Raw genomic sequence first — 114993 nt, 5'->3', positions numbered from 1 at the left:
GCACCCTCTCCTCTGCATCCTGCTTCTGGCACAGAGTAACATTGCCATTTTCCATGTTAACAGGTACTCTGCTGAGGCCAATTCCATGGAGCACAGCTGTTCCTGCTGCAGAGAATCAAGGACTGCTGTGAGGGAAGTGAAACTGAAATGCCCCACTGGGCACTCTATTTCACATAAGTATGTATATGTGGAAAGCTGCAGCTGTCAGGAGACTGAATGCAGCACCTCACAATCCAGTGAGTCTCACAGCAGGGAAGAAAATGACAGGGAGAAGAGGTCTCTGAACCGGATCAAGAGGGCCATCAGTTTGACATCAAAATGAATGGGCAACACCCACACAGCATTCAGCTAAAAGGACTATGCAACATTCTTATTGTCCTTGTCTACTTTTGAACTGTGATTTTCCTGTTACTGTATCCTGTCTGTTTTCTGATTGTTTTTTAACAGTGGTCTATTTATTTGTGCACAAAACAAGAACACAAATTTGTATTCTTCCAAGTTCACAGCTTTTTGGATCCTTTTATAATCAGATAATTTCCTGTAAATGATTAAAAGCACATTTCAAAAAAAACCCAAACATGGAGTTTGTACTTATTCACATGATGTCTTAATGAGCCTGACTTTTAAAAGGGAAAAGAAGTTTTTTTTTCAAGTTATAGGAAGTCAACTGGCATGTTTACTAAATTTTGGGGGTATCTATTTCTGGCTTCTTAAAAACCTAAATACCAGAATATCAGTGTCAGAAGATACTGTCTGGAGGACCCAGTGTGCAAGGTGGGGTAGAATTTGATGCTGCCTGCCAGAACAAAGCCAAAGATAAATAATGCATCATGAAATGATTCAGATGACTTGAAGAAACTTCGAGTTCATCATCAATCTCATTTAGCTGTACTATCTCTGTTCACCACAAATATATATTTTCACTAAGAAAATAGTCCATCAGGTATAAGAATATGAAGTTCATTCACAGTTTTTGAGGAATATTTAGTTAGGTTTGCAATATAGATCCCTGCCTCTGAGCTAGTAACCCTAGGCTTCTTCTACAGGAAATGCAGAGAAATAGCCATTTTCAGGATTAATTCATGTCACAACAAAGGATATATCCAAAGGAGGTTAGTTGAATTACATTATGAAGTGCTTGTTTATCTGCTTTTACTGTAAGGGAAGCTGGAGGAAGTTAGCTGAGCAATGGGCAACTCCCTTGAATAATTAGAGGTACAAGAGCTTAATCCATACCTTCTATTTTCTGTGAAAAATGCTTTTGGTATTATTTTGTCTCTGTAACTGAATACTAATTGTGCTTTATCCTTCTGAGAAACTAAAGTAAGTGCTTAAGCGACAGCCAATCTGAATACAAGGGGTTTTGCTACCTAAAGGACTGGTGGCGCTATTTTGTGCTGCTAGTAGCCCTGCCAAATGTATTGAAACTTAGATTGCAGACACTGTTATGAATGCACAGAAAATGAAGCTCCTGAAGTTTCCCATCTTTAGAATATTATGATTAGAGAGCTAATTTCTGTGGAGGGGGAGAGGTAGCTGGTATGAAGAAGGAAGTTTCACCAGTTTATAAAGCAAACTCCAGAACTAATGAAGCCTGGTTTCTACTTTGGTATGGTTTTCTAAGGGTTTCTGTCTCCAGGTTCATTGTAAGAAGTGACCGAGACTTTTCTACTGTGGCATTTACAAGTTCATTCTTTGCTGTCTGTTTATGTGCTGATACTACAGCCATACTTTTCTAGACTCATTTGCAAAATCCACTTTTTTTGAAAATATATTGGCATTTAGCTGTCTTTGAGATCTTCATTTTTTACAATTAAATTTGGCTGAAGTCAGCAAATAGCTTCTGGAGACAAACTGATACAAAGTGTGATCAAATCAGCCTTTTTACTATGAAAAAGAGATAAAATATTCAAAGTCAGTAGTGACGCTTTGCTGCACACTATATTTATACTGAAGACTACATTTTTTTCATTTGTTCTTCATGGACTCTTTCTGCCCCTTCTCGTGATGAGTAAACTACTTCTGAATAAGGAAATCTGACAGTCCTCTATTAGTCAATAAAGTTGCAGATTTTGGCTTCGCCACTGCAGGGCAGTCTATGTTTAAGAACATAAAATTACTTCTGCCACAGCAAAGTAAGCTGCCTCCAAAAGGGAGTTTGTGCTTCATCAAACAGAAGGCTTTATCTCTGAGAAGAATGAATGCTGATGTTTCCCTACAAACACTTGAACATTCTTAGTAAGCACTGATAACAAAAAACAAAACCCAAAACTATTCTGACAGGAATTTGCCTGTATACACAAGAGAGTGTTGCATAGAGTGCCTCTTCAGTTGTGGTGCTGAATCAGTGCTGCCCATCAGCAAGCTCCCGAGCAGGTGCTGTCAGAGAGTTCTTACAAGTGTTTGGCAGTTTCAGGTCAGACTGTACAGGTCAAACCTCCACACCTTTCTGTACTCTTAGTCTTCTTAGAACTTTGCAGTTTAGTTCACACCTTTTTTTCCATTGGAACTGAATGACAAAATGGAACAGATTAAACCTTATCCAGCAAAGAAATCCACAAATAGTCTTTTGGAGAGAAAGGAAGGAAAGTAGCTTTAAATGCGTATCCCTACAAAGAAAGCAGTAGTGGCATTGAGCAGCACTTCTGCTCCTTCCCATAATCCTTTTGAAAGTAAATGGAGACCTGTCCTACCAGATCCTATGGAGCATTTTGTTTCTTAAGAAAGAGCTTTTTGGTGTGCAGATCAAAAGCAGAGATTTATCTAAAAAACCTAGGGGACAAACTGAAGAAATCTCTCACAAGGCAATATCAGCCCCTTAGAGACTCAAAGTAGAAGGTGGAACCTTCTGATCCCATTGTCTCCCAGCCAGGACCTACTGCAAGGGATACTGACAGCTTCATAAAAGGCATTCTTGATAGAAAGGAATGGCCTTGATTCCCTCTGTCGTCCAACAATGACTCCATACTCCAGGAATTGCCTTGGCTTCTGGAGTCTATCAAGAAGGGGGCAGTAGCAGGAACCCCAGCAGAGTTCAGCAGAGTGGCAGGGTGGCTAAAGCATTGTCATGTCTCCATGCCCAAGTCCTGTGTTCACCCCCTCTTAGGCTTTCTTTCTAGCCTCCCATTTACATTGGTGTTGAAAGGTTTCTTTGTGATGTGTTTGGGGTTTTTTTTCTTAATCTCCAGTTACTTAGCAGGTTTACTTTTGCCTTGAAAAATGAGAAAGCCTTCTTGAGAGGCAAATGGGACTTCCAGCCATGCCAGTTTTGAAGGCACCAGAAACCAACATCCTAGCTCTTGCTCTCCAAGAACTGCTTCATTTTGCCTCACTTTGTCACATTTTCCCTGAGCAGGAGATGAGCAGATTTCCTCTGTGCATGGGTTTTAAACATGTCCTTGAGGCCATCAAAGAAGTGCTTGAACCTCTTTGGACATTCTGGTGAACAAAACAAAATTTAAAAAAATAATAAAAAATCATGGCCTTACTGCTGCTTTCCCTAAGGAAGGTAAGGTCAGATATGACCAGGCTGAAATTCTGAAGTACAGGCTAAAGCTAGGGTTTGCCTGTAGCACGATTATTGCCTTGGTTGCCAGAGGTTGTGATTTTGAGTCCTTGCTCCTAAAAGCACAGAGCTAGCTAGCTGTTGGAGACCACTGCTAATGCTGCTACATGAATAAAGAACACTGCAGCTGAGGGCCTCCTGTGAAGGTCTTAACTCACTTGGCCACTCTAACATGCAAAAATAAAAAGCTCTATTTCCTAGTGCATTGTGGGCCATTTACGGTCTATACACAAGAATTCCCCTAGATGCACCCTGAACCTTCCTTATGGTAGGTTATGTGCTGTCCTGGAAGCAAGATGGTTGTGGCATGCATTTCATCTGTGGAAGAACGTGGGTTTCAGTCCCAGTTGTAGTCATTCCCAAGATGGTTCTAAGCTCAGACAATTTCTTCCTAAATACCTGCAGGTGCACTGGAGACTCAGCGCTGTTCATATGACTCTAGAGTAATGCAGTGAGAACTTTCCCCTGGAGTTAAAAAGGAGTTCACAGAAGATTTTCTGATAAAATGAGCGAAGTTGTTTCATGAACCATTACTGTGCTACTCTCTGAGGTGAGGCAGATGTGATTCAGAAGCGGGGGAGAGGGGGAGAAGCCATATCCAAACCAAGGAGAACCCTCCATGAACTAACACAAGGTAGAGATTTCTGATCTAATATTTACCTTGATTAGTGATGTAACTGTGTGTTATAACATTATCATTTTGTGCTGTAACAGAGGAAGGGTAAGATAAAATTTTCAGTGTGTTTACTGTTGGACTGCACATCGCTAAGACGCACTTCACTGAACTAAGCACATATGACTCTGCACACAAGCCCTAATAAAGCTACTTCAGTGATAGCAAAGCAATAAGTAAATAATCATCAAGCTGCTGTGCTTGTTATGAACTTTTTTGAACACGTGCAGCAAAGCAAACTCAGGTACTTGGAAAAGCAGCAGAAACAGACTTAGAAATTCTAAGATCATAGGAAAGAAAATTATTGTGAACTTCATGTCCCACAAAAACTGAAATACAGTTAAATAGCTGTAACATTAGTATACGATTTCTGAAATTTCATCTTCCAGTAGAAGCTTTGAGGGGTAGGTGTTTTTAAAGGCAGAACAAGTTCTTCAGTTTAAGCAGCCCTCTTCCTAGGCCAAACTCTTTGCTACCACAAACAACTGTGTTCATAGCTGGCAACCTCCCAGACTAACTTCCAACCAAACTACATACCAGCAGGTCCAGGGAGGTTATTTTCCCTCTGTACCAGGCACTGATGAGACTGTTCCTTGAATACTGTGTTCAGTTCTGGGCCCCTCACCACAAGAAGGATGTTGAGGCTCTGGAGAGAGTCCAGAGAAGAGCAACAAAGCTGGTGAAGGGGCTGGAGAACAGGCCTTATGAGGAACAGCTGAGAGAGCTGGGATTGTTTAGCCTGGAGAAGAGGAGGCTGAGGGGAGACCTCATTGCTCTCTACAACTACCTGAAAGGAAGTTGTGAAGAGGAGATGCTGGCCTCTTCTCCCAAGTGACGGGGGACAGGACAAGAGGGAATGGCCTCAAGCTCCGCCAGGGGAGATTTAGGCTGGACATTAGGAAAAAATTTTTGACAGAAAGGGTGATTGGGAACTGGAACAGGCTGCCCAGGGAAGTGGTTGATTCACCTTCCCTGGAGGCGTTTAAGGCACGGGTGGACGAGGTGCTAAGGGGCATGGTTTAGTGTTTGATAGGAATGGTTGGACTTGATGATCCGGTGGGTCTCTTCCAACCTGGTTATTCTATGATTCTATGATAAGCCATGTATCCATCATTAATGTAGAAAATCCTCTGGTTTTTTCAGCATCACCCTCTGGAAATCTCTATGTTCAACTTGGACTTCCTTTAATGTTCCAATTTTTCAGCATTTATATGTAAAATGCCTGAATTCCTTTCACAAACTTGTCTCTAGAAGAATAAAAAACATGACTGTAATTTTTTGATTATTCCAAGACTTTGGGAGAAATTATCAAATGTAAGCAGAACTCATAATGCATTTCTTTATATTGCTTCAGTGCAACAACTTCCATATCAGAACATATTTCTCTTGCAGAGTAGTTTAAAGATAGACATTTTATGTCACCTTTTGCTATAGTCTTGGCTATGTTTCTTTCCACATTTGACAAAGAAATGGGATCTTCTAACTGTCATTCATCTTCCTTAGTTCCAGGAAATTTTCCAGTGATAAGCAATCATTCTTACAAAGAACAGCTTGTAAGAATAATCCTGGAAATTCATTCCTGTTCATATTACATAGTATACTTGACAAAAGAAAACCTCATTTACTTTGAAGGCTAAACAGAAGGACTAGCCATGAAAGCTGAATTCTGCTAGTTACACAAATGCTAATCTTCCCACACAGAAGAAGCTACTGCCTGACCATATCAAGGCTGTTAATCTCACTTTGACCTAATGATAAGAGAAGCATCGTGCAAAGATTAGTATGTTTGTGAGAAGCAAGGTAGAGAAGAAATCTTGGATACTAAGTGAAGCAACATACATACAACTACTCTGGCAGAAATCAAGTTAGAGAGAAGGTATGGCATATCTGGGGTTCAGAAGGAGCATGTTTGCTTCGTGTAGCTCTTTCTTAACCAGTTACAAAAGGCAACATGGACAGTGATGAAGGAATTTGGCTTTATACAGTGCCTGTGACCCAACACAGCAGTGAAATTTCAATAGCCTGTCAAGCTGAGCAAATCTTGCACTTTGTATGGATTATCTATGGGAGCCATATGGTCGTTCTTCTCCTTCATAAAAACACAGGGAGCATAAACTAATCACAACACACTAAGGGCAGTTAGCTATTGGGTGGCTAATTCTAACTTCCACAACTTAAGCAGGAGCCTTGAAAGACTATAGCCCCATTTGTCTTGTTTTTCCTCTCTCTGGATAGTCATTTGAATTTAAAAGAAAACTGATACTCAGCCACTTACAAAGCTGCTTTTATTTTAGTGGCTACAGTGCTCAAGGCAAGGCAAGATCTGAAACTTGGCTGACACAGAAAAGTTAGCCGCTTACTGTGAAATATGATGGTTCATGTTGGAAAGGTCCCAATCTCATGATTCCAGCAGAAATACTCTGACAGAATTTTATATCGGGTTCTTAATAGGAACATAGTGTAAGTCCAATAGGGGTAAAAAAACCCAGGTCAATGTTGCTTAGTTTCTCACCTCACCCTTTTCTCTGGCCCATATCTTTGCCTTTCTTTTGGCTTGCAGTAACTTTCAGTCATGGTGGACATGGTTACTGGGCATGAAATTTCATGTAACTTCGGGGTTACAGAGAGCTCAGTATTAAGTATGCAGTGGCCTGTTCTGAATTGTCTTGGCATCCATGAAACAAGAAATAACTTTTTAAAAAAGGGATGGAATCTACTCTAGCCGGAAACCCATAAATCTCTAATTTTTAAAGAAGAATGTTCATATTCTTCTCCACATGGGTCCTTGGATTCTGTTTATTCTGCTACTCTGTATGTTTCATCACGGTGTCTTTTTAAAGAAAAATCTTTCAAGAAGAAATGCTCAAGGGCCCAAACTCCTGACAAAATAGTTTTCCATGCAGGGAGTCTTTCTTAAGTGAGGAATGCCAATAGGTCAATGAGACCTGTGTGCACAAACATCAATCAGCCACGTCATTATCCCTTGTGTGCAGGTATTGAAAGATCTACATCTTCTTAAAAAGAAGAAAGAAAGCAGAAAAAAGGCAGTTAAATGATTCCCTGTGAACAGGAATAACTAATGTCTTTGATTAGTCCAGGGAAAGTCAAGAAACCCTATGGCAAGATGAGAGGTTGAGGAGCTTTGTGTTCATGCTAAGGCAAAATGTAAGAAAACACCCAAACACCTATCAAAATTAAAATGCTGAAGGCATTCTTCATGTATTTTAGTCAGCAGTGACAGACATCCATTCCTTTCTTTTCCTCTACCTGTTACAGATCACCTTATACTTACTGCCAGCCGTTTCAGCTTGTGTGGTGGATGCATCCTACTGGATCAAATAAATCTTTGATTCAAATTTCCTAAATTCTGTGGAATTATACCAAGGATAAACAGATCATCCATGTTCTTCTTAAATTCTTCTGGCAATGCAGAATGTTGTAACCATCAGTTATATAAAATATTTTGCCAAATTCACTTCAGATTTTTTTATCACATGGATTATTGGCACAGGAAGGCTTGGCAACAAATCCAAATTAGTTGTTTTCCTAGCTAACATTACCTTGTTAATGAAGTACACATCATTTCTTTAGAATTATGATCTAGACAGGACTTGTAAAACACTGTTTTATAGAGGATCACATTTTAAGAAGCAGTACCAGATTTTCTAGATATTAACATATTACAATGGATATTAGAAGCTTTCCAGGCTGAACCCCACCAGTGCTTGGACTGACCCAGGATGTGTTGAAAAAGTCTTGGCAGCCTTAAAGCTTTACAATGCATATAGGATCATCTTTTTGACACAAAAGTATGATACAAATGAAACCACCAAGCTTCAGTAAGATGGCTGGCTATGAATGCCATTAATTCACTGGATGCCCACAATCTGAATGCCTCTTTATTAAGTCTGCATAAAAAAATATGAGAGGTGAGTCACTGGTGTATTACATTAGCTTCATGATGGTTTATCTCCAGTGAGGCAGTGGCGATAAAGAACCTGAGTTAATATTAACCTATTTTATTTACTAAAATCACATACCCTTTAATGGCAAATGATCCATGAAATGTGCTGTAAAGGGGCCAAGAGGAATTGTTCTTTTTGCTCTTTCAGCTGCAGAGGAGTGAAGGCCTCTTATGCCACAGGGCCCAATAAAGGGAAGAGTTATTAATCCCAGTATGCCCCTCAAGGGGGAATAGTAATAACTTGTAAGCATGCAATAGCAATGATTCAGTGGTAAGTGATCAACATATTCACAAGCTCCCTGTCAGTCTGACTTTCCTTCTGAAAAGCTACTATGTATTTCTTCTGGAAACCTCAGTGTTGCCGCACTTCAATATAAAATCTTCATTTGATTGCAAAATCCCTCCCATATCAGTAGCCCTGAAATCATTGTAGAGGATTGAAGCATCCAGTGATCTCTAAGGAATGTAGTCAGCAGTGTCTGCGGAGAAGCCAGAAGTAGCAGCTCTGGTTAGTCACTGGCGGAAACTCTGCTCCCCAAGAAATGGCAGAGGAATTGCCAAAATGTCGGAATAGACAAGCAGAGGTAAGAAAATGTCTAGATACAGAGCAAGAGGACTTAGTCTTCTGTTTCTCTGAGTAGCAAGAGATGTGCTCTTGCTTTTCTCAGGAGAGGAGCCCAGCTGGTTGATATTACTTTCTCTGCTGAGTGGAGCATAACTGGATGGTGGTTCAATTAATTACTTGGTTAGTTTTGTGTGTTCCTTTGACGCTGTTTTAACATGTGCTGCTCATTTTCTTCCCAGGTCCCTAAGCCTAAGTGGGTCTTGCAAGGTGAAATCATGCCTTAGCTCATCCTTCCTTCCCGCTGTGGCATGCCCCTGAACCACCCTACATATAGATGACAAAGGGCTGGAAGTTGCATTTGTCAGCCTCACCATGTCTTTGTAATTTAAGGCTGAAGGCTATCTTTGATCAGTGGTTTGCATGTAGTTCCTGCTGCTTTTGTGCTGCATGCTGGAAATAAAGGGATTTTTTCCTTTGGTCAGGAATCATAATCCTAGAGTCTTTTTCTTCTTTCTGCTTTCATACCAATATGAATGAAATAAGTGTCTTGGTTGCCTGGGTAGGAATGAGAAAGGAAGAGGAGGTCCATGATTAAAAACAAAATGGACTCTATCTCAGCAGAGTTCTGCATTTGGATTTTGAAACTAGCTTTGATTTTAGAAAATGAATAGGTTCCATCTCTCCTTCTTTACCCTCAGCTAAGCTCTCAATGATGTAATGACCTATGAGCCTTTTTTCCTGTGCTTCACAGCCCTTCCCCACACCTGTTCTGTGTCCTGTGTTCTCTGTCTGAAGTTACCATGGGAATCAGCTGGATGTGAGTGTTACTATTGCAATGTATTCAATTTCAGATCATCCTCATGTCTACAATATCATATCTTCGCAGTATGGTTTATCTACTAAATCTCCTGCTGATTTACTTTGTAACTATTTGGGTGGAGATCATCAGGGACTATGCATTGTGATTAAAAGGAAAAGCACAGAAACCTATTCTTTCCATCACTAGTGTCATAGAGGGTGTTGGTTCTGTATTCCAGCCAAAATGGCAGGGCTTCAAGAACAGACTTTACCTGCCAGTACTGCCCTGCCTCAAGTGTGAATGACAATGGAATTAATAGGGCATGAACAGTGGGAAAGGGGTAACGTGAACTTAAGTTTCATGTACTGCACAATGTTCTCACCCACCAGTGCAGGATTTTCTTAAGAGCAAAAGCAGCAACAAATCTTCACTTGACAGATGTTTACACCTGCAGTTCTGCAAACCTCTCAGTAAGTAACTCCTAGCTGTGTACGGTGAATGGCTAAAAGAAGCAGTGGTGTAACTTTAGGACACTTAGCTTTGTATATGCCAGAAAGCTTGGTAAATCAGTTCTCAAGATGCAGTTCTCAAGGAGCAGTTTACTATCTGCCAAACAGATAAAAGAGCGTGCACATTCCCCAATGAGTGCATGGACAGACTAGAGCTAAGGACTTGCAACAAGGGTGAAACACAAATCCCCTTTAGAATGTATTTGTGCCCACTTACTGCTGGGAATAATTTTGGCACTAGTGTATTCCCAAAGGGGCATGGAGCAGCTGAAAGTGTGGGAATGTCTGTTATAAATGTTTGATTTGCTGAGACAAGGTGAGAAGTTTCCTCTCTGTCAGAGGTGGTCCCCCATGAAACAGATAAGATGAAGCAATGCTAGATCAACCTGTGCCAACAGAGCAAATAATTATTGAAAACAGATCCTGAAATTACTGACCTCAAACATCTGTAACAGGATATCTAAGAACTGTACTGCTGTGGAAAGTAGAACAGCTCAGGACTGTATCCACTGGATTTTTTTATGGGTTTTGGTAGGGTATTGAAGTACTCTGAGAGCACCAAGGGATCCCTTTGTAGCAGTGTAATTTAGGAGGTGAACAAATGTATGGTGTTCTACATTTTGGTGGGACTTGGGCACTGCTCCTTTATGCTGTTTGGAGAAACCACCACCTCTGTGTGCATAAAAAAGTAAATTAACTTCCTGTGTCTCACTGATGCTATTAAATCGCATTTGTGCAGTAGAGGTGAGAAGTCCACACTGTGTGGATTGAAGTCATTTCTGTTCTCTTGAAGCAGTAAATATTTGGCTGTTTTTTTAAGATATTTTGGATATACTTTTTAAAGGACATTGCTCTCCTGCTTAAAGTTTTTGATCTAAATAGACCTTATGCTATGCTTGACCTTAAAACATTCTTTGCTCTAACATTTAGAAGTTGCCATCAAGCTAGCAGAAACAACAGATGCTTTTTCTTGAGCTGGGGGACTACTATGTTTGTGCTGAAGCCAGAGAAAAGCTCTGAAAGAGGGCAATGATTGCTTGTTTTGAAAAACTACTGTTGCCAAAGAAAAAGCATCACTGTAGGGGTGGGATGTGGGAGGACCTATATTAAAGAGAGGAAATAAGAAAAGGACAGCTCTCTGTCTCCACATAAAGCACAAGAGAACTGGGTACTTGTTTTGCCTGAAAGACAGGAGGTTCCTGGGTGCTAAACATGAACAACTGAAAGAAAACTGAATGAAGCTCCACCTTTCAGGGACCCTGCCGTCAATGTTTTGTTCTCACGCCAACTTCTTGGACTATAAAAATCTGCCTATAAGCCAGGAAAAAGCACTTCCCTGGAAGGATTGTCAAGTTACTGGTTCATGGCAAGATGGAAATAAAAAAGGGGAGGTCATTTTGGATCTTCTGCCTAATTTGGAGTTGTTGCAAGGGCAAAGAACCATTTCAGATAGGTAAGAAAAAAATTCAATTCTCAGGTTATTTGCTCACATATTACTCTACATTGGTGACAAATAGAGATGTCAAATGAAGATGTGTAATATATTCATAGACAAGCTGTAGACATGCCAAATACTGTTTAACATTGACCATTTTCATCGTTAATGTCAGCCATTTAAGTATTTTATCTTTTTCTTTCACTACTAGGTAGTTTATAAACCGTTTTTTGTACCGAGTGACTAATCTTAAAGAGGGGAATCTCTGGATGCAGTTTGCATCATAAAAAAACAGTGACAAGCTATTTAACGTACTTTACATATATTCTTTATAGAAGAAGTATGGTACCATAAAGTCTGCTATTGATAAGTATGAAATAGTGCATTAGAAGTAATTGCATATTTTGTGGTCAGCTGCCCTGTTACCTCCTGGTTTGGTTTTGAACATCTTATTCTTTCCCCAGTGTCTTAATATGCAAACAATTGATGCGACAGTTATTATGATCTTAGTAATTCTAGCAACTCCATTTCCAAGAGTAGCCAAACATTCTCATTTCCAGTCATTATTGTGTAGAAAAGTGCTAAATTACCCTACTCCACTTTAGTGATGCAAACACCTATGTCAAATTACAGTCCCTTTAGAAGGCTCTTTCTGTAAGGACTTTTCAGCACATGAGTTTGTGTTGCACATTTCTACCATCAAGAACTGAATTTTTTGATGTTCCCCTGCTGGTTCACCAAGTACCTTAATGACTCTTTTTTTATTTGATCTGTGATGGATGTCTCTGTTTTATTTTTTCCTAAATATACTACATAAACAAAACAAAGAAATTTGCCCATTTACATTTGTCATTCCTTCAGATGGGCTTAGAAGAAGTGCTAAAGACATTTTGTAGCAAGCGTATCTTACCTAGTTCAAGGTGATTTATATTGGCTTTGTGCAGCTCAGAGACAGGAAACCTACTTTCTGAAGTGATGTTTTAAATGCACTTAAAGTAAGTATCAATACCTTCAACAGAGATACAACTCAGAGATTCAAGACATGAGTTTTAGTTGAGATGAAATGCAAGTAGCTCTGAGCTCACTGCTGAAGCTGCTGGCAGCCTCAACTGCTGAGATCAGTGGCTGCCATTTTGCTGGAGTCATGTGCCTTGTGGTATCTCCTGGAAGGGACTTAATCCAAGACTTTGACCCAAAGTCTTGCCTGTGTTAAGAAGAAGGATTTCAAAACTGGAAATGAGATGTAGGCAGCCAGGATGGAATTCCAATCACTTTAGTTTAGATATCTACAGTGTAAATACATCTGCAGTGTAAATGCCGAGGGGTGCCATCTACGTTTGCACTTCTCAGCAACTTTTGTAGAAAATGGAGAGAAACATGCAATCCTGGAGAATCTTCTTCCTACATAGATGTGTAAGGTAGGGAAGCTGAACATCTTCTGCTTCTCACTGTTAACTTCAAAAGAGCCTGCAATCATTTGATTACATTGGAGGTATCTGACACGGGCTTCAAAGGTGTAGTGATATGAAACTCCTTCCTATGAGCTAGTGTCTTTCAGGGGTTAACATTATTGCCTTTGAAAATCTCACATTTACTGTTTTTCAACAAAAAACCCCAAAGCATCTCATGAGGGGTGAATTTCTAAGCTCCTTCTATGACTTTTTCTTTAGTCCAGGTCTCTACTGTCAGTAGGAGTGAATGTGCCACCTGGGGCAATTTCCACTTTCATACATTTGACCATGTTAAGTTCACTTTCCCTGGAACCTGCACATATGTCTTTGCTTCACACTGCAATGACAGCTACCAGGACTTTAACATCCAAATCAGGCGCAGTGATAAGAATAGCTTCCTGATCTACTTCACTGTCACCATTGATGGAGTGATCTTGGAGGTGAAGGAGACAGGCATCACAGTGAATGGGAACAGGTGAGTAGACTATACAGTTGTTTTCTTGTGCAGCAGTTTTATTGCTATGTATTAGCAAGAGGTGATCTGTCTAGAAAGTGGTCCTATTCTGCAGAGGTGCAAATGGTGGTGTATGATATGTTCATAGCACTTTGAGAAGGGTATTGTGAAAAGCCCACTTCATAGTTGTGGAGGAGGCAAGAAGCATGTACACTACATCTACCAGGATCAACACCAATATGTTAAGCAAAAGGCAATGTGTATGCTATAAAAACAAAAAGTGTAGGTTTCCTTAATGTTGCTTTGATTTGGGAGGGAGAGGTGAAAGGAAGGAGAGAAAATGAACACTTTATTTATAGAAGGTTGTGATTTTGTAGAAACTTTGTAGTTTTTTTCTCAAAATATTAGTTCTATGGTACTAACACTACTGTTGTGTGTTGATGTTCAGGAATATATGGTTCCTTCATGAAGAGATTTCTGTTTCCAGATAGATTAGTATAGAAAACTGCACTGCTTTGTAGATCACAGCTTGCCTTGTTATCTTCTTACACAAGAGACAGAACTTTCAGAAGTCAAAATCCACACCTTTAATTCCAGTTTGAAATGAACCAGAATGCAAACTGCAAAAAGGAGGGTAAAAATACTCAATAAGTAAGAAGCCATATGCAACAGTAGCTGAAAGTTGGTACAGTTTTAAGGACAGCCCTCATTTGAAGTGACTTTCTCCCAGCATATAGGTGTGAAGGGCCAAGGCAGGCTTTGACTCTGGGAAAAGCCTTCAGAACATTGTTGGAGAAAAATTGCAAGCATACAGACTGCTTTCTCTTTACAGCCTTCTAAAAAACAACAAAATACAGAATAGCATCACTCAGTTGTAATTACAGTATCAAAACCCAAATGTATCTTCTAAATCAAAGGGGCAAGAAATATAATATCTTTTGGCCATTTACTGATTTTCCAAGCTTTTCAGTCTCTGGGAAAATGAATGGTAATTGTCCTGGTAACAAGAAAAAGTAATGTAGATCTAAGTCACATCAGTATATGAGTGATAGAACAGCCATCTTTTCTTACCACTGTGATTCCTGAATTTCAAGGAAAGCCAGGAGGGATGATGAGAACCTGCAGTGTCCTTTTGGGGAGGACTATATTTCCAGTATTTTGATCTTGTTCCTTATAATCTTTTGGGTTAGATCCTCAGGGTATGTAAACAAGTAGATCTGCATTGGTATCAATCCAGTGGCTAATATGGTGTTGACACACCTGTGACCAAAACACATTTTGGTCTGGATTAAGGTTTGTAAAAGGTTGCAGTGGAACGATGGTCATGCCTAAATTTGATGTATTGTGTGGATGAAGTCTGACCTTGAAATGAATGTCCCCATGGCTTATTTAGCTCCTTTTGATGCTAATTCTTCTTCCAATATTTATGAGATCATTTAATCAGTCTTTTTCTTCTATGAAATCTGTTTTGTTCCCTCCATTTTCCAGGATCCCCATGCCCTTCAGCTTGAAGAGTATTCTGATTGAGGACACCTGTGCTTACTTCCAAGTCACTTCCAAGCTGGGCCTGACACTCAAGTGGAACTGGGCTGACACTCTCCTAGTATGAACAGCCAGTTAGTTGTTCTTCTCTTGGTGAACCTCAGCTGAAAAGCAGAGCTGGACGCAGGCATTGTGTTGATATACAATATTGTGGGAGGGATGTGTACTGTACCATAAGCTGATAGGTACATACTAAACTATGTGATAGTTTCATGGAGCAGGGTTATCGAGTCACAACCTCTAAGCATTCCCAGCTAGTTTTGTGCGACAAAAAGTGCCACTGCTAACCCTGGAGAGAGGACCTCTGTAGTTATCTGCTTTGTCCATGGAACACTGACAGCAGCACAGATAGTCCTTCCAGCTCTGACTTATTAGTTACCCTCTGTCTTGATATACATCTTCTGCGAGACATTAATCTGCATGGCCAGTTCAGACCTTAGCCTCTCTCATTCAAGCATCTTGATATGCAGAAGTTCCCCTTTCTACATTCACCCAGAAATATCCTCTTCTGCAACACTGTGTTCACAATTTTGGATGTGAAAACTTACTTTATGCAATCAGGACTGAGATTGAGTACCATGTCATGTTTTGCAGCTCAGAAAGACAAAGAGGGCAGAAGGTGAATAGGGAGGGAAAAAAAAAGCTATAAAGTGATATTCGAATTCTAATTTAATGACACATTTTCTTCCCCCTTTCAACTGTACTAATCAGTATCTGAACTATTATAGACAACACCTGCACAGTGGACACAACTCTAGTTTGACACACTTTTAGGAAAAGCACTGCTTTTTTTTTTTTGGTTGGACCTCAGTGATGCCCATCCTATCCTCCAAGCTTGCAGAACTGATTAGATGCAATAGTTCTGTCTAGCAAGGCAATAATATTCTAACCTGGGTCTTCACTTCATTGTCCCTGAGTATGGGCAGAACAGATTACACTGGACAGACCCACCCTTAGAAGTGCTATGAAGTTTTCCATTTAGCCTATGGACTAGAACAAAGCCTTTGATATGGCTGAAAGCTAAGAAGAAGCTGCTTGTTCACAGCATCCAGCATCAGAGTACAGTTATCTGACACATGCAGAGTGGAGCTGTGGTACTTTGCAAGAAGTACCTCATGTCTATATACCAATGTCTCTATACTGGCAGGCACAGGTCCAGGGATTATTCCAGTATTCATCATGCTTTGGTTAGCTCATTGTCAGGTAGGAACAATAATTTCTTGAGGATTGTCTTCCAATTTAAATGCAACCTGTCTTCAGGTAAGTTTTATGGCAGGTTTTATAACAGAGAAGGAGACTGCTACAAATTGGTAGTGAGCATTTCTGCTACTGTGCTTTTCTACTGTGAGCCACGTTATAATATGTGCTCCTAATGTAGGGAAATGCCTTTAAACTCTGGGTTTCCTCTTCCCTTTTGTTTTTTAGCTGGACCTGGAAGAAACATACAAAGAGAAAATATGTGGTCTGTGTGGGAACTATGATGGCAATGAGAAGAATGATTTTATTTTGGATGGTAGGCTATGAATATAGCATATTCCACATGGAACAGAACTGTTAATATGAGGCACAAAACTTGATATCTGTTTCCTATAAGCTGGGTTTCAGATTTCCTGACAGACACTCTGAAATACATGAACCTTTCCATATACAGGAGATGTATTTTAAGAGGTGCTGGGATTACTTTGGTTATTCTTCTGTTTGCAGACTTGCAAGAATCTCAAATTTCTTTGATCCATACTAGTTGCCTGGCTATCATGCAGCAGCATCACCAGGTTTCCCAGTGATAGTAGCAAACTTGAAGGAACTTGTAGTCTCACATGAGGCACAACTGCATTTTCTGTCCTTCCATGTGCACGACTTACAGTTGGGTGTCAAGTGTGATCATCATCACTGAGTCAGAGAGATTTCATTGAGCATCTTTGCCGAAACAGTGGTGCCACCCACTGCCACTTTCAGATATTGCACTGAACTGGAAAAAAGCCAATGTAGCAAACAGCTGAGGCTACAATCCTGTAGCAGGTTGTATGAGCAAAAAATCCCCGCATTCTGGGGTACAAGCTGCGGGAATGAATTCGAAGTTGTAGCATCATTCATTCATGTAATACCTAGGCTTCTTAAGTCACAAGGAAAAATATTGTTATCTACCTCATCCATTCAAAAGAATCCTGAGATTCGATTGAATATACTATTTGTAGTGATAGATTTTGTGTTCATTTTAGTACTTCATATTAAGCTTTTTGGATGCATCTTAGTCATTTTGCTGTCCTTTCTTACAAATGCAGTAGGTAAAAGCTAAAGGTGGCTCAAATTTTTCTCAAGTTTGCTACAGATAAACATTGCTTAAAACAGACTCTTCTTTTATGCATCTGATTCCACAGATAATAGGCTCCCATACCTGGGGACTAAGTGGCCTCCAGTATCCCTCCTTTCTGCTCTGAGAAAATCCCTGTCCTTAAGCTGAATAGTCATCAGTCAGTCCATCTGCTCAGGCTAAGATCTGTTGCACATGGAGGTCCAAAATGCCTCCTCACTTTCAGACTCTCTTTTCTTGAGGAAAAAAAATAACAGGAAATACAATCCCATTCCTGCAAGGAGAAGCTCCTCTTGAAAGATTTTTCTTTACATTCTTCAAAGTCAATTGAGTTCCTTGGCAAATCATATGGCTCCAAGAGCTCAGGGCTTTGGAAGAGCTTCTGTTTCCAGAAAATTTAGTGCTTAAACACCTGAAAACAAAGGTTTTGTGGAAGTCACATTCTCTCAGGCCTGCACTTAAAGGATTGAGCCAGTATAGGAGAATAAACCTGGTCAGAAATGTGTCTATCAAACTTTTTAAGAAAATAATGAATCAAAGAATAGCAATTTATGCATATTCTCCATAAAAACATAGGAATTTCAAACTTTCTCAGAAAAATTTCTTACATTCAGAATCAAGTTTCTGGTAATGCTTTGGGTAAGTGCATCCCTGTAGTTATTGTAATAGTTATGTATATATATTGCGTGCCTGTCCTCCTCCTGGTCCCTCTTCCCATCTTCTCTGGCCTGTAAAAAGGAATAGATTTCCGGATAATTACAAATATGTGCACCTAAACTTGTGCTTTATGTTGTCATAGTAGAAGGCAAACTGAAATATATGACCTTTACATAGGCAAATACAAGACACTGTCAGATCGATTACACCCATAATAAACAGAAGTCTCTGGAAGTGAAGAAATGCAACAGAAAGGTCAAGAATGGCATGTAATTTTAAATGCCCAGGCTGAATAGCAGGCCTTGGCACAAGTGTACTAGATACCTGTCAGTAGTTCAACAGAAGCTGTATCATCAGACTGTTATCCTCCATAATATGGATGCTATGGTTAAATTTGGGCTTTTGATGAAGAGAATATTGCCCTAGAGCCCAAAAATTAAGTCGATCTTCATAGCCCATTAACTGCTCTAAATAATTGCAAGAAGTTACTCAGATGCGTCTGGGGATTTTGCAGGGTATAAAATGCATCCAAGGCAGTTTGGGAACTTCCACAAAGTAGAGGATCCATCAGAAAAGTGTGCTGATGTGAGTCCAGATGACCACTCTGGAAGACATCCTCGGAGGGAAGATGATAGATGCGGTAAATATGTAAGTATATGTTGCCAAGAAGTATAAACTTTTCTGAACTGCAGTCCTGGAGAGACTATGTTGAAACAAGTTAATCACAGAGCATGTATCAAACCAAATTTTTCAGAGGTCTGCTCATGAATCTGAGGAAAATGCTGATATTACAGCTGAAACTATATCCTGCTATAGCGTTAAAGAAGTAGTGGGAAAATGCACAACTGAATGACAGCTTCCAGTCCAAGAAAAAGGACCTCATAACAGAAATTTACACTGGATGATCTCTGAGGTCCCTTCCAGCCTGAATTATCCTGTGACCCTGGAACTGTGTCATCAAAAATTGAGATACACATCATAAACCAGAAAATTGGTAAAATGTCAAGTATTGCTTTTCCTTCTTTTCTTTTTGCAGAAAAAAAGATGCAAGAAACTTATGTCCCGGTTTGGAAACTGCCCCAAAGTGGTTGCATTTGATGAGTATGTAGAGACCTGCAGTGAGGATATGTGCCGCTGTGCAGTTAATTCTTCTCACTCTGATTTGGTTTCCAGCTGCATATGCAGCACTTTAAACCAGTACTCTCGAGACTGTGTCCTCAGGAAGGGAGACCCTGGGGAATGGAGAACCAAAGAACTTTGCTGTAAGTAGCTGCTGCTCTGGAGATTTCTTTCAGGTTATGCATACACACATGTATTCCGACCCCAGCAGAGCAAAGCTAGGAGCTGTGTTAACTAATAAGTCTGCAGAAGTACTTTGATAGAAACATTGTTAATGGAAAACTTTTACATATTTAAGTGAATTATGTTCCTTAATTTGGAAATGTATCTTAATTTTGTCCCAGTTCTTCTTATGGCTGAGTTTTCTCCAGTCCTTTTTTGAATTTTACTATGCACAGTTAACTCATAAATAGCCTTCTTTTAGATGTTGAGATCTAAAAACTCTCGACAGAAGAAGTCACTGAGAAGTCTAATGTGTTTGTCCTTAGCTTGTCCTGTGCTTTCATACTCAGTAGTCATTGCTACCAAAACCAAAATTACTGTAAATCCAGGCAGTTCTTCCAAACTGTTAGTGTGGATTAGTGCTGGAATGACTGAGAGTTCAAGGAAAAATATACTCTTATGACTCAATAAATGATTCTAGTGTCCTTTGCTTGTATCTTGACTTCAGCCTACCTGGCAGTAGTAAAATAATTGCAAACGAGATACGGGCAAAAGGAGGAAGAGAGATTTGGGTGGTGATATAATGATTTGAGAGTTCTTATAAATGCAATGTTAACATACCCCATTTTCATTTGGTCTTGAAGATCGGGAATGTCCAAATAACAGGGAGTACATGGAATGTGGAAACCCCTGTGCTGACACATGTGCTGATCCAGAAAGGAGCAAGATTTGTAAAGCTCCATGTACAGATGGCTGTTTCTGTCCTCCTGGTAAGATCATTCACTTCCTTCAATGGGTCACACATACCAAGGGACAAAGAGGGAGGTAGTGGCAATTATGTTTTTCTTTAACTTTTTACACTAAAACCAATGAATACACTATTTCTTCTAGCGTAATTTAACAACATTCTTCTTGGAATAACCAGATCTCTGAAGATTTAAGATCCTGACACTGGAGGAGGGAAGGGAAAGATTTCTAAGGACTAGACAGAAAAATAATTGGTGCAGATGTGGAAAGAGTAGAAGTGTTCTCTAGATAGTGAGAATGCAGGTGAAAATGTATGACAAAGTACCTCCTTGTTATGAGGCTAGATCTTGCAGTAGCTTAAGTCATACATAACATAAATGCATTGCCAGGTATGCACATGTATAAGTTTACACATGAAGTAGAGGCTAAGATGAGGATCTGACTTCTGTTAAATTCACTTTAGAAATGGGTGGAAACTGTCTTTCATCCTTACAGTGTGGCACTTGATAATCCTACTCACAGTGACAAATTCCAGTAAAATGCAGAGATATTCTCTGGGGTTTGCATTGCTCTTGTTTAAGCTCTAGTAGGAAACATTTCTTGTCCATTAACAGCTGAAAAGACCTGGTGTGGTGTTTTCCTTAAAACATATCCTACTCATTTACAGAAATGTTGGATACTCCAGAGTTTTTTTTCTCACTCTAATCTTCCTTGATGGTGTTTCCCACACTCACCAAAGGAATATTAACTAGTCAATGTGTCTGAACAGGAACTATCCTTGATGACATCGGTGGCAAAAAATGCATCCCCAGAGACAGCTGCCCCTGTATGTTTCAAGGCAAAGTCTACTCATCTGGAGGGACTTACTCCACTCCCTGCCAAAACTGGTACTGTTGTGAACCTGATTGCAGTAACAAGGCAGAGGCATTTATTTCAGAGTGTTTTTGAGTTGTATTCTGTTCTTTTCTCTCTTTTTTTTTCTTCTTATTCCTAATATTTGTCTTAAATAATAATGCAAAACCTGAATTTCAACAGTATAGGAAAACTTCAAGGTAGTCCTCAGCTTCACATTGTTGCCACTCTCATTTGGAATTGCCAGCAAAAACTGAGTTCAAGAACTCAAAATGAAAAAAAATGAGACTCTTTGCTGGTTAGTTAGACTTGGCCACTAAAGTGAGGCAAGGAGTTATACCTCGTTACTCAGTTACATTTCCAACCAGCTCTAGATCTACAAAAGGCTCTTTCAAGGCCTGGATTGCAAAAGTCCTAATCCTTGAGAATTATTTGATTTAGAAAAAACTCTGTAGCATGAACCTATCTCCACTCTGCACAAGTGAAAGGTGTTAAGACCTCAGATGTGTGAGTTTCAAGGCAGTTTTTATTTGTTACTCTGATACCCATCTAGTTAATGAACAGCTGTATGTGTCATTTGAGCTCTGGTGACACAGCATATTTCTTGACTGTAGGCCTAGCCTTTACTACAGGGAGGAATAAAATATGCTGTGGTGTATGGTGGAGCAGGCCAGATGTTCTGCAAACCCATTTGGATCAAATATTTCTGGCATTTTGAAGAAATGCTCCTAAAATCTTATAATTTTGAGGAACCAAACTTGATGGGCTCTTGATGGTTCCTATATAGCCTCATCTGTACTTACTCCTCAAAAAAGCCTGAGCTAATGTGGTCAGGTTGTCCTCTTGCGTGCACAGCTCTAAGAATTTTAACTGCTCATTATCCCAAGTCCCCCACAATTGGTTGCTGAACTGTTGCACCAGCAACTTGCTGAACAGTTGCATCAGTAGCATAAAATGTTGCAGAATTCCAATTGAAGAGATTCTTTCTTTCTTTAAAGGGTCAAGTAAACAATTTGTGCCCTGAAACAGATTTCGTGCTTGATGAGCTCAGTGTTCCTCTGAAGGAGCTAGTTCAAGGCCTAGTGCAATTAACTCTCTTATTGAGAGGCATCCAGCCTTTACACTTTAAAGTCCTAACTTGAAGTCTTCCTCTCAGAGAAATTCAATAAGCAGCCAGAAAACAAGCTAAAAAGACAAAGAGGGTGCCAGCTGTACATATTCAAATACAGATGTCAATTCACCTTCTCTCCTTTAAAGCTCTCTCTATTCTAACCGCTCCTTTTTTGCTTTGTACAGTACTTGCAAAGGAGGCCACTGGAACTGTATTGCTCTGCCCTGTTCTGGAAGCTGCAATATAGATGGAGGATTCCATATAACAACATTTGATAATAAGAGATTCAATTTTCACGGCAACTGCCATTATGTCTTAGCTAAGGTACGAACATTCTCCCATTTCACTACTAAATCTCTTGAGTAGCATGAGGCATTAAGCTGTGCTAGAGCTTTATGTGACTTAATTATATAGCATCAATCCAGCAAAGCTCTTCAACACATGCTCAGTATTAAATGCGGCAAATTTTCTCATTTGCGATGGATTGTAAGCCAAATGCTTGATGCTTAATATCAAAGTCTTGCTGCTTCAACACAGTTTTACGTCTTTTCTTCAATGAATTGCTTCTTTTATTGGACGTATTAGTGTAGGTTTAAGCATTTCTCCACACAAGTTGATAGAAAGGAAACAGAGTGCAGAGGAAAAGGAGTGAACGGTATTGGTTTTAGCAGTGAAATAAAGAAGTTTGCAGTTATAAATTGAAGGGCCCAATTGTTTCATTTTTTTCCTTTTAGTCTTTCAGAGACACATTTTTCCCTTCTAGCTCTCTTCCTGTAACATGCTAACAATGTGTGCACATCCCTTTTCTCATGTCTTTTCAGAACACTGATGACACATTTGTTGTGATTGGAGAGATCATCCAGTGTGGGACATCAAAGACAATGACTTGCTTAAAGAATGTATTAGTCACAATAGGAAGAACTGTAAGAAATTTGCTTTAATTTGTGGCACATGTCACTTTTATTTAGGTTCAAAGATGTGATTAAATACTGTGGACTCATTTTGTTTTGTTGCAGTACTGAGGCTGCAAGATTAATACCAGCAGGTAGTATGGTGCATGTGTGTGTTTGTTTTATTTTACAAGACTTATTTCCTCTCCAGTTCTTTTCGATTCTGGCTTTTTTGTTTTCTTTAGAGGCAGATGGCTAAAAACTATCCTTGTCAGATTTCCCTCTCTTTTTTTATAACTTCAAGCTTTTTCACTTATTTCTTTTTGAAAGGTTGAAATTTCTGCAAGAAAATATACCCTTCATTTTTACAGTAATTCTGAGTCCTGAGGTCTTTCCTAATGCAATGAGTGAAGTAGCAGACTTTGTCAAATGAAGGCCAGTGGCTTCTCTTACTGAAGATTATGCAACGATTCAAATTGAATTCAGTGGAAGCCAAGTTAGGGCCGGTACTTATGCACTCCTAAAGTTATACAGATTAGTTCCATCAACCTGGTGCAGTCCTAACCTTGTTAGGAGATCCAGCATCCTAACCTCCTTCTATAGTCAATAGAGGTAGGCGGGGATCTCCAAAGGGCAAGTCAAGGCACCTAAGGTATGTGTTCTTCTTAAGGGGCCTGTCTCCCTCATTGATTATGGAGGGAGTTTGAGTCAGATAGCTGTCATTTTGGATATGTTACATATCCAATGGGATGGATCCTAAACTGCATGTCACGTGATTCTGAAAAAGAACTAACCTCATAGGTACGTGAGAACACTCAGTCAAACCTGTTGTTTATTAAGAGGGTTTTTCACTTTTTGTTATGGCTTAAAGGTTTTCTCTACATTACTGTATGGCATCTAGACACTGAGTTACACTGACCTCAGGGTTGATTATGTTTTGAAGACTCTACTTCATAATGCTTAATGAAGCTTTTTGAGGCGTTGTTGTCTGTCTCATGTCATATCCATTCACTACTGAGGGATTTTTTTTTCTTTTTCCTTGCAGACCATAAAGATATGTTCCTGTGGAAATATCTACATGAACAATTTCATTGTGAAGCTGCCAGTAAGCAAAGGTAAATGCCATTTTTCACATCTTCCACAGACTAGCCTACATCTATTTACAGAGGGATTTTTGCTCCTTTCCTTGAAAGGAACATGATCTTGCTCATTATTAGGTCATTTGACTTAGCTGGATATTATGTCTGTGACTCCCTGGAAATTCCTGTGTTACACTGGATACACTGGTAAATGGAAGTTCTGGTTCACTCAGCTTCATACATATCTGCAGGTGCATACATAAGTTTTTTTTTTCTTTTTTTCTTCTTTAGATGGCATAACTATCTTCAGACCCTCTACATTTTTCATCAAAATCTTGAGCTCAACTGGAGTACGGATTCGAGTGCAAATGAAACCTGCAATGCAGCTATCCATAACAGTCGATCATTCTTATCAGAATCGCACATCTGGTGGGTCACATCATGCTCATTCAGTTTGCTCTTAAACTGAGTTGTAGCTATTTGTCACTTTAAATGAACAAATTGTTTGATTTTATATTGACTTTGGTATGTTAGAATCCCTGGTTAAATCTATAGCCTTCTGGAAACAAAGCACTGGGTAAACTTTTCAGTTTACTGAAGAAAATTAGATAATCTCTGTAATGATTAGCATATGCAGGTCTTTTTCACTCTACCCATAAAAGCAGGTCGTCGTCAGAGACTTACAAGATGCAGATTGTGTTCTTAGTTTTGCCACCCATCTTCTGTTTAGTTTTTACGCTTCTGTTTCTTATCCGTGTAATGGGATCATGTCCTGTTTCTATGACTGGTTTCTTTTTCTTGTAAGCCTTTGGGGAAGGTACTTCTCTGCCTGCCAGTGTTAACTGAGGCACAATTAAGCAGATTCCATTCTATGTGCTATCACTAAGTGCTACCGAAATGCAAAAAATAGTATTTACGCCATAAGGACAGGGTCCTATCTGGTTTGTGGGAACACCAGAAAGTCTCTAAAAGAAAATGGGCTTTCCTCAGGTGAGGTTGATTATAGAGCTAAGAGTATTTGTCTAGAAAGCATTCCTTTTTCTATTCATGTAGTGATTTCTTCTTTTCTTTTGTCTCTGCCACACACACAAGGTCTTTGTGGCAATTTCAATAACATCCAGACTGATGACTTCAGAACAGTCACTGGAGCAGTGGAAGATTCAGCTTCTGCTTTTGGTAACTCATGGAAAACCAGAGCCAGCTGTTTTGACGTTGAGGACAGCTTTGAAGATCCTTGTTCAAACAGTGTTGATAAAGGTAGCAGGGTTATGAATGCTAAATAATTTTCACATGACGGATAAAAAAAGTATTTATAGAATCATAGAATCCCCAGATTGGAAAAGACTCATCAGATCGTTGAGTCCAACCATTCCTATCAAATAAGCCTCTAAAAGCCACTGCCATTGAGGCTGTTAGTAGAGAGAACGCAGTGGGGTTTGCAGGTCTTTAGGGTGACAGATTTGCTTTTAAAGCAAAGACTGCAATGCTAGGGAAAGAGCCAACATCATCTTCACTGATGATTTGAAAAGTGCACACAGCATGAATGAGAACAATTTAAGTTTAAGGCAGAGCATACTTTGTCAATATTGGACAAGATCTTCATCCGATCTAGGTGGTCACAGCTGTGCTGAAGTCAAGAGGAATAAGTTATCAACAGTACAGACTTCAGCAAGCATTGTTCTGTACTAGGTTTCCTGTCTTTTTTTCTCACTTTGACTGTGTTTGGATATATATAGAATTCAAACTGTACTCTCCTAGACATTGCCACACATAATTAAAGCTACTGCTCACAGCCATATGGCTGTGTTATTGCTTGACTATAAAGAATTGCTTGATTGTAAAGAATTAAGGAAGTTTGATGAAAAACTATGAAAAGGGGGAGCTTTTGCAGATATTTTCCAAATTCAGCTACAGTAATGTAAATTGTAGAGACATGTCTAGTCACCTATTTAACTATGATTAGCACTTTGAGATGTTAATGCCTTGTATTTCTTGCTGGCATAATCTGAACAGTTAGGTCATTCTAGGTCTGAGTGATACATGATATAGGTATCAAGAATATTAATTCACATAATAATGGGATTTAAGTGATTATAGACAATGGGGTTTTTTCCACTTCAGAAAAGTTTGCCCAGCATTGGTGTGCTCTTCTGTCTAATACAAGCAGTGTGTTTGCTGCCTGCCATTCTGTTGTGGACCCTTCTGTATACATCAAGGTAAGTACTGGTCTAAATGTTTAATCTAATCCAGAGACTGATCTGCCATGCAAGCAGTCTGCCCTAAGGGAGTGAAATACATTACAATAATGCCTGTTCACAAAGATGTTCACCGATGCTGATGAGAAAAATAATAAAATGAGAGTTTATGCAAGATATGCAAGCCTATTTGGCTGCAGCCCTGAAAATATTAAGTCACTGCTGTCACTGACTGTTCCATTGCGTGATCCAGAAGTAAACCAGGAAAAAATAGGTTTACTGTTTTTGAAAACTATTGACTCTCTGAAAAGCCAAATCAATGTTTCTCTGTGAAATTGAACTGAACATTTTTTCAGCCCCCTGGATTCCTTCTGAGTTGTTTTAAAATTCATGTCTAGGGGGAGCACATCTACTATATTTAAATCTCATTTACTACTGTGCAATCATGTTAGTTTCCTCCTATTTAGAATGCAAAAAGCTGCTCATAAGTACCTTCGGTGTACAGCTCTGTAATGCTGTTGAGGAAGTTGACTGAGCTAGAGAGTTGCCTCGTTTATGTGAATAGTAAAGAAGTTTCTGCAAAAAGACTGCCGATTTATGTAAGGAGTGTGCATGATACAACTTATTGAGAAAATACCTCAGCTTGAAATTTTGCCTACAATTTAATGTGGTTTTAGGTGCCTTTGAAAATACAGCTTATGCTTTACCTTGCCAAACTTTCCATCAGAAATTATGTTTGCTTGAGGACACATTAACTATAAGTAAAATAGGAATTTGCAATTTTCTGTTGAGGAAAAGCATTAACCAATTTCTTAAGGGTACATTTGTTACCCCTGCTGATACCATCAGATTTTAAAGCATCATTCATGGTAGCATTTTCCATGACATCAGTAATGGCAGGATAAGTTGCTGTCACCCTATCGCTCTTGAGTGACTGGCTGTATCTGAGTTCTTCTGTCTAGCCACCCAATTAATAGAACTCTAAGCTTTAGATTCCCTTTAGTACTTTAATGCCTTTCCCTACTTATCTAACTAGTTCTTTAGATGTCATTATGTTTGATTCCATATTAAGCTATCTTCTGTTAGGTACCTGTCATTTAACTGGATGTAGCTCTCTAGTTACGAGATAGGTACACAAGTGCCAGTCATATTGTGCAATATTTTGAGTTCTGTAAATTTTCAGATGATGTATTTTGACATTTCCTAGACTGTACAACCTCATGGGAGGCTGGTATAGACATGTCTTAATGCTTTAATGAATTATAGTTGCCTTTATCATTCTTATTATTCAACTATTCATGAGTGTTAAACACAGCATCATTGCATTTACTTGACAGCAATTGACTTCCTATTTCTCAGATTTGATTAGTATTTCATTAGCATGTATTTTCTATTAGAGATATTACAAATTAAGTTTCACTGGTGAAAAAACTTTTTAAAAAATAGGTTGGTTGACTGTTTTTTGCATTGCTATATGTCTCCTTGTTTCTTCTGTGAGCTGGGCATAGGAATATTCATGTCCTTTTCTGTCTTCTAGAAATGTATGTATGACACTTGCAATGCTGAGAACAGCGAAGTTGCACTGTGTAGTGCGCTCTCTACTTACTCCAGAGACTGTGCTACAGCAGGCGTGTCCCTGAAAGGCTGGAGGCAGGGCATCTGTGGTATGCATTCCAAAATACCTTGGAAAGGATTTGGGGGAACAACTCCAGGAGAGCCTAGTTTGTGGCAGGCAATATCTTTTGTGCTTAGTCATCAAGTTAGTGGGTCTTTGAAAAATACGATAGGCACATATTCTATGAAACACTCCTGTCTGTCAAAATCAGTTCAGTTCCACTTCATGCTCTTATGATGTATCTTCCTTGTGTAAAATATTAGGTGAATTCAGTACTCAGAGAAGCAAAATTTATAAGGTGTATTAATCAAATCACAACAAGGAATCGCAGTTAGGTTAGTTTTGAACACATGGGCCTCCTGATATATTTTAATTCTGATACTTTTTTTTTGCAGCTGATCTCAGCCCTCTTGTCTCAGATGTTACCCATGCAAATGATATTACTCTCTGCATTTTTCCATTTTAGAGTAAAATAGTAATGTTTTTTAACCAATATGTATTGGTGATATCTGAGAATGTGAAAGTTTTTAAAGGCATTTTGAGCTGCAGACTGCCTAATGAAAGAATAAAAGTTTCTTGGATATATACATTGTCACTAAATCCTGGGTTCAAAATCCACATATGTAGAATTTTTCTTTGGCACTGCCAGAATTTATTAAGAGATGGCGTCAGAATGAAACTCCCAAGTCCCCGTTTCTGAATTTTACTTCAGCATGTTCATTTTTCCATTGAAGATCAGATAGTTCAAGAGAGATTTCTCTATACCAACATGAAAATACATGTATGAATTTCTTGACTAATAATGCATCTGAAAAACAATTATTTTTATGCAGCTTTAATGCAGTTATGGTCTATTTAATTGCCTAAATAAGAGACTAGCTGGGATATTTAATAGAGACAAACCATGTAACCGCTATGGTGCTTTGTTAAAGGCATTTAAGATTGCAGTAAGAACAATTTAAAAAACCTGTGCTGAAATAATTCAAAGGGAACACAGTGTAGTGCACATCAAATTATCCTATAATCATCCAGATTTATGTATTAGACGCAGTTCCTGCTTATTGAAAGCTTTGTTATCAGCATAGAATTGCTGATATTTTTATGCCAAATCATGCCAAACCCGTGGTTTATAATATGGGTTAGACCCAAATCTGTGATCTCATGGCACAGTAGGTAATATTCATTCAAATAGTCCAACAGCCTCGAGGAACAAATGCTATGGCTTCGTCAGCATGATCATTTTAGGCCTTATTTAAGAAGAAATAATCTTTCCGGAACATGCCTGTGGTAAGACTAGAAGGTTGCTCGATTAATGAGTGAAAGAATAAGTGGGCCGGAACAGTTGCTCTCAGTGCTCTGTCCCACTGCAGGAGCTGGAAAGGCTCTTTCAGCTCCTGCATATATGTCCAGCTGTGTCAGGCTGCAGGCAGCATCCAAGGCAGGTTATATGCTAAAGTGACGTCTACATTGCAGTCAGTAGAGTGTATGACGTAAGTGAATCCTACTAGCTAACTGTTGCATTATGTGACAAGATCTTTCGTGGAAGCATGAACCATTACTTGAGTTACTGGTTTCACAGAAGAACATTGAGGCTAGTTGCTTCTGCTAAGTCATGGCATCAATCTGCTAGCACTCCTTGTGCTAGCTTGAAGCTGCCTTTTGTATTCTCATGTTCTCTGCACTCACCCCCCCCCCCACTTGTGGTGTGTGTAATCTAAGATCACAATTCTGTGACTGTGGGCAGTATAATCAAATAACCCTTGTATTATCAGATCTTCCTCTGTGAAAAACTGAAGCAAGAAAGTAAACACAATAATTTATTGTATTACTAGCTAACAATTAAGACATCCATTCAGGCAGATCTGATGTAAACTCATGCTCAACATCTTTACCAATATCTTTCTAATGTGTCCTATTTTGATTTACAAATACTAGTTGCTACACCTTCATAGTATGCTTATAAAGAAGGAGAATATGACCCGCCCGATTTATACATGCAATATTGTATCTGCTCTTGCTTAGATCAGGAAACCCATGAACAACTCCTCTGTGCTTTTAAATATACCTCTGAGTAGCTGAAAAACAGCTGTGGGGTTAAATCTGTGGATCTAAGACAGAAAGAGGTTCAAGATGACTAGATTTTAGTTCTCATTGAATTTCAGAAGAATTTGGATGTCAAGCTTTCTTGAAACTCACAGCCTTAATGGACGTGAGATTTCATGACAAAATTTGATGTCACCCCTATGGATCACTACTGTAGATTTTATGGCAGAGTTTTGAAGGTACTGTTTCTTGGAAACCTCTGAAAATTAACCAGCTTTTCACTGTCTTGCACAGTCAGTTGGGCTCTTTAGCTTTTGGTATTTTGCTGTTTAATCCACCCAGAGGTCTTAAAAACTCTAGTTTCTCATTACACCAAAGGCTGACAACAAGAGTTTTCCTCAAGACATCTATGAGAATTCAAGCACACTTCCTTTGGTAGCATCAAATGATTAGCAGAGTAGCTTGGCACAGCTCATTTAAAATTTACACCTTAAAAAAAATATGCTCATTTCTTAAATTATTCCCAGATAAATAAATCATTAGTAGAGAATAGAAAAATAATTTTTAATCATGAGTCAGAAGTTATTGCTTTCAATTCTTGGTATAAGATAGAAATATAAATTATATAAATTATAACATTCTACTGATTATCTTATTCAGTCAAGATACACCTTGCTGAGTATTTCAGTATTCAGTGTCACTCATGTAGTTTAGTTTATACAAGCAGATTTCCCTCAGGCTGCTGGAAGTTAAGGTCTTCTAGCTTGGAAAAAGCACATGCAGATAGCTGCATTAAGAGCATGAGTGATGGTGACACAGAAAAGGCCATACATCCATTTTATTTCTCTTGCAAAGATCCCTCTGAGGAGTGTCCTGAGACTATGGTTTATAACTATAGCGTGAAGTACTGCAACCAGTCTTGCCGCTCGCTTGATGAACCTGATCCACTCTGTAAAGTTCACATTGCTCCTATGGAGGGTTGTGGTTGCCCTGAAGGGACCTATCTCAATGATGAGGAGCAATGTGTAACTCCAGACGACTGTCCCTGCTACTACAAAGGCAAGATTGTTCAGCCTGGCAACTCCTTCCAAGAGGACAAACTGATGTGGTAAGCTGCTCTGGAGATGCAGGGGCTGCATACCTGGGGGATGTCTGGCTCACTGGGAAAGTGTCTTCTCTAATGCTTCAATAGTGTCATTTTACTGGAAGGAATAATGACAAATTTCTTCCAGATTGTTTCAAAGAAAATATTCCATGGCAGGAAGTACTGCCACAACAAATGTTAAGATTCTATATTCCTGCTAGCAAACAAGAACCTGAAAACATGTTAAGTGGAGTAATGTTTGCAATCTATGCAAATATCATCGATGTGTAGAAAAAAATATCCATATGCAGTGGAAGCTAGTTTTCTAGATGATAAGGAGCTTGGGGGTTTTTCTGTCTATGAAATGATATAACAAAGTGAAAAACATCCTCCAACACAGCATCCTCCAGACTGTTTAAGAAGTAGAAGTGTTTTGGGAAACAAACATAAAATCTCAATTTTCAAACTGAGTTTTTTTAAAGAAAGAGGGATAAATTACTGGGAAAATATTAAAAAGAACATATTTAATTTGCATTTGTGAAACACAATTGTCATTTTCTTATTTTCAAGCAGTTTGGGGCAGCAATGCAAAAAAACACTAGGGGAAGGTGATTTTGTTCAAAGAATTTATTTGTGTCGTTAGATGTTTAGTTTTCTCTCTCCCAAATCCCACATTTTTTCTAAGGATTCAACATGATTTTGGAGAGACAGATTAATTTAGTAATTAAAGAGGTCTTTTATTTAAGCAAGTAGTAGTCTCATCTTATGAAGTGGAAAATAGATGCTTAAGAAAAACTTGGTTTAAGAAAAACATACAGTAAAGCAGTAGCAGAGTGGCAGAGTTGAGTGTCTTAATCTTCCTTCTGGGTATGGTAATTCACGTCTGTGAACTTGATAGCTATAAATACTATTCATTTTGATAGGATTTTTTTATTTGTATGACTAGTGAAGTTTTGCAGTGTCTTCCTCTCTCGTAAGAGAGCAATGTGCAACGAGGTGATGTGTTTTATTTTATGGAATCTCTTTAGCAAATGCATTCAAGGAAGATTAGACTGCATTGGAGAAACTGTCCTGGTAAAAGGTAAGATATTGTTAAATAATGGCATTATGGTGTCGACTAGTATTTACAATGTTTTTTCTGTGTTATCTCTCACTTTCTGTAACATTCTGTATTCTAATTTAGTATTCCCATTTGTACTTTCTTCCTGAAATGTTCTGGTTATTGATAATAGTTGCCATTGTTAGAATGTCACCAGACTTGTTGAATACTTAAAATATGTTACTTTCCAAAGCTTAGAATGCCTCTGCCTTCTTCTCCCTGCACTGCTGGTGAGCAGAAGCAAAACTTAATAGAAGCTATAAATGAGGTACATGCTTCCCACTGAAATGCTCCGCTCTGTTTTACAATTGCTGTTAGCATCCTTTATTGCTTTCACTGAATTATGTTCCTAAAATATTTTCTTCCTTCTACAGATTGCCCATCTCCTATGTACTACTTCAACTGCAGCTCTGCAGGTCCTGGTGCAATTGGATCAGAGTGTCAGAAAAGTTGTAAAACACAGGACATGCACTGCGTAAGGACTTCACCTCCTAGCGGTAGCATGGGGGAACAAGTTTGTGCATGAATGATAGTCTTTAAAAAAATGCTGATGATAGCATGTTATGCTGTTCACAGACCAACTACTTTACACAGCAGCTATAATTACCCACATATCCATAATGCTTGTAGTTTGATAGCCATTAACTTCCAGTTATGGAATTTTGAAAAAAAAAATCCAAAAGTTTGGTATCCAGAGCTAGCACCTCTGCAGGTTACCTGAATTTGTGGCATTTCCTTGTGCATTAACGAGTTGCCTTATGGTCTATCTTTATATATGTAGTATGTCACTGAATGTGTTTCTGGCTGCATGTGTCCCAATGGGCTAGTGTTGGATGGCAGTGGAGGATGTATTCCCAAAGATCAATGCCCATGTGTCCATGGAGGACACTTTTACAAACCTGGAGAAACTATCAAAGTGGACTGCAACACATGGTATGTTATTCCTGGGAGCCTTTTAAAATAACACTGGTGTGTCATCAACAACTTTCTAGTTGCTAATACAAAGCACAGCAGTATGAAGGCTACTGTGGGGAAAAACTAACTCCAACTCAGCCAGAATAAATACACAAGGGAATATGGGGATAATACTGATTCATACCACTGTAGTCAGGAAGAGAACTGACCATATGATGCTCGACAGATCAATATTCAGAAATGGTTGAAATATTCAATTTTTCACCTTGTATTTACTTCCTAAATCCTCACTGTCTGCTGCCAGGGCTTAATGATTTAAAAGATATCTGAAAGGGAAAATAAATAGAATAAAAATAGACAAAGTTCAAATATGTCTTGGCAGTAAAGAATAACTTTCTAATTAGCAAGCTCTGTCATGGCATGGTGTCAAAACAGTTGAGAGGGTAAGCCTGGAAGAATGAGAGATTTCTGAAATTGTTATCTTTGAGGAACTGCAAAAGACAAACGTCTGAATTACTCTGACCCTGTTTGGGGTTGAATATAAAAAACACATTTCATACAAAGATCGTGATTCTTTGCATTTTTCCTCCCAGCACCTGCAACAAAAGGCAGTGGAACTGCACAGACAACCCCTGCAAAGGAACCTGCTCTGTCTATGGAAATGGGCATTACATGACATTTGATGGGGAGAAGTTTGATTTCCTGGGAGACTGTGACTATATCCTAGCTCAGGTATAGGTTTTTTTCACTTTTCTGTCCAAATGCTTTCAACAGCTTACAATGCTGGATTCATTCAGAGTAATTAAAGGCTAAGCCATGCAAAATAATTAATAATGATGAGCAGAGACTACTCCACAGAATCACAGAATCACAGAATCACAGAATAACCAGGTTGGAAGAGACCCACCGGATCATCGAGTCCAACCGTTCCCATCAAACACTAAATCATATCCCTCAGCACCTCATCCACCCGTGCCTTAAACCCGTGCCTCCTTTCCTCTTGCCCCTACCTAGAGCAGATACAGTGAGATTTTTGAAAGCAAAGCTATCAACCCTCAGAAGTGACACAAGAGGGCACTGTGTTATCCTAAACAATTAACTCCTAGGCTGGACGGCCCTTCGGTGATGTAATTCCAACATCTGGAAGGGAAAACGAATTAGTGTGGTGAAAAGCTAAGTGTTTCTCTCAACCATCCAAGACTGACAATATTTTTGTTGCAGGTTAACATGTGAGCTTCATGTACAATAACTGTGTGTGGTGAGGCAGTACTCAATGAGACATTTTCTCACACCTGAATTACAGCTGGTTTTGCTGTAAGACAAATTTTAAGACAAAATATTTTTACTTGTTTGGCTGTGCAGGACTGGTGCCATGAAAAGTTTTGTTTTTCCCTTAGCTTTTACCTTAGGGATTCCTGGTAAAGTTTGAACCTGCCACTATGTCAGCTTCCACCAGATTCTTCCGAAATGCCCAGAGGTCTGATGAATAAAAAAGTGACAAAAGCACAAATCTGAATGCAATGTCATTCATTTCAAGCTCCTGAAAATTTTTAAGACTGGTCTAGTTTTCTGTAAAGATCTAATACAACGTTATCTATTTTTTCTAAGGATTTTTGTCCCAATAACATGGATGCTGGCACCTTCCGAATTGTAATTCAGAACAATGCCTGCGGGAAGTCGCCCTCTATCTGCTCCCTAAAGATCACTCTGATTTTTGAGGTTTGTCTAGAACTGGTTATACTTGAGGAGCTGTAGTCTTGATTTTGTAGCAATTAGTGTAATTGCCTCTTAGATTCCAACTCAGTTGCTGCTAGAGGGTACCAACAGAAGTCACCTAGCCAGAAAGCAGGGGCAGGCAAGCTAGGAATTACGTATGTGGTGTTAACAGGGCTGGACATTTCTGCACGTGAGGGGATAGCTGCAGGGAGTCAACAGCACTCTGTAGATGTGCATATGTGTGTATGTAGTTGCATCTGTGACATTAGTGGTACAGAAGAGGTGGTAAAGTTTTTAGAGGAGCATGTTTCTGCACCATGGTTTGAGCACAGGGCAGATGTAACCAGAGAGGGAAGAATTCCTCCCCTCCAGCTCAGGTTTAGCATTTCCCCAAAGTATACGCAGAAAAGATTTCTTCCATAGCACAGTGTGAGGGGATGATGAAACAAAGCAGCCTGATAAGAGGTGTTCTGACGTGCTCCATTGCCCATGCACTCAGGAGCCACTGTGCCGGCAGGATGGATTTTATCTAGAATGAAGGTAGTTTCTGTGTCTGTAAGATAAGACTTGTCATGCAAGGGCAGATGTTTACCATTGAATTCAGTGAGTCTTATATGTGGCGATAGACAAAGATGTAGTATAAAGGCTAGAGAAAAACAGGATGAAAGACAAGAAGCAGAATACCAGCACTGTTACATTAAGTTTTCTATTCAATTTTGTTCCATGCAACTTACCTATTCCTGTAGAGCAGTGAAATCAGGCTCTTGGAAGGAAGAATTCAGGAGATTGCCACTGATCCAGGAGCTGAGAAGAATTACAAAGTGGATCTCAGAGGAGGCTATATTGTGATTGAAACAACTCAAGGGATGAACTTCATGTGGGACCAGAAGACTACTGTTGTTGTTCATGTGGCACCATCTTTCCAAGTAAGTATGGGATGGATTGAGAGTTATGATTTCAGACTTAGTTATGCATCCAAAACTTGAGCCCGACTTAGGAAAGGAGGTCTTGGAGGAGTGTTCGGCTCAGTGGACAAGAAGCAGCAAGCAGGCCATGTCTTGTGTTTTATTTTGTTGTTCACCCAATATGAAATGCTCCAGAATATTTGGAGCTAGACGTAAAGCCAGACAATTTGCAACATTGGTGGGCTAATAGAATGATCTTCTCACTGGAAGTCCAGCTTTTTCTAAGCTGTATTTTGATGGCTATTTAGAAATTTACAGCTATTTTGCCTTGAATTGTTGTATAGTTTATTTCTATCCAACAGTGGGCTGCACTCAAAATAACAAAATCATTTACTAAGTCTCCACAAATTACCCAGGGAAAAGTCTGTGGCCTTTGTGGGGACTTCGATGGCCGCTCAAGGAATGACTTCACAACCAGAGGCCAGTCTGTTGAAATGAGCATCCAGGAGTTTGGAAACAGCTGGAAAATAACAAGCACCTGCTCAAATATAAATATGACAGATCTGTGTGCTGGTCAGCCTTTTAAGTCTGTCCTGGGACAGAAGCACTGCAGCATCATTAAAAGTAACATCTTTGAAGCCTGCCACAGTAAGGTAATCTTGTTCTGTCATCCTCAGTAGTTTCACACCGGGTATTTGTTTCTATTTTGCAGCACTTTGAACATAAATTTTTATTATTAAAGGCTACTATGCAGCATTCTTGAGTACAAGGGCTACCTCTCTCAAAACCTCGCTTTACAGCTGTGCCAGCTGAATCCTGTTGCACAGTACTGAGGAAACATCAGTGCCTGTTTTGAGCAATTGAAGACAAAGAGGATAATAGCTGACCACCAGAAATAAAATATTAGGTATCAGTTTGTTAAATCTAGAAATAAGTTAATATAGGACTGTTTGCATGGAGATCTTTGTGAAGGTGTATTCAAATTACTTAAAGAGTTTAATCATTTGGTTTATTTTAGATATAAATTGAATTAAACAAATCAGAAACAAGATAGTAATTCTTAATGAAAATGTCCATACAAAGCTTAAGTTCAGTTTAATAAGCCACTTTTTTAAAGGCAAACTTGGCTTAATTTCCTCGATTAGTTCACATTGTCACAGGTTAAAATCAAGACACCAGTGGAAATAAAGTTTCCTTTTACATTCAATCACTATCTCTCAATTAAGAGAGTGCACACACTATATAGTTGTGCTAAATTAAAGCAAAGTAGTTCAGTCCTGCAGAAATGTCACTGGAAAGACATTTTGAGTGAAAAAGCCAGTATTACACACATGAGAATGGGAAGCTTTGGAGTCCAATTCCACAAGGCAAGTGAAAACACAAAACTACCTGTTGTAAAGTATCATAGCTCCTTCTTGACAGTCCCACTCTGTCACAGAGTCACTCAGCCTGGTTCTGCCAGTGGATATCAGAAATTCAGAGCCCTTTCTCTCATTAAAACACAGGGCAGCAGTACATCCACGGTAATAGATCTGTTGGAATTTTGACAGGTGAACCCAATACCCTATTATGAATCTTGTGTTTCTGACTTCTGTGGCTGTGACAGTGTGGGAGACTGTGAGTGCTTTTGTACTTCAGTTGCTGCATATTCAAGAAGCTGTAGCAGAGCTGGTGTCTGTATTGACTGGAGAACACCTGCCATTTGCCGTAAGTATTGCATGGAAAATGTATACAGAAAAGTAGTGCTCCATGCGCTCAGATACACAGGAAATAAAGAAGACCAGAATTCTGACATCTCTGTGTATACGCAACTTAACAAGCTTTTATTTACAAGATTTAGAAAACGACCTCTGCCTGATGTCTGTGACTTGGAGATTTTTTATTTTTCTGTTCCAGCTGTGTTCTGTGATTATTACAATCCACCTGACAAGCACGAGTGGTTCTACAAACCCTGTGGAGCCCCTTGTCTAAAGACCTGCAGGAACCCACAAGGGAAATGTGGGAACTTGTTGTACAGTTTAGAAGGTAATTCTTGCTTGACTTTGATGCAATTTATGGGACTCGGAGCTATTAGTCTGGTTTTAAATGTCATAAGCACCAAAGTTGCTGAAAGGCTATTGCATTTGCCCCAGGAACTTATTGACCATGCCTTGCCTGGGCTAACTCCCCATGTAGTGGTGAACTTCATAGCATAATTTGTCCATTGCCTTTAAATCTAAGGAGAGTTAAAAAGGTCATTCAATCTAAATTTGCAAAGAATTTGTTGACAAACAGAGTTAATTAAAACTTGAATGAGAGAGGGAAAAAGAGGACATAGAAAAAGAACTGGCAGTATAAAGAACATTCATACTGAAATCACATTCGTTTTGGGATCAAATCTGCATCTGATAGAAGTGTGATGTGTTTTTATGTAAAGCAGACTAATAATAAGGTTACTTTAACTTACCAGGCTGTTACCTGGAGTGTAGTCCGGACAAGCCATATTTTGATGAGGAGAGCAGGGAATGTGTCTCCCTCCTCAACTGCACTTCATGGTAGGTCCATTGACGGTGAAGGCGACAGAAAAAGGAAAATACAAGCTAAGCAATGTTTTATTTATGTTCATGGGCAGTGGCAATTATAATTAAATCCTCCAGGAGTGGGCTTTTATGTAAAAGTAGATATAATAGTTGCAGACATTGTTATTCCACATATTGGTTCAAGTCAATAAAATAAGTCTTATCCTTTTCTCTTTGTCTTCAGTGATCCTGAAGAGAAACTATGTACTGAAGACTCTGAAGGTAACATTTCACCGCCCTAATCATTCATTGAGTGATTATAGGACTGAAACAACCCATCATCACATGTGACTGCAGGCATATTGGTAATAGGACTCCAACTAGCTAGTTCAGTAGGTGGATGCACAATAACACAAATATACTTTGATAAGTAAATCACACCTTCTGACCTGAACAACCGTCTAAAGGATAATCATAGGGAGGAAGAAAGGAGAGAGGCATGAAATGTAGGATTCATCTTGCCCAGGTAAATACCACTTCTCCACATTTCTATTTCCTTGGTAGTCAGTGAAGGCAGACAGAAAGTAGTCTGAAGAAGGCCATTCATGGTACCTGTTATAATGAGGGCTTTCAGAATGGAGCAAATCTTGTAGGGGTGCTATTTCATCCAATAATCTTATAATAAATCTAGACAACTAGTTTAAGACACACTGGCTTAAGGTATGATATCAGTTCTCTCCCCTATCCGGGAGAAACCACATCCCAAAAAGAAGGATGACCCAGGAGACAATGCATCATAAGTTTTGCTGCTTTTTTTTTCAGTTATAGACATATTCCCTTGGGTTCCTGAATATATCTCCAAAAGCTGGAAAGCTTCTCAGACATTTAAATGAGATTGTTTATTACTGCATGTGTAATTGTTTATTACTCATTAGTTGATGGAAATGGCTGTGCAACCACCCTTCCTGAGTCAGTGTTTTATCACTTGTTAAGACAGTAATCTCAGTCACATTCCCTGACAAGAGGGAATGCACCTCTGCTCCATGCTGGGTAAGGACTGTGCCAGTTCTCATGCCTTCACCAGCCAGTAATTCTTCAGTGCAATTTGACCCCAAGAAACACTAGCAAAAATAAAAATCCAACCCTCTTTAAATAAACTAGGTAGACTCCCAGTGTAACTTCTTCAATAGAAACTGAGAAAATTTTTCAGTCAGGTAATGTTTAATGACATGAGCTTCAGAAGGGTAAATCCAGAGTTTGGTTTTCTTTTCATTTATATTTATATCACAAATGTCCCTTGTAACCACAGCATTTACTCTCCTGTTGCCTCAGATTGCCTTTGCTGCTACAATGGAAAGACCTATGCCTTAAACGAAACTGTATACCACCGAGAATATGGGTCTGAGTGTGGTGATGCTGTCTGTGGCCCCAACGGAGAGATCATTAAAACACTCATCCCCTGCAGAACACCATCCACGGCAGCACAAGGTAATAAGTTTATAAGAGGTCTGGTGGTGATTTTACGGAAGTCTGTAATGGTAATAATATTCCTCTATCTTGGAAAAATACTCTTGCTGCATGTCTAGGTTAAGCACACAATTTAAAGCAGTCAAAGGCTCAGAGCTTGATGGTGTCATGTTGGGGACCAAAAGTGTACTTTTTATAGATTCATACTGTCAACAGAGTAAAGAGACAATAGAGACATTCAGCCATTTTTCAGTACAGCTTTTACAATAAACTTGGGCATACCACAGTTCACTCATTGATGTTGTTAGTCTCAGTATTTCATACTGCTAAACTTTGCTTTTCTCCTTCTCATGATCTACATCACATCACAGTTCTTATCGAACTCTTTTCTACATTGGAATGAGTCAGTCTCAAATATGTCACTGAAGCAAGAAAATGAAGCTGCCTGGCAGTTTACTCACTTCACACACAGACACAAAAAAAAATGTGTATTATTCTGGATCCTGGCAGTAAATTATACAAAGGGAACAAGGAAAATTAAAAGTTAGGTTCTCTACTCAAATTAGCGGAAGAGCTAAAGGCTTGATGGTGTGCCTATGTGTTTGTTATTTACTAAATGTGTTAACAAGTCCAACAAGACGTATAATGGAGTAATAGCTATGAAAGGAAAGCCTATTGGAAACAGAGTGTAGGTGGCATTGTAAAATGTCTAAATGACCTGCCTGTATTTGAACCAACAGATACTTTGCAACAAGGCACTAAAAAGGAAAATGGAATGCCACTGGAAATCACCTCTCCAAAGTCAGGTGAAGTCCTGCAGGACTAAATTGGAATGAATAAGTGACAGTAGAAGGGAGGTTTATTGCATTCTGCACAGAAAAAAACTAATTACAAGGAGGAGTGTGTATGTATTATTCTAGTAGCCTACAATGTAATACAGGGAGTGTACATAAACGCAGAGAGGATGGTTTTCGTGTGTATATGTACAAAATGTAGTGGGGATTGATTTTTCCTTTTTGTGATTGTAGAGAATGTCATAGATGCAATAGGGCTTTAGAGCAGTGTAGCAGAGGATTTGAGTATGGATTTTTTTAATTTCCTGCAGAACCACGTATACAACTTGTAACATCTGCACCTTTGACACCAGTTGTAGCTTCTCCCTGCTTCTGCAACAAAAACGGACAAGTCATACAAATGGGTGAGAAACAAAGCAAATATTTTTCTTCTGCACCATTGATGTGGGAAGATGTACTGTTACATATAGGTGCTTCAGCAAGTGCTCATTCAGCCTGCTGCAGTTATACCTTATCACAAGTTGTTACATCTTTGAAGTGTAACAAACACCTACAGAACTGCAACTCTCCCATTTCCGTAACTTTTTCCTGATTTAGATATCCTTGGTATAAGGAAGCTTATAGCAGATGCTAATTTCAATGGACTCCAGTACAAACCCTGAATCCCAAACTGATGAACATGGGCTTATAACCCAGTCAAATTCCAAAAACCAATGAGAGAAGACTGTTCTTCATGTTTTGGTAGCTCCTGAGCCACTGTGAAGACCAGATGCATCTAGTGATGTATTCAGTGTTCTCTCCTGTAGCCATTTTCAATTCCCACTGATGTACATGAAAACAGAATTTTAGGTTAGCAGGCTGTGGCGTTCCCTCAGCCTTTGCCATTTGGATGAATTGCACTCCAGCTCAGCCATCACATTCAAGTAGCTGCAGACAGACAGTCACATGTGAATATGGCTGTTTGGTACAGGCAGATCCAGACAGTTAAATGCAGGGCTGAGTAAATTGTGCAGGGCTGTGATGCTTTAGCCTTGATAATTACTAGTTTCCTGCACAGTCCAGTGCTAACAGTCATGTTTTGGCCTTGCAGGAGAAAATGTTTCTCTGCCAGTGAATATATCAGGTCATTGTGCTTACGCCATTTGCAATGCCTCGTGTCAAATCGAATTAATCTGGGCACAGTGTAAAATGAGTCATACTGAGACCCTAAAGATCTGTGATCCAGACTCTGAAGTCTGCCCACTAACACCTGTTCCCAGTGCAACAAGTCGAGTTCCTACTCCCACAAGGCCTCCTGTGAGTGACTGTCTTGGGCTCATTCCTCCCAGAAAGGTGAGAGACTTGAAAGAAGCTGCATTTCTTCAGCTACAGCGCTGTCTGCAACCAAGATTTTGTGTTCTCCTCTGATGCTGGTAACCACCACTACAGCTGTACTGTAGGTGTATCTCAATTAGAGGATTTAGAATTTTACCAGAAGCCCCCAAATTGCTGAATAAGTTGAAAATTATTCTGTTAGCCTGAAGCACCTATATGATTTTACATGGGCAGAGCTACCTAAGCTGAACAAAGGCTATGAAATCATGTCCAGCAGTGTCCCATCATCAGAAGTGTTCAGGGTCTTAATACTGAGTCTTATAAAAAACATTGTAGAACATAAGTAGATATCAAGGCTCTACTGATTGCTATATTCCAGAGAAAGAGAGGATAGTAAATAATGCTATGTTAGACAATTAGCTGAATGGAGAACAGTTGCGTGTGTGTGATTTTAAGGATTATTTAGTTACGTACCTCTCCTCTTCTGTTTCAACCTACCAATAGTTTAATGAAACATGGAACTTTGGAAACTGCCAGATTGCCACTTGCCTGGGAGAAGGAAACAATATTAAACTGTCAAGCATGACTTGCCCTCCTCAGCAACTGAAACTCTGTGCCAATGGTTTCCCATTCACAAAACACCGTGATGAAACTGGTTGCTGTGAAGTGTTCGAGTGTCAGTGTAAGTAATGTAGCAGAATTCCTAAAACTTATGTTCAGCTGTGCCTCAAGAAAGATAAGTCTATGATCAAAATCTGTACTATGTTCATATTAGTTCAAAAGTCCTATCTAAACCATCTCTGCCTGTTGAGAGCAGATAAATGTGCCCTTGATGGGCCAATTAGTACTTACAGAAAGCTCAGAAGCCAGACTTGGAGTCTGTCACTCTCTCTTCCAGGTATTTGCAGTGGATGGGGAAATGAACATTATGTGACTTTTGATGGAACATATTATAATTTTAAAGAAAACTGCACCTATGTCCTTGTGAAGTCAATTCATCCTGACTCTCACAGCTTCTGGATTCACATAGACAACTACTACTGTGGTGCCATTGATGGAGCAATTTGTTCAATGTCCCTTCTCATTTTTCACTCCAACTCTGTTGTTATTTTGACACAAGCGATGGAACATGGACAAGAAACAAACATGGTAAAGTATTGTGCTAAAATGAATTCTCAATATTATTTTGCTGCAGTTATATTACGGTATTGCCATATGTCCTGTCACGACAAAGGTTGAAGTTTGTTAAAAATAGAGTGGCTATAAAATGTAATTGTATTGCTTTCTCTCTCACACTTTCTTTCTCTCTTTTCTTTATGTTGATGAAGATTTTTACATTCTAAAAATTCAGGAAATTATCACATAATTAAAAGTTGTGGTTTTCCTCCTGATAGATGTAGGAATCAGTGATAGTAAGGTAGACCTGTTGGATACTTTAGACTTGGGGTCCTTGAACTGACCTTGGCTTGTAAGAGCGGGAAGCTGAACAAAGAGGTGAACATCAGAGATGCAAATCAGGGTGGAGACAGCATTTAGGGGCAGCATGTGGGGTTTTGGAGGTTAACCAACCAAATGTTGCTGCCGGTGATTGCGAGTGCATGGACAATAGGCCTGGGCCAATCAGGTTGCTATGAGAAGTGCGTGGACAGATGAGCAAAGGTATATAAACCTGTAAGTTCCAACAATAAAGGTCTCCGCTTTTACATCTATCTGGAGTCCGTCTCGTTGTTTCATTCCCACAGATTGGAGTATTCAGTGTACATTACAACATATTAGAAAAGGAATCACAAAGAACTGCTTAAATGACTGCCTGACAGACTTCATTTGGTGCACCAGAGGTCTGAACTTGTGTCGCTCTACTTTCCAGTTTCACAAACCGTATACCTTACTCAACAGAAGGAAGTCCACAGAGACCTTATGTTTCTCTTATTTTTAGATTTTGTTTAATGGCAAGAAAGTCGTTCCAGACATTTCCAAGAATGGTATCAGGATAACCAGTTCTGGCCTTTACATCATAGTTGAAATACCTGAATTAGAAGTTTATGTCTCCTACAGTCGACTTGCATTTTACATAAAACTCCCTTTCGGAAGGTTTTATGACAACACCATGGGACTGTGTGGTAAGTGTTCTCATCAGCCGACAGTAATGAATGCAATAAATTTTCCTCCTTCTTTTTCTCATCTGCTCGTGGACATCTCTAAATACTTGCAAATGAACTGATTTCTACTTGTCGCAATTTTTAGTAGAATTGTCTCTATTTGGTGGCAAGACACAGTCAGCAGACAGTCTTAAGTCACTTTCATTCTGCTCACAGTCTGTTGGCAGATGAAGATAGGCTTTCACTAAGCCTGGCTCTTGATCCTATCTACTCAATATAGGAATGAACGAAATCTGGAGAGTCTTGTGCTAAACAGAGTGGTCTCAGTTGCTTTAGCTGCTAGAAGAAATACATCAACCAAGACATCAACACTGGTTTTCATGAGTAACTGTCAAACTATTTCTTCTGGCCTTCTCTTCTAATATGCAGTTCTTCTGAACTCATCCAGGAACCTATATGTTGTTACCTTCACAAAAGGAGGAGAACTTGCCTCCAGATTTTCTCTCAAAGGAGTTTCATCAGCATCAACTGCTCTTGAACTGTCTCTTTGCTTTTATATTGCTACCAGGTACCTGCACCAACCAGAAGTCTGATGATGCTATGAAAAGGAATGGTGAGATCATACAGTCCTTTGAAAAGATGGCATTAGATTGGAAAGTCCCAGACCCTACCAACAGATACTGTTATCCACGTGTCTCAGAACCAGTTGAGACTGAATATCATCAGCACTGTGAGCCTTCCAATGTGTGTAAGATCATCTGGTAAGACAACTGCCAAAAATGCCAGGAAAATAAGTACACAAGATAATTTTGTCCTTCACTACATGAAGCTGCTGATAGGACATGGTGAAAACATGAAGTCTATCATACCTTGATAAACTTAACAGTCAACTGATGTGTGAATGTTCCTAAGTGTGACAGATATATTTTTAGCTGCGTCATGAAAATCAGTCCTTCCTTAACAGTGTCTGCTTCTTGGCATTCCCTCTGTCTGAAGAAACCAAGCAGGAACAAGATACAATTCAGCATCTGAAAGCCCTGGATGAAAAGGAGCACAGTCAGAATAGAGTAAACAAAAGTGAATGTCTGTAAAATAATTTTGTGGTTTAATGTCTGTAAAATAATTTTGTGGTTTAAAACAGGATGGTTAAACATGTTGACATAAAAATGTCAGCATATAGATTTATAGTTGTGAGCTGCGCAGCAGACTTTTATTTGCAGGAATCAGTCCAACATCAAATAGCCTTCTTTCAAAACAATGTGAAGAAAAGGAGGTAAAGCTCACTCTTAATCGAGCTGTGTGAATGTATTACCTATTAGAGCATTTTGTAGTTCTATCATTACATTGAGGCATTGAAGGGGGGGGATTGTTTCTCAGTTGAATTCCTGCTTGGAAGTGAGGTGCTGTGTCTGTTTCCTTGTTCTGTGAAGGAACCTGACTGAGTGCCACAGCGTGGTCCCCCCACAGCCCTACTATGAGGCATGTGTGGCCAGCGGGTGCTCAGAACAGCATCCCAGCACTGAGTGCCAGAGCATGCAGACATATGCAGCCTTGTGTGGGCTCCACGGGATCTGTGTGGACTGGAGGAGGCAGACAAATGGGCAGTGTGGTAAGCCTGACCTGTCAGTGGTGAAGTGACTCTGTTCTGTTCTTTCCTCATCTACACGTCTGTTTGTGTTCCTCCACATCACCGGGATGTAATCTTTTCTGAGCTGTTCTGAAACTGATCAAAAGCAGGAACACCTCAAAAAGGTTGTTCTGGTCCAAAACTGATGTTCAATAAGTGCGGAACTGGTCCACACGGTCCCCTGAGCAACTCAGAAGAGGAGCTGTGTGTTACACTGAGCTTCATCACTAGATGGCCACACACAGCTTCCTTCTGCATCTTTGCCCTGCTCAGGGGGATGTAGCGACCGAAGGGTAAGCACTACTAGTACTGGTTCAAGCACCTTTCTGAATTATAGACTCAGAGAACCCCTAAGGTTGCAAAAGACCCCTAAAATCATCAAGTCCAACCATCAGCCATCACCACGACACCTACTAAACCACGTCCCCAAGTGCCATGGCTACATGGTTTTTGAACACCTCCAGGGATGTAAATCCACCACTTCCTTGGGCAGACTGTTCCAATGACTCTTTCAGTAAAGAAATTTTTCCAAATATACAACCTAAACCTTTCCTGGTGCAACTTGAGGTGATTTCCTCTTCTCCTATCACTTGTTACTTGGAGCAAAGACCAACACCCACCTCACTACAACCTCCATTCAGGTAGTGGTAGACAGTGATAAGGTCTCCTCTCAGCCTCCTTTCCTCCAGACTAAACAATCCTCGTTTCTTCAGCCAGTCCTCAGAAGACTTCTGCTCCAGCCCCTTCACCAGCTTCACCAGCTTCGTTGCCCTTCTCTGGACATGCTCCAGCACCTCAATGTCCTTGTAGTGAGAGGCCCAAAACTGAACACAGTATTTGAGGTGCAGCCTTATCAGTGCCAGCTGCAGAGAGACAATCACTTCCCTCCTGCTGCTGGCCATGCTATTTCTGCTACAAGCTAAGATATTGTTGGCTGTCATGGCCGCCTGGGTTTACTGCTGGCTTGTGTTTCAGCTGACTGATCTCCTCTTGCTGAAGCCTCAGAGACCCCCTCACTGGGCAGGAGTCTGGGCTGCGTGGGCCAGTGGGGCAGGCTGCATTAGTGTGTGGGGTTCATCCATTTTGCATTGAAGGATGCAGGTGGATCTAGGCCTTCTAACCTGTGTGTTCTAATGCTCCACAGAGGCCAGATGTGCTCGGGATCAGGTATACAAGCCATGTGGGGAAGGAAAAAGAAATGCTTGCTTCCACAGGTGGGTCATTTCCTAAGGCACTTAATTTAAAGTCCATACTTAACTTAAAATGTCCATAACTTCCAAATTGCTGAGGAAGGCTAGAAACTCACATTCCCCTGGGATTTAGGCGTCTGATTTCCCTGGGGTGCATTTCTGCCTCTCATTCATTCCTGTTCATATTGTAATTATGCAGAGAAGTTGCTACAGACACCCGCCCCTCCCAAAATAACACACCAGTGTTCGTTGAGGGATGCTACTGTCCTGAAGGAAAAATTCTGCTGAATGATCATGACAACGTTTGTGTTTCTGTCTGTGGTAAGAAATGATGCAAATTGTCAGATGGGAAGGAGGGAAAAGACCCTGACTGGAAGTATACCCTAAAGGTGATGTTCTGGGAATAGAGGAAATGGAGGAGACCTTGATACTGACCCTTTCTAGTTAGGCTGGAAACGTTTCAGATTGGCTTCTTCTGCTTGCTCTTATGCAGGAAGAGGAACCTTCAAAAGAACAAAGAGGAGTATCTTTTGGGGTGCAAAGCCCAAAGCTGTGCATTCTGGATCTCTCTTTGTGTCTGTTTCTTAAATATCAAGGCCTTCCTTCTATTCCTGTCTTCCTTCTTCTGTTGTTTTCCCTGATTTGATCATTATTAAAGGAATCTGTAACTCATTTTATAGGTTGCACTGCACAAGATGGGTCAGTGAAACAGGTAAGAAAGAGAAAAATACTGTCTTTATACTATACCTGGGTGTTGTGACTTTCTGTAAAAATGCCCGCATGGGTTTCTTCTTTTACTTCTAAGCTTAAATTCCAGTGAACTGCAATGGCAGTAGGGAAGATTTTAATTCCAAAAAGTTATGAGTCACTTGAGGTATAGAAACAGAAATATCAGTTTGTGGGAAACACTGTTTCCTAGCAGAACTAGCAGGCTTGCCTTCTGGAAACATATAAGCCCGCAAAGGAGTGTGGCAGATAATAGCATCTTTTCTTACTGTTCCTTTCTCCTCTCTCTGGGACTTGAACTCTGATTTTCCTACATAATAGCTTGGGGCAATCCAGTATTTCACTGTCTTGCAGCAGGCTTTCATTAATATAATGCTACTAGGTTTTGCTCTCTGAAATACTACCCCATTGTTTTGACAGCCTAGAGAGGCTTGGGAGCATGACTGTCAGTACTGTGCTTGTCATGAAGCAACCTTGAATATATCTTGCCTTCCTCGCCCTTGTGCTAAATCTCCACCTATCAACTGCACGAAAGAGGGATTTGTACGCAAAATAAAACCACGTCTGGATGACCCATGCTGCACAGAGACAGTCTGTGGTGAGTAGGTAATTTAGATGTCATCATGAGGCATCATTTGTCTATAGCAGCAATTCTCAAGTGAGAACTGTTACCCAACGGGTACCAGATTCAAATAAGCACACTGGAGTGGTCAGTTGTTCTATCTGCATGCCAGGAGCTGTCAGAACAGGTCTCTTGTCCAGCTTGTATTATAAACTATTGCCACAACCTGACATTAAAATCCCCCATGGACTATTGGGTCCACCAGGATCCTCTGTCTCTTATCACTTCTGAGATAAGAAGGTGATATTGCACAGAGATCCATCCAGTAAGGGAGGATGTGTTCATCTTTCAGGTTCCCCCAAGGCCTCCTGTGAAGGTTCTTCATATATGTCTGCTCTCACATTTCCATTTGCATCTTACGAGTCCCAAATGCCTACCACAGCACAGAACCTCCTCATCAGCCTGCTCCTGACCCTAGTCATTCCCAGCACCTACATGAAGGTGCAGGACAAGGGAACTTGGCAATGGTGGTGGGAAGTTTTCCTGTTCCTCATCCCTTTCTGCTCACAGGCAGTGGTCTGTTAGGCTGCTTGGAAGCCTTGAGGACACTGTCAGGGTGTTTTGCCTTGCTTGTCCCAACATTCACATGTTTGGTGCAAATCCACTGCCTTTTCTTTTTTTTTACTTTCTGACTCATTTACCTTTACCCCAGCTGTTTCTCTGTCACTTCTCTAAGGTAAAGGTGTTTAGGTTTTTTAGACATGTCATCCAGTGGGGAAAGAGAAGCAGGAACAAAGGTCAGAAGTAGATGTCTAGGGAAAAGCTTTACAGTAGAACAAGCTTAGAGATACTTCTGAACATATCCCTAACTCCAAAACTGTAATGTTGAAGATTCATCTACTTCCATACAATTTCCTGGGTGTTCAAACTTTGGTCTGTAACTAACACTGCTGGATGGCATGCTTTAGCTTACTTTATCTCTTTTGTCTATTGCAGAATGTGATATAAAAACCTGCATTATCAACAAAACAGCGTGTGACTTAGGCTTCCGACCAGTGGTTGCTATATCTGAGGATGGTTGTTGTCCTATATTTTCCTGTAGTAAGTACCATGTTTCCTTATTTATTTCTTGAACCATGTACCATATTTATTTCTTGAACTATTCAATTTTTTCTAAATAGGTCAAAATAATAAGCAGTAGCCTCTCCCTTTCCCACTCAGTCTTTACAATTGGTGCTTTATTTTAGAGTAACTGGTAACAGTTTTTAGAGTAACTACTTCAGCTCTCTGTAGCTAGTATTCAGTGAGTTAAGTTATTGGTCAGATACTGAATGTCAGTTACATTGAACCCATCCCAAAGCTCTGCTGGCAAAATATATTTCCAGATTACATACCTGACCCAGCTTCCTGTTGGCTCTGTTAGCAGCAAGGTAGTTAACAGTAAAGAAAAGCTCAACTAATCTCACCCATGAGGTGGAAAGACTTTTCCATATGGTAAATACTACATAGAATTACTCCCCACTTCATGCATAACATCTGAGCAGAAGTTACATGTAGGCTTCCAAATAATAATTAGCACCATGTAATAGTTACTTCCCTCCCCTCCTTTTTTTTAAGAAAGGCTACTGAATAAGCTCAGTTCTACTCTGCCTCCTTGAAATTTGTCACAATTCAAAGGTGAGTACAGTAACAGTTTACATAATTTCTACCACATCCTTTTCATTTTCTTTTTATCTTACAGTACCAAAAGGTGTGTGTGTTTCTGAAGGAGTTGAATTTAAGGTGAGTGATGTTCCTTATGCTTCTTTTCACTACTTAATGTTGCCTGAGTCAGAGTTTTCTGATGTTGTTATTGTCAACATTCACACAATTAGGTTTAGAACATCATGTAATTTTTCCCTGCCAGTAGCCTTATGTACTATTGGAAATGTTATTGATAGGGAACACTAGAGACGAGAAGCTATATTTTAGAGTCAAGAGGTCAGAATTGTGATTGAATACAATTTTTAAATCTCATTGGATGTTGCAATATTAATTACTATGTCAAACCGAGCAAAAATCAATGCATGGAATTCATGAGATAATGTAATATCTCATTTAACACAACTGATGTACTTAGGAGAATCAGCCTTGTGTTCATCTTACGATACTCATGGTATAAGGTTTTAGAGATCTGGAGGTATCAATTTCAGAAAGTTTTTCAAAAAATAATTCCCAAGCATAAGCACTCATTTTTGATAGTCCAGGGGATGTATGTTTATTCTAGAACCCACTGAATTCTTGATATGGCTTGTCTCCTCTCCTCTGTATTTCCAGCCTGGGGCTGTGGTGCCTCAAAGCTCCTGTGAGGACTGTGTGTGCACAGATGAGCAGGATGTTGTGACACGGACCAACCGCATCAAATGTGTTCCAGTGAAATGTCAAACAACTTGCCAGCAGGTCAGAGCTGTATGCTCAGCTTCCCCAGCCATAAACAATGGCTGTTAAGGGCATGTACTGTAAAACTAGGATAGTATAACTGCTCACTGAAAGACAGCAGGATATAATCTTCTATTAGATTTTTTCTCAAGTCCTTTTTAGAGTGTTGATTTCTTTTACTTTAGCAAATTTAAGAGTTCATCCTTGGAAAGGTTCTCTGAGGGCAAGTGATTGCAATCCTGTTAAAAGAGAAGTCTAACTGCCGAAAGATGACATTTGTGCTATTCTGTTGGTCTTGCCCACTGTCACCTGAAAAATTAAAATTGTAAAGTATCTGTGCAGTGCTTTATATGTTTCCAAACACTTCTCAGTACTCATGAGCTGAGAGTGCACACAAACTGCTTAGTCTGTTACTGAATGTAAGTGGTTTCCTTTCTTGCCCAGAGAAGGTCAGACACACTGCCAATCCTAAAAGTGGATAAAACCATTATCTTTCATCCTTAAGCCAACCACCTACCAAGAGACCAATGAGTACCTAAAACACAGGAGGGTAAATACGTGATGCATGATCTTCATGTCTGACAACAGCAATTCTTGTGGGTAACCATATCAGACCAAGCATTGATGTTAGATTGTGCAAGTAATCATACACTGAATTAATTTATTTGGCCTGATGTTTATGTTAGCCAGAGGAGGAAGAATAGCCAATGACAGGGTGTTCATAGTAACTGAAGTGCCAAGAAATCACTCTTCAATAAGGGAAATAATTTGTCAGCTCTGAGTGTCAGTCTTAAAATGGGTCCAACAGGTTTCTAAGGACAACAGAAATAAAACCAGAATGTTGGTTTATTTTCTCTGCCACCTTCAGTGCAGTTTCGATCTAAAAATGCTTCATGAAATCAGGTAACATGGCTAAATGGAAACTGTATTCCCACAGGGTTTCCGCTATGTGGAAGAGCAGGGTCAATGCTGCAGCCAGTGCCAGCAAGTGGCATGTGTGGCAAATTTTCCATTTGGCAATGTGACCATTGAGGTAAGCACTCCCTTGCTCTGTAGCAAGGCTGAATTATCAAAAAGACTCCAGTATTTTTGGAATCATAAATTTTGAGGCTGGGAGGACTTTTAGGAGATTTAAAAATGTCTGTGTATCTGAAGTAAATGTAGATGTTTATACAGCTGCTTTCTGCTGTGTGCATCTCATAGGCACCACTGTGTTTAAAATTATGTGTAATTATCTTGCACTGGAGATAGAGGGCTAAACTGTGTAAACAAGCTGATACAGATGCACTATTAGTAGTTCTGGATTTGCTGAGGGAGAAATCAAAAGTGTCATAGCTGCTACAGTGTAGTGCTACTTGTTAACACACCCAAGTAATACATCACATCTTGCGAGCTTAGCCTTGTGTAGACATGGGCTGAGCCTCAGGCTAGCACTTTAGTTTTATTACAGTCTGCTATTCCTGTAAAGAGTTAGTGACAGTATCTCAATCAGTGACTATTGCTTCTCTGGTAACTCTTGTGTTCTGCATCTTTTCTATTTCATCCTTTTATTCCCTGATAATTTATCTTACAAGCTGTCTTCTCCTGTGCCAATAGGCAGTATTTATGTTTTCATGAGGAGGCTTTGCAGTTATCCATTAACCTCCATAAGGAAGACTTTTTTCTTTCACAGTTCTTACTTTTCTTCCATCTATTAAAAAAGAAAACTGTTGAATGTCTTTAAAAATGTTATTTTTCTTTTATGTATGTTTTATCACACATATGTTAACACACCTACCTTCTGGCATTTGTGTTCATACCTCTATGCTCATTCTGCCATCAGCTTTTGATTCTTTCCACCTAGGCAGACACACCAGGGGTTTTGTAGAAGCTGGTAGTGGATGAGCTTGGTCCATAATTTGCATATGTGAGTTCCAGATATCTCAGCGCTTTCAGATAGATATGAACAACCCAGTCTCTCTGCTAGTTCAATGACTGTCTTACTGTTGCATTATTATATTTTTATGGCTATATTATATTGGCTTGGGTTTTTTTTCTTGTTTTCATTCAGGCTGGAAAGAGTTATAAAGTTCCATATGACAACTGTACTGAGTACACATGCACTGAATCAGCGGGCCAGTTTTCCTTAACTAGTAGAGTAAAGGTGTGTCTACCATTTGAAGAATCAGACTGTGTCCCGGTAAGTGTTTGAAAATCAGACAAAAAGCCTTCTGGAATGAGCCCTTCCACTGTTCTGGGAGTTTTCTTTACTGTTTTGAATGAGCTACTTCAGTATTTCATGATCTTTCTGAACTGATCATCCTTGTTTGAAGGAAATGTGTTTTTTTCAGCCTTGAAGAGAGTGTCCTATGGAAGTAAATAAAACTTTTTGTAAACGACTCACACATTTTACTTGTTGTGGGATAAGCACTAGACCTTGAAAGAGAAGGGTGTTGGGGCAATAGCAAAGTGGGATTTTTCATCACTTGAGAAACACCAGCGTTATGCAATGGTAATTCACCAGGGATGCCTGGCGGAACTGATGGACCCCTGGGGAACTGATAAACACAATGCCTTCTGATACGTGGTACATCACTAAGCAAAAAAGTGGTATAAAAATGAGCAAGAAGAATTGTTTGTGCCCTTGCTTTCAACAATTAGTAGTTTCCAGTAACTTTCAGAAACGTTTGGGGCTTCACAGTGGATCTGAAAACCAAAGCAGGGACAAAGGCAAGCATTGACTTGTGTTAGCTTTGGGGTAGGTTCAGGAGCAGCTGTCATTCTTTGGGATCCTGTTTTTTGTGTTGGCTTCAATAAGGCCTACTACATAAGCTCAGGTATGTGTAATGGGACATCTTACCTTGCTTGTGAGAGGATATATGTAGTTTTAAGAAAAATCACTCCCTTTCTTGCTGGATTTTTTTTAAGTATTTTTACATATAGTTGATATGCAAGTAGGTCTGCTGAAGAACCTGTATTGGTTAGAGATGAAGGAATATACCAGGATGCTCATCACTGCTACAAGCTATTTAGCAATACGTGCATCTGAACTGTTGTGATTATGTTTGTTTTCAATACAGGGGACAGTTGATATGACTTCAGATGGCTGTTGCAAGACATGTGAGTGCATTAAGTCACTGATTCCCTATGCCAGTACAGTTAGGTTCTTTCCTGCTTGTAGCCCTGTTTCTGCATGTGTCAAGAATCTTTAGTTTCCACAAACATGAAAACTGTTCTTAGAGCAGCAAAACTGCTTTGTATCTCACAGCAGAGGTTAGAAGTCCACTCGCAAGTGATGTTAAATATCTGCTTCATTCTTCCAATGGAGATGCTAAAATTCTTTGATAACCTTTTCCATATCTTTCAATAGCTGAAGTACTGTTAGTTTGAACTATATTCCTGATAAGAATATTTGTAGAAAATTTCTCTGCATTCTTCCACCTGGAAATTATATGGGGAAAAGGGTCTTTTCTTCTGCAGCATCCACCTAGAAGTCATAGGTTTTTAGAGTCACATATGTGATTTATAGCAATTTTTTAAAACCCAGGCCCTTCATATCTCTTTTAGGTCTTCGTTCAACTGTATCTTTACAAGAACTTATAAAGAAATCTTCATATAAGCTAGCCAACAAATAGCAAAATTACTTGACCAGCAGGAAATTACATTGCTGAACTAGTGCCTCTTGGCACCGTAGGTTTTTTTGTTATGCATTTGAACTGTAAAAAGTTTTAGTAGGATGATCTGCCCTTGGTTTTCTAGCAGGTACCTTTCAAAACATTTAGTCCCCGGTCTGAAGAAGTGTAACAGAAGTGTTCTCCTACACAGGTATTGATCTGCCGCATAAATGCAGACGGAATGTAAAAGAGCAGTATATTGTCCATGACAATTGTAAGTCAGCTGCTCCAGTCCCAGTGCCCTTTTGTGAAGGGACATGCAGTACCTATTCTGTGTAAGTAGGAAACCTTTCTCTGTCTTCTCGAACGTATGGTCTTCTTGGGTTCTTGTCGCCAATGGGCTGCAGCCATTTGCCCTCTTCCTACTGTTTAAAAGGTCCTGGCTGGGAAAATAGGCATGCAGAACAGCAGTCGTTAGCAATGTTACTAAATGTTTTTAGTGTGGCAGTAGTGCCTTATCTTAGGAAAATAGGCCCCTTTGAAAATATATCAGCTACATTTATTAACTACCTGATCTTGAATATGTCCTTATGTTGTTTTTGAACCCCTGTTTCTTTCCTGCTCTTTGATCTCTGCATGAATTCTTTCTTTCTGTCTTGTCAGAATGGGCCTAATACAAAATCCTCGAAGTTACCAAAATTTTCCCCACTGGTGTCAGGTTATCTTGCCCTGCATGGCTAATAGCATCCTGAGGAAAGACTGTTATGCATAAGCAGAAAAATAGATAGGAAATTTTGCTACTCTGCTTCTTAGGGTGTCTCCATTTGGAGAAGCAAATAGGGGTTAGTTTGGGAAGACAACAGGCAGCAAACTGATGTGCTAATCTCATTTCTGTAGGTATTCCTTTGAGGCCAGTGAAATGGAACACAAATGCATTTGCTGCCATGAAAAAAGGAGTCACAAGGTGAAGGTGGAACTGGTTTGCTCTGAGCATAAGAAAGTCCAATTCACATATGTTCATGTAGATGAATGTGGATGTGTGGAAGCAAAATGCCCAAAGAGGAGAACATGAGTATCAACTAAAGGAAACACTTCAGCTCCCATTTAACACTTACCTACCAAGTGACTAGTTTAGAGAACAGCTGTGAGTAACCTTCAAGTGACCATACTCTTGTGCTTTTTCCTTCTGGTATTATATACAGTTATGGAAATTAGTTCGTGATTTTATTCTAAATGTTTGTGGAATAAACCGCATTTCAAAAAGGACTTGTTCTCCTGTTTCAGTGATGCTGCTAGCAGGACAACGTGGCTAATGTTTTTAATGCTATTGGGGTCTAAATGAAATTTATTATGAGACACTCTAAAGAGAGCTGATGCCTTTCAGATGTCCTGTCTGAAGAAAGTGCACATTGTGAAACCATTGCCATACGCATCAATTCGTTTCCCTTAGAAAGGAAACAACAGTCACTTCCATAACAGTGGTTCCATAACACTTCCATAAGAGTGGCAGGGTACATTTGCATTCTTCTCCGAAGTGGTCCTGAACCTACTTTGGCTGTGACCCCGGGGTCACTGGAGGACAGCAAGGTGCTTTTTTCCCTTCTGCACAGTAAGTACTGCATCAGGAGTGTAAAAACATGATTTACATATACTTAACAAAATACATATACTTAACTTTAAAAAAGGGTGTTTGCACCCTTATTGTCAGTCCTTATCTTTTGGAGTTTTTTATTATTATTTTATATCAGAATCTGGGCTGTGTCTCAGGTGAGAGATGGATGTTCAATCTCACTAATCGTTACATGAGTATGATTTGTGTTATAAACAACAGACTTCCAGCTAGTATGTCCAATAGTACTAGTGACAGAGATCATGATGATCCAACAACACCTTCAGTTTATGCAAGGAATGCAGGTGCTTCTGGTACTTGAGCACTATGTGCTTTTGTGACTCGAAAGAGAATGGAAGATTGTGACTTTATTAGATTGCAGTGTCCTGTAGCCTGCTGTATGGGGGCTTTAGGAATTGTTTTGAAGGGAACGCTTTTGGGCTGACCAAGTAGTTATGAAGTGCATTATCCTTTAGCTTTCCATTTTACAATGCAGTGGCTATCGACCCCCAAGTTTACTTTAATTCTTTTTAATGATAAATCATTCCAGCTGATGTCACGTACTTTCATGTGTGCTGTTTCATTATCGTGCTAATGATTGTAAAATTGTGTGGATCTTTGTCTTTGAATAAGCATAGGAATTCAATGGTACATATTTTTCTCTGCTCTCAACTGAGAGTCCCATGCTTATTGGCTTATGACTATTGTGGTGCAATAGGACAGTCTGTGTTATAGCTCTGCAGGATTCAGCTCAGATTGTTTTAACTAACCTGTTCTCCAGCCCATTTCTGGGATGATTTGTCTCAGCCTAAGACTGGTGTAAGAAACTTTGGGAAGTTATCAGTTTCTCAGCACTGGGGATTTCAAGAGCCAGGGTAGCCAACTTACAGAGCTAAAGTCAGAGGAGATGAATTTCATCCTTTGTTTTTATTCTGTTTCCTTATAAAGAATAGAAGACATCCTGGGTGTACATAACAATCACAGTGGGCATAGGTGCACTGCAGATATCTTCGGGAAACATGGACTGAAAAATCAAAAAAAGGTGTTTATATTGAATTAATGAATCATGGAGTCATAGAACATCTCAAGTTGGAAGGTATCCATAAGGAACCAAACTTAATTCTCCCATTCCCAGCCTCTGCACTTGTCAGTGAACCAGTTTGATTGGTTATAAATGATAGGAATCTCCAAATAATTCGGTTATCTGTCAGTGCAATGCAACTCCCTTGGAAGGTGTGTGGTGCAACTGCTTGACAATGAGGCTCATATAAAAATTCATATTAGCCCAGAAAGCATTCTAACTGATACAAATCAAGTGCATGCTTTTACTATGCAGAGAACAGCAGCAAAAAAGGACATTCCTTTCTTGCCTCCTTGCCTTTCCCTGAGGGGAATGGAATCATTCTTGAGTGCTTTTGTCATCAGAAGAATGAACAAACTCTCTAAGTAGTCAGATACACACTCATGTCAACCCCACAAATCATTCTCAGCAGGATGGCTTAGTGAGGCCTTTCCTATCTCTACGTTATCTTCACATGAGAGAATGGCATAAAACACAATCCAGTCTTACCATGTGTATTTAGATTTCTGTTCTCCTGTGAGTTTTAGTGTTGATGAGACTTTATACAGAAACTGAGAGTGGCATTGATTATACTCTCCTGTTCATTTTTGGCTTGCATTTTGCTTTTCAGATAAATGAAAAGCTTGGACAGAAGGAATAGTCCTACCTCCAAAGTACTTTTGAACAGAGGATCATGTGAAACCTCATATGCTCCTTCTCCTTTTGTAGTTACATCTGGCACTTAATTTACTCCCTCTGTCCAGCATCTAACTGGCTTGTGCAATACTATTTATAGCTCTGATGGTCAGGCATTAAAGTGAACTCATTGATCATCTGTTTGCATGTTCAAATTCCCATCTAGCTGAGATGAAGCCAGCAAGACAAGGTCTTTTAAATGAGATCTTTTGGCTTCCTCAGCTCAGAGTCAGTCAATGGATCAAACATTTGCCCCCTACACAAACACACAAATGTACAGAAACACAAATCAGCCTGAAATCCGCTCAGTCTTTGGAAAGCGTTACACTGGAAGAAAATAGATGTAATGATCCACTTGCATGCTGCCCCTTCTTGATGAGTGGGTCTGCCTCTGCATGCAGCAGCATTTCCACTTGCACAGAGCAAGCCGGACTGCAGCTGAAGTATGTGTGTCCTTTTCCAGGATATTATCAAAAGCACCACACCAGAACAGGCAAAGTTGAACACAGGTGGCTGTTCCAGGAAAAGCTTCCCTTACTTGACCATGATCCTGTTGCCACTGCTGTGTGGTCATTTGTGAATGGTCAAGCCCTTATCTGTAGCCCCAGGCCATCTATTCCAGTTAGTGACTAGTCTCTGCAAGTCCAACTTTTCCCTGGAGTAATTCAAGAAAGATCAGTGGCATGGCTCCAAGTACTATTTCTTCCTTTTGCGTGAATTCTTTACAACAGTATCCACTTCAATAGGGTAACTCCAGGAGAACCAGCATTCAACTGAGCCAGTTGGACTGGGGCTCAACTGGTTTCAGCCTGTAGCCATTCTTTTCTTATCATGCAAGGATGGTACTCCCACTCACTGAACTGTTCTGAGGTAACATAGCAGGAAGTACTGTCCCATATTGCTAGAATAAATATTTGCTGGAGATACCGCCTCATGTCAGGTGAATAAGTCCTAAGACACTCTATCATGTCACTAGTGTGTTCTGAGCCTGAGTTGCCATTATGAGAGTTGCCCATCACTTTGTGGCTTGGACAGGTCAGTTCTCAACACTACTTAGATGTAGTTTAGCTAAATTCTTGTTCAGATTTTGTTCCCAGTTATTTGTGATTGCAAATAGGAAGAGAAAATTAAAAATGTGCTCTGGATTTTTATTTGAGGAGAAGGACTGTTCTTTTATGAACTTTTCCACTAAGTGGATACTCTGGCTGTGTAATCACACCTCTGCTGTTATCTACGGTGTGTTGTATCGACATCGATCTATTCTGGTATCTAAAATCTTAAACTGAAAACAAAGCCTGTGAATTGAAAATGCCCTCTAATATAAAAGGAATTGTTTAAAAGAATGCTGCACCTATTTTTTTTCAGTGTACCTGCTTAACAATTAGAATGAGAAAGTTGCAATGTAAACATGAAAAAATTCGTCTAAATATCACTCAGGAAAGTTATCTGATTAGTAATGAACCAGAAAAGAAAATAATCTGGCAAATTCGATGTATGTCTTGCAGGTAAGGGAGAGGCAAAGCATTGGGTGCTCCCAGAGGAGTGCCTGACTCTTCTACAGATTCCTGTGCTCAAATACAAGTTCTTGGCCTTGTTTATATTTCTTTTCTGATCGAAGATAAGGATAAAGCTAAGCCTTTGTTTCTTTTATGTTTGTAACATTTAAGTTCATAAAGCCTTTTTGCAATAGTATGTAACATGCTATTTGCAAACCTGAAGCAGCTACACTCACTTTCACCAGGCATTCCAAACATCCTTTAGGAGAAAGAACTGTGACAATTTTCCAAAGACACCAAGATAAAAGTATCAGTTGTGAAAATCTTTCTGGTTTTTACACTTCAAAGGATCTGATTATTCAGTATCTTTAGGATACAATGCAGTCTCAGTTTACCTTGTACGAGGCCATTCTCACATCCATTTAATCCTTTGACAACAGCAATCCCTCTCTTAGGAAAGTAACCAAATGGCCCTGTGCCCACGGCCTTGGCTTTGCGTCAAAAGCAGGCCAGGGTTTGGTCATGAAGCTACGTAGAGGTTGTAATATCTTATGCACTACTTTTCTCGAGGTGTGAAGACTCAGTTTTCATCAGTGGTCACTAAGACAGTTGAATCGATACTCCCAGGCTTTAATTGAAAGATTTTCTTAATTCAAAGGGAATCTGTCCAGTGGCTTCCTGTAGGCTGATGTCTCTGTTTACAGATATCCACGTTTCACTCAGGACTGCATTCTGTGAAGGCCAGTTTTTAAAATATCCTTCTTGTCAGAAAGAATAGTATTTAGCTACCAGTCCTCCAGAGGATTCAGTGCAGTGAGGTCTCCTGTTGATATGAGTGAAGAAATCAAGGAGGACGGGTAGGCTCTTGTTTACCCCATCTACCTAAAACACCCATGTGTATAAACTAGGACTTGAGGCACTATAATCTTTCTGTGCGATTCCTGAAAATTGCTATGCACCTTACCTGAGAGCTTAACCATTGTCTGCAAACACCTCCACCTCTCCCTCTTTTGAATTCATATGCAGTCTAAGGTAAGTACAGCCCTATCTTGTCTAGATCCTATACAGCAATGTAAGTTGATCTCAAATATCAATTTTATATATTTATAACAGGAAGTGCCATGTATTTACTGCAAATTCTGCCAAACCTATGTCCTGCCTTGAACACTTCAATCATCCTCAGGATTTTCAGTGATAGACACTTTCACAATGTTAAGAACAGTTTCTTTCTATTTTTTTTTTTTCCAAATAGGTTCTTTGTTGAGGACTTGATCTCACTTACTTCTAACATTTATAGTGGTCTTGTATATTTTCATTTTACTCCCTTTTATTGTATTAAAAACAGTCCTTAGTAACTGATTTCATACTCAACCCTGACACAGAGTGAATCACATTTTGATCTACATCTATGTCCCTCAGCATTACTTCAGCAAATCAAAAAAAGCTTAAAATTGGGCTAACTTAGCAGGCTGGGTGTTTACAGCTATTCCTATATGTTTTGTATGTAAGTTAGATTCAGCTTGAATTTCTGAAGGCCACAGAAGACGTCCATAAACCCTTTTGTGTTTCTGCTCAGAAGTGTTGTTTCCATGTCATTAACTCTCCTTTACACTGCCATTCAAAGATAGTCAGGAGGCAAGTCCATTGCCCCTCCTTTACAGCATCTTGCCTTCACTTCTTTACATAACCAGACGTTATTCCGTATTGACTGATCCACTTCTCATAATACCATAAAACCTTGGCTTAAAACCAGAGTTTAATCTGACCCTCAGTGAGCATTGTCCTATAAATGAAAGGCTACCAAAGTGCAATATGGCCATACCAGCTGCTACTTTATGGGCTGAAATTAGCTTTCCCCCCAGGACTGTCTCTCTCAACGACCACAGCAGATACTTCACATCCCCAAGCAGCCCAATTTCTTTCTAGATTGCCCACTCAGACTTTGTGTTTAATCTTGGTGATGTTCTGTGGCTTTTTCAGATGCAGACATTTCAAGTCAGGCAGAGAAAAGATTCCTGTGTATGCAATTTATGCTGTATATCCATCTTTCTTTATTTTTACCCTAGGAAAATTTTCAGCAAAAAATTTTCACTGATACAATTTGTCACACCCTTCCTAAATAACTAGTTTGGGAAATCCTTCAAAGATTTTTTATAGCCTGCAATGATTCTTCTGCATGGTGAAGTGTCTGAAGTCTGTTTACCGAGAACCAGAATCACCCCTGTGGTATCAGTGTTTTCCATCACCAAATAAATTGGACTGGAAATTTTCCCAGAGACATCTGTGCCTTTCTAGCGACAAGTAGTTGATTATCATAGAAGCATAGAATCATAGAAGAGTTAGGGTTGGAAGGGACCTTAAAGATCATACAGTTCCATCCCCCTGCCATGGGGACATCCCACTAGATCAGGTTGCCCAAGGCACCATCCAACCTGGCCTTGAACACCTCCAGGGATGGGGCATCCACAACTTTCATTAGCAAATGGTTCCAGTGTCACCACTCTCATGGTGAAGAAATTCTTCCTTATGTCTAGTCTAAATCTGCCCTTCTCCAGTTTATATCCATTCCCCTCATCCTATCACCACAAGGGACTACAAATAGTCCCTCTCCAGCTTTCTTGTAGGCTCCTTTCAGGTATTGGAAGGTCGCTATAAGGTCTCCTTGGAGCCTTCTCTTCTCCAGGCTGAACAAGCCCAACTCTCTCTTCCAATGACTGGGTGATATTTTTGTATCCTGTGTTGAGCTGCTCAGCCTAGACTATAATAATGACCCTTATAGCCTTTGTAAGGAAAAGCAGTTTCAGGCAAATTCTCACCCTACATCTGGACTTTCATAATTGGATAATTAGGTATTCAGCTACTGGTCATGCCAAGACTTCTGGCAGAAATAGAAGCTATTCCTATTAATTCACCTTTCTTTCTACATAATAACTTGAAAGACATCTGAAAACAAATGCACAAGTTAAAAAAGCAAACAAAGTTTTCCCAGCAGTCTCATATTTTGCTCTCAGAGCAATGCTTGAGAGTGTGCTTGGCTTCCCTGACTGTTTTTATTAATAACTAATGAAAGCTGCTTGCTTTTGGTGTTGATTTTTTTATTGTGAAGTAAGAAAGGAATTTCTTCGCATCCTGGACATGAGTGTTACCATATTGTTTTAGGCCCACCTGGCTGTTTTTTGTCCTGGGATAGCGTGGCACTTTTGATAACAAAATTGTCTGTTCAATTAAAGTCATAAAGAAACGAGTTGTTATTTTATTAACAGTTCTACAACATTATATAATATCACCCTTGCTCATAGATACTGGGGGATTCCATACTATAGTTACTTTTCACTGGTACTGAATCACTTGGGAATCTCTGGATTCTAATAGCTCTGAGCCTGACTCTTTTCTAGTTTCTAGTTTCTAAACGTGGAATAGTTCAGGAATTATCTTTTATTTTAAATCACAGCATTTTATTACAGCTTTAAAACAGAACTATATTTTTATTTTTTTGTTTCTCTCACAAGGTGGGCTGTCTTGCCTGAGAAAGTTTCTCCTAACAAAACAATGAATAACGAAGTTTTTCATTATCACCAGCAAAGCTGAATACTTTGTACATGGAGCTTGTAAAACACTGCAGTCTCCAACTACTTGAACAAAATAGGCTGTTGATAATGCATGCAAAGGCTTATTAGTAATTAAGAACTGTTTCTTCTTGTTCCCGCAGTCAAAACAAAGGAGTAAACATTGAAATATGTAATCTTTGTTGCTAAAGGATTCTGACTGGACTAGCAGGTCCTACTTCATTTGCAAAGCTTCCTTTGAAGGAAATACAAATTAATTGTATGTTAAACCTGCACTTCAGATGGAGACATGAGATGACTCAGTATTGTCCTTCATAGTGAAATATATGCTTATAGCAGCAGATACTGAGTGTACAGAAAGCCATTTGCTCTCTATGAAAAACTTCACCTGTCATTCAATACAAGATAACATTGAAAGTGGTGTTATGATGTGATAGAAACATGGTGCAACGGGATCCCTAGCAAGCCAGTTAACTGAAGTGGAATATTTTTAAAGTAAAAAACAGCTCTCCTAAGCCCAAAAAAGCCCCAAATGGATACTACAGTTCCTACAGCCGTATTTTACTACAGTACAAAATATCAATCTCATTAGGGTGACTCTCAGCAGAGGAACTGCAGAGCTGTTGAGTGCATCTGATTTTAAAAAGTTTGATTAAACAGGTTCCCTGCCAGCTGTGTTTGTGAAGAGTAGGTCCTTTCCCCTGAGTTCAGCATCTGCCATCATCCCTGGAGTTTCCAGATCTCTTCAGGGTCCATGTGAGGCCTCCTTCTCTCCCTCATCTCTGAAGTCAGGCTTTGGATTGCTGTCAGTAGCAGAAAACTCCCCCTCTTCTTCTCTCCCTGTCTGCTGTTCTGTTGCATGCTTGTCCCATACCTCTCATACCCTATCTAGATCCATTTACCCTCCCAAATCTTTTCCCAGCTAAGCCTGAGCAGTTACTCTCAGGAAACGAACCATCTTCCCTTCCTTGAGAGGGTTTACTTCAGGCTCTAGCAAGCATTGGGCAGTTCCCAGCATCAGTGCTGACTGAAGATGACTTGATTGAGAGCAGTCCTGCAGAGAAGGACTTCAGGATATTGGTGGATGTAAAAGTGGACATGAACTAGCAATGTGCACTTGCAATCCAGAAAGCTCATTACAGTCTGAGCTGCATTAAAAAAAGCATGGCCAGCAGATCAAGGGGGTGACTCTCCTTTTAGTCTGTATTTCTGAGACCCCATCTGAAGTACTATATCCATCTTCTGGCCCCCCAGCACAAGAATGACATGAACCTGCTAGGTCCAGAAAGAGAGCCATGAAAATGATCAGAGAGCTGGAAGACCTGTCCTGTGAAGAGAGCCTGAGAACTGGCATTTTTTTCAGGCTGGAGAAGTCTCTGGAGAGACCTTACAGTCACCTTTCAGTTTATAAAGGAGTCTTGTAAGAAAGATATAGAAAAACTTTTTACCAGGGCCTGTAGTGACATGACTACGCACAGCAGTTTTAAACAGAAAGAGGATAAGACTGAGTTGGATATAAGGAAGAGTTTTTATATTTTTTTTTTTTTTACAGTAACAGTGGTGTGACAATGGAACAGCTTACCCAGAGAAACTGTGAATATCTAGTCATTGGAAGTTCTCAAAGTCAGGTTGTATGGGGCTTTGAGCAACCTCAGCTGGTGAAAGATGGTCCAGTCTGTAGCAGAGGACAAACCCCAAATCACTCTATGAAGCTATGATTCTAAGTGTTGTTCTTCTCTACAGAGACGCACCTTTTTACAAAATATTCAAGAAACAACAGGTATTTTCACCAAACTACAAATCAGTAATGGTTACTCTAGAGACTTATATTTATAGTAAACACAAAGACCAATGAAAAGCATTGCGGTGCTCTGCACTCCCCTTAGGCAGAGGAAGCCACTGCACTACTTACCACCACCACTAAAAATCCCTCCTTGCTTGTTGTCTGGGCCTCTAACTTGCCAAGGCACACCAAATGGCTTTCTAGTTGTTTAATTTGCAGATGACGTCAGCCTTTTTACAGGCTTTTGTCCCACAAAAATGTTAGCAAAGTAACCGCATATTGTGATAACTGCTGCTGTTAAAAAATATCACATGTAATTGCATCACTGGAACAGAAACCTCTTTCAAATCTTTTCCCCTTCAGTGACATTGTTACTCTTCAGTTCACTACCAATAGTCAGTATGGTGCCTTATTTATTTTATATAAAACCTGCTTTTCTTTGAGCAAAGATTTGCAGTACTGTGTCAGGAAATAACCTTGGTCTGGACTTCTTGCAGCATTTTAAAATATGACAAATTGCCAAGGTGATAAAAATCCAGAAGTGATTTTTTTTTATACCTTTTTGGCTTAGATTAGATTACTATTCTGCTATAGTAGTAGTATTATTTGTGCTCAGGCTTTTAAGTTGTACCAGCGATATTGTAGGCATTCCAGAAATGAAACTTTATAAAGTTCATTCACTTTATATAAAGTTCATTCACTCTAGTAGGTCTTGATGTTTTCTTTACAATATCTAGCGAGTACAATTAATACAATGATGGTACTAACAGAACAAACTGAAAGCCAAATGTCTATGTTACATCTAAAAGTTCCAAGATGCTTTCTCATCTTTTGATAGAGGATTAGCCTAAGATGCATCCACAAAGATAAAATTTTAAGGAAAAAAACCCCCACAATCTGAACATGTGTCAATCCTTGGTAAATATTTTCTTCATTAACTGGATATTATTTTTTATTTAAGGGAAACATGGAGAAAAATTCTTTTTAAATCAAATCCACGGCCTTCTATTTCATAGAAATAGAAGCATGATGAGAATTTTATTTATAATCCTTATGGTGATATGTAACTATTCTTAAATATTTTTTCATTTTTTTTCAGATATAACTTACGATTTCCTGCTTGCATTTTGATAACTTTTTTTTCTTCTGCTTGCACCAGGCATTCTATCAATACACATGTTTCATCAGTTATGCAACATCTTACTATGATTGGCTTTACACTAATTTTAGCATAGCATATACATGCACATAGAAAATATTAAGTACTTCTGATTGCATTACCTTTTAGTCCACTTGAAACAATCCTATGTTGTTATTGCAGGTGTTATTGTTTTTTCTTAGGCTAATATAAGCCAGAAAAAAAAATCATTGAGCTCAACAGAATTTTAGTGAGACAATAAAGAAATGGTGTGAAGAGTTATAGTTTTGTTTACAGCAAAGCGTTAGACTTAGTAGTACTACATCCATCTGTTTGTGTATCAGTCCTGTTTTTTCATGTATCTTGTATTACAGTTCCTTTAATTCCTTTTTACAACCAGAGTCCTTCTATCTCTAAATATGAATATTTGTTGAGAGCAAAAAGATCTGATGATGGCAGAGCTTTTTCAGGGGAAAGATAAATACCCAATTTGTATATTTTTGTGCACACATTATCTGCACCCAGAAAGTCAATACAAGAAGGGTGGAATATTCAACAGGTTTTACAGAGGTATTTGCTTTTTCTTCCTTAATCTGAAATCAGATATAGTTTGTAAGCCATCAAAAGTGAGAGACCTTGTAACAATTTTTTCTTAAGGAATGGCAAAGGCACAAAGCCCTGTTGGGTTTAAGGTAGAGATTAATGCATTTATGAGTGATTACCTGATGCGATTCCTTCAAGAAGGGAATCTGGTGACCTGAGAATTCTCTTCCACTTTGAGGTTCTTAGCAAATTTCATGGGTAGACCCGAGACATCAGTTTTAGTGGCACAAGTCAGGAAGGCCATGCTGGTGCTTTTAGTTCACGCTAAAGTCCATATGTTGTTTGAATAACAAGTTCCTGACTGTTGGTGCATTTCTTTACAGAGAGCCAAGTTAAACTTCATCCTCTTGCTTTCAGTACATGATTTGACATAAATCATAGCTGCAGTAGCGTGTCCAGGACCTTTGCCAGACTGCACATTAACATAGCTGTAAGTCCTGAGGTAGAATTCATTACCAACCTCACACACTGTGTTTTTAGCACTAGCTTTATAATTTCTGTTCCAATTGTGGCGATGTCACTGAATGTCACCTTATCTTATCTGTGATCCTTTCTTCACCATCAGCACACTGATCTCGAAACATGAAGTTAAATCAAGTGAATTGCCTGTTTTCTTTTGCTGTGTTTCACAGGGAGATGTGGAGGTTTGTGAAAGTGTCTCTGTTTCATGGTTCATGTGCAGTTTTGAAATTCACCGTCACAAATTTAGACTCTCTTGTGCATTCATACTGCAAAAAAGGTGACTGTATCTCCTTCATCCTACCTCAGCCATATTTTCATTTCAGGCTAGCAAATCCTGTGGGACAAAGTGCTACTTCAAGAGCATTCTGTCATGCTTTGGGAGGTCCCAAAGGAAAACATTACTGAAGCAAACTGCTGTATGTCACTAGTGGTGTTCTTGCACTGGACAATGTTTACTTTTTAAGACCTGTGTTCAATAGAGGCAATAAATCCTTTAATTGCTTTTCATATGCCTGCTGCAGCACAGCTAACCTCCTGCTTAACTTGCCAGGCAGACTTCAGCAAACACTGTACATAGGAGAGGTGAAAAAAGGCCCAGACATAATGACAGGAGAAAATTTGTTTTTCTGTTGGCAAAAGCAACTATTTCTCCCTAAATCAAATGGCAACACAATGGAATCACCCCAAAATACAGCATATTGTGTTGCTTTTAGTTTTTAGCATGGGAGTTTGTGCCATCATTGTTCTTTTCAGTATACCGGTAAGCAGTAGTGTTTACTGTACAATTTCCATGGGTTCAGCTTTTATGCTTAGTTAATTACAAGGAAGCAGCTACAATTTAAAGTCAATGCAGTTCTGAAATGGCACAAAGTGCTACCCAGATAAAACCTTTGTATTCTGTGATTGAGCAAGCTCTTTTGAACAGCTTTTAAGGCACTACAGACTTGGTTCTTCCTATCCATGTCTAGCCCTGAGCCTTTTTCACCAGGTAACGGTGAACTCCATGTCAAAGGTGAATAAATTTAAGAGTTCAGTAAATTTTAAATATAAGCATAAGTGGCAGGAATAGCTGAGGAGCACCAGATGATCTGCATGGTGTCTGGAGAAGTCCTGTGGCCTGTCATTCAAAGCACGTGGACCGGAAGATGACAACGGCCAACACTATGAGAAAATATAGCTCCAGAAGGCTTCTACTGTGTTCACTGGAGGTGCTAATAAAGCAGTAGTGAGATAGATTCAGGTCTGCTAGACAACAGTGCTGTTTTCTTATAAAAATGACCCAGACTTAAAGAAGCAACTTAGTTGCAAAGACAATTGACTCATTTTCCTTCCTTTTAAACTGTAAATTAGGTTCACAATATGGAAATGCTCCTGTGCAACAAACTTCCTAGTAAATGACTAAAATCAGCTGCATTCATTTTTGTCCCAGTGATGTTACTAAAGATTCGTTATTTATTTAGAACAATTCAATTTTTTTTAATGATCCACTAAAGGTGAGTCTCTGCAGAGCAACATGTTAGGGTAGTTGCAGGAAGGTTTGCCTTTAAGCTTGCCAGATGCATTGCACATCACCCAACGTCCTAAATGGTTCCAGTAAACAACAAAACCAGTTCTGGTGACACTACTGGCTTTGGAAAAGCTGCTTCCTAGTGAGGTTCCTCACTTTTTTTCCCCCTTTCCTTTATATTCAGCCCATCCTTTTCAATGCCTGTTTAGAATTTTGCATCCATCTTATGTCTTGGATCTGTTTATTTTTTCAGGTCAGTTTATCAGCAAATGCTGGCTTGTTAAAAAAAGAATGTTTCTGATGGAAACTAGTATGGGAGCACGTCTCTCATTTTACCTTTGACTTAAATTAAATATAAATCCTGGAAAATAAACCAAGTAGTGAAACCACACCTCTTGTTCTGCTTTCTCCATGTATATTGGCTGATTAGTGAATTTACTGAAAGCTTATCTCCTTACGGAAGTGAATTTGGATTAAGGGTGTGTGTATGAATTTAAACTGTGCTCCTTGTCATTGATCAGCTTCCTGGGTGATTGCTTTTATTTGGGAATTAAGAGTGATCTGTGCACAAAGCATAATCAGAATAAGATACACTTTCCAGCTTCAGAAAGCTTTTTTTTGGTTTTGGTTTGGTTTTTTTTTTGTTTTCCTGAACTGCCTTCATCTACAAATGAGATGCTCCAAAGAAGTACGGGTGGACGAGGTGCTAAGGGGCATGGTTTAGTGTTTGATAGGAATGGTTGGACTCGATGATCCGGTGGGTCTCTTCCAACCTGGTTATTCTATGATTCTAAGTAGGGAGGGCAGGAAGGCAAGGGCTGCACTACTGGGCCTATAGAGCATCAAGCATGCACCCACAACCTTTTCCACAACCCACGTGAGCTGAGAGAAGCTGAGATAAAAGACATGTATTTGCAGTTGCAAAGTCTCCGTAAGCCTTCTGTGAATAATTTGGCATCTTGGACAACATTTACAATTCTTCCTTATTCATGGACATTTACAGTATTTTTCATAGAGGCAGAAGTGTTTATGACCTGGCATCCTGTATATATTCCACCATGCATACTTCCATTTTGCTTACCCATATTAACCTGTGGTTTCAGCTCCTGTAGCCAAGCATTTGTTTCTTCTTATTCTAAACTGGCAAATAATAGCCATATTGTCAGCCTGTTGACTCACAGGGCAGGGCGTTTCTTGCACTGTTATTACATCTGTCTGATAAAGAAATCTTGTCATATCACCCACGCACAAAACATTTTAAGTAAACCATCTTTCCCTAATTCTTTTAACTTTCCATAGACTTAGCTAAGGAATATGCATTTTCGTAGAATCATAGAGTTGTAGAATGGTTCGAGTTCGAAGGGACCTTAAAGATCATTTAATTCCAACCCCCCTGCCATAAGAAGGGACACCTCCCACTAGATCAGGCTGCCCAAGGCCCCATCCATCCTGGCCTTGAACACTTCCAGGGAGCGGGGGGATCCACAACTTCCATGGGCAACCTGTTCCAGTGCCTCACTGCCCTCATTGCTAAGAATTTCCTCTTTATGTCTGGTCTAAATCTTCCCCTCTTCAATTTATAGCTATTCCCCCTAGTTCTATCACTACATGCCTCTATAAAAAGTCCCTCCCCAGCTTTCTTGTATGCCCCCTTCAGGAACTGGAAGGTCACTATGAGGTTTCCCTAGAGCCTTATCTTCTCCAGGCTGAACAATCCCAACTCTCTCAGCCTTCCAGCATCTTCCATGCTTGGTTAACAAGAGATTTGGGGTTTGTTTTGGTTTGGTTTTACTGGAAAAACAGGCTTTGTTTTTCAGAAATGCAGTTTGGCTTCTTTGTATGACATTTTTTTTCATCATAAGTGATTGCCATTCATTCTGTATTCCCTATTTTCTGATCTTTAGGTATGATTAAAAAGTCCAATATATACAGTTAGCATATTAGCTCTATGAGCACAAATAAAAATCTACACCACAAATAACAGATCAATTAAATCTTGACACTGGGCTTGTGATCAGTGCCAATATTGACTACATCCACTATCTACATTGGCCAGTGATAATAATATGCTCACAGATCCTAAGAGAGAAAAAAAATAATCAAACATTTCTCAGCATTCTCACAGAGTAGCTACATATTCTGTGCTCTTATCCTCATTGCCCAGAGATGTTGAAGCAGCAAAGGCAATGTGGGGGCACACTCTACTTACAATGGCTATGTGCTGTGCACTGTGGAAAGCATTTCACTGTCCAGTTCCTAATGACTTTCTCCAAAGTATTCATATTTAATCCTTGAGCAATAAGAGAAAGAAAAATAAATCATATTAAGTTTGCATTGGAAAGGTTTTACTTTTGGATTTAAAGAAATAGCCAGCTCCCTTAAACATTTCTCCATTTGTTTTACTTTCTGATGCGACTGTCCCTGTGGAACCTGAACAAAACTGTAGGAGCCTTGCAAGCCTGTCTGTATTTACTGAATCAAGAACTAAGACGTCTGTTAGTTTAGCTACATAAAGATGTTGGCATTGTTTGTTTATCTTTAATTGAGATACTTAGCCTAAATTACCAGGATGTGTAGTCTAATGGCATGAAGCAGTGTGAGCTACTTTTCAGAGTGTTTTTCCCAGGACTGACCTCACATACCATTCTTAAGAAAAACAGCATGCACCTTCCTGCTTCGCTTAAGACAGGGCAATGAGGACTGAGCTCATATTTTCTGCACACCCAGGGTGTCAACAGTAATGGCCGAATGGAATCACTGGAATACTAATATTGTTCATTAAGGAGACATTTTTCCACCACTGATTTTTGTCTTGTTTTTTTCAAAAATCAACAGAAATGCAACTTAAACAGAATGGCTGCAGCACAGAAAAGAGATAAAAAGTTCCCCTAAGGATATTAACCTAATGCTACAGATTCCTTGCACATTTATTTTGGTGGAAAGCAGTTTATAAGCTCTACGGAGGAATTAGTAGAGACATATTTAACAATAAGAAAGGCTCTGAAAATGCAATGGATTGTTAGGAAAGTTAACCTCCTTATGTTTTAAAGTATGATTTACAGGCAGAGCTGTGATGTTGGCTATATTTTCAGTTAAGATAGCATGCACACAATAACTTTTTTCATAAAAGCATGAGTATTCTTGGTGAAGAAAGACTCTGTTATAAAAGTAATATATTATTATAATTATTAATACATTAACAATTGTAAGTATTGCAAAGGAAGTGAGTTTTTTGTTCAAACAATATCATTTTGTCATCAAGTCCTATTGATGTACAATATAAATGGGGTTGAATTCGGTCCACATTAATGTCAAAGTCCAACTGAATTTCATTTACAGTGCATTAAGCAGGAAAGAAAGATAATTTGGGAAGTGTGGAAAGTTTGGGCTTTGCTTATTTTGGCAAGACCAATTCCTATGTAATACAATCCTGGCTCTCCCATTTTTGCAGTTAACATCTAATTTTTTTCATTGACAGGAGGTTGATGTGCGTCTTACAAAACAGTTACATAATGTTCCTAGCACATGTAAGCCAAGGGGAAGATCCCTCTATTCCGTGCCCTACAGCCTTTTAAAGACAGCGTTGGCATTTTTTTTCACTCTGCTGCATGTGGTTAATTTTTTTTAACTTGTTGCAAGCTGAAAAAAAAGCAGCCCAGTGTTTTGAATGACTGCATCTATCACAGAACTACGTGGTCCCCGGCTTGATGTGTTTGTGCCCTACACTGAGCCCATTTGGCTCTATGATTCCCCACAGAGATGGGGATTTTACAGCCAGCTTTTGCCTCTGTTCCTCAATTTCATGTTCTTAGCACGGTCCCTCTCCCAGAAGGAGTGAAAGAGTTCTGGTGCTGCTTTTTCATCACCAGCTCCAGCTTCACCATCTGTTCCACAAGATTTCTAGCTCAACGGGTGCTCTGGATTTACAGCAAGTCCAGTCGTACTTCATTAAGACTTGTCAACACATTTCCTCTTTAAATAGCACAAAAATACTATGTGGAAAGGGGGAGTTCATATTTGGATTGCCCAATCTCCTTTCCATTGCCAGCTGGGAGCACTATCTGAGAATTAAGCCTGCATCCAAGCTGCCTTGTTTGCTTGTGGTAGGAGTGTTTTGTGGGGTGGGAGAGGGCGGGAAGGAAGTGGTAGCTGCAAAATATTCAAGGACCTTCTTCAAGCCCATGGATTAATTTCTGGCAGCTCCAGGTGTAAGCAATATAAGTCATTATCTCGAGTCATGACCTTCTGGTAGTCTTGTAGACCATCGCTACTACTCATCAAATTCCATCAGGCTACCAGCTTCACAGCACGAAACTGCACGGAGACTTCTCTTACTCTATTTTTTTAATACTTCATAAGTCCCTCAGCCTAGACATCTCCGGATAAAAATTGCTGTGGAATAGCTGAAGCTGCAGTTGTGGACTTGCTGCCTGTACTCTGGATCACATCTTTTCAGTCCAGTTTGAGAAGGCTCATTTGTGGTGAGATGCTGTGGGCCTTGTGTGGCCCTGGACAGGTCTGGACATTCTTACTGAAAGGGTCGTCAAAGTCTGGCTTCCTGGGGAAGTAAAGTTGTGCTTCTCCACTGCAGCATATATACAGGATATTTTACCTGCAGCTGCTCTATTAATCATTTACTCACTACGCTCCAAATAAATTTTATTTGACCTTAACTGAGTTTGTTGTTAGAAACAAGCTTCCACATGGCCAAAATTTACTTCATCTAGCCCCTTTTGCTGTCCTCAGACATTCAGTATTAGAAGACCTCTCACACACACCTCATGATTTTTGTTCTGCTTTGGGAAAATTCCACTGCTCCAAACTCTAGACATTTTCAGGAAGGTAAGTGAAAATTGGTTACCATTAAATATCAGTCATTGTTTAGTCTGGTCTTGGACCAGTCACTAATTGTTACCTCTTTACGCCGGTCTCTTTTGAAACCAGAATTGCAGCAACCACTCCTTTGCTTCTTAGTGCAACAAGCGGGAGGTAGAAACAGCTTTAAGACAAAAAAAAAAAATCAGTCCTATTACATTTACAGAGGAAGTTCTCTAATTCTCTGTTTCCTAAAGAGTCACAGCATACCGTTCTGTGACTTCAAAACACACACGAAATACCAGGAAGTAGTTCACATTTTTGATGATACCATATCAGTATTACCAATTGTTTGATGGATGGTGTCAATCCCAATAATGAAAAATCCTTAGTTTGTCAAGCTATTGCTTTTACAGATCCTAAAGCTGTGAATATTTCTGAAAAAAAAGAAGAAAATGTTTCCTTTAAAATTTAATTCCTGATCTTCTAGCCCATCCTCTCTTTACTGAGGCACATTCAAGAGTCATGGAGGGTTGGCCTTAAACAAATATTCCAATGAATTTATTACGTCAAAGTCATGTTCACTCCATTGTGTTTAAAGCCAAAGGTATTGAGGAAATTCCAACAGTAAAATAATTTTCCAGTCTCCCTGCGTTCACTGCCAAGAAAAGCATCTGCACAGCTGATAACCAGAGTTGCTGTTGGTGAGTAGCATTCTTTTCAAAGGAAAGCCAGAACAAAAATAGAAGAGTCAATGACATATAATACAAATGGAGAATAAAACCCTTGAACTTAACTGGTTTTGGTTCTCAGTTGAATGTGAATTTACATGAAGTCAGTGGAGCATAAGCCTAAAGTGAAACAGGTGCTCAAGTTTGCTTCTTGAATAAAGACTATGCCCTGGTTGGGACCTATCCATCTTTGGTGTAAACAGGCCATTTCAAGGATATTTGACACTATGTTTTAAGTAAAAGGTTCCTCAGGGTGTAGTGCTCTTCCCAACTTGTTTCAGGCATGGTTGGTACCTTTATATGATATGAGATGCACTGCTTCCCTGCCTCCCACTCCCTACAGTCATTATTCGCTAGTGGCTGACCCTACTGCTGTTTTGGTCTCTTCCATCTTTGCAGAAGAATAAGGAGGCTGGAACAACATAGATAATCTTCCTTTGTATCAGCTGGGATTTATCTCTAGGAAAGTGAAACAGAAAATTTAAAACTCAAAGCAAGAGTAAATAGAATGGCTTTCAATATGCACCATCTATAGTTACTAAATAAACAGAGGCCCTATGTGTACACACACTGTTCCTTATGCTTAAGACCAAAACCTGTTCTCTCCCTCAAGTGAACCAAACATGTTTCAGGTGTTTTTAAAATCAGATCCTGGACCCAAACCCAAGCAAACTCCAAGGTGTTCAAATTCTGTTTTTCACAAGGGACATTTCCCTATTTCACAACTCCTCTAAAAGAGAAAATAGAAGGATGTGATTTTGCACTGCAGAGGCTAATCTCCTTCTGAATTACCTCTCCCACTGCTTATCTGCATTCCTGTACTCATTCTTTCCTATATCATGTGTTTGTGATGCAATTGCAGGAACAGTACATGGCCTCACAGCCCATGCGCACAGCAGAAATGTTATAGCCCTGAGATTACTGCATTTGTAGATCTGAACGAGTTAATGAAGAGTAAAAGGCAACAGGCAACTTGAGAGGAGAGAGATATGTTAAGAACTGAGGCATTGTGTTCTGGATTAATGGTTCGTACAGGGAGAGGAAAGTAAAAACTTTTCCTGTTACAGGCAGTTGGGATTGGTAGAGTCTGGTCACACTGTTGGAAAAAAATATCTTAGCAATTTACTCCAAACAATTCCAAGTAAACTGAAACTTTTGAGGTTGTTTAGTCTTCTTCCTATTATTCAGTTGTGATGAGAGCTGTAGTGTTTAACATCTATGATCGGAGTTGTAGCAATGGGAAGGGAGAATTGAGGTGGATGGATATATATAAGCCTGAGTCTTCCTGCTCTGGTAAACGTGGAGGACAGTAGGAGGTGACTGATTGAAGCTGAAAGGGGTGGGTGTTTAGAAAGGTAACCAAAGCACCTTGAGTTACACATAGAGAAATCAATCTTCAGAATGAATCACTAAAAATGGTCATCCATTGTATTAACATCTTCTTAAATCCCTCTTCTAAGAAAGATGTTATCTAGTTGGTTAAAACAATGTTAATTCTGCTATGCAGAACTGTCTGTAAAAACAAATTTATCTCTAGAAAAAGAAATTCGCATAACTGGAAGAAATATCTCCTGAAAAAGTGTTGTGCAGATTTCCCACTACCAAACAATACATGACAGTGTCTTTTCTTGCTAGTTGGCCAACAGATCTCATTTTCAGTATCTTTTCTTTCCCACACCATGCCTTGTCTTTCCACAGATCATTGCTTCTTCCAAAGCAACTAAGATGATTTCTAGGTATTTACATTCTTCATGGAAGTACTCAGCAGTTCAGTTCCATAGGAACAGTGATTTAAGCTCATTTAATGCTTCTTGACCTACCCTGCATAACAGTAGGTAGGCACAACTCCAATATTGGTCACAAATGTTGTGGACCCCAATGTGTTCCACAAACATGTAGATCTTTCCTCCATCTGTTCCTACGTTTACATGAGCCAGATTCTTAGGAAGAAGAGCCAGAGCTCAAGTTTTCTTGGTGAAGAAGCATAATGTATTGTAGCATGATTGATGTGTGTGCTGTATCATAGCCCTGTGAAACAAGAGAAAACGTCTGTTATATGTATTGTAACAATGCTTAGGGATGAAAGAAAATCCTAAACAGCTAAGCTGTCAGATCTTAGGCAGTAGTTCACAGCTATAGACCTCAAGAAGACTTCCCTACCTCAATGGGACTCTGCATAAATATAAATTTTCTGAGTGTCAGGGTTTCATTGAAATAGATTCCTATGATCCTCTTTGAATTTTAATCTGTATACATGAGGGCAGACCCTGAATACCTCAAATGCCACCTTGTGCTTATACTATTTAATTTATCATAGAATAGAATCATAGAATCATAGAATCACCACGTTGGAAGAGACCCACCGGATCATCGAGTCCAACAATTCCCACCAATCTCTAAACCATGCCCCTCAGTACCTTATCCACCCACACCTTAAAAACCTCCAGGGAAGGTGAGTCAACCACCTCCCTGGGCAGACCGTTCCACTGCCTAATGACCCTTAGCTGTCCACCAAGCCAATATGCCACCAAAGGCTGTCCAGCCCATTAGAGATACAAATCTTGTGTTACTTTTCACTGACTTAGGTCCTAATTTAAGTACTGTGATTAAGTGCCCACATCAGTCTTGAATATATTTAGGTCCCTCATATTTTATTGGCAGGTAAGCTTTTAGCATCCATTGAAACTAGAATTTGCTGTGAGCAATCATTTAAAGATATTCAGCGGGCCTCCAGTCTTGACTTACCAAGCACAAAGTGTTTCTCAGCCTCCCTATCTGTAGTCCATGAAATGACTGTGCTCTGATATGGAGAGAGATCCTATCAGTAATAAGACCAAATTTGACTTTCCATTCTTTATACTGCAGTTTATTGTCAACTTTACCTCTCATTTTGTGTGCACCTTGGAAGAACCAAATACTTTGTGAACAGTCTTGTCCACAAAGCTCACGGTCTAACCTACATTCCGATTCAGTCATAAATCAATAGATACAATAAATCCCGATATGAGTCAGCTTGGATATTACAGACTCTCAGTGAAGATTGGAAAGACAGCATAAAACCAGTAGTAACTTCATAATCAAGGAAATTTTTCATAACGTTGGGGAAACAGAGTTCAGTTGTGCTATCAGCAAATGTCAAGTTAAATATTACTTTGATTTTTGAGGGCAGTCACTGATTCCATCTCTTAGTCCTGCAAAACTGCCTAATCTCAGCATCTCCCTTGACATGTGTGCTCTTGTGATCTGTGGCATTTCATGGAAGTCAGGTCAAGCCAGAACACATGTAAACTTCCAGGAAGGACCATTTTTCATCCATGAAGCCTTTAAGTAAAACAGCAGGTACAGTCAATATTACAAGACCCGGGAAAATGAAAGCATTCTTTCTGGCTTAGGTATTTCTATCAACTCTGGAAGTGGTAGTGTAGAATACTGTTAAATTGTTGGATTTAAAAACCAATATTATTAACCCATTATCTTTACATGTTAGGATTTTGTTGTTTCTTTAGCCACAGTTTTAGAAGACTTCTTTCTTCGGCTTCATTTGTTTCTTAGATTAAAAACATCCTGATTAAGTAGAACTTAAGAAAACATTCCTATAGTTTTACATGTTCACTAAATTCTTATGCAAAACTTAATGTTAATCACTTCCCTTTAAGGGGAAATCAAGTCATATGTAAATAGAAGGGGATAGTTAGATAACATTTCCACAATAATAAAAAAACGTTTGTATGTTTGCATAGTTGTATTCAGACCCGAAGATTTCCCATGTTTGGCCACTGTTATCTATTTTAAAAACAAACTTGCTTAAGTCTATGCTAAACAGTCTGCTTTGATTGACTGCATGAAGCAGAGCCAGAGATAATCCCAAAGGGATTATGTAGGTTGCCAATGAGATGAAGGTTTATTAAGGCCTACTCTATCACTCTGAGTCCCTTCCCCAGCCTACCTGTTCTAATCCTCATGAAGATACATCTCCCTATCCCCATCATGATTTTATGTAGGGATTGGTGAGGAACAAGAGAGAGGGAGAAGTTACTGAGCTGCAAGCACCAGGTTTCTCTTAACAGTGAATGTCCCTATATAGAATTATATTCCTAGCAGGCATCTCTTCACTTTTTAAGATCATGTTTGTGCTGCTGATGGGGAGCACAGTCACATTCACTGGATAGACATTCAAGTCTAGGACCCTTGCAGCAATGGGTCAAGGCTGGAAATCCTATTGATACAGATGATATTGAAAAGGTTTGAGTAGAAACAGCAAAGAGGAATGTGGAGCTCACTGTGGATGCATCTGCCAGAAGAAATCCTTGGCTTCTACTGTAGGAATGACTTTAGAGTAAGCAGGGCTCTCCAGAATAGGAGTAGGGACAACGGTTGGCTGTTACACAAAAATCCATCAGACACATGTCCCAGGAAAACAGAAGTTAAGGAAATGTGATCTATTGTTTCTTGGAGAGGTTGCTTTTTGCCCTAGGGAACCCTTCGCCATAGCCTGAGTAGATAAAACATATAGTATATGTTTTACTTCACAGTGACTACTTACGTGACAACTCTCAGGCTTAAAGTGCCATAAATCATACTCCTTTTTCTTTTTGTCAGCATGCTTAAAAGTCTGATATAAACAGGCTCCTGACAAAAATGTTACACCACTGGAATGGCCAGGAGTCACTGATTTTAGAAGTTTACAGCTTCTCTTCCCCATATTCAAAACAATCCAGTTTACAGCTAAATGTGAGTTGTAATGGGTGCTGTTTCAAATTTTGAAAACCAGTGATATCAGTGGCTTATCCAGTGACAGATTAGCTAGCTTAAAGGGAACTGAGGTGCTCGTTCCTAATAATAATATTACCCATTTAATCACAAATTATTTTTCTGAAAATGCAGATGAAACCATTAACCCAATGGGTAAATTGCCACTTACCTTAAACCCATCTCAATTTGTGCTGGAGCTGTCATAGCAGCACTACAGAGCAGGATTAGTAAATCCACAAAGAGGTGGGAAAAGTGTAACAGCAAAACCCTGACTACAGAGCACTCAAAAAGTTTTTATAAAGGATCTCTCTTCTTCTTTATTTAAGAGGCAGGATCATATTTTCTATTAAACTTAATAGGAGATAGCAGTCCAAAAGAAAAAGTGCCCCATTTTGAAGAAAATCTTAAAAGGCTGAATTTCAGTATGATGAGGTATTTTTCAGATTTCACTCAAAAACATGAAAGGGATGTTGGTTTGGCTGAATTCATGGTTAATGTAGTTTACCTTAGGGGTTAGGCTACTCCGTGTACAGGCACGTGTGTGTGTGTGTTAGTGCATGTACATGAGTTAATAGTAGGGAGGGAATGGGACAGACAAAAATCTAAGCAAGATATTGATGTTAAAGAGCGAGAAATAATATGATGATCGTAGTCATGTAGGAAACAAAGCATGTTTTGGAAATTACCAAATGCCTGTGAATATTCACTGTGGCTCTCAGAAATCTGGCAAGCGTATGAGGAGTTTTCTTATGTTTCCAACAGGAAAACATAGATTGTTTTATTAAAAAAAACACAGCAAATTCATTTGTAACCAGTAAATAAGTTCCAAAGTCTATCTGATGGTGGCATAACAAGATTACAAGTGACAAAAGAGAAAGCATTGGTAACACGTTGCATGCCTCAAGGGCATTTTATCAAATTATCTGAATAGCAAAGATCAGACAAGCTCCAATTAAGAGTGTAATAAAGTCTATACAACATTAGACTTCAGCAATGTAGACAGTTGCAGGAAAGCAGAAGGTAGACTGTCTTATATATCTTAATAAATCCCTGTTTAGTAAGTGCTGTTTGTTTGTGATAAAATAAAACCACTAATGCAGCTGTCTGTGCAGAATACTGTCTATGTAGTTTTGAATACAGATGACTTGTATCTTCATTCCTCAGTTTTCCTTGACAAATGGACAGAGCCCCTCTTCAGCAATCTGTCTTCTGTCAACACCTTCTGAACTATGATTCTGTCTGTGATTCTATAAAAGTTTTTAAGCTAGAGACCTGACGCTTTTAGCTGCTGGAATTTCAATGGAAAAACTAACTCAGGGGACACCCAAACTCAGGTTGATTTAAAATGAGTTCTTTGATGTAGTGAAAGGGGAAAAAAGTAATGTTTTTTCCAATTACAATTCATTTTTATAGTATTATAGTTCTAATTTATTTAAATGCCCTCACATATAACCATACCAACATGCATGTACATTTGTCTTAGTCTTAAATATAGTCCACAAATTTATACTGATATGTTCCCAAAACGTAGAATAGAACCAAAACATAATGCAAGTTCGAGCCACAAAAGGTGGCTCTAAAGTGGCATTTTTACAATGCTGAAACATATCTTTATGGATTGAGAGTTTAATTTTCTTTAACATGATCTTGCAAAATATTTCCTTTTTTTTTTCTCTTCAAGACAAAAATGTTTCAATGGCATTTTCATTAATGTTTTTCAGATTAGCTCAGTTCATGACCTTTGAGTGATTTTGTCTTCAGTGTACTGTATTTGAACAGCAGTTCAGGTTGAAATGATAGCATAGAATAATAGAATCATAGAATAATCATGTTGGAAGAGACCCACCGGATCATCGAGTCCAACCATTCCTATCAAACACTAAACCATGCCCCTCAGCACCTCGTCCACCCGTGCCTTAAACACCTCCAGGGAAGGTGAATCAACCACCTCCCTGGGCAGCCTGTTCCAGTGCCCAATGACCCTTTCTGTGAAGAATTTTTTCCTAATGTCCAGCCTAAACCTCCCCTGGCAGAGCTTGAGGCCATTCCCTCTTGTCCTGTCCCCCATCACTTGGGAGAAGAGGCCATCACCCTCCTCTCTACAACCTCCTTTCAGGTAGTTATAGAGAGCAATGAGGTCACCCCTCAGCCTCCTCTTCTCCAGGCTAAACAACCCCAGCTCTCTCAGCCGCTCCTCTAAGACTTGTTCTCCAGCCCCTTCACCAGCTTTGTTGCTCTTCTCTGGACTCGCTCCAGAGCCTCAACATCCTTCTTGTGGTGAGGGGCCCAGAACTGAACACAGGATTTGAGGAGCGGTCTCACCAGTGCCGAGTACAGAGGGAGAATAACCTCCCTGGACCTGCTGGTCACACCGTTTCTGATACAAGCCAAGATGCCATTGGCCTCCTTGGCCACCTGGGCACACTGCTGGCTCATGTTCAGTCGGCTGTCAACCAACACCCCCAGGTCCCTGTTCTCCAGGCAGCTTTCTAGACAGACTTCTCCTAGTCTGTAGCACTGCACAGGGTTGTTGTGCCCCAAGTGCAGGATCCGGCATTTGGCCTTGTTAAACCTCATGCCATTGGACTCAGCCCAGCGGTCCAGCCTGTTCAGATCCCTTTGCAGAGCCTCCCGACCCTCCAGCAGATCAACACTTCCACCCAGCTTAGTGTCGTTCGCAAACTTGCTAAGGGTGCACTCAATGCCTTCATCCAGGTCATTGATAGAGACATCGAACGGGGCTGGACCCAGCACTGAGCCCTGGGGAACCCCACTTGTCACTGGCCTCCAGCTGGATTTCACACCATTTCCTACCACTCTCTGGGCCCAGCCATCCAACCAGGTTTCCACTCAGGAGAGTGTGTGCCTGTCCAGGCCAGAGGCTGACAGTTTCTCAAGCAGAATGCTGTGAGAAACTGTGTCAAAGGCTTTACTGAAGTCCAGGAAGACCACATCCACAGCCTTTCCCTCATCCAGCAGCCGAGTCACTTTGTCATAGAAGGTGATCACGTTAATTTGGCGAGACCTGCCTTTTGTGAACCCATGTTGACTGGGCCTGATCACCCGGTTCTCTTGCATGTGCTTCATGATAGCACTCAAGATCACCTGCTCCATGACTTTCCCTGGCACTGAAGTCAGACTGACAGGCCTGTAGTTTTCTGGGTCCTCCCTGCGACCCTTCTTGTAGATGGGCACAACATCAGCCAGCCTCCAGTCCAGTGGGACTTCCCCAGTCTTCCAGGACTGTTGGAAGATGATGGAAAGGGGTTTGGCCAGCACATCTGCCAGCTCCTTCAATAACCTTGGGTGAATCCCATCCGGCCCCATAGACTTGTGGGTGTCTAGTCGGGCTAGCAAGGCTCTGACCACCTCCTCTTGGATCATGGGAGCCTCATTTTGCTCCTCTAGCTCCGGGGTTTGTACACAGATGGAACACCTTTCTTTACAATTAAAGACTGAGGCAAAGAAGGCATTAAGTACCTCAGCCTTTTCCTCATCCTCTGTCACTGTTGTTCCTTCTGCATCCAATAGGGACTGTATGGTCTCCCTAGTCCTCCTTTTATTATTTATATATTTATAGAAATATTTTTTGTTATCTTTCACAGACTTTGCCAATCTGATTTCTAGTTGAGCCTTAGCCCTTCTGATTTTTTCTCTACACAATCTCACTTGCCTCCTGTAGTCCTCCCAAGAGGCCTGTCCCCTCTTCCAGAGCCCATAAATGTTTCTCTTCTTCTTGATATCACTCAAGATCTCTCTGTTCAACCAAGCTGGTTTTCTCCCCTGCCAGCTTTTTTTCCGGAACACGGGGATGGCTTTCTCCTTAGCTGCTAGGATAGGAGGCTGAGGGGTGACCTCATTGCTCTCTACAACTACCTGAAAGGACGTTGTAGAGAGGAGGGTGCTGGCCTCTTCTCCCAAGTGACAGGGGACAGGACAAGAGGGAATGGCCTCAAGCTCCGCCAGGGGAGGTTTAGGCTAGACGTGAGGAAAAAATTCTTTACAGAAAGGGTCATTGGGCACTGGAACAGGCTGCCCAGGGAGGTGGTTGAGTCACCTTCCCTGGAGGTGTTTAAGGCACGGGTGGACGAGGTGCTGAGGGATATGGTTTAGTGTTTGGTAGGAACGGTTGGACTCGGTGATCCGGTGGGTCTCTTCCAACCTGGTTATTCTGTGATTCTGTGATTCTGTGATTTCCTTTTCGAAGAGCTCCCAGCCCTCATGGGCTCCCTTGCCCTTGAGTACTGTCTCCCATGAGAATTTGCCAACCAGCCTTCTGAAGAGTTCAAAGTCTGCCCTCTGGAAATTTAATGCTACTGTCCTGCTAACCACCCTCTTCACCTAGAACAGAAAACCCTATCATCTCATGATCACTTTGTCCTAGGCGTCCACCTACTGCCACATCCCCCACAAGGCCTTCTCTGTTCACCAACAGCAGGTCCAGAAGGGCACCCTCCCTTGTTGGTTCATTCACCAGCTGTGCAAGGAAGTTGTCTTCCACACACTCCAGGAACCTCCTAGACTGCTTCCTTTCTGCTTTATTGTACTTCCAGCAGATATCAGGAAGATTGAAGTCTCCCACAAGAACGAGAGGCATTGAGCTAGAGATTAACCCCAGCTGTTTATAGAAGAGCTCATCAGCTGCTTCTCCTTGGCTGGGTGGTCTATAACAGACTCCCATCACAAAATCTACCTTCTGGTGGGCTCCTCTGATTTTAACCCACAGACACTCAATCCCCTCATCACCACAATCCATCTCAACAGTGTCCAAGTCCTCCCTTACAAAGAGGGCTACCCCACCTCCTCTCCTACCCTTCCTGTCCCGCCTGAAGAGTTTGTACCCCACCATAGCTGTACTCCAGTTATATGAGTCATCCCACCACGTTTCTGTGATGGCAACGACATCATAGGCTCCTTGCCCTACGACAGCTTCCAGCTCTTCCCTCTTATTCCCCATGCTGCATGCATTGGTGTAAATGCACTTCAGCTGAGCTGCCGACCCTTCAGCCCTCTTAGAGGGAATAGAGTTCATTCCCAATTGCCTGGTAACTGGAGTAGCTAGCTCCAGAGTTCCCGTGTCTCCCTTAGCACCCTCAGATGTGTTTTCCCCCACTTTCTGTGTGGTGAGGTACTGGTGGTCCGAATCACCATTGCCCCACGTCCAGGCTCATTCCTGTCTAGCCTGGTCTCAACCCCCTCCCCCCTCACATCTAGTTTAAAGCTCGATTTATGAGCTTAGCTAGGTTTCTAGCAAGGGCTTTAGTCCCCCTAGGAGACACACGTGTTCCATCCTTAGCAACAAAGCCTGGGGGTGCATGAGCCGCCCCATGATCAAAGAAGCCAAAGCCCCTCTCCTCACACCAGGCTCGGAGCCAGGCATTAATTGAATTCTTCTTCCTGACTTCCAGCTCCTCTCTATTTAGCCTTGGGATGGAGCAGAATACTATTTGTGCCCCAGAGCCCTCCATCATATTCCCAATGGCCCTGAAGTCTTTCTGGATGGTTTTGGTCTTTTTGTTTACTAGATCATCGTTACCAGTTTGGACTACTATCAGAGGATAGTAGTCTGTCTCGTGGACCAGGGAAGGAAGTTTTCTAGCTACTTCCTTCACTGATGCCCCCGGTAAGCAGCAGACCTCTCTATGGAGCGGGTCTGGTCTGCAAAAGGGTCCCTCCGTTCCTTTTAGGAGGGAGTCCCCTACAACAATCACCCTCCTCTTCTTCTTGATGGAGGATGTTTTTATCTTTTTCTGAGGATGGTGCAGCCTAGGGAAGGATTCTAGCCTGTGGGAGCCATCATCCTCATCCTCAGGGTTGGATTCCACTTGCAGCACCTGGTACTTGTTCACCAGGGGGATCTGGGGTTTTGCTGTCTGGGTGAGGGGAACAGGTTTCTTTCGCCTGGCAGGAACTTGCTGCCATTCCCCATCTCTTGTTCCCCCAACCTTGCAGTCTGCAGGTGGGTGGTGTTCAGTCACACCAGCTCCAGCAGGCTGCTGAGTTAGTGAGAGGGCACTGCTCCACTGGTCTACCTCCCTCTCACACTCCCTGATGGTCCTCAGCCTCTTTACTTCCTCCCTTAACTCCTCCACCATGTGAAGGAGCTCCCCCACTGGAGCGCAGCTTTCACAAGTGGAGCCAGTAACAGAGGCACGAGCTGATGTGGGAGGGGGGCACTGCCTGCAGCCCAGGGTCTGGGTAGCTGCCTGCACCCACTGTGGCTCTGCCTGGGTGGCAGCATCCATCCTGCCTGCTGCAGCGCACGGAGCAGCTTTAATCTTCTGCCAGGTGGCCACCATGGTCCTCGGTGTCTTCTGTCTAGTCTCTAGGTCCTCTCTGCGCCCGACCGACTCTAACTACCACACTCCCCTCCGCGGTGCTCCCAGGGGGACTGTTTAAATCTCCCGCGGGGGCCGCCGGGACCGCCCCCTCCCGTCAGGCACCGCGCGGGACCAGCGTGTGGGGACGGTCAGGACGCCCGCCTGGGTTGTTTCTGGGATTTTCCCGGCTCAGGGAAGCTCCCACCGCCTCAAAAGGTCCACCCCACCACAGAACTCACCGTCCTGCTGCCGGGTACCATACTACTACTACACAACATATTTGCTCCAAGCTTCTACATCTTCTGAAATGATGACAGGTAAAAACCAGGAATGGATTATGATTCCCAATGGAAAAATAGATGGTGTATACCTTTAAAATTTATCCAACATTATCCATGAGTAAGTAGTTCTCAGATAGTCCACTAAAATGCTCTGATGTGCCTGTACCACAGGGTCTGCCACAATGAGCACTAAAGCTTAACTCCATTCTGGAGCTTTCCCTTGGATAGGAGGAAGACACCTTATGTGCAGACATCATCTTTGAACATGTTTTCTTTGAACATATTTTCAAAAAAACCAAATCTTTAAGGTTAATATTGGTATTGTGTGTTGATTTGTTTAAATCCTGCTAACATGCATGGATTTAGAACACTTTGGAGGTTGAAGAGTGGAAATACCAAAAGCCAAATCCCCAAGTGCTCTCGAATACTGCCATTACTGTGAAGATACCCAGCAAAGTTTTTGATTTTCAATCATTGTCCAGAAAGAATAATGCCATTACTGTGAAAATACCCAGCAAAGCTTTTGATTTTCAGTCATTGTCCAGAAAGAAAATAAACTGGTTTACCTCATGTAGGGATTTTCTCACTGTACATGAAATCAGACATTCCTTGATCAGCTGCTCCTGTCTGGACAAAAATTACTGAAGGGTAACAGAGAGTTCTGCAGTGATTCTGAACATATTTGAATATTATAGATGTACATAATTCCTCGTCATACTAAAACATCATGTTTGCAGCTTTTCTGTATGATGGGAGGCTGAGACAGTTCATTGTGTAAATCTCAACATATATAGAAAGAATTACAAAGTGTGCATAAACGCACTCGTACATATACATATATGACTATAAATACAGATGGCTTAATTTCTTTTCACTCAAACCTTCACTTGTCTGATCTGCTCAGTCTTTCTCATTTTCTATAAAATACATGTATTCTACCATGCGATGTCTTTTTTTCTTGAGTCTCTGTTGCTTTGTTAAAATAAGTTAAGAGAGCAAAGCATATTTAACCAAAGATTAAAAGGGGTTTATAACATTTCTTTGTATATGCATAAATGGTTTGAGTTTGAAGTGGGTGGAAGAACAATAAAAAGAGAATGATGCAAACTGGAAACTGAAGTAGGCAAACTATCAGAGATAAACTGGTTATGACCTTGAAATTACCAGGTTTGGCACTGGTCTTCCAAAGACAATTAGAAAACTAAATATCTTGAAGATGGAGCTTGATCCCTAAAGAAGACTTGAGGTAAGTTTGGAGGAGGAATCTTGGACACAGATTCTACAGTTTTTGGTACCTCTGCCCTCCACCATCATCCCAATAGCTCCACAGACAGGGAGGGTGTTGAAGGACAACGTAAGAATCAATCACTTCCCCCATGTCCCTTCATGTATGATTTTGCTTCCAAGTGTGATTTTCAGACTCTGAAGTCCTGCAGACTGGACAGGGTGGAGCAATGCTTTGTGGCATTCTCCTCTCACAGGTACCGAGCTGCTGTAACGTATTTGCACATAGGAAGTTAACCTTGATCTTGAGTAGAGAGAATTTTTTTTCTCACTTAAGTATATTGGAAGAAATTGTTATTCTGTGGAATTTTTCCTTGCTTTCTCTGGCATGGGTGTGATTCATCGAAGTCTATGTTCGTAATAAACAACATCCCACTCTTTTCTGTATTCTTTGCTCTTCTCCTCATAAATGCCTTTAAAGCCATAGACTCTGGCTAGGCTGTTTTGTTTATGTTTCCCTGATTTATGACCTCCAGGTGAGTTTAACCTGGGAAAGCAGTTTTTCAAAATTGTGTCTTTAACGTGATATCCATTCAAGAGTCAAGGCAAGTATTTTTAGGAAAGAAAATATAGTAAGGAACAGTGGCATTTGAAATTTATGTCATCTCCCCTATGGAGCAAAAGTGACAAGCAGACACCTGCTCCAGCATTTCCATGAGGTCTTCTGCCTATGGAGCATTCGTTATGTTATTGACAGCTCCATGCTCACTTTAGAGCTTTATCCTGCTATCACTACATTGAATGCAAAATTGAGATATTTGTGCAACCTCTCAACGTAAGCTATGTTTGCTTTAAGACAGGCAACAGAAGACTCTGAGGCTTGTCTTGAAATAGTAGTGATGCCAAGCCTGGCTTTGAGTATGTAGTCTCTTTGGCATGAGGAAATTTTATGCAAGTAGAACCTATCCCCTGCGTGTTCTTGGCAGATTTCTGATAGGTTTGCTATGCCATGAATGATTTGTCTTTTCTTGTGTGTAACAGCATTACCTGTAGTAAACTGACTAGCCTCTACAAATCATTTGCAACATATTCTTGGAGAGATATCAAATCCAGAGAGAAGTTTAATTAACCTTTGCAGTCAAGCTGATAAGGCACAGACTTATTTGCAGCAGTAATGCTGGCTAAACACAGATGGTTGAGCTTAACAAGGACATGAGCCACCAATATGTCCTTCAAGCTTTTACTGAAAAAGGCGAAATCTGTATCTCCACTCCATACCCTCTTTTTTTAGAAAAAGTTAACTTCATGAAAAAAACTGGTTGTTGTCCTCATTCAAAGCCTTCCATATTCTCAAGGAGTCTTACCACTACCTTCGTCAGCTTTGTTTACAGCTTTAAATTTCCCATATACTTCCACTGCTTTCTTGATAATACAGCTTCTAACAGCCTCCACCTTCATCAACCCCAGGAGCTGCTGCTCACTGAATTCACTCATTTTGCACCACCGAGAATAGGGCACTGCTGCATCTGTTACATATTTGAAAAGATCCGACTTGTCCCAAAGAGTTGAGTCATCTTACTGTGTTCTTTAAGATTGAACAGACTCATTTATAAACACAGGACAAGAAACAATCCGTGTGCCAGAACTGTTCAGTCTTATTTTGGAAGTAGATTAGAACTTGCTTCAGTGCACACCCTTTCTAGCAACTGCCAAAGGATGAAGAATGCCTACAAGGTGTCTGCTGATGTTCAGTGTTGATTTGGTTTGCCTTCTACCAGCCACCCTCCCCCCATCCTGTATGTTGCACTGAACATGCATTTCTTAAATCAGCACCAAGTTTTCTACTAAAGGCCAGATGATGACAAAGGGGCAACAACTTGCCGTGTGATCTCCAGTCCTGTGAAGAACATCTCTGCAAACATTTGTTTCTCCTCCATACATTTCTCCACTCCATGCAGAGTGCAAGAGATGGTATGCTGATAGGTCAGAAGACAGAAATTGTGCAATTCCTGTCCATCGGCTTTCTGTGTTAAGATCTGCACGTGGGTAGACTCCAACCCCACAGACACTGACTGGATAGTCAACAGTAGTCAGGCAGTCTGCTATGTGGAGTTGACCACATCTCCCGCCATGGTCAGGCTGCACTGCTGTTTGAGGTCAAGTAAAAAAACTTAGGGTTGAGATGAAAGGCAGATAGAGGCCCAAGGCCAACAGTAAGAACAAAGTAATTTCAATTACAGCTACAGCTTTACTGACATAGCAGAATTATGCAAAAATGGGTAAGAACGCACGTACACAGAAGCTTCACTGAATGCATTCATTGCGTCACCCCACTATTTGCACTGGTTAAGCTTTAGGCAAAGCAGCAAAGAGTTGGAAAAGTTATCCCAACTGCTGATATAGCTGGAACAAAAAATGTTGTTCCTTCACTTTCATTAATCAGTAGGACGCTGGAGAGGTAGGACAAAATGAATAAGAATAGAATTAAAACTACAGGAATAAATGTTTCTGCTGTCTAGCCTGCTGCATTCTCTGCACTTTAAGCAAATACATACCCCACGTAATAACACTACCTCACATTAATTCAGGGTCTTTCATCCTCTATGGCTTCACAATCTTTTTTAGAATATTGTGGATTTCTATTTGTAGGCAATAGGGATCACAGAGAAACACTGCAGAACAGAGGATATTAATAGCTCTATGTTCAGTTGCAAATACAAGACAAGATTTCTAGCTGTGAAAATTCCTCCAAACTGGAATCAGACTACCATGGGATTAGTATTTTCTCCTTTACTGAATTTACCTCTGATCAATTTTTATCTGTATAATGGTTCTTTCAGCATAACATCATCTTCTAAGAATATGCATGATACAATGGTCTAATGCTGGGATAAAAGGTAAATGGGTCACCTGCTGAATTGTTTATGCCAGCCATTAAGGGTCTATGAAAGTTGAAATTCAAATACAAAGTAGCTGGGATGATGCTATCAAATTGTGTCCGCTGAAAGTTAGTACAGGAATCACTGATATTGCATGCACTTATTGGCAGTAAAAACTAAAGAAGCAAAATATCAGAAATCTTTGCTAAATTATGATATCAAATTGTTCTCTGAAGTTACTTTTCTGAAAAGTGTAATCATTTTTCCTTGTTATTAAAACTTCATGTCCTTTATAACACTGGAGAACTCATAAATCCACACACAAATGAAAAGATACTCAAAACAAAGCTTTTATGGGCTGATCTTAATAACCAACTGCTGAACATATCTCCTGTGTCTTTGTTCTTGTAGAGTCCCTTGTGAGGTTTTGGCAGTTATTACCATAGTGGTTCTGTTGTAAAACAGCAAGGTCAAGTGGAACCTTCCCATTGATTTTATTGGCATTTTTATCAAGATCCCCACATCTTAGATTTTGCTGTATTTTCCACTGGAACATAACAGAAAACATATTATTTTGTACGAACACTACTGACTTTTCAATTTATATGAGACAGTGGCCACTTCTGCCTGTCTTGCCCAATTTTTGACAGTTATAAGTCAAGACTCCTGTTATTTTTAACTGCTGCTTTAATGGAAAAAAATCCCAGCTATGTGGCAAATTACTCTAGAATTTGGAGTACTCTTCCAAGTTTTTTAATTATTACTGGTATAGCGGAAGCATACATAGGAATGTAAAGATCATCTTGAAGATATCAGATGTTTTTGCACTATCTTTAGTGATTAAACCTTGGAAACCTCAGAAGAAAAAAGAGAATATAACCAAAACTTCCTTCTAAAGACCTTTTGCTAATCTCTACTACAGGCCTTTTTTTTCACCACCAGACGCTGCCATATAATCTCTATAGATCTTTCTAACCACCTTGATATTAATTCACTGATTTTACCTAGATGACAAGATTCGTGGAAACATTCACATATCGTAATCTAATCATAGATGAGATACTGTACATGAGCTTTATCTAATATTGGTTTGGAAACTTCTTTCAGCAACCAGTTCCTACTTTGCTTCAGCAAATTCCTCCTATAATTGTTTTATTTAGTTATTTATTAGTCACATGTAGTAAGTAGGATTTTGAATGACTTGGAAGACCCTTTACTATTCAGTTTGGGGACTATTTTTTTTTCTCAAATCAAAGTAACCTACCAGTAAATTAACTGGGTGCAGCTTTCTTTGCAACTGTGTTGACCTGTTTTCACAATAAACTTTCAGGTGCCTGCCAGTTGATGGCCCAAGGATGAGAAACTGAGCTTTACTTCCTCAGGTAAGACATGCTCCAAAAACCAGTTACTGTGCATTTTACGTTGACTTCAGTAAAATTATTACATATTGCTTATTCATAATCCACATCTACTTATTGATCAATGCCTTTAATATATTACCAAAACAAAGGAATTAGCACCTGTTCTGTCTAAATCCATGCACAGATTGGCCTGCTAGCTGTGCATCAGGAAGATGAAAAGCAATTTGAAAAGCCATTTTTTTTTTTAAGTTAATGAATGCTGTGGTACTATCCATGTTAGAGGAGTTTCTCTTTTCTGTCAATTCCAATCAATATTTTTCAAGACCTAACTGGAATCCAGCAGTCTGAAACAAGTTCAGGGAAGACTGATGCCCTGGAGAAATTACCGGTAGTTTCCTTTGAGGAAATGGAAATTTAAGCCCCTTTGGAGATAAGCTCAAAAGTATGATACAAATATTATGCAATTAGTAAAAGATACAAGCAGATATAACTATGTCCACATACACTGAGGAAGCTTGGGTCTATCTCTTGAGAAAATAATATTTTTACTCTAGACTGTTAACCATCAAAAAAAAGAAATAAATCATCATCCAAACAAAGTAGATAATTGCATATCAATCATCTCAGTTTGTGTCTTTAATTGCACTTTCAGCTAATTACAGTTTCTTGAATTATGTGGAAACAGGAAAAAGCATAACGAGACTGTACAATTTTTTTGAAGGTCTATCAGTACTGCACTCCTCTTTTTACTGCACAACCTCTTTTCCTTGAGCCCTGACATCACAACTTTTATGATAAAGTTAATACAGCTTTGTTTCAGTACTACGTTGTGAATTGTACTGTGTGAACAGTAATATAAATGAGCCTACTTCTGTCCAGACATTGCAAAGGAAGGCATAGGCATCTGATACAAACACTGCAGATATTCAACAAGGAGTAAGATGAAGTCCACCTTTTTTCCTTTGTCTAATTAATTAGTAGCCATATTTGTAAACTGTTATCGTTGTTGTAGATATCTTGGGAGGAGCTCTTTTACGTCATACCCTTTCATTCAATACTGTTAACGTAACAATATGCAACACAACGTAGTGAGATTTGTTATGGTTACTAAAGATAAAGATCTACATATTCATCCCCTGTCTTTGAGGCAACTTTAGCTTGATGGTTTTGTTCCTCCTTGCGCAGGTAATATTAGGACTTGGTACTAGTGAGTGAGTGGGGTAAATTCCACACCAAAAGGAGAATGATCACTATATGTGACCATTTTCATGCGTCATGCACAGTCAAAGCAACAAGGAAGAATCTATATTTCCAATCTACACTCCCAGCTTACTGGATCACCAGCTTGGAATCTGGCTGATCTGGTTTGCAAATAATTTGTGTAAGCTTCACAATAAATCACTCCACTAGGAAAAATTTTTGACAAATACGGAAGTCTAGTATGCATGTATGACTTCATCACGTAGAAGCTAAAATATGGACTACATTGATTTATGGAGCAGAACAGATTTTCAGCATTTTCTTGGACTATGTGACGTATGTCTTGCCAATAAAAAGTAAATATTACAGATATAAAAAGGAGAAAAATCTAGTGCCCAGCTCAAAGGCTAGACAGTGAGAAGTAAAGATCAGTGGCTGCTCTACAGCCTCTAGATGGGTGAAAATTCATTTTTCATAAATATGTCAAATCTTTTGCCTTTTTTCTTAAAAAAAATGTGTGTGTTTGACTTGCGGGCAAATTCATGTGGTGAAATACTTATCACTTCAGTTCAGAAAACTAATGGGCCATATTCCTCTATGGCATGATTTGTCATTCCTATACAAGCAAACTCCATATTGTGACCGTAATTATAGTAATATGGAGGTATTACAGTGTATTGTAAGTCATTCCTCCCTAGTGCAGAAATGAACACACCACTTGTATATTACTCAAATAATAGCCATGCTCTATTTTGTTCTGGTAAAGGTTGCACTACTTCTATGTGTAGCGATTAAGGCAACGATCGATGAGGCAATGATTGATGAGGCAACGATTGAGATCAACTTTATTGAGAGTGTGTAAACCTTATATAGTGCCTCTGTATCCAGTAACAGCTATTCCAGTGAATTTCCACCCTTGAGAATCCTGCAGTACAGTGCCAGAGTGCAACCCCTCCTATTTTCCGCAGATGCGCCCCTTATATTCATGTTTTCCACCTAGTGCATTCCTTTCCTCCACGGACAGCGAAGACCCCATTATTCCCAAGTTCCCCATTGCTCACCTTTTTTCAAGGCTCTTACTCATCCGGAGTGCTTCAGTGCTCCACACTGGCCAAAATTCATCCAACTGGGCGTCACTAAGGCAGCTGTATCCTGCGTTTATGACCCTGAATATCAGGGTTTGACCTGAGAGGTGTGGGTGCCTCTCAAGTTGGGCGCCATTTCTCCAATTTCTTTTTTATCATGAATGCAAGTGTATTCCAAGGACTATTAATTGGGACTAGATGCCCTTGATATATTTGCTTCTCCACTAACTTTTGCAATGCACCCAATTTTTCACTTGTTCATGGTTCCAATGTCTGTTCCCATTGCACTTAAAACATCTCTCCTCCTAAGATTAGTGGAATGTGCACAAGATCTGTGTATAGAAAAATCAAAGCAAATCTGAAACAAAAACAGTCAAAAAAACCATCGTCCTCTTGGAGGGACATGTAAAATCTAGCAAAATGAGCAAGGTTATGAGGAAAAAACCACATACGGAGCAAGAAAGCCTGGTTTCATGCAGATCTGCATTATTGGTGATTAGTTCATGGCTTGCCTGATAGGAAACAAGGGTTAAGCTCACACGATGGCCTTTCTTTCAATAGGGAGATTTTCTTTTGCTTGACTCCTATTCTTGGGGAACTTGCAATAATCTAGGGCTTCTAGGATCACATACCTCTGTCAGATTTCACTGAAGTCATCCACTGACCTCAGGTGCTGTCTGGGAACAGCAGATGAAGAGACAAACAGACCCACACTGCATCACTGAATGACCTTAACTCATACACAAAAATCTGAAGCAAGAAGGAAAAAAGCGCAAGTTTTATTCAATATAATAGACAGATAGAAGCAACAAGGTTTTATACTCATTTAAATGTACATTTGTCCAATATTCTGCTTTTCTGTTACTCCTTCTGTTTCCGTGCCCAGTATATCAGTGAAATGGAGCACCATAACCTGGGGCAGAAAAAGACCTTTGAAGGTAGAGATGTAAAAATGCCCATAGCACAGCTGAATCTCCAGAAAGGCCCTGTGACTTTCATCAATCCGTGGTTTCTGACAGGTCCTGCAGCAGAGCCAGGGAAGGATTGAACTGTGCTAAGCAGTGAGGTGTAGCACTGATGCACAGCTTTCTCATCAAGTCTAGGGACATCATGTAGAGCAGCGGGGGAGAATAACCTAGAGGTGGCTGATGAGCAGTGAAGCAAGACAGCAATAAAAGTTCTGTTGCTTTATCTGTGCAAGAAGGGAGCCCCACACAAACTCCCAAGCTGGAGGTCCTGCACCAACTCTTTGTATGCTTCTGGGAAATTAACTTGATGCACCTACAAAAAGAGCCCCTTTGCCTGGAAAATCACATGAGCTTCACGTAAGCTTCTCTCTCCCCCAAGGATCAATTGTCTTGTAGGACAAAGGAATGGTGTAAAATGCCTTGCTGGAGAGAAAAGGAAAATTTTGAATGAGAGACTGTCCAGCAGGATGACCACGGAGTCAGCTCTGTGCCATGTACTTTGCAAACCTGGTGGGTGCATCTCTTCCAAACTCTTCTTTTTCCCAGACAGTATCTTGACACAGAGTGACAACAATCAGCTTGAATATGTTTGAGTAAAACAAATTGGCTGTAGTGTGGCATTTCCCTCGTATCGTACCCTTCGGTCTTGTGTGACACAGAAGCAAACCTGACCCAACAACGAGGACTGTTCCTTTCAGCCCATCCTCAACAAATAGCTTCAGTTCATCATTAGTTTCCAAGATGTAGAAGGGACAACACCTTGCATGCAGGAGCTGCAAGAAGAATTGCAGCAGATCTCTGTAGGCACTGGATCTATTGATTAAGGTCATATTCATTGCTGGGGTGTTAGCTTAGATTTAATAGAAAGGAAGGAGTGAGTTTTGCTCATAACTTTTCTTCTAAGATGTAAACAAATCCTTGTGTAATTGCTAAGTGATATTTTGATCATTACAAATGGCCTCTTTGCTGACATTAAGAATGCATCTCACTGAAAACTGGTAGTCACTGCTGAAAGAGTAATCAAAGTTTTACTTGGACAAGCAATAAGTAAGACAGAGCAAATGACCACATGGACAGCATTATTTTATTTCTTGAATAATGCAAGTCTAAAAATGAGATCAAAAAAAAAGGAGGACTGCAGGGAAAAGATCAGAGTATAGACTTATTGAGTGTGACTACACCAGGCCTGTATTTTCTTCTAAGTGTAGGAACTCTATACAATGATTTAAAATAACATGGTTCCAAGCTTATTACTTTCTCTGCATTTTGGTAAATATAACTGAACTATGAATATTTGCCTTCAGCTGTCACCAGCACAAAAATACTTCGAGTTAGTATCTATTGTACATACCAAGTTACAGATTTAACACCTCCAAATACTGAAAAAAAAGTAATAATTCAGCATAGGTCTGGTGACTGCAGTGGAATTGTTAATGTTTATAAAGAACAAAGGGAAATATTTGATCAAACTGTTAAAATATGGATACTATTTCCATCTGTTAGAGTGCATGTTAAAGGTCACAGTGTTAATACATATTGAATATTAGGGATATCAGGAATACTCAGCTTTAGTATAGATGAGATATTACCAACATGGAAAATGGGGAGTAAAAGCTACATTTTTAAATCATGTTTTAAAACTATTCAAACTATTTTAAGTTAATGATATAGGAATACATGTGTAGGTTGTTAAATAATGACAGGTTAGGTAAAAAGCCATCTTTTTTAAATCAGTATCATGTTTCAATACAATCACAATATTTATTACAGTATAATACGACCTATTTTAAGTAGTCCTGATACTCTAGAAGCTTTCAGTAATAACATCATATAATAAGAGATTTTCTTCTCATATTCACTGCTTTTTGCTTAAGAGAAGCAAGAAAAGCATATGTTGGATAGGAAATGTTGTTTGATTAGTTGTTTTGAATGGGTTTGCATTGGTTCTGTAATTTATATCTCTTATTTTATTGTTTAACATTATAATTACATCACTTTTATATTATTAATATCACTAGAAACATAATGTCAAATATTAACTTTGTGAATAACTTGAAAAGTACTGCTGGACTTAGAAGGATATTTCATGCTAAAATATCTTTAGTGTGTAATTTATAAAGATTTCAGTCTTACCACATGAATGCACTACAGGATTAATTGCTCATATTATTCCTTGAAAGACAGCCATGTGACGGTTCTTATATTAAGGTAAATCATAATATACTTGTTTTATTCATGTGTTCAATGCTCATAACTTCTGTTGTCTGGCCATTGGAGTGAAATGTATTAATCTAGTGAATAAATACCTCTATATGACCATCTAACTCCCTTCTGCATTCATATACAGATGTACTAAAAAGCCTGACATAGGCTACTAAATCCAGCCCTCATTTTTTCCTGTGCATGTCTTCAACAACACATTAGACTTTATTTTTCATAGAACTGTGTTAAGACCTTCAGTGGGGGCACAAAAAAGGGCTTATTGGGTTCTTATGTCACATGAAAAAACAGTTCAGTCCTGATTTAGGGGAGTGTGTGATTGCACTGTAACTGGATAGAAACACAGGACGATCACATTGCAGAAGACTCTTTTCACTTAACCCTGGGGATCTGAAGTTTTGGCACACAAGACCACATAAATACCTCACTTCCTCTATCCTACTCACCCCAAGGGAGAGTTATCATCTAGAGGTGCCCGTCTCTCTCTCTGGACTAAGAGAATGTATATGGACCCATAAGACTAAGAGACTTATCTTCAGATGGCTCAGGCTAAGATATAGGAGTTCTGCTTGATGTGACAGCATATATCCTTAGAGATTTTAGCTTATGAAAAAATACATAATAAATTTTAAAATTAGCTGCAACAGTACTGGCTAATTTAGATTTATTTTACAAAGGTTTTGTGGTACGTCTGCACTTGGAGTGATGGCAGGGCAGACATGCCTTTAGGAAAGGAATATTGGTTCATTTTGTGATTCATGCAAGGTGTTGAAAGCCCTAAAGCCTTGACAGTGAATGCGCTGAGTATAGGCTGGGTACCAGTGGGTGTATGCTGTTCAGAACTGCTTGAGGGTACTACTTGTCCTGTAATTTATAATGCTTTTCTGAAGTAATACAATCAACTGAAAATAAAGCCGTGAAACAAACTAGACACTATATAGCGGAAATCAACTTTCTGAAATTCTGAGATCTCTCATTATGAAAAAAAAAAAAAGCAGCTGGTTTCTGCACATCAACAATATTTTCTTAAATGGGTGGTATGGTTAAAAAGACAGCAGAAAATATTATAGGTATTGTTTACCATCCTTAGACACTATGTAGAAGAAATAGAATCTATCCCTGTTTATCTGGTGTTTATCTCAAACACGCATGAACTACCAAAAGTAAAAGGAACAAATATCTGTTTCCTTATCTACATTTTCTTCAGGCCACTGATTTTTAACTGGCAAACAAAAATGGGTTTGTGGCTCTGAGACTTATCAGTCTTCATCAGAAATGTTTATTTACAAGCAGTTTCTTGAAGTTGACTGTATTATATGGTAAACCCAAACGTTTTATAAGCTAAGAGTCAGCACTTAAGCAAACTGATAAAACACCATTTACGTGAACAGTAGCACACCTATGGTTTTGACCCAACATGTTTACTTACAGCTGGTGTATTAGTCTCTATCTAGAGGCCTTGTTACACTACAGCAGCAGAATTATTTCTGAGGTTGACAAAGCTAGCTCAGTCTAGCCCCAGGGTAAAATATCAGGGATCCTCTTGGTTCATTAGGGCTACATGCAGAGGTTCATACAAAACATGTTGTGTCTCCATCCTTCCTCATTCATCAGCTTGAACTCCACCAGAACTACCAACTCCTGCCACAAGTTTGTCAAGTCCTATGTCTCTACTGCTCGTTCCAATATCCTTCAAACCCATGTGTTTTCCTCTCTTTGGAATATCATTGAAGCTCCCTTACATAAGTCAGCTACATGGCAGCTATGCCTGCATCAATAGCAGTGAATAAATCTTTCAGTTCGACCCCACTGCCCCTAAACCCATGTACTGGGTGGCCAGGTCTCTCTAGCCAGTAGATAGACACTAAAGATAACCATTACACAAACCTTCAGGCCTGAGGAGAGGTAGGAGTAAATTCCTCTTTTTGGTGAGCTACTTGTTTTTGCTACCTGTTGTCAGGTTTCTTGCACTTTTCTTGGAAGGTTCTACTTGGCCTGTCATTGCCAAAGGTAGCTTGAAGGATTTGCAGGCTTAGCTGACAGAATTAGTCTGATGCACCTCTTTGTAAATGTGTTCTTGCTGCCTTACTACTCTTTGTACCATAACTACTTTGCAGCAATTTCCAAGGAATCACAGAAGGTCTTCTTGGACTACCAGCATTTGATAAGACTGTACATGGAGTCTGCCAGCACTAATTCTTTTTATTCCAAGAGGAAGGGCTATTTTACGCCCCAGAGAGACAAGCTGCACAGAGAGGGAAGAAGGTCCTGGGAGGCTAAAGCATGGGTAGGAAACTCAAGCAGTTCTAGCTTGTGGAAGACTGAATCCCTGTGAAGGAGGACCTCTCCCTGTGAGCACTGAAAATGGCTTTGGATTCAAATTTGGATTCCTTTCTCCTTGAGATACTAACAATTTTCTTTACATTAGAACAAGGTTTAATTTAGAGTTCCCATTTCATAATCTATTGCTTTAAAAATATGCAGACCAAAAGCATATAGCTTGAAATTAAAGCAGTATGGAAAGTGGTGACCCTTGGAAGCTTTGTCCATGCATACAACTTATTACAAAAACAGATCCAAATGTATCAAGACACTGAGATAACAAAAAGTTTCATAAACAAATGAAAGCCCAGCTTGAAAAATGAATCTAACAAGAAATCCCAGTCTCTTAAAACCTTCAAGTATTTGTATTTTCAGTAGAAAATCTTGTTCGTATTTCTCCTTTTTCCTTATATTTACCTTAAAACCCACCTCCTTACAGTTTCTTGATGGGTGTTTATGTTTCCAAATTCCAAAATAAATAGTTGTTCTTTTTCTGTCCATCTGGACTTATTTCAGTAGCATTTTAACTTAGTTTTCAGTCTGTCAGCACTGCATTCTTCGTACATTTGATCAAAGAGGTAGATGGCAGATTTGCTCCCCCACTTGTTGTGTTATAGATTTCCTCTTTAGACAATACAATTTCTAAGACACATATAATATTTATTAAAGAGTGTGTATATCTTTGTCTTACAAGCATGTTTGGAGCTTACTTTGACAGTCACACACAAAACTAGGAAAGAAGTTGCACTTGCCTGTTACATAGTTTCTCCATCAGCAGCAAACCTTGACAAAAGCTCCTGGAAGGGAGTTAAACTTTGATATGCAGCCTGTGTCCATGAAACATTCAAAGTTAGTGAGTTAACAGACCAGATTTTTCACTAGCTAAAAATCAAGGTAAGCCTCGAAGTGAAAATTAAGGAGCAGGGGCCGCTGAAAACAATTGCAGGTACAACCTGTTCAACTGCCTCTTTCAAGGCATGCACATTTTTTCTTACCTTTTTGACAGAAATGAGGTAGAGCGGCCATGTAAACCAGGAAGGATCTCCAGGATTCCCATGCACCAAATGATTTTATTTCATTGTGACAAAAAAAAAATTGAAGGACAAACTGGATATGGGTTATAGAGTTGCACCCACATAGGCATGCTGGAGATAAACTCTTGTTTTGCATATCTATATGGTTTTTTGCAGTCTTTGTCCAGTGAACTTGTTTTCTGTTTGTTAACTTGTATAATGCATTGCCTCCTTGGCTAAACAGATAGGTAAAAAAAAGATTAGATAAATGATATAGATAAAGTTATTACTATTTAATAAGTGAGTCACAGTTAAATGACATATAGGGACATGGAGGCATCAGCTATAAGTCAGTAAGGCAAATACAATCTTAGGCTTCATTACACTGAGAAGAAAACTAATATTAGCCACCCTCCTACCAGAAACAGAAAGACATTATTTCACATAAAAGTGACACTCATTTCACTATTAAGTTTCCTAATTTGTTTTTATATGCAGAAGATGCTGTTTTGGAAAAATAGACTTCTAACTCTTTCACTTGCTTTTCTCAATCCCATTTTTGGGAAAAATCTTCCTCACAAAAGCCATAGCTCATGAAAAATTCTGAAATAGAGATAATGGAAGGAAACACGATTGATTCCATGTCCAGGTCTTGCAGGCTGCTATTCTTCCCAAAGCCTTGGAATTTTGGGGTTTTTTGTTTTGGGTTTTTTTAACCATGTTATTGTTTTCTTTTTAACCATGTTATTGTTTTCTTTAAATATGAATGACCCAGAAGAGTTATCCAAGCCAAATATGCAGAGACATGTGCCTTACTCTATGAAACAGCAAACTTCAGTATTTTGAAGCTGCTCAGGGAAAGAAAAACACACAATCCATTTACTCCAGGTTTTGATGTCTTCATTCAATGAAAATCCATTTTGAAGCATCTTTCTTAATGTTTTAAACTGTCTGTGACTTCTTCCTATTTGTCCTCAGTTACCTAGTCCTCAACGTGCTTTGCTCCTTGCCTGTATTCTCTGCAAGCAGAAAGATTATAAACCTTTGTTCATCCCCTATTTGCTCCTTCCTACCTTCTGTCAGACCATATGGTTTAAGGAACTATGTTTTAGAAAGCAATCAGGACACCAGATCTGGAAATGTCTTCTGGAACACATCATTAATAAGTTAACTGGAGAGTGAAAAGTGAACGGAAGGAAGCTGGAACTGAACATTACCCACACTGGAGCTGTGGATTTAAAATAGTTCCCCAGGCAAATGAAAACTAATAAAATATACTACTTCCTGTACTGTGTTTTCCAGAAAATCTTTTTGTTATAACTGAAACACAACTAGAGACTTCCCTCTCAGCTGCTGAAGGACTTATTGAGGTGGCCTTTACAAATGTGTAACTTTGCAGAACCAGGAAGAGAATCTGGATGCCCATGTCACACATAATCTAGAGAGAAACTTACACTGTTGGTAACACAACACCACCTCCCCACCCTTTCCTCCCAGGAGCATGTCAAAGACCAATTACTCATATGGTATAATACAATATGTCACATTACTTAACAAATCCATCAGGAGGACTGACCCTCACATAGCACCTTGACAAATCATTCATGAACAGATTTTCTTTCACCTTTGCATGTTGATTAAGCAGAGGAGAGGAAGGACAAGAATGTGGATGTCATACCAGGAACAACACAAATGAAAATACTGTTGCATGGAAAGCTAAAATTCCCCAGCCTGCGGTCTCAGTTTCTCCAGGAGCTATATGTACATTTTAGAAGCTGTGTCTGTCTGTCGTCTTTGCCACCTGATACTCCAACAGAAATGCCTGCACCCTGCCCACTCTCCATCATGCATTTGACTGGTGGATACTACCTCTTCTTCCCAAGAAGGGCTGATGCAGAGCCTTTGCGTACAGGACTGTGTTGTGCAGGTTTTTGTTTAGGTCAATGTGATGGCAGATATGTTCATGGATTCACCTGGGAAAAGCTACCTGGGAGATCAACAGAGGCTGCTGAACCTGTATGTTGTTCCTAGAGTTCCCCCTATACCAGAAGTATCAAAACTTGCCCAAAGAAAGACCAAGCTTACCTCCAAAATTCCCAAGTTCACGAGAAGAAACTTAGGGCCAGGTTTGCAATGCCCTTATCTTGGGAGGAAGAGCTGCTGCCAAGAGCTCCCTGTCGCAACACATCTGTAAAAGGAAGCTGTGCTTGCTCTCCCACAGACAGGCCAGAGGGAGCATCCTCATGTCTGCATTAGATCCATCATTATGCTTCATACCACAGTAGTGCACTGGATTTTGCTTCACAGTATTTCACTTTGAAGCCCATCCTCGTGATTTTGTGCAGATAATTGCTTGCTTGCTGTGCAGAGAATCTGCTATGGTATTCCTGAGAAATGTGTCTTTCAACACATGGCTTAACAAACAAAAAAACTGAGAAGGGACATGGCAGATGTCTCTATTCAGCTGTGAAGAGTCACTCTATATATATGAATTAGGTCAGTGAATTAATACTGAAGCTTTTCCTGCAGTAGAAAGTCTTTAGCAGGGATATCCTAATAAACATTTTTTTCTTTTATTTGGCTAACTAATATCCTTAGCCTTACAGAAACTTACCAAAACTTGAGACATCTAGCCATCTGCTAAATTAGATTGAAATTGGCCAAAGATCCAGAAGATGTTCTGGGGAACAGATAAATGTTTACAGCAGGAAACACATTACTATTGTATAACACATACTGTGTAAATAAGAGCTCATTATTTAGACAGAGAAACTTTTCTAGTAACTCCTGAAGGTAAAGGTTATAGTGATTTGACTGCCCAGGAGCATTTGTCTTATTTGGACACGTTCACAAGACTTTGGCAACTTCCCTTAGTAAAGCAGAATATGTGCCTGTGCATACTCACTGCTGCTTCTGAAAAGTGCTGTTTCTGCAAGCACAGGTTGGATTGTGTTCAGCAAAGCCAGAAAATGCAGTCAATTTTTGACTATTCACAGGGTCAAACATTTGCATAGCTGGCATATTACTCCATAGGGGTCCAAAACAAACAGTGAAAGCATTTGCAGGAGAAACAAAACTGTTGCAGCAATTTCCAAGAAATCACAGAAGGGAGAATAATGGGTTGGGTATAATTCGTAAAGATTGCCACTATTTCTGGACTCCCACCCTCTAGGTTTGATTAAGCATTTCCTCACTGCTTAATTCCAGTGCTAACAAATACAGACTCAGTTCTCTACAATTTCCATTTGCTGCTTTCACTATAAATGTACATAGGCTCTCATTTGTTAGATAACACAGTCCTATGCTAACTATTCCCTGATGTTTACTTCTTGTAAAACAGAAACTCTTTAAGTTGACAATATTTCTAGTTCAGTTTGCACTGCAATGTCGTCTCTGGGATCAGTTTATCACCCACAGCTGATAACAAGTGAAAGGTATGCCATAGATGGCTCGTCTAACTTAATGTGCACTTCTCCCTCTGGCCATTTTACCCAGGGTAAATCACACAGTACACCTACTACTAGTAGCTAATGACTGCATTTCAATGCACTTTGAAGAAGTTTGGTATCCATCTAGACCTGTGGTGTGGTGTACCTGAAGGATTTCTCATGACTACCAAACAATGAATATACCAGTTTGAACATACTGAATTGGAGAAGACTTTTTTACAGATTTGCCAGTACATTCCTCCATGCCTTTGATAGTGCGTATATGTGTATGTATTTACATGCATATAATAGATACAATATAGCATGATGAGATATGATAAGTATAATCTCAAAAAATCTGGTCAAAATTTCACCAGACTGTGACCTTGCCATACGTCCTTGCATCCTGGTACAATTCTGGGCTAAGCCCATCATTATGGTACTCGTTCCTCAGGTCTTATATTGATGTCCTGAGTTTGAATCAGATTCTCTTGTGTTACCGCCCAGTAGTGGGTGGTACTCCCAACCAGAAGGGGCAATGCAAGCTATCAAATTAGTCTTCAACTGCATTTGCCCACTGTCTCCAAGTGCTTCTATAGCACATTGCCCCACCTATTCACATACTCCCAGTACATTTTATGTCTTTTCAGCCTCCTGGGCTGCACCAGGCAGAGTGTTGCCAGCTGACTGAGAGGGAGGAGGGATCCTTCCCCCTTACTCAGCACTGGTGAGGCAAATGCAGTGTTGTGTGCAGTCCGGGGCTCCTCGGTACAAGAGAGATATGGAGCTATTGGAGCAAGTCCAGCAAACAGTCACAGAGATTATTATGGGACTGAAGCATCTGTTGTGTGAGAGAGCTAGGACTGGTTAGTGTGGAGAAGAGAAGGCTCATAACGTGCCTTAGCCTCATGTACAAATATCTGATGGTTTATTTTCCTGCTGTTTTTCATGTTCCAGGAAGTTTCTAAACTGCTTATTGTAAAGTAGACCTGAGATATCAGAGAGTAATAATACATCTTACACATGCCCTGTTCTCACAATATTCTGTAAGTGTCTTCTGCTATTGATCAGTTATTCACACTTTTTATGTACCTGTGTTTTCAGCAGAATGTTTGTTGGACCATAACATCCACATTCCTGGTGTAGGTCTCCATTGTTTCTGGAGAACCCACAGATGTTCCCTTAGTCTGTACTTCTGCCAGCTATAGCAAGTGGCTGGTTTGATCCCACACCTTCCTGATCTATCTAGATCATAGAAACATTGAATAATAGAATCATTAAGGATGGAAAAGACTTGTAAGATCATCGAGTCCAACTGTCAGCCCAACACCCCTGTGCCTGCTAAACCATGTTCCCCAAGTACCATGTCTACACTTTTTTAACGCCTCCAGGGATGGTGATTCCACTACTTCCCTGGTCATCCTGTTCCAAAGCTTCACCACGCTTTCAGTAAAGATATTTTTCCTAATATTCAGCCTAAACCTCTCCTGGTGCAACTTGAAGCCATTTCCTCTTGCCCTATCACCTATTACTTGGGAGAAGAGACCAACAACCACCTTTCTAGTAGCTGTAGAGAGCAATAAGGTCCTCCCTCAGCCTCTTCTTCTCCAAGCTAAACAATCTCAGTCCCCTCAGCTGCTCCTCCTTATAAGACTTGTGCTCCAGTCCCTTCAACAGCTTTGTTGCCTTTCTCTGGATGTGCTCCAGCACTTCAATATCTTTCTTGTAGTGAAGGGCCAAAAAGTGAACACCATATTTGAGGTGTAGCCTTTACCAGTGCCAAGTACAGGGACACGATCACTTTCCTACTACTGCCAGCCACATAATTTTTTATACAATCTAATAAATTGTAGTTTGTATCTGACATCATGCTCTCCTAATTCCGCAAGCACTTTTCTACGCACTTTCTTCCTTCATGGCCTGCTGGTGCTATCAGCTTTTCTCCCTTCAGGCTCTCACATAAATGATCATGAAGATTTTTATAAAATTATATACTGTTCAAACATTTTACCGAGGCATGATTGATAAATGAACGCAGAATGTTTAAAGATTATTGTATAGTTGTATATATTATTGTGTATATCATTATAACAGCTACTTGTCTATTAATAACCACTTTTCTGAGCAGCTGAGTCAGCTAAGGGAGGTTTTGTGCAAGAAACAGTGATTCTATTGTCAGCTGTCTGCAGATGCCTATTCCACCTAAGCATTGCTTGGGTAGCATGACATTTAAGTGAATATGAAAGGGACGAAAAGTGAAAAAGAAGGCTGTGATTTAGACAAAGGACACAACCTAATCCACAATTAACATAAGAATGGACACAGGACTTCGACTGAAATTGGTCCTGGGAGGACTGAATGTTGATCCAACAGTCTCTGTCTAAGAGAGGGGTTCTAGCTAGTAGCTTCTAAAATAGAATCATAGAATCATAGAATAACCAGGTTGGAAGAGACCCACCGGATCATGGAGTGTAACCATTCCTATCAAACACTAAACCATGCCCCTCAGCACCTCGTCCACCCGTGCCTTAAACACCTCCAGGGAAGGTGAATCAACCCTGTCCCTGGGCAGCCTGTTCCAGTGCCCAATGACCCTTTCTGTGAAGAATTTTTTCCTAATGTCCAGCCTAAATCTCCCCTGGCGCAGCTTGAGGCCATTCCCTCTTGTCCTGTCCCCCATCACTTGGGAGAAGAGGCCATCACCCTCCTCTCTACAACCTCCTTTCAGGTAGTTGTAGAGAGCAATGAGGTCTCCCCTCAGCCTCCTCTTCTCCAGGCTAAACAACCCCAACTCTCTCAGCCGCTCCTCATAAGACCTGCTCTCCAGCCCCTTCACCAGCTTTGTTGCTCTTCTCTGGACTCGTTCCAGAGCCTCAACATCCTTCTTGTGGCGAGGAGCCCAGAAATGAACACAGGATTCAAGGAGCAGTCTCACCAGTGCCGAGTACAGAGGGAGAATAACCTCCCTGGACCTGCTGGTCACACCGTTTCTGATACAAGCCAAGATGCCATTGGCCTTCTTGGCCACCTGGGCACACTGCTGGCTCATGTTCAGTCGGCTGTCAACCAACACCCCCAGGTCCCTCTCCTCCAGGCAGCTTTCTAGACAGACTTCTCCTAGTCTGTAGCACTGCATAGGGCTGTTGTGCCCCAAGTGCAGGACCCGGCATTTGGCCTTGTTAAACGTCATGCCATTGGACTCAGCCCAGCGGTCCAGCCTGTTCAGAGCTGTGAAAGGTAAAATGGTGCTTTCTGGTTTGCCTGCATGCTATTAGATGGGGTGTAGGCAGGCTTATCCCAGGCCCTGGTGCTCCACCAATGGCTTCCAGAACTGCCTGGAACTCCTGCTGCCACTACAAAACACTGGTGGTTACCAAGGAGCAAAATCTCACTGCTATCTACATCAGTGCTGTCAGAAGTTTTTCTTGTTTGAACTGAAACATTAAAAAAGGGACATAACTCCTTCCTACACAGGTGCTTTGTTAAGGGCTGTGTTAGTAAAACACTGATCCTAAGATTAGAAATCCAAAGTGCAGCAACAAAAGGGGAACCAAACTACAAGTAAGCTACATGGTATTTTCTCCTTACATGTTTCCACCCTTGTAAAAGGGAACATAAGCCCTAATAGTATGTCTCACAATACATATAAAATTTTCCATTACTTTGTGATAGTGATGTATAACAACAGTTTCACAAAGGGAAGGGTTTGGCCACATTGTGGGAATAACAAATATATTCTATGACATACAATTACTGGATTATGTAAACAAGGAAAGCCTTGCTTCCAGTTCTGAAATTGGGAATTTTTCTCATTTTTTTTTTATAAATCATTGGCATTTCTGGTCAGAGAATTTATAAACCAACATGTACATCTGTGATATTAAAACTTAAGTTTCTGCATTACTTTTTTTCCCCCTTTTTGACTTCTAAAGATGGCAAAAATACAAGAACCTTAAGGACACTCAAATGAAAAATGAGCCTTCTGATACTGAGGCTTTAGAAAATTGATCCCTACAAGCAGATGGGCCCCACCTTGCAGCAGGTCGAACAAATAAAGAATAATTTATCTTTAGGTGCAATAAGCATCATACGCAAGTTTGCCAAAGGCTGGATAATTCCATAAATCTGCTCAACAAGAAGCCAGAAGTGATTAGAAATGAAAGGTCTGACAACAACACCCTGAGTACTCAGCTCTTAATCAGGTTATCAGACAGTAAGACTTTTCTTAATTGATACAGCCTTTTATCGAATTAGGGTGTTATCTCATAAGTGAGGTCAGAAAATATGAATCACAGAGTCAATAGGATATCTAGCACAAAGGCAATGCTATGCATTATAGAGTCTAAAGATATTGTAGGTATTGTAGATGCTGTTTACTTAAAGGCAACTGGTGAGTGTTATGAACCTCTTCGACCTTAAGCTACATCTACTGTTCAGAGTAATTCTTCTGATCATGATTTGATATTGTTTCCTTGGCAATGTTGTGTGGTATTTTGAACCCAGGGCATAAATTCTCATAAATACCTGCAATTTCACTGATTTTCTATTGCCGTATAGCTGAGATTTTGATTTAGCTAAACTGAATGCATTCTCTGAACACAAAGTTTTGTGTGGTTAAATTAGCAACCAACTCTCTCATATTGGGTAAAGAAAAATGAACATTATAAATTAAGTATTTCACAGCTTAGTAAACTTTTAAGTTCTGAATGGACACCAGTCAGCACTAGAATTCTTATTTTGGAGGTTTGGCTGTGATGACTTCTAGCTTCATACACGAATTCTTGCATGACTTTTGGAAAACCTTTGACTTTCTACAGCTCTTAGGTACCTAACTCTTCAGTGTTGTTCTCCTGCATGAAAACCAGTAACTAAGAATTTTTTTTTAAGCTATAAATTAAGAGAGAATTATTTTATAGACATTATAAACAAAACCAAGGCATTCAGCTAATACTTAGGAGAATCCTAGCAAAGCTCATTTGTAAATAAATGTTTCCATACTGGTGATATTCATCTAACTGCTAATGCTTTAAGTCAGAGAAAACAATGGTAAACTGTAGTACAAAACCCAGTCACAAGATCAGCATGCAAACAATTTTCTTTCTGAAATTATTTTTAAACCACAACAAAAATCATTAAGTTCATTAAAACATCTTTTGTATATATTAGAAATGTTTTGTTTCACTTTCAATCCCTTAATAATGTTCTTAGATATAGAACTACACAAACATAAAAGGCAGAAAGAAAGGTGATTTTTCTTATCATAGAATATCTCAAATTGGAAGGGACTCATAAGAATCTTAAGTCCAACTTACGAGTATCTAATTCATCAATGATGGTGGTTAGACACTCATCTTTCAGGAATAAATTTCAACCTGAAAAATATACACAAGGGAGTAGTACCTAACTTCTTGTTAGAGTGTATTGTATTTTGTTGCACAGCATTCCTAGCACACAGAATACAGAGCAACTCAGCTTCAGTACTTAACTAAAAACACTATCAGGGGTTGCTTTACCAGGCATGCTGAGACTATGACTTCTCTCACACTTCTTCCTGCTTAGTTTCTTATGCAATATTCTGGTCAGCTGCATCAAGTGTATAGTTTTGTCTTAGGCCAGATATGATGGATGAATAACTTCGTTCAGTTAAAAAGGAATAACAACAGCAGAGGAATACTTCTAAGCAGTAATGCAACAGGAATGACTAGAAGAACAGAAAGTATCAACTGACACAGGAAACTAATAAGCCTTGAAGTTTAAACCAATTATGCTCATTATAAACTTGAAAGAAAAAAAAAACATTTCTATACTCTCTACAAAATGACCTGAAGCTTCACTTAAGTTTGAAAAGTGCAAAAGACCATGCCACACATTACTAAAGCCAATAGGCAGCAAAGTAAGCATTCACAGATGACATAGGTGCCTCAGATCCATAGTTGTATTGTCAGAGAATCTGAATGGTCCTAAGAGAATCAGAAACCCTAAGCAAAAACTTCTCTCTGCCACTGACTGAACAGCTTATTTTGTTATACTGAACAAATTTCTACCTTTCTAGACAGAAAAAAATGCCAACTATCACCTTACTGTCATTGGACCTGTTCTGTCCTGAAGAGATCAGGTAGCAGAGCACTACTTAAGTCAGCATTGACATTATTTATGAAAAGATTATATGCATTGAAAAAAAGAGTAATTCAGCTAAGAAGATGAAAGTTTAATTTGAATGCTTCTTCTTAGATTTGAAAGCTTCACAATCCTTACAAAGACACTCCAGCAAAGCTGGAAATTGATTCCCAGTTCCATGATATATGCATATGCACAGAAGTTCACTGTGTCACTGAGTGTGTCATAATAAAGACCAGTGGAGTAACAAATTCACTTAGTTGGTGTATATGAGATAATAAATAAAGACTATATTGTCCAAATGATAACTGTACAATCTTAAGTTACACAGGTTTATCCTGATAATGAAGTATATGTACTAAATGGCTTAGAGAATTAATACTGAAATTTAAAGTCCTATTTCTGTCAACACAGAGTCAAGTTCAGGTTTTAGCTCCACTGACTGCAATTTACCATCTCCTGACTGCTATGTTGTACAGTGTGCTGTGTTTCTGTGGCTTCTTATGAGAACAATAGCCATCAAACCACAATATCGCTAACAGCCTTCTAGAAAGGCAGTTTGCTACACGGTCATGTAGAATGACCTGATTTCCGCGTTTCCAAGTAGGTAAATGCTGCTCAGCTCTTTATGTGTGTTGCTAAGCTGTATGCAGTAGATTATACTGAGAGAGGTACTCACCTCTCTCTGTTAGATTTTTATGACAGCATCTCTGTGCCAGCAGGGAAGCAACAAGTGTGTTTTTGGAAAATTTCAGGCAGATTTTGAGCTCATTGCCTAACTTCGTCTAACTGGAAGTCATACAGCCTATGTTAATTCTCATCACAAGCAAAATCCTACTCCCTGTACAGTCTGGGAAACTCTTCTACAACAAACAAAACTGAAGAATCTTTTCCACTCTTTGGTGCATATTAAAATTTACACCATGAGGTAGCTAGAAGATACTACAGTGGTCAACAAACTCAAGTGTCATGGTACAAAAAATCTAACATGAACCAAGTAAAAAATAACTCAATCATGTTTCTATCTAATTCCTGTCAAGTAATAATTAGCAGATGTTCTGAATTATGGTATATATAGCTTACCTAACAGAACTGAAGCCGTATTCATTATGTATGTAACTGAAAAATTAATGTCTTTCTGAATTCTACCTTACCTGTAGATCTGCTTTTTCCATCATTACAAACATTTTCCAAATCATATAGGAATTCATGGTTCGAGAGGGAACATTCACTCGGCCACTAATGCTTTAAATTCTTTATGTCGGTGAATAAAACACAGTGTTTTCTTTTAGATTGACTCTTGCCAGTGTGTTTTAAAAAAGAGAAAGTTCATTTTATGTATCTATAAATTTAATTTTCATTAGCTTGTTATTTTTCCCTTATCTGTATTCATTGTCTCCTTCATGGAAAAAGATCTCATGAACTCCATATGAACACTCTGTGACAACATGTTCTGATGCAATGACAAGGCAATATATTTGCCTTTGAAACCATAATAATGTACCGTATCATCAGAAAAGCCAGTCCTGTAGAACAATGATAGGATTTCCACCTCTATGTCAAATGTAATGTTTTCTTACAGATCAATCCAAGCAATTTTCTACCTAAATGCAGTAGCTTCAGCTTTTAGAAATCTACCTGCATTTCAGTGAGATCTTTAATCCTATGTTCACACACATAATCTTGGGCCAATTGGGTGCTCGATCTGACTATGAACTTTTCTCATCACTAAAATAAAGTCTGAAATCTACCATCAGTCATGAACATTGCGAACACCTCAAGTTTGACATTAAATATGAAGTACTAAAATGAACACTCTCATTACAGAAAAACAATTCCCTATTGTTTTCTGGTAAGCTTGTGGGTAAGTAAAAGAACTCAAGCTAAGAAACTAAAGAATGAAAATAAAGTCACAGTAGATCACTGGGAACAAGAACTACTCATTTAAAAACTGCAGTGTTACTGAGTTGGCATGTTTCACCACATCTGCAGCCACACTTCATGTATGTGCACTGTAAAGAAAACTGGACTTTACAAACTAGCTTCCCATTTGAATCCTCATATCTCATGCACTTTATAACAAAAACTATCCAAAATTTTTTGAGTAAAGTAGCATGTTTCTTTCCTAACAGTAATTCAGAGCAAGAAGCTGTTGTAAGACTTTATAGGATCTCATTTTCATGTTGGTTCAAATTTTTGCTCATATTTCAACAAAAAAAGAAGTGGGGATTTCCAGGCAGAGAGATACTGCAGTAAACAAGACCATGCCTAGTGGTTCAGTGTGTTTGCCACCTGGACAAAATCCACGCATGAGTTTGAAAAGCCCTTAAATACAGTTGAGCCTAAAGACTAATAGGGCTCTGCACCCAACAAAAGTTGACAGGGGGACAGTCTGCCAAAAAAAAATTAACACGGAACTGAAAATCATTAATGCTGAAAATATATATGGCAAGACAAATTTTTCCACATCCCTGCTGCTATGAACCTGGGAAGTAAGAGACTAGTTCCTCCTTTAAAAGAAATCTAACTTAGTTTCTACACCCTCACAATCATTCCTATGTCTTGGTTTCTACTGGTCACCCATGTTGCATGTATGCCGACTGACTCCTAGCCTCTTATCAGAAACAAACTTAACTCAACCGAGGGTGAAACCTGGATTTGAGGGCTGTCTCCATTTGGTAACTTCCCTTCAGAGGCAGAATGGAAAAGCCCATGTTAGCTCCCTCTAACTTACATAGTCTTTTAGCATTATCCAACCAGGTCTTAAATAATCAAATGTTCTAGTCCCATGTCCAAGATTAACAACTCAAGCATTTGGCATCATGCTTTAAGACACCCCTCTACCCTCTCATTGATTTGTGCACTTTAGATTGAAAAAAGCCCAAACCGAAACCAGAATAATTTTATTTTAGTGTCACAGAAGCTCTACATAGCACCCTGAGGAAATCCAGGTCAAGAGCTTTCCAACAAGAATGTGGCTAGTCTGCTCCAGAGGAAACTCACCTTGGCAGTCAGACATTGTTTGGATGATGTCTTTAGCTGTGAAGGCATAGTGTGGTGTTTATGTCTACAAACCAATTTCACTGCCCTCTGTAATAATCACACAACTAAAATTTGGAATCTCATATTAGCTTTTGATTTTCTAAAGCCAAATTCTTCAGTTTTGTATATATTAATCTCTGGAGTTTTAAACTTGCACACACACATGCACATACAAGCCTGTAACAGATTAGACACATAAAATTGTTTTACACGTCCAACATACTTTCATTATTTCAAGCATACTTAGAAAATAGCCTTTTGAATGTTTCAAATGATCAGATTTTTGTTTCCTCTTTTGACTTTCCCCTCCCTTTTGCATTTCCAAGCCCCTCTTCTCTTTAGGACAAATGTAACAAGAAGAAGGTAGAGGTTCCTGTATTTTCATGTTTTCTCTTGTACTTTTGGGTTTATATCCTGTTACTTTTCTGCTCGTTGTTGGCATAGTGCTGTGGCACAGAAGGAGTTTCACTTTCCTTTTGAAAATTCTGATAAGTGGTAAATGGAAAATTCAATAAGGAAATAGCCCTGTATATAATTAATTTTAATCAGTGTAAAAGGGCTTCAAAGCTCTTTATAATGACATTAAAATAACTGATTTTTTTATATATTTTGGTAGAAAACTAGAACTGACTATGTTTCAAGACAAGAACAGCCTCCTTTTTTTGTTCTCTGTGAGGCTTATAGCTAAGAGATTAACATATTGAGTTGTCATTCATAAGTCACTGCACTACTGGCAGATGTGGAGATCAGATCCCAGCTATGGCATATCTCCAGCTTGCCCACCAGTTTTGGCAGCCCTTATTTGGTGCCATGTGGTCATTCACATAAGGAGAATTGATTCCAGCACTACTATGTATGCCTTTAACGAGGCTGTGTAGCTCATTAGGTGGTGTGGGCATCACTTACTTCCTGCGCAGGTACTTCTGGGCCTTCCAGAGAATGGAGCCAAATGAGAACAATTGTCAATGCAGACCATGCCAATAGGACACACGTCACCCACGTCTGGGGACAGCATTTTTTTTTTTTTGTAGCAAACTGATGCATGGTCAGCATTACCGTAAAGGAATACGGCTTGCCACTGGCCACGGTTGTAAGCCAACTAACCCCATTGGCTGTGAGTGCTGACATTAGCCATGCAAAACTGAAGTCTGTCATCTCACAAAAGAGTTCTACCTCCTTGTTAACCCTAAATGATGGGGGCTTTCTGCTGGTGGTGCCAAAAGGCATCAATGCAAGGATTCTTACTGACTGTTTGCATGGAGTTCCTACAGACATTATGAAGGAGAAGTCTTTGCTACTTTGGAGTAAATAATAGTAAACAGGAGTCCTCTTAATGACTTTCTCAATGTTTCTCTCTCTTGAACAAGTCAAGACAATACTTTAGGGAGATGATTTAATATGGCTGGTTAAAAAAAAAGATAACTCATGAAGACTTTTGTCTTCTTTTTCTAATCACAGATAATACATTTTATATGTTGTCAGGAGTACAGAATTAAAAAAACTCATTTTAAACCCCCATGATTTAGGGCCCAAAATTTGTTGTGGAAAATTCGGTCCAGAGTGGGGTAGGCCTATCACTTTCACTAACTATACCATTGATTCTATGAAGGGTGCCATGCAGCTTGTCTTCCCACACATGAGTTCCCCAAGGAGATATTTTGTCTGATGTGTCTGAGTGTAGACTATTATTGCTAATTATATACTATAATTGCTATTATTGCTAATACCCCCCCTTTCCTACCAAGAAGAGGCTGAATGGGCACACAAGTAGACAGAGTTGCATTCCTATTTCATGGTGTCACTTGCTTGGACAGACTATGCTGCAAGAGATAGACAATGTGGGTAATAAAACCATGTAAGTATTAATTTGAATTAAAGCGTGGTGGGGTTGGAGGGGAGAAAATGTAGGCTCCTTTTTTAATCAGTTCATATAGCCAGAGACATCAGATTTGTTGAGTTGGAATATCACCCAGACTTGTTTTTTGGCACCAGTACAAGAAAAGTCCTTGTCTGACTCAGTAACTTCGAGTTTGTTGCTATTTCTCTGGTTATTAACTGGCATCTAAGAGCTGCTAAATCAGTAAATTGTTAGCATATCTGGATCTCAACTCAGCAGGCTTGACTTGCTCATCCAGTTACTGTTGCACGTGCTTTGACATCAGCTTCAATAAGGAAGAGGATCTGAACCAGGAACTCCTATAAACAATTTTTCTTTGAAAACAGATTAGCAAGTCAGAATGTCAAGTGATAAAAGAAGACTTTCCTTCACAGACTTCCTTCAGCAGTCCTGAGACAATGATATATCCACCCAAACAGGCAGACGAGTTGATTCACTGTCATTACAGAAGAAACATGAAAGCTTCACTTTCCTAGCTACAGAACATAATTACAGATGTATTAAAATCAAGCATATCTTCCCAATTCAAGAAAAAAAAAAGAAAATAAAAGAGTTATAATATGCTTGGAGGAAATGTTCACCCCTAATTCGGATGAAAAAAAAATTGAAACTTTATGGAGGAAGGAATCAACCTGTCATGTCTTTGCTGCTTTTAACCTTAAGGTTCTTTACAGGCAAAAAAGGTGAGCATTCCAAGCAAGCAGATGAAGAGTTGCTTCTTTTGGCTGGGAGTGAGGAAGGGTAGAGGGGCAGAGCTGTTTTTCTTTTTTGGAGTGTGCTGGTTGCTAGAAAGATCTTTTCAGCAAAATTCTCCTGGCATAATGTTCCTGACCATTTCTTCCAACATTTCTTGTATTGATAGAAATCTAGCAATTCAAAGGTGTTCAGCGAGAGACTCAGAAAGGACCATGCTTTGAGGATTCATATGCTGACTATGTCTCTACACATTTGCGTCACATCTACAAAATCTTTGAAGAGCCAGATACACTGAAATCTGTGGTTCCTCATCAAGTAGGCATGCAAGAAACATAGAAGAAGGAGTACATACTGAAAATGTGGGAGAACACTTCCTTTCATAAAAATAAGACAACAATATCTCTTTGTTTTCCTCTGTTGAGTTATGATGATATAGGCCCATCTCGGACTCCTTTTTGGGCGCTGGATTTCCAGAGTAAGAAGTCAAAGTGAAAGCAGCAGGACAGTGAAAGCAATTGAGGAACCTGCAAGCATCCAGACTTCTCCCTACTGAGGAGAGAACTATCCAGTCTAAGAATTTTCATCCTTATGTCTGGTTTTTTTCCATCTTTCCCCCCAAAATTTACCTTAAAAATATCTTCAAAGTGTTGCAATTAGAAAAACATTACTGTTACATTTTAAAACTCTTCTATGTAGCAAAAATGTGGTAATGGTAATTCCAAAATGTTGGCTATTTCTTCTACAGGCAGCATATCAAAATCTCTAGCATCTATATAAAACTGGATGGGTTATTTTTCAATAAGCAGTTTAGAGAAGGGATTTCACATAAATCCTGGTTTACATTGGTCTAACAAAACCTCTTATGCTTAACCGATAGCATCCTATCCAAAATGAAATCAGGAATTACACAGAGGAGGTGAAAAACTCAAGATCGTGAAATGCACTTCACTGGAGCTCTTAAATTCAGCGCTTAGTTT

The 114993-nt window shown here is 39.7% G+C and overlaps 1 protein-coding gene and 1 long non-coding RNA gene across 5 annotated transcripts; one reads left to right on the top strand and one right to left on the bottom strand.

The window, feature by feature from the left end:
* The first annotated feature begins 8483 nt into the window (after positions 1-8483).
* LOC138721106 (mucin-5B) lies at positions 8484-55076 on the top strand. 4 transcript variants are annotated; one of them, XM_069857776.1, is made up of 49 exons: positions 8484-8786; positions 11330-11528; positions 13181-13436; positions 14904-15018; positions 16383-16470; positions 18440-18573; positions 18962-19187; positions 19851-19976; positions 20723-20840; positions 22102-22240; positions 22738-22839; positions 23852-23921; positions 24177-24314; positions 24978-25142; positions 26007-26101; positions 27618-27744; positions 30594-30846; positions 31851-31903; positions 32296-32396; positions 32703-32854; positions 33430-33568; positions 34445-34555; positions 35299-35478; positions 35874-36110; positions 37008-37164; positions 37354-37482; positions 37907-37991; positions 38200-38237; positions 39288-39443; positions 40163-40228; positions 40528-40620; positions 41307-41548; positions 42035-42212; positions 42429-42679; positions 43467-43650; positions 44198-44390; positions 45060-45238; positions 46401-46470; positions 46646-46767; positions 47127-47158; positions 47593-47770; positions 48731-48835; positions 49476-49516; positions 50051-50173; positions 51090-51185; positions 52203-52331; positions 53212-53251; positions 53957-54080; positions 54643-55076. In XM_069857776.1, the coding sequence occupies exons 2-49, from the start codon at positions 11447-11449 to the stop codon at positions 54815-54817; spliced, it is 6393 nt and encodes a 2130-aa protein (XP_069713877.1). In that variant the 5' UTR covers positions 8484-8786; positions 11330-11446; the 3' UTR covers positions 54818-55076. The 4 variants fall into 4 exon arrangements, with proteins under 4 accessions (XP_069713877.1, XP_069713878.1, XP_069713875.1 ...); XM_069857777.1 differs by lacking the exon at positions 8484-8786 and adding an exon at positions 8851-9178; XM_069857774.1 differs by lacking the exon at positions 8484-8786 and having other exon boundaries at positions 10975-11528.
* Positions 53691-66158, bottom strand: LOC138721144 (uncharacterized). Its single transcript, XR_011337515.1, has 2 exons — positions 65816-66158; positions 53691-54188 (listed from the first exon to the last, which is right to left on the bottom strand). It is a non-coding gene; the product is annotated as an uncharacterized lncRNA (long non-coding RNA).
* Positions 66159-114993: the final 48835 nt, after the last annotated feature.

Source organism: Phaenicophaeus curvirostris, chromosome 5, assembly GCF_032191515.1.
Source record: "Phaenicophaeus curvirostris isolate KB17595 chromosome 5, BPBGC_Pcur_1.0, whole genome shotgun sequence".
Lineage (NCBI taxonomy): Eukaryota > Metazoa > Chordata > Aves > Cuculiformes > Cuculidae > Phaenicophaeus > Phaenicophaeus curvirostris.
This window is presented reverse-complemented; position numbering and strand designations above follow the sequence as displayed.

Excerpts from the sequence above, each read along its gene's own strand:
- LOC138721106 (XM_069857776.1), top strand. The coding sequence starts at position 11,447 with ATGGAAATAAAAAAGGGGAGGTCATTTTGGATCTTCTGCCTAATTTGG. Across the intron at positions 15,019-16,382 it reads ACTGGGCTGACACTCTCCTA|CTGGACCTGGAAGAAACATA; the intron begins GTATGAACAGCC and ends TTTGTTTTTTAG. Across the intron at positions 32,855-33,429 it reads AAAGTGGACTGCAACACATG|CACCTGCAACAAAAGGCAGT; the intron begins GTATGTTATTCC and ends TTTTCCTCCCAG.